General features: G+C 36.1%; 4 protein-coding genes and 3 non-coding genes across 12 annotated transcripts; 5 read left to right on the plus strand and 2 right to left on the minus strand.

The window, feature by feature from the left end:
• The first annotated feature begins 20,093 nt into the window (after positions 1 to 20,093).
• LOC113848706 (probable acyl-activating enzyme 17, peroxisomal) lies at positions 20,094 to 40,184 on the plus strand. Of its 4 annotated transcripts, XM_027479350.1 has the most exons (15): positions 20,094 to 20,124; positions 20,351 to 20,683; positions 20,864 to 20,993; positions 21,304 to 21,575; positions 22,600 to 22,804; positions 27,479 to 27,519; positions 27,629 to 27,754; positions 27,974 to 28,047; positions 28,190 to 28,410; positions 32,910 to 33,004; positions 33,115 to 33,331; positions 33,723 to 33,848; positions 33,931 to 34,029; positions 39,082 to 39,294; positions 39,382 to 40,184. In XM_027479350.1, exons 2-15 carry the CDS (start codon positions 20,430 to 20,432, stop codon positions 39,490 to 39,492), a joined length of 2,184 nt encoding a protein of 727 aa, XP_027335151.1. In that variant the 5' UTR covers positions 20,094 to 20,124; positions 20,351 to 20,429; the 3' UTR covers positions 39,493 to 40,184. The 4 variants fall into 4 exon arrangements, with proteins under 4 accessions (XP_027335151.1, XP_027334301.1, XP_027335945.1 ...); XM_027478500.1 differs by having other exon boundaries at positions 20,107 to 20,683; positions 27,629 to 27,751; positions 27,971 to 28,047; positions 39,382 to 39,611; XM_027480957.1 differs by lacking the exons at positions 20,094 to 20,124; positions 20,864 to 20,993 and having other exon boundaries at positions 20,563 to 20,683; positions 27,629 to 27,751; positions 27,971 to 28,047; positions 39,382 to 39,611.
• Positions 39,835 to 39,961, plus strand: LOC113853526. The gene has a single exon (XR_003502629.1). It is a non-coding gene; the product is annotated as a U6atac minor spliceosomal RNA (small nuclear RNA).
• An 838-nt stretch (positions 40,185 to 41,022) lies between the features above and the next one.
• Positions 41,023 to 47,521, plus strand: LOC113850980 (enolase 1, chloroplastic). The gene is made up of 7 exons (XM_027481780.1): positions 41,023 to 41,667; positions 42,541 to 42,848; positions 43,220 to 43,374; positions 43,454 to 43,771; positions 46,249 to 46,395; positions 46,511 to 46,561; positions 47,018 to 47,521. The coding sequence occupies exons 1-7, from the start codon at positions 41,246 to 41,248 to the stop codon at positions 47,081 to 47,083; spliced, it is 1,467 nt and encodes a 488-aa protein (XP_027337581.1). The 5' UTR covers positions 41,023 to 41,245; the 3' UTR covers positions 47,084 to 47,521.
• Positions 47,522 to 64,812: 17,291 nt separating this feature from the next.
• LOC113874722 (plant cysteine oxidase 3) lies at positions 64,813 to 71,483 on the minus strand. Of its 3 annotated transcripts, none has more exons than XM_027513033.1 (5): positions 71,140 to 71,483; positions 70,171 to 70,322; positions 69,329 to 69,491; positions 65,955 to 66,155; positions 64,813 to 65,315 (listed from the first exon to the last, which is right to left on the minus strand). In XM_027513033.1, exons 1-5 carry the CDS (start codon positions 71,288 to 71,290, stop codon positions 65,188 to 65,190), a joined length of 795 nt encoding a protein of 264 aa, XP_027368834.1. In that variant the 5' UTR covers positions 71,291 to 71,483; the 3' UTR covers positions 64,813 to 65,187. The 3 variants fall into 3 exon arrangements, with proteins under 3 accessions (XP_027368834.1, XP_027368889.1, XP_027368771.1); XM_027513088.1 differs by having other exon boundaries at positions 65,147 to 65,315; positions 69,329 to 69,509; positions 70,171 to 70,304; XM_027512970.1 differs by having other exon boundaries at positions 65,147 to 65,315; positions 69,329 to 69,509.
• Positions 71,484 to 95,770: 24,287 nt separating this feature from the next.
• Positions 95,771 to 95,877, plus strand: LOC113853620. The gene has a single exon (XR_003502674.1). It is a non-coding gene; the product is annotated as a small nucleolar RNA R71 (small nucleolar RNA).
• Positions 95,878 to 123,755: 27,878 nt separating this feature from the next.
• Positions 123,756 to 125,112, minus strand: LOC113851994. The gene is made up of 2 exons (XM_027482257.1): positions 123,880 to 125,112; positions 123,756 to 123,767 (listed from the first exon to the last, which is right to left on the minus strand). The coding sequence occupies exons 1-2, from the start codon at positions 125,110 to 125,112 to the stop codon at positions 123,756 to 123,758; spliced, it is 1,245 nt and encodes a 414-aa protein (XP_027338058.1).
• A 6,859-nt stretch (positions 125,113 to 131,971) lies between these two features.
• On the plus strand, positions 131,972 to 132,076 carry LOC113853474. The gene has a single exon (XR_003502622.1). It is a non-coding gene; the product is annotated as a small nucleolar RNA R71 (small nucleolar RNA).
• Positions 132,077 to 144,179: the final 12,103 nt, after the last annotated feature.

The raw sequence follows: 144,179 nt of genomic DNA on the forward strand, positions 1-144,179 counted from the left end.
ATTGTGTGCTTGCTGTTTTTGATGTTTGTGATTTTGTATGACTAGGTCCAGGTCTGTGCATTTGTTTGACATTGATCCTGAGATAGATAGGACATATCATAGACTCCAGAGAGGTCAAAGTAGTGTGCATCATAGTAGTAGAGATAGGAGTTATCGTAGAGAGCATTGTAGACTTGATCTGAGCAGTGATTCTTATTTTAGTGATTCTGAATTTGGCACTTCTATTTCCGATACATTGTCCACTCATTCTGATACCATGGCACATAATAATCATGAGAGAACACTTAAGGAGTTAGCTGCACCTGATGTTACCTACCAACCATTAGGCATTCAATATCCTGATATAGATGTTCCTTTTGAGCTTAAGTCTGGACTAATCCACCTTTTGCCTAATTTTAATGGTAGTGCAGGTGAAGATCCTTACAAACACCTTAAGGAGTTTCATATAGTGTGCTCGACTATGAGGCCGCAGGGAGTTCCTGAAGATCATATCAAGCTGAAGGCTTTTCCTTTCTCACTAGATGGAGCAGCCAAGGATTGGTTGTATTACTTGCAGCCAGGGTCTGTCACATGCTGGATGGACATGAAGAGGATGTTTCTGGAGAAGTTCTTCCCTGCATCCAGAGCTGCAACTATAAGAAAGGAGATAAGTGGCATCAGACAGATCTCCCAAGAGAGTTTGTATGAGTACTGGGAGAGGTTCAAGAAGTTGTGTGCCACCTGTCCACACCATCAGATTAGTGACCAGTTACTCATTCAATACTTTTATGAAGGCCTTGCTCCAATGGAAAGGAGTATGCTTGATGCAGCCAGTGGTGGAGCCTTGATGGATAAGACACCTAGTGTAGCAAGGGCTTTGATTGATAACATGGCAGAGAACTCTCAACAGTTTAGCACAAGAGCCATGACACCTACGAGAGAGGTTCACAATGTCCATCAAACCTACCATATGCCAGCAGAGAATAGACTTGAGAGCAGAATCGAAGAGCTTACCACATTTGTGAGGCAACTAGCTGTTGCCCAACAAGCTGCACCACAAAGGCCGAGAGATTGTCAAATATGTTCTTCCATTGAGCATGCTTCGGATTGTTGTCCTTTGCTTCAAGAGGGAAATCAACAAGCCTCTGTCCAAGGAGTTTTTAGCGGAAGACAAGATCAATATAGAGCTTCCAACTTCCAGCAACCACAAATGAGGCAGCAGCACCCCTACAGATTTCAGTATCAATCTCATAACCCTGCATTTAATGATCATCCTAACATGAGATATGGTGTTTCTGAACAGCAACAGGGCACTGGACAAGCAAGTGGAGCTTATAGACCACCTCCTATGAGACAACAACAACAAAATTCTGAACCTTCATTGGAGGACCTGGTGAAGCAAATGGCAAAGAGCAACCTGCAATTTCAGCAAAATGTGAATGCTTCCATTCAAGACTTACAGACTCAGATTGGTCAACTAGCTACCACTGTATATTAGTTTAAGTCCCAAGGTTCTGGACAACTCCCTTCTCAACCAGAGATTAATCCTAGAAATGTGAGTGCTATTGTGTTGAGGAGTGGGAAGGAGCTGTTGGATGGCCAGAAAAATAAGGAGATGCCATGTGATGTTGAAACTAAGATGCAGCAAGAAGACAAAGGAAAACAAGCTGCGGCTGCACCTTCTCAAAGTGATTCTGAAGTTGTGTATAAGCCACCTCTCCCTTTTCCCAATAGAGTGACTAATCCTAAGGTAATAACAGATCTTGATAAGGAACTTTTTGAAACCTTCAGAAGAGTAGAAGTGAACATTCCACTTCTAGATGCCATAAAACAAATTCCGAAATATGCAAAATTCCTCAAGGAGTTGTGCACCAACAAGAGGCGACTCAAGGGAGATGAGAGGATTAGCATGGGTAGAAATGTGTCAGCCCTCATTCAACCAAACCTTCCACAAAAATGCAAGGATCTTGGCACTTTTACAGTCCCGTGTACCATAGGGAATTCCACCTTCAGCAATGCTTTACTTGATCTTGGTGCCTCCATCAATGTGATGCCTACATCAATATATAGATCCTTGAACCTTGGTCCATTGAAGCCAACTGGTGTAGTCATTCAATTGGCAAATAGGAGTACCACACACCCTGCTGGAGTAGTGGAAGATGTCCTTGTAAGAGTGGATAAGTTGATATTTCCTACAGATTTTTATATTCTGGACATGGCAGAAGAGTCTAGCATTCCCACATTGATCCTTGGTAGACCATTCCTTAAAACAACAAGGACAAAGATTGATGTGCATTCAGGAATTCTGTCCATGGAGTTTGGTAATGATGTTATGCATTTTAATATTTTTGAGTCCATGAAACATCCTACAGAGTTGCATAGTGTATACCATGTAGACATCATTGATTTATTAGTTAATGAATATTCTGATGCATTGATTGATGATTATTCTTGTACATGTACCTCTGCAGAATTATGTAAAGTATGTGCTGAAATTGATGAATTCTTGTTAGGTGATAATAATGTTTCATTGGATGATGCAGCAGGAGCCAATTTAGGAAGCTTTGGCTTGATTACAGCAAGTACACATACACCTAACACTGCTCCCACATTTGCTGCTGCAGATTTGGATGTTTCCACTAGAACACTTCCTTCTATTGTGCAACCACCTACACTTGAATTGAAACCTTTGCCCAAACATTTGAAGTATGCATTTTTAGAGGCTAATGATAAATTACCTGTGATTGTTTCTGCAGATTTGGATGTTGAACAAGAAGAGAAGTTGTTGCAGATTTTGGCAGCCCACAAACAAGCAATAGGCTGGACTCTGACAGACATTCCAGGAATTAGTCCATCTACTTGCATGCATAGGATCTTGCTAGATGATGATACAAAGCCTGTGAGACAGCCCCAAAGGAGATTGAATCCCACTCTTCTAGAGGTGGTGAAGAAAGAAGTAAGCAAATTACTGGCTGCCGGCATTATTTACCCCATTTCGGATAGTGAATGGGTGAGCCCTATACATGTAGTACCCAAGAAGACCGGCATAACCATTGTGAAGAACCAGCAAGATGAATTGATTCCCACTAGAATTCAGAATGGATGGCGTGTTTGCATTGATTATAGGAAGCTAAATGTGGCCACCCGCAAAGACTACTTCCCTTTGCCTTTTATTGATCAAGTCTTGGAGCGGATAGTAGGGAAGTCTCATTACTGTTTTCTAGATGGATTTTCTGGTTATTTTCATATTCACATAGCCCCAGAAGATCAACATAAGACTACTTTCACATGTCCTTTTGGCACCTTTGCATATAGACGTATGCCTTTTGGACTTTGTAATGCACCCGGTACTTTTCAACGATGTATGATGAGCATTTTTGCAGATTTCTTAGAGGATTCCCTTGAGGTTTTTATGGATGATTTTACTGTTTTTGGGTCTTCATATGATTCTTACTTAGATAGCTTGTCTAGAGTTTTAGATAGGTGCATTGAGTCCAACTTGGTTTTGAATTATGAAAAGTGTCATTTTATGGTGAATGAGGGGACTGTATTGGGGCATGTGATTTCACATAGGGGCATTGAGACAGATAGAGCTAAGATTGATGTGATTGTTTCTTTACCTTACCCCACATGTGTGCAGGAATTACGCTCTTTTCTTGGTTATGCAGGTTTTTATAGGCGCTTTATTAGAGATTTTAGCAAGATTACATCTCCATTATCCATTCTTTTGCAAAAGGATTCTGACTTTGTCTTTGAGCAGGCTTGTAAGGATGCCTTTGATGAGTTGAAGAGAAGCCTCACTTCCACACCTATCATTCAGCCACCTAGATGGGAAATTCCATTTGAACTCATGTGTGATGCCTCAAATTTTGCAGTAGGTGCTGTGCTTGGCCAAAGAGTGGAGAAGCAACCTCATGTCATAGCTTATGCTTCTCGTACCTTGGACAGAGCACAAACGAATTACACTACCACGGAGAAAGAGCTTTTAGCCATTGTTTTTGCTTTAGATAAATTTCGTTCATATTTGCTAGGCTCTAAAGTGATTGTATTCTCTGATCATGTAGCTTTGAGATACTTGCTTAAGAAGTCTGATTCTAAACCTAGATTGATTCGTTGGATGCTTCTTTTGCAGGAATTTGATATTGAGATTAGAGATAGGAGCGGGGCTGAGAACTTAGTGGCGGATCACTTGAGCAGAATTCAGCAGCCACTTGAGGATCTTCCCATTCGTGATACCTTTCCGGATGAGCAACTTTTGCACATTAGAGGACATGATCCTTGGTATGCAGATTTGGTGAATTATCTTGTTTCCAAGGAGATTCCTTCCTACTTTTCTAGAGCTCAAGTTGCCAAGTTGAAGAGTGATTCCAAATATTACATTTGGGATGATCCATACCTATGGAAGATGTGTAGTGACAAGATCCTAAGAAGATGTGTACCTGAAATTGAGTTCCAATCCGTGCTTCGATTTTGCCATACCCTTGCTTGTGGTGGACATTTTGGACCCCAATGTACAGCTCAGAAAATCTTAGATTCTGGATTGTTTTGGCCCACTATATTCCGGGATCCACACACTTTTTGTAAGACTTGCGAGCGGTGCCAAAGGACGGGGAATATTTCACATAGGAATGAGATGCCTCAATTGCCACTACTTTTCTGTGAGGTGTTTGATGTATGGGGTATTGATTTTATGGGTCCCTTTCCTATTTCACTTGGCTTTGTGTATATTTTGTTAGCAGTGGACTATGTCTCCAAGTGGGTGGAGGCAAAGCCCACTCGTACTGATGATGCTCGTGTTGTTGTGGATTTTGTTAGATCACATATTTTCTGCAGGTTTGGATTTCCTAGAGCTTTGATTAGTGACCAAGGATCACACTTTTGCAATCGTACCATGGATGCCTTGCTTCGGAAGTTTGGGGTTATGCATAGAGTTTCCACACCATACCACCCCCAAACTAACGGACAAGCGGAAATCTCCAATCGAGAAATCAAGCAAATTTTGGAGAAGACTGTCCAACCTAATAGGAAGGATTGGAGTTTGCGCTTGGAGGATGCTCTTTGGGCTTATAGGACAGCCTACAAAACACCCATAGGGATGTCTCTTTATAGGGTTGTTTTTGGAAAGGCATGTCACCTACCGGTAGAAGTGGAGCATAAGGCATATTGGGCAATCAAGAAATGTAACTTGGATATGGATGCAGCGGGTTCTCATAGGAAGCTTCAATTGCAAGAGTTGGAGGAGATTCGTAGGGAGGCATATGAGAATTCCAACATCTACAAAGAGAGAACCAAAGCATTCCATGATAAGAGGATAGGCCGGAAAGAGTTTCATATTGGTGATAAAGTTCTTTTATATAATTCTAGACTTAAGTTGATGCCCGGTAAGTTGAGATCTAGATAGGATGGACCTTATCTTGTTATTAATGTTTTTCCTTATGGTGTAGTTGAGCTTCAAGACATGGAATCCCAAAGGAGCTTCAAAGTTAATGGGCATAGACTTAAAGTTTTTCATGAGGACTTGAAAGAGCATGCACAAGAGGAGGAGGAGTCTACATTTGGATTGGCCATTTACCCTTGATTGATAGGGGAGTTTTTCTTTCCACTCCCTCACTTTTGGATTGTTTGGATTGTCTTTTTGCATATTGTGTATACATTGAGGACAATGTGGATTTTAAGTGTGGGGGGGTGTATCATGTCACTCATTTTGTACATATTTGATTTTTTATTTTTTATTTATTTTATTTCATTTGTGTTTCATGTTTTCATTTGTTTGTTTGTTGTAATTGTTGTACATAACTCAATTAGGTGATTTTTCATGGCTTTGATGGATTGATTAAATCATGCTTTAGTTTGATAGGTAGACTTTGAGAATCTTGTATGTTGGATTATGTGTGGTAGAATATTTACCTTGTGAGGTTTTGGGCCATTGAGATAAATGACAACATCATGTCATTTTGCCTTCTTTCATTGTGTGATTGTACTCATTGTTGCGTGACTCTAGAACTTGCTTTGAGCCTTTTTGAAATTACATGTCCATATGCATGCATTTAAATGATAGAGGCATTGTTTCTTTCTTGAGAGCTACTAAAAAAAAAAGAGAAGTCAACCTTGCACTATGTCCATTGTTGAGCCCCCTTGAGCCTAATATTTCCATTTTTTTGTGTGATCTTAACTCATTACAAACCAAAGTGTAAAACCATGTGATAACCCAACCTTAGGGATTTAAGAACTTTGGAATTGTTTTGGGAATGATCATAGAAATAAGTGTCGGGGAATTCTCTTAGAAAATGCAATTGTGGTTGGTTGGTTGTTTGTGTTGTTTATCTTGTAGTTTGGAGGTTTTAGTGGAATTGTTTTGTTAAAAAAAAATAAAAAGATTTGAAAAAAATAAAAAGAAATTTAGCCCCAAATTACCAAAAAGGGAAGCAAATAAAAACAAAAATTAAAAAAAAAGTGAGAAAAAGGAACTAAAAGTAAGCAATAAATAGAGAAAAGTGAAGGCTAATGATATCCATTTGAGGATTGGTTCATTGTTTTGCATTGCATTATGTTTTCACTTAGGGGACTTACTTTCACATTTACTTTCTTTGCATTTATTCCCCATTATTCTTATTTCCTCTTTGGTTTTAGCTTGCTCACCCTTGTGGTTTTCCTACCTTCATCCTAGCCCCAATACACCCTATGCAAGACCTCTTGATTTTTGTGTGTATATGTGTATTCTAGTGGAGAAGTAGGCAATAAGCAAGCCTATGGTTGATCATGTTTCATTGATTGTGCACTTGAGTGATACATTTTACCTTAAAGACTTGAGAGATTGAGAGTATGTCTTGAGAGGATTTTACCACATATATTTCTCTTGCATTGATTTGATGAGTTTTACCTTGTTGAGTTGGAGTGTGTGGATTGATTTTTCATTATCGCCATGGAATATTGAGCTTGGTTGAGTTTTGTCCACCGATTGATATTTTGAGTTCCATACTTTGCCCAGAGTACAAAGTCTTAAGTGTGGGGGAATTTGATAGCATGCATTATTTGTGCACATTTTCAATCCTTTAGAGTGTGTAAATTACCTTTCATGTTCCCTTATTTCACAAATTATGGCATTTCCTAGTTAATTGGATGATAGGAACTAAATTTCAATTAATGTCTAAATTCTGTTTTCAGACCTGCACTCACTGTTTTGATCGTAACTTTTTCCACAGATGTCCGTTCAGTATGATTCCAGTTGCATTGGATTCCTCATTTTCTGGGCTATAAAATTCATGTGCAGATCGTCCAAATTGAAGCTGTTTTATATTTTCTATGAATTTTTGAAGTTAGGAAAATTGTGCAGGAAATTTTGTATTCGAATTTTGTTCTTGTAATTTCATTTCATTTGTATTAACATTTCATTAGCTTGTAATTTGGGCTGTTTAATCACACTTGTGGGCCCTTCCTTTTAGTGTTGGATTTGATCATAAGTGGTGCCTATTAATATGTTAGAGGCTCCACTTTGATGGAGGTTTTTTTTTTGGTTTTTTTGTTTTAACACACTTTTTAAAATTCGGTTTTGGCTCCTAAAATTCTCTCTCGAATTCTCTCTCTTCTTTTGGTGTGACTTTTCGTTTTCTTCTCTCTTCTTGACTTGGCTGAGCATTGGATTCAATGGAAGGCTAGGCTTCTCGGATTGATACACAAGGAATAGGGAATTGCAAGGAAGATTCAGAGTGGCTCCAAGTTTGAATTCTCTTTTCTCCTCTTCTCTTTCATTTTTCAAGATATTGATAACGTTTGGCGATAGGAATTGAATTGAATTGCGATTGTAGTTTGATTCATGAAATTGAATTAGATTGATAGATCTATTAGTCAAATTCATAATCTAGTTTGTTAGCAAATTCGATTGAATTAGTTAATGGATTAGATGTTCAAATTAGGGAAACAATGAAGGATGTTGTTTGCATGAACCTATGACTTGTGGATCAATTAATTCTCATTAGATTTCTCTTTTATTCCAGAATTTTATGCGTTTGATCAGATTATTCTTAAACTCTCAAAATTCCCCAATCTTTTGTTTCATTTTAACAATTCGGCAAAGAAGAATTAGATACCAACGTGTCCTTGAGAATTCGACCTTGGTTGACATTATTCTACAAATAATTGCAAAAACCTTGTGCATTTGATAAGTGTTCGATAAAGCTATATCACATGTCTGCATGCATTTTCTGTTTTAAAAGAGAAACTCATTTCTGCACCTATTCTAGCCAAACTTGATTGGAATTTACCATTTGAATTAATGTGTGATGCTAGTGATAGTGTAGTAGGAGCTGTTCTAGGGCAGAGAAAAGACAAGAAATTGCATGCAATCTATTATTCCCGCAAAGTCTTAAATTCTGCACAAATGAATTATACAACTACTGAAAAGGAACTCCTTGCCATTGTGTTTGCTTTTGATAAATTCAGATCATACTTGATAGGATCAAAAGTAATAGTATATACTGACCATTCTGCACTTAAATATTTGTTGTCAAAACAGGATGCCAAGCCAAGATTGCTGAGATGGATCCTGCTGCTACAAGAGTTTGAGCTGGAAATTAGAGATAAAAAGGACAAAGAAAATGGAGTAGCTGATGATCTGTCTAGACTGCCAGTGGACAGTTTGAACGCTAATTCTTTGGACATCAATGAAGAATTTATAGATGAGAAATTATTTGTGGTGGAAAAATCACCTTGGTTTGCTGATTTAGCAAATTTTAAGGCCACTCACCTGATTCCAGCAAAGTTTAATTGGCAACAAAGAATGAAATTTCTGCATTACAGCAAATTTTATGTATGGGAAGACCCTTATTTGTTCAGAATAGGGGTAGATGGTCTGCTGAGAAGGTGTATACCACAAGGAGAACAAGCTAAAATTCTTTGGCATTATCATAACTCAGAATATGGAGGTCACCATGGTAGCTCAAGGACTACTGCAAAAGTCTTGCAAGCATGATTTTTCTGGCCAACATTGTTTAAAGATGCCAAGAATTAAGTTGAAAGTTGTGACAAGTGTCAAAGGACAGGCAATATCTCTAGGAAGCATGAACTGCCCTTGAACAATATTTTAGAAGTGGAGATGTTTGATGTTTGGGGAATTGATTTCATGGGACCATTTCTCACGTCCTTTTCTCATGAATATATACTTGTGGCAGTAGACTATGTGTCTAAATGGGTGGAAGCCATCCCAACAAGGTTCAATGATGCTAAAGTGGTGATATCTTGAATCAAAAGAAACATATTCACTAGGTTTGGAGTACCGAGATTCTTGCTAAGTGATAGAGGTACTCATTTTTGTAACAAATATCTTGATTCAGTCTTAGCAAAATATGGAGTAAGACACAAGATTGCTACACCCTATCATCCACAAACAAGTGGACAAGTGGAAGTTTCAAATCGAGAAATTAAACAAATCTTAGAGAAGGTGGTGAATCAATCAAGAAAAGACTGGTCAAAAAAGCTAGATGACTGTCTATGGGCATATAGAATAGCCTTTAAGACTCCAATTGGTATGTCACCTTATCAATTAGTCTATGGAAAAGCATGTCACTTACCAGTGGCATTGGAACATAAGGCTTATTGGGCTACAAAGTGGCTGAATTTTGATTTGGCAAAGGCTGGAGAAAAGAGGATTCTACAGTTACATGAATTGGAAGAATTCAGACAGCAAGCCTATGAAAATACCAAGATATACAAGGAGAAAACCAAAAGGATTCATGATAAATTCATCTTAAAAAGGGAACTCAGATCTAGACAATAAGTGTTGCTGTTCAATTCAAGACTGAAATTATTTCCAGGGAAACTCAGATCAAGGTGGTCTGGACCCTTCCTCATTAAAGAAGTATCACCTTATGGTGCAGTCTTGGTGGCAGATACTAATACAGGGAGAGAGTTCAAAGTCAATGGTCAAAGGTTGAAAATTTATCATGGAGAGGCATTTTCAAAGGAAATTTCATGCATCAAAGTGGTTTCTCTTGAATGAGAAACATCAAACGTCAAGCTAGTGACGTTAAAAGAGCACTTGTGAGAGGCAGCTCATGTTTTTAAAACTTGAACTTTTTATTGATTGCAATTTAGATGTTGAATTTCTAGTTAATTTTGAGTCATAGTAGTATATTTTGTTGAATTAGGTAGAAATTAATATTTTGAAATTTGATTTTTGATAAGGAAATGTAGTGAAAATTGATTGGTTGTTTGCTGTGATTCAGAAAAAAATAAAATTAGATGGTGAACTTAAGTTTCAAGATGAATCATGATCAAGGAATTCAGATTGTAGAAAAAAAAATTGTAGTTCTCAAACTGATATGAAGGAAACAATCATGGGAGTTGAGACTTCAAGTGAGTAGAGTAGCAACGCAAGGACCTTATGATCTGCGCGTTGAAACCTTAAACACTTGAAGCCAACACACGCAGACCAATAAAGAAGAATCTGAAGCAGTGAGTTGTGCATTTCCACTTTAAACAACTAAAGCTTCAACGCACAATTATGCGCTTACACGCTAAATGGATAGAGCCAAAACGTAGAAGCTCTGAGCGAAGCACTGAGTAGGAGCAGTTATGCACCTTCACTCTACTTACATGACGCCTTGGCGCGCAACTGCATGCCTTCACTCTAAGTAAATAAAGCCAAGACGCGCTCTAAGCGCCTTACACAGAGCAGCTGCGCGCCTTAACGCCAACTAAATGAAGTTGCCACGCGCAATTGCGCGCCTTCACCCTATCTGTTTGAAGCCAACACGCGCAAAGTTCAGATCTTCAAACCTTAACTTCTTTCATTTGAAAGTGAGCACGTGAGCTGCATGAGGGTTTTAAGTTGAAACGCAAAACGAGTGAAGTAGCCACGCCTGAGGTATTTTTTAACAGAATTTTCTGCGTGATTACTTGCCCTATTTAAAGCCTTCACGCGTTCAGAGTTCTCACTTAAAACCCCTAGAGCCAACACGCACTATGAAAAACCCTAGCTGCCTAGCAACCTTCATCAAAAATCAGAAATTTTTGCTTGTTTTGAACTAAACCTAAGACTTCATTCCACTACATTATCACTGTCGAGTAAGTCTGTATCAGTTCTGCACTCCAATTCCAGGTAATTTTCCTTAATTTACAAATTTAAATTTTAGGGTTCTTCTAAATCTGATTTGGGGATAATTTAGGGATTGTGATTTGGGAGTGAATTATGTTTAATTGATGATTGGAACATGCAATTAAGGTGTGATTGAATTGAATACATGTCAGACTTGTAATTTTTAATGAGAATTTCAATCTGCATTCTGAATTTTCATTTTGTTCCTTTGCTGAGTATGTGCAGAAATATTGTCATAAATAATTAGGGAATTTTGTTGATAAATTCGTGCAATGTAGCACTGAGAATGATGCAAAACATGTTCTGTGAAATGCTGAATGAATTTTCATTAGTCTAATATCCAGAAAAAGAATTCAATTGAATTATAAGTACTAGTGTGCTTCTTAGTACTGTAAACTGTTAATCAAGGCATTCTAGATTATTATTCTGATGAATTACAGTGATTCTTTTTGCATTTTATTATTTTTATCATGGAACTTTGATCCTGCAGTTGTTATTATATTGCTTTCCATTTAGCACATTGAACAATGGCAATTAAGATTTGAGCTGAACCTAAAAACTTTGGACATTGCTAGATACTGGACTTATAATTTGGTGATGGTTCACATAAACTTTAAGATGGCATATTCTCTGTATTTGGAAAAAGGAAAAGTGCTATACATGTTGAATTAAATTCTGCACACTTGGTTAGTTTCTGCATACTTGCTTCAATTCTGAACTCATTCTTTCTTGGTGTAAAATTGTGATAGATACTGAAAAATGGCAAGCACACCAAGGGGAACTCCAAGGACAAAACGAGGCAGATTTTCAGAAGGTTCTTCTTCAAGAACAATCCCTGAACATGATCCTAGATTCAGAGAACACTTCACATTTGCACACAGCACTCACACTTGGACTGCACACTTGCACAAGTTTCACAGAAGGGGGTGAAATTCTATACCTCTACTTCATGATTTTAAGCTGAAAATACTTCCTGAAAAATAAAAAAAATAATTGAAAATGAATCATTGAACTGCATTTTTTTTAAATAATAGAATATAGTGAGATTTTGTGAATTCTGAATTTCAAATTCTTTTAAGTTGTTTTTCCCATTCTCACATGATTGTCACACTTATCATTTTTAAAATGAGGTGGTCTTGCCATTCTGTGTATTCAATTCTAAAAAACGTAGATTGTGAGCTTGATTGTTAATATTTTCACTTTAAATTCCTTGGTGAGACTTGAGCCTCATGCATAATATTTCTTGATGTGTGAAATGGATCTCATATTTTGCTACACCTCTAGAACTTGCATTGTTCTTGATTGAATTTATAATATGTTACAGTCACATGTATGATGGAGGCCTTCCTTGTGTATGCTTAGAGCCTAAATAAACCTCCCTTATGCTGAAAATCCTAGTTCACCCTTTTGAGCCTTTAACCTGTCTTTTGGTAAACTTCAATTCAAGCCCTACTGAAAAACCATGACACCTTTCCAAATAAGAAAGAGGCAATTTAAGTTTAACCAAAGATGATTTTCAGAATTAAGTTTGGGGTGGCTGATGAATCCACTTTTTATTATATTTTTACTTGCCTTTTTTATGCTTCTTGATAGAAAAAATGGACTTAGATAGTGAAAATAATATAGAAATCACATTTTGAATAAATATCATAGGTTTATTAATTTTTGGTTAATTTGCATTTAATTACATAGATATAGATTGCAATTTTAATTATCTTGATGATTTTGCAGAATGCCCAAGTTAAATTTGAGAAATCTTGGTCCTTGGATGAAAGTTGCCCACAAAGTAGCCACTTTGAGGAGAAAAAGTAGCAACTACAGCAAGCCTGGGCATTAAAGGTCCCAAAGTAGCCACTTTGAGGAGCAAAAGTGGCAACTCCAGAAGCTCCAGGGACGCCAATTTTGAAGCATGATGCGCGTGGTCACTATGGGCTCTCAAAGTGGCTACGCGCATCCAAAGTAGCTACTTTCAAGACCAAAAGTGGCAACTTCAGAAGCTCCAGGACGCTTATTTTGAAGCCTTCCTGCGCGTGGTTACTATAGGCTCTCAAAGTAGCTACGCGCACCAAAGTAGCTACTTTCAGCACAAATAGTAGCAACTCCAGAGAAGCGGCATTCCTTCCATTCTGCGCGTGGACACTTTCAAGGCCCAAAGTGGACACTTTCAAAGGCAAAAGTGGACACTTTGGTGACATGTCATCCACTATAAATAGATTTTAGGAATTAGGGTACGGGACTTTTGACACTTTACACAATTTCTCTTTGCCAAATTGGGATATTTTCTTACGACATTGGAGTCTTGGGTGACAGCCAAGGGTCCTCTATAGGTTTTAATTTCCAATTTCTCCTTTGATTTTTGTTAAGTTTACATTAATGATGTTTACGTTCTTGCATTTCTTTCTCTCATTTGTGAAGCTCATCCATATGGAGGGCTAAACTTTCTTGTAATTCCTAGTCAATGCACATGAATCTTGAATTCTTGGGATTAATTGCAATACAAATCTTTCTTTCCTTGAATTTATTAACCCCAATCTCTGAATGAAATGGAATTTGCATGAAGGAAACATTGCTTAATGAACCCTAATTTACCTAACGAAATTCTAATTCAAAATTGCTTAATTTTGATTAATCCTTGAGGTTGCTTAATCTTAGGGATAGAGATTGGAGCCCATTAAGATGCTTAATTTTAATTGGGATGTTAAAGTTAGTCTTCGCTTGTTAGATTAACTTAATTCAAGGGAAAGAAAGGGGATTATTGAATCATTTGAAAGAATAATGATAGAACTCATTGCTTGACTAGGGATTACTCATTTTAATTAATTGAATTTCATTAAATTTACATTTCGTTCTTGATTAAAACCCGGAAATTGACAAACTCCCCCCAATTTACTTGCTTTAAAATACATGTTTACACTTGTTCGATGTATGTTCCCAACCAAAAATTCCTTGGAGACGACCTAGGATAACACCCTAGTACTGCATTCATTTCTTTGCATATTTGATGAGGATTAACGACAATCTTTTGCATGACGAGTAGTAAAATATCGTTTCATCAGTGCAATGTTGTGATATTGTATGACATTGCTTGAGGACAAGCAAAGTTTTAAGTTTGGGGTGGGTAACAGCAAAGTATAAGTCATTTAAAAAGAATGATTGAATGAAAAAGCAAAGTATTGAAAAGAAGAAATAGGAAAAGGAAAAACAGAAAAGAAATTCGTACAGAAAATTCAGAAAATAAAAAGCACTTGAAATATTTCAAAAATTCAGAAAATGTTGTGCAGAAATTGAATGGATAAAAAGAGAATGCAATCTCATGCTAAAATTTTGAATATTATCTACTAGAATTACATCTTTTCTGTTTGGCATAACCTGCATTGTTTCCAAATTCTTTGAACACCTACCTATATCCTTTAACCTCAATTTCACCTGAAAAGTCCTCTTGATATGTGATTTGTTACTTTTTTTTTAGAGGAAATTGAGAATTTATGCAAGCCTATGGTAGAGTGTAGTAAAAATGATGATTTTGAGAGCAAATACTGAGCCTAAACACTAATTGAGTGATGAGGGAAACACTACTTGTGAGCTGTGAACATATTTTTCAATTTTGCTCATATGAAACTTTGCTGAATTGCATGAATTCAGATGGAATATTTTTGTTGATTAAGTGGTTAAAACAAAGTAATGATCATGTTGATCAATGGATGAATAACTTTATTTGTATGAGAAATCAGAAAGATACAGAATTGGGAATTAGAAGTGTTGAAAAATCAGTTTGATGATTGAATTCTTGTCAATTGGATTATTCTCTTTCCCTTTTGTTTGATTTGATTTGCTTGAGGACAAGCAAAATTCTATGTTTGGGGTGGTGATAAATCCATATTTTACCATGTTTTTAGCATAGTTTTTGGTTAATAATTAGGAAAATAGTTCTAAAAATAACTTGAAAAGATCACAAAAATAAAATAATTAGTATAAATTGTTGTTTTGTTGAAATATTAAAAATTGTTTATATTTTTGTAGGAGTTCATGCAAAAGATGGAAAGTTGTTGAAAGTGCTTAAAGGAAGGATTAAAAGCTGAAATTAAAGAAGAAAAGTTAAAGAATCAAGCTGGAAGAAATCCTAAGAGTTGGGCGTTAAAACTCCAAGTGATTGGCATTTGAACGTGGAAAGAAGAAAATACAGCATTGGATCTGTGTGGCTACTCTGAGTGATACGCGTTAACACTCCAGCAACTGTAACTGGATAACTGTCATTGCATTGAAAGCACATTACCTGGAGCTTTGGCGCGCAACAAAGAGTGGCAACTCATAACAGATGGCGTAGCAACGCAAAGCTGAGCATATGGAAGAAGCGTTCATTGAAGTGATGTGCGTTGAAACGCACATCACTTGAAGCCTTGGCGCGCAACTGAGAGTTGCAACTCACATCATTTGCAACCAAGGCGCGCAGTTCAGTCACTGCGCATTTTGGCGCAAAACTCTGCAAATTTTTATAACTTCTTTTTCCCGCCAATCTGGATGTTTGGAGCTTTTGTATCACTTTTAGAAGATTCCAGAACACTTGGGGATAACTAACTTTCAGAATTCCAAGGGTTAAGTCAAAGAATTAGAGGAACTCTATAAATAGGAATTAGAAACTTAGAAAAAAGAGAGCTTTTTGGTCATTTTTTAGTTTTGGTATTCAGTTGTAACCGTTTTAACTTCCAAGGGAAGTCAGAGGGAGAAGATAGGAGCGACTTTTTTTCTTCTTTGCTAGAGGAATCTGGGAGAAGACAAAGTGATGGAGATGACTCTCTGCTTTTTATCTTCTTTTCTTCTTTCTTCTCTCCATTTCATTGTAATATGTTTCTAACTCTTTTTGTTAGGGATTTATGGATCTAGAATTGATATATTGATTTCGTTTTGACTCTGAACTTTGAGTGTTTGATTTGATTGAGGGATTAATTCTGTGTTTACTTGATTTTTTGAATGGAAGTTCAATTGATTAATCAAAAAGTAACCTTCACTAATGAAAATTGGGTTTGTTGCTTGGATCTGAATTAATTCCCAAAACTATTGATTTTCTTAGGGATAAGTGGTCTTTATTTTGCAATCTTTTGGTTCTAATTCGTAATGCAATATTGAACTAAATTTGGCCTAAGGAATTAGGGAGATTTGGTTGAATATTAGGACCAATGAATTGAGGAATCAATCTTTGGTTACTGTAAAGAGAAACCAATTGACAATCAATCAATTGCTTGAATGTTCAGAGGCAGAACTGAATTAATATTGATATCCTAGTGAAATAAATTCCTAACTTTTCTTCCATTCGTAATTCATTCGAATAGTACAAATTAACATTCTGTTTCTAACAATTTCTCATTTCTTTAATTCTGAAATTTACTTTCTTGCATATTGAAATTTGTTCAATGAATTGTTTGGTGCAAATGGTTATTATCTTGTGAATTGGTGATTGAAAATAAGATCCTAGAGGACGATACTTGGGACTCAATCTGATTTTCACATTTTATAACTTGCTACAATTACCTAGTACACTTGCTAGTAGTGAATTACATCATTTAACTACTAAGATAAGAAAAGGTGTATCACAATAATAGGAGAAGATTACAATCAGAAACTAATTGAGAGAATCACGAAGTAACTAATTCCTACTATCACGTAATTTACAGCTAAGCTAACATATTTGAAATGTTGAAGTGTCATATAAGGGAAGATTGTGACATCCTTATTTTACTAAATTCTTATTTAAGTTATAATTCTTTCCTTAAATTGTCTAAAGAAATTAGAAATAAAATGAGAAAATTAATGAAAAACCAAGTTTCTAAGGTGAATTTCAAATTAAGACCAAGGTATAAATTGAAGCAACTAAATATTACAAGCAAGATAACTTAATTTTTATTAAATAAAGATGATACATACAATAAATTAAACAAACAAACAAAGAGATAGAAATAAAAATAAAAGACAAATAAATGGTCTAAAACTACCTAAAATTCTAAGAAACTAGCTTGAAAATGTCCCTAATTGAACCCATTTTTCTTGTAATTAGTTAGCACCAAAATTTTTCTAGTATTATATTACATGTTAACCGTTAGATTAGAACCCAAAGATCTGTAGAACTTTTCCAAATTATTTTAAGAAAAAACTCAAAGAAAAGACCCACAATATCAATGCTAAATGGACAATATTTTGGAAGGTCACTTGTAGAAAATTTCTAAATTTTTCAAGAAGCCATTACATGGCAAATCCAAAATGAAAATGCTAAGAGATTAGATGATATCAAGCATAAAAATCTAGAAAGACTAACTCAACTAGGAAGGTAGACCAATGAGAAAAAAATTGAAATAAAGTAGGATTTTAATGCATTAAATTTAAGAACAAATCATTCATATACTTAAGCACTTGAATTTAATGCCAGAAGGAGATATTTTGAACAAGTGGCCTAGTCCTTACAAGTAGTGTGAATGGCAAAGGAAAAAGAGAAAAATCTTGCAAAAATGATAAGGATAAAAACACTTGTCCAAAATATGCAAAGTTAGTGAAATAAAGGAGCAGTCCTAAAAGAACTAGATTTTTCTTTAAAAATATCAATCAAAGCCCCTTGGCACCACTATAAATTTGTGATCCATACCCCCACCAAGAACTACAAAAGTCACTTTCACCATATACCCCACCAAAAGTTAAGATAAGTCTTAAAACACACTTTAGAACCATACTTTCTAAGTCGTTTTCAAAGTTTTCCCCCTAGATCTCACCAATTCCATGTGAAATGAAGAATCAAAGAAGGTTAGGAGAAGTCTTTGAAGTTGTCAAAAATCAAGATAGGAAGAAAGAACAAAGGTTGCAAAATAGTTGCACCAAGAATCGGCTAAATCCAAGTAAGGGGGAGTACTTACTCATAGGTTAAGAAAATACATGGGCTAATTGAACTTTTGAGTCAAAGAAATCACTTATCCCTTTATTTAATAGGTAATTATTGTTCAAAAGATTTAAAATTATTCAATAAAAGAAAAGAAATTTAAAGAAAAGTTTTTTATGGAATTATTAAGTTTTTATACTTTAATCTATATTCTTATAATGGAATGGTTATTTATATGTTGAAAGTAGTGTAAATACTATTTTTAAGAAATATTCCTTTAACTTTGAACTATTATACTATTTTGCGGCAAATTTTTTTATATAAAATTATGATTTTTGCTAAAACACAAAAATTCAATTTTTAATCAAACTTACTTAAAACCATGTAGGGCCATAAAATTTTAATGTAAATTTGAGTAAAAATGGTATAGAACTTAGAAGGAAATAAATTAGAGTTCAAATCCAAATAAATTAGGAAGAGTTCGAATTTAAATGAATTAGGAAGAAGAGTTGGAATCTAATCCAAATTATAGATGTTTTGGCTAAAGGAAGGCAATTTGGACTCTATTAAGGGACACTTAGACCAATAGGATAAGGACATGCGTGTTAAGAGAACCCTAGAAACTTGATGACTAGGATGCATCTATTTGTAACTCTAAGAAAAATATAGGAACTTAAATATAGTTTTAAAAAAATATTAGAGGTATTTTTGGAATAAATTTTATAGAGGTATTTTTGGAATAAATTTTATAATGATTTAATTTCAGTAAAATACTATCTTATAAGTAAATAAAATTGGTTTCTCTAACTTTGGAGTTAAAATGAATCAAATATGAATTATTATTGACTTTTAGAAAAATAATGTCTATGACCTTTTCATAGTGGTTGAGATACGTGACTTATATCTTAGTTATTTGATTTATGTTTATATTTTCATAAGAAACTTGACGCTTAAAGGGTAATAACAAACTAGTTTCATAATTTTTGGATTTGAATTGAATTTATTATGAATTTTTTTATATTGAGACTCTAGATGAAACTTAAAAGAAAAAGAAAATCATAACGATGAGTCTTTTTCTTAAAGAAAAGATCATAAAAATACTTGATGTGAATTGTTATGACTCTCTCAAAATGAGTTTGATAGGTTACAAAATAAGTAGTTATAATATACCAAAAAAATATTAATAATTACACTAAATAGTTGAACTACAATAGTTTTACTAGTCTAATTAGAATCATATACTTAACTCTAGATTAAAATGAGATTCAATGTAAGTTGAATTTATGTATTTTTAAAATATTGAAAATTAATTTAATAACAAAAATTATATAATATTAATTAAAAATATTGTTGAACATTTTAATTTATTAAAGAAAGTAGCATTCTTAAGACTCCTTTTTTGGGTCAAGAAAAAGTGAAAAGTTATTGTGAGTAAAGATTTTTCTTTAAAATTGTTAAATATTAATTTAAAACTTGTGAAATACACAAGTTTTTATTTTTAATAAAATATTTAATTTAATAATATAGAATTAAAATAATATATTCATATCAATAATTATACATATAATAATTTTTAAGCTATTAATTTAAATTTATATGTGTTAAAAATTTCCATATAAAAAATATATAAAATTAAAATATAAATATTCATATATTTATAAAATAATAAAAGTGGGTTTTTTTAATTACTATAAAAAATATTTTCCTTCATAAATTAAAATAATAGTTATGAATCAAATATATACTAAATTTAATATTAAAATAAAATTGATTAGGTAAAATCACGATCGCTGATGTCATTATTAACACTTTAATTTATGCAATCTTAAGAAGTGTTAATGAATTTGATAATGATTTTTAATTTGTAATTAAAATGAATTGTTTTTATGCTTAAAAATAGTTAGAGGGAATAAAGACTTCCCTTAAAAATTTGTATTGGCGACTGGAAAGATATTTGAAAGGAATAAGTAAAATGTCTTCCTTCTTCCTTTTTCAATTGAAAGAGTGCAAAATATGTAAGATTCGTAAAAATAATATCAACATTGTATAAACCAACATTTCTTTTTATCTATTTAGCAAAACTTTTATTTTTACACCAAAAAAAAAAATCACACTGCGAAATCACGTGATTTATGGAAGGTGAATTGACAGAATTGAGACCTTGTTGCCATGCTGTCCTAGCTGGTGCGGATAAGTATGCTGTCAGATTCTTTTACCCCTCTTTTTAATGCATACAAATCTTAAATATATTCATCGAGATAAGAATAAAAAGTCACGATGATTTCACAGAGTAATAAATCTTGAATAAAATCTCCATCGCTCATAGTTTTCAATCATAGAAGAAGCAACATTGAAAGTTCATGTTGAACTTCCGTTGATTAAGTAGTTTATCGTAATGGGTTTGTGATTTTGGGTTTCAGGTCCGAAGATAACCACTAGAATCTAGAATGAAGTGAGTTGTGCACCTTTTAGTGTTGGATACTGTAACATATTGTTATTATGGCTTACAAATCGCTAGGCTCCATCACTGTGTCCGATATTGAATCCCATGGAATTACAAGAGAATCTGCTGCCACTCTCCACGAACGTCTCAAAGAAATCATTGGAGTCCATGGAGCAGGCACCCCTGCCACGTGGCAGCACATCAGCAGCAGCATCCTCAACCCTGAACTCCCCTTCTCCTTCCATCAAATGTTGTACTATGGTTGCTACAACGATCACGGTCCCGACCCACCCGCTTGGATACCCGACCCGTATGCTCTTTTAAGTCCACTTCACTTGATATATGTGTTATGTGTTTCAATTATTTGGCAGCTGTTTTAATTGATATGATGAATAAGTGAATTGAATTGAAATGTGTTTGCAGTAATTTGTGTTATGAATCGAAAGGTTGTTTACTTTTTTTTAAACTTATTTTGTTTTTGTGTGATTAGGGAAAGTGCTACTCTGACAAATGTTGGGCAGTTACTAGAGAGGAGGGGTAAAGAGTTCCTCGGTTCGGCATATAAGGATCCGATTACAAGCTTTGATGATTTCCAGAAATTTTCAGTCTCAAACCCTGAGGTCTAACTGATTTTAAATTAACTGAGGAAGGCTAGCAATAATTTAAATTACGGTTGGCGGTCGCAGTTACATAGAATTCTAAAACTTTAACATTAAGAACGATTGCAGGCAAATGCGGCTGTAATTGCATTTGCCTGCATTTGCAATGCGGTTGTATAGACCTCCAAAACCTTGATATTGAAAAGGGTCATGTAAAGAGTTTTGTAAGTAGTGAGTTGCTAGCATTTCTCTAACGGAGGAATTTGCTATCAATTTCACAAGTTTTCTTGTACTTGGCAGTGTTGCTCATTGCACTAGTGTATTGTTTCAGGTATATTGGAAAACTGTGCTGGATGAAATGAACATATCATTTTCCAAACCACCTGAGTGCATCTTATGTGATAGCCTCCCAGGGGAAGAAGGCCTGTTATCACACCCAAGTGGTCAGTGGCTTCATGGAGCATCTATTAATCCAGCACAGAATTGCTTAAATGTAAATGGCAAAAGAAGTTTGAATGATACAGTAATGATATGGCGTGATGAACAACATGGTGATCTTTCTCTGCAAAGGATGACACTGAAGGAATTGCGTGAAGAAGTTTGGTATGCTGTGAATACTGTATCCATTTGTTATTAGATTTTGATGCTGTTTTACTTGTTGTAGTTGTGAATGGTACAACATAATATATATACTTCATGGTTGTTCAGAACATTCTAAAAGTGGATGTTTTTAATTTTCTATATTGGATTCTTTCTGTTAGAGCAGGGTACAGAAAACCTACCTCACTCTATTGTTTCTTCCCTGGTTGACATGTTTGTTTGATTCTTGGTGGGCCTTGAACACATGTTTGTAAGAGAAAAGAAAAAGAGGGTAGGATGGTGAGAAATGGGCTGAGGGAGTTTATGTGGGTCTATGAGAGGAGAAATAAGGAAGCAACATGTGGTACGGAGCCTTATAAGAGCTGCTTAGAACAGTGGAGGATGTGGTTGTGGGGGAGAAAGGGGATTGTAACAGAAGAAACACTTCGAAGTAGGGTGTTGGATAAGGAAATTCTGCAATTATGGAAAAAGGGGAAGAAGAACATGACTTCGGAGCAAGGAGTAAGAGTAGTGGGAAAGCACAGCAGAATTTGGGAATCAATTAGGTGACTTAGGCCCAGGGGGCAGAGTTGGTAATTTGCAGCTCAGAATTTTCTATCATTTTCATTCATTTTCCATTTCCTTGATTCTAGTTTTCCATCGTTCACCACTGTAACAGCAGTGCTTCCTGATTTATGTTGTAGCTTATGTAGCAGTTTTTACGAGAAGGTACTTGCCATGCACTTGGCAGGCTAGATCTGCAACTTCCGAGTACAAAGAGCAAGTTTTGACCATTCTATGATTTATGACTTGCTTTCTAACTTCATATATTTGAAGATTGTGATTTGAATGAATTGTGATAGAAAATATAAAGAAGATAGCTATGCCTGTATGCAGTAGTTTTTGAAATCATGGTATATTGTCGGCAAAATCTTTGAATTTGAAACAGTGGATAGTAATGGTGTGCTTATTCACCACTCTTATCTTCTTTGGTTCCAAAGATTAATAAAAACAAAAATGATGCTCTGTTATTTATGTTTTCTTGTAGGTTAGTTGCGTATGCTGTCAAATCTCTGGATCTGGAGAAAGGATCTGCAATTGCAATTGATATGCCAATGCATTTCAATTCGGTGGTTATCTACCTAGCTATCATTCTTGCAGGTTATGTTGTTGTATCGATTGCTGATAGTTTTGCAGCAAGTGAAATATCAACCAGGCTAAAAATATCAAAAGCAAAATCCATATTTACTCAGGTTGATCTCTAATTTCTTCTGATGATTTCTTTTATCATGTCTTTTCAGGTGTTTTAAAGATATTTCTGTATTTTTCTCACTTGTCAAACTAAAGCTATTTATTACTGTTGAAATTATTGTGATGTTAAGATGGTGTAGAGTAAAAGAGGAAATAGAGGTTGAATAATTTAAAATTCATATTGATATGATGTGATACAAAATTCATGGTAGTATACCATAGTCTCTTGTACTATCTTTTTTATTTTAGACTCCTAATAATGAGGGTACTTGCAGGGGCAAAAATTCAGAATATCTCTTTCCTTGTTGTGTATATTATGGTCTTGTCACCTTGTTGGAGGGAGACTCATGGTTGTCACAAATACTTGGAAATTCATCAAGAAGAGAAAGTTTGATTGTAGTTGTAGATTATTGTTCTTCTGTTGAAGCCATGCATGGCTCTGCAATCCATTGCTTTTAATCTGTCAATTTTCTAAACCCATTACCTCTGCTTTTAATACCCATACTTGGGTTACCTTTGTTATTAGATGATACCATTGATGATATTCCACTTTCAAAATCTCCCTTGAAGCCTCCCTTCAAGCTAAACTGAAAAATTGGACTTAAAAGATAGCCCCTTTCTAGATCCACCCCGCAAACCTACTTTAGCCACTACCTTGTTCTTTTCTTCCACCATGGAACCATTCTTGAACATAGTTGATGAGGATTTTGGCTTGTACAACTAAACCTCCATGGCCACCTCTTCCTTGAGACCATTAAGAAAAATGTCCATTTGTCGTCTTCTAAACCTTTCACCATGCCTACTTATTTTTTCAAATTCATTCACAAATTCCGTTACCAATGCCTATTGCTTCAATCCTAATGATAATACAAGTGGACTTCTTTGTTGTAGTTAATTGAAATCATTCTACCACCACTACGTTGAGCTCTTATCGACCTAGCCTTGGATTGCAAGTTTGCTGCTAATGGAACCATCCCAATGCGGTTTTGTGCTATAGTGGCCGCTATCATGGCGGTGTGAAGTGGAGTTGCTGGGTGTCGCTATTCCATTGCTGTCGCGTCATGTTTTAGTGTAGCAGCTGTCGTGCTATGAATCACGGCAAAAAGCGAAGCAAATCGTGGCCTTTGCAGATACTATTTCATCCTAGGGCAAAAGGGCAAAGTTTGCCCTTCTTTTCTAAAAGTTAGAATGCTTTTTATGTTTCTAAAAGTTGGAATGCTTCTTCGTCTTTGCAAGTCAAGATCGAACCATATGTCGATCTCTATTCTCTCGTTCTCTTGCTTCGTCCTCCCACTTTTTGGTGCAAGTCACCATTTTCAGCCAAGTTTCAGTCGTCTTCATCTCCAGTGAAACCAACTTATTTCTAATGTGAGTAGAGACATTTTCCAGTTTTCTTCTTCATCTCAGATGTAACCCAAGTTATTTTCGACGAGATGTAGACTTTTTTATATGATAGTGAGACAGTTTCTAGTGAGACCATTTGCATTGGAGTTTTTTCTAGTGACTGAACACTCCTTGATCAATTTTCCTTTTCTGTTTTGATTGTCTTAAGAATAGCAGTCATCCCGTTGTAGCGTTTTTGGGGTCGACCACTCTATGTTGCTATTTGGGAATGACTTCTATGTTTTGTAGCTTCTCGTAATCAAAAGAAATGCACCATCTTCTGAACCCAGCCATGCGCTTCTTCCCTCAAAAAGACAAGAACTTCTGCTTTCTATCATTTGTCTACGTACCCATCTGCGTCCTTTGATATTTCATCCACCTTTTTTGGTTTCTCACCATTTTTCATTCTCTTCTTTAGGCTTCGTTCTGATGACTTAGGATCAGATTCTGCATTCAATTGTTGAATCAGTTCTTGCATCATCAATCGTAGTTCCTTGATGTTGTCACCCTACTGCTCTTGCATGTGAGTAGAGCCTCTATCAAATGTTTGATTCCTTCCACTATTCACTCCATCTTCTTTCCTGCCATTTATGATTTTTTACATTGATCTTTAAAACTTCATTGCACTTTCCTTATGATATTCTCTGCTCATGATCTTTAAAGGTTATGCAATTAGGCTTTGATCCTTGTCAAATCTTCTAATCCAGCCTCAAAGAGTGCTTCAATGACTTAGCCATAAAAATCAAAAGAAGAATGATTTTTTCATGCATTTTTTATGATAAACAATATGCGAAAGTAACATTTAATTCTAGACAAGTAATGTTCATGGGCAAGTATACTTGTCGAAATTTAATAAAAGGTTTTAAATTAAGTTCTCTAAATATCGTTCCACAAGAATTGTTTTCAAGTATTAAGAACATCTTAATTTAATTGTTTGAACTTAAGAGATATGGAATTAAATAAAATAAGAATATAAAAATAATTAATAAAAATAACTCAACTTCTGACAATAAACTAATTGAGAACCTAGAGCATATGATTTCACCTTTATACCTCTTTATGTTTACTTTTAAATTAATTCTAATTACAATTTTCTTATGATTGTCAACCACTTATACTAGATCTATTAACATTCAATGGTCATGGAATATTAATAATCTTTTTCATAAGATTACCCCCAATAGTCATGCAAGGTAAAAAAAAGAGAAAACATAAAGAGTTTATGAGCTATTAATTTAATAATGGTTGAAAGAGAAGAATTAAGTTTGGTACATCTAATCCTTTGTCTCGTTTTATTGTATAGATTTATTAACTATATGTGGTATGGTCTCCTACTATATAATTAATTATAGTATGTTTAAAAGTTGTCAATTCCAAACATACAAATATAGCGTAATAGGGTAAATACCAATTAAGAAAAGAAATACAAAATTACAAAGATCTCATAATGTCATGCAAAGAATTCACCATAACCCTATCTATGAATTTAGCTAGTCATAATATAATAGAAAATCACAATAATAAAAAATCAATTCATATTATTCATAAAATATATGTAAACTAGAGGAGTGTCTAATGGAAAAGAGACCAGGAGAGCTCTTGGTCTCAAGACATGTTCCGGAAGCTCCAATAGTTATCAGCGACTAGCCAACACTAAGATTGAAAAAGTCAAAAGATGTCAAAGAGATGTGTGAGAGAGATGTGAAAGAAATGCCTAAGTTGTTGCCCTTTGAGTTCCTTTTATAGGGTTTCAAAACCCTAATATGTTTTCATGGTTGAATTTTTCGTAGGTAAGTACGGCCATGCATGTGGATTGAAACACCCTTGTGTTGGTAGCTGGGAGATGAGGGTGCTAGCTGTTGCGAAACCCTATTTTCCATCCAATTTGGTCCCAAAATACACCAAAAAATCCAATTGTCCTTTAATGCTTAACTGCACAATTAATGTATAAATTAGTGTAAAACTCAAATAAAATAAGGGTCACACATAAATATATAAGCTATAAAAGTATGTCAAAATACAGGCTTATCAAGTAACGATATAATATTTATTGTTTTCATCTAAATATTACAAAAATGAATGACAATCACATCCTAAATCACTCTTATTAACCTATAAATTGTAGTTTAACTTTGAACTCATCACTCCTGAATTAGAAATCTGATACCAGTGAGAAACACTGGAACCAGAAATTAACAAGAATGAAGAAGAATCTTATTCAAGAATGTCTTGACTATCTCAGCCAATAAGGTAGCTAAATCAGTTACAAGATATGTTTGTACAATAACTGTCCCTGGAAGATTCAAGAGCTCAAAGGGCTCTCGCACCACTCAATTCTAAAAAAGAGATGTCCTCTTACATGATTTCATCTTATTTATAGTCTATTTCTCATTAGTTACAAGACTAATATTAGTTAGTTACAGCTGTTCAGGGCTATGATTTTTGACTTTCCTCCTATTCTCCCTCTCATAGATTCTTGTGATAATTGACCTATACCTATCATGGTGACACATTCAATTGAGTTGATGACGAAAAGGGAATTTCAAAATTTTTTACTAATTTGTTGACCTAAAAGGCAAGACCTAGCAGAAGGTAGTGAAGAACTTTGATGATCATCAGCTTCTACCATTTACAATAGTGCAATTCTCAATAGAACCTAGGGTTCTTAGTAAACTCACAAAGGCAATGATGCTTTGTTTCAAGGTCAAAAATACAACACAAAACCAATATTAGAACAGTTTGGGTGCATTCACATGTTTGTGTTTGACTTGGGAGGAATGGAAGCTGTATTTTGCTGCATGGTGGAACTGGATCGGTTATCATGCTTCAATCAGTTGGACTTTATTTCAGCAGTTACTCAAGGAATTTAATCAATCTTTGAACTTGAGGACAAGATGAAACTTCAGAAGGGGAGTATATTTATGTAATGCCCATTATTAGCTAGTTATGATATGTTAGTTGGGGACACATTAATAGTTAATTGCAATATATTAGTTAGCTTGAATGAGTTAGTAGTTAGGAAGGCTGAGATTGTAGAAGAAATAAGGCATATTACCTCTATAAATAAGAGGGTGGTAAAGACAGAGATCAGCTTGTCAATTGTGAGATAGGGCTTTTGGCTTAATAGGTGCAATTCCTCAAAGAACTGTTGAGTGTGTGTTTTATTGTGTAAAGTTGGAAGTTTCTGTGTTTCTTAATAAAGATACCAGGTTTCTATTAACATCTCATCATTTACATCTAATCAATATCAAGGAAGATTGTTCATTCCTTAATCTTCCTTTTTCATTTATCAGGATCTTATTATTCGTGGTGAAAAAAGCCTCCCCCTGTACAGGTGAAAATTCTTTTCACTATTTAGTAAAGAGTAAAGACACATTACCATTGAGTTGTTTCCTTTTTTACTCAGCAATAGGGTGTCTCATATTGTTACTTCACAAATGCAGTAGAATTGTGGATGCACAGTCACCTATGGCAATTGTTATTCCTACCAGAGTATCTGAGTTTAGCATGAAACTGCGTGATGGTGACCTTGCTTGGCATGACTTCTTGGAGAGGGCCAACAGTCTGAAGTATGCACTTTAATCCTAATTTGCAATTTGTTCTTGGATATATAATTCTTAGGTTATAAAGAAAAACATTGGTAGGTGGTATGCCTCTCATCCTTTCAACATTATCATGTTCACTGATGTTCAGAGCTGATTTGAAAGTTATTTAGGATGAATATTTTAATTTATGTATGATATTCTCTTGGAATTATGACTCTCATTTGTTGTCATGTAATTTAATAGAGGCAAGGAATTCATAGCTACAGAACAACCAGTAGAAACATATACAAATATTCTCTTTTCTTCTGGAACAACAGGTAAGTTAAATTTTGTATTTTGGCCAGAAAGGATTCCTGTTAGGCAAAAAGCGTTTTTATTGTTGATAGAAGATATTTGGTAAAAGGGTTAATTCAATGTCAAGACGTCATTTAGTTTAATCTGATTTGGTGGTATATACAGGTGATCCAAAGGCAATTCCATGGACCAATATTACTCCTTTAAAAGCTGCTGCAGATGCATGGTGCCACATGGACATTCGTAAAGGTGATGTAGTTTCCTGGCCCACTAATCTTGGATGGATGATGGGACCATGGCTAGTATATGCATCATTGCTAAATGGAGCTTCAATTGCTTTGTATAATGGATCCCCTCTTGGTTCTGGCTTTGCTAGGTTTGTACAGGTATAAACTCATACTGCTGTTTAAATTCTCAATTCTTGCCGTAGCTTTTTGTTTCCTGTGGACATTTGCTATTCCTCCATTGGTACATTATCAGGATTTGGTATTGCAGCAGAAAAGCAAGTACTTACAAAAAAATATATTTTGTTAGTGCTTCTGTTTAACTCTTCCATTTCCATGATCTTATGCAAACAAATGAAAACATTTGCCTCAAGTGAGACTTGGGATCATAACATCAACTAAATTCATGTTCACTCTCTCTCTCTCTCTCTCTCTCTCCTTGTATGCGTATTCTGCACTGTAAAATAGAATCCTCAACATTTTAATAGTTTATTTTCTCTTATTGGCCTTTGCTTAGTATTTATATATATATATATATATTGTTGGAGATTAGATCGTATACATAATCTTTCTCTGATTTCTTGGCTGATTTTGTCTCTATTTTAAGACAGATTGGTCAATTATAAATTTCCTGATTTAGGACTATGTAATTATAGAATTGGATGTAAATAGGAATTATAGGGATTAGATTGATTGTTTTAAGATGTTTTCTGAATCCGTATTTATAGATCATGTTGTAACCTAATATCTCAAGGAACAAAGATTACCCTTTCTATATATATATATATAATTTTATTATGACCACCATGGCATCCGCCATAATTTTATGGCAGTCTTTTTTGTCTGCCATGACCTGCCATTTGCTATTGATAACATTGGTTACAAGCATAGTAGTCAATAGAGGCCGCTATCGCAGCAGTGTGGAGCAGAGTTTTGCTAGTATCCAATCATCACATTATGTTTGATGTAGCAGCCATTGCGCTGCAGAATCACGGTAAAAAACAGTGAAAATTGCAGCCATATGGCTGCTATTCCATGTGAAGCTAAAAATTGATTTTACACTCTCTGTATGAACAATGGATATCTTTTAAGAGGGGTAATATTGGGATTTCACCCTCCTTTTCCATAGCTGATCTTCTTCTTCAACGTCGAGCTCTAACATTTCCTTCCCATTTTGTTTCTCTTGCTTTTCTGGTGCAACTTACTTTCTATTCATTTGGTGTGACATTGAAAGTTATCATTTTTGACCAACTTCTTGTCGTCGTCTTCATCTCCAGCAACGTATTTTGATGTGACCTAGACATTTCCAGTCAGTTTGTTTATCTCTGGTGAAGCTTCCAACGTGACCAAATGTTTTATAGTCATTGTCTTCATCTCTGATGAAATTTTCAACATGACCCAAACAATTTCCAGTCAATTAACACACTGTTTTCTATTTCTCTTTGCTGTTTATTATTTATTTTCTTCTCTGTTTTGTTCCAAATTTGAAGGCCTAATACAGAAGCAATGGCTGCTCTACCAATCAATTATAGGGAACTACCTCTATTTGGTTCCCTTTTTTGGTTGTTATTGACAAGTGTTATGTTGTCAAACTTTCACTTTTGATCATTAATTATTCATGTCTTTAATTTGTGAATTAATTTTGTATTTTTCAGCACATATATATATATATATATATATGTGTGTGTGTGTGTAACTTCATTTATATTAGGTATATTTAAATCTTCAGAATTGTGGTCATCCCACTATCCCCTATCCCCTATCCCACTATGGTGCTTTTGGGTCAGCTGTTTTGCACCGCTATCCAGGATTGACTACAATGGTTACAAGTGGATTTACAATTAAACATCAATCAAATGACACCCTTGATCGGTACAAAGCTAGATTAGTTGTAAAAGGATACACTTAGATTTGTGGAATTGACTATGAGGAGACATTTGAACCAGTGCAAAAATGAATATTGTGAGAACTGTCCTTTCATTAGCAGCATACTTTGGTTGGAGCTTGCGTCAATTTGATGTAAAAAGTGCATTCTTGCATGGAGACTTAGAGGAAGAAGTATATATGGAAGAATTCAGCACCATTGATGGTGGAAACAAAGTGTGTAGATTGAAGAAAGTTCTATATGGGCTTAAGCATTCTCTTCGTGCTTGGTTTGGAAAATTTACTTAGGCTATGGTGTCTTTAGGATACAGAGTCAGGGTGATCATACTCTTTTCATAAGACACTCACTAGATGGTAAACTAATTCTTTTGCTAGTTTATGTTGATGATATGATCATTGCATGTGATGATGAGATTAAAAAACAAAGTTTGAAGGAGAGACTAGTTGTTCAATTTGAGAGAAAAGATCTAGAAAGACTGAAGCACAGGGAATTGAGGTGGCCTACTCAAAATAGAGAATTTTTATTTCTCAAAAAAAATGTTATATATGTTCTCAAGGAAACTGGAAAACAGCGATACAAAGCTACTAGAGTACCTATAGAACAAAACCATCAAATAAGATAAGGGGAGAGTCCTACTATAGAGAAAGTCCAATACCAAAGACTAGTGGAAAGCTAATCTACCTATCTCATACTAGACCTAACATTACATACATTGTTAGCATTGTTAGCGTATTCAAGCATAATCCACATGAAAGACATTTATAAGCAACGAACAAGATTCTTTAGAATTTGAAAGGAAGTCTTGGATGAGGCATTCTCTTTAAAAGGGGAGAGACTCTAATAGCAGACTAATATTAAAGAAAGTGTGTATGAGGCAATATAGGAATAAGGTAGGAGACCAGAACCTAACTAACTAATGTAGTTAGGACTGGTCATTAATAGAATAAGCGATATAAAAGGAAGAGGAGTGAAAAGAAAGGGACAGGCTGGTCTTGGAATTGGTTTGGGAGAGTATTTGGGGTCTCTAGGAGTACCTTGTGTACATTGTACTGTTTCTACCTCATGGTCACATTGACTAGAGGGAGTTCTTGTGAATAATACAGATTTGTTTCTTTCTTTCTCTTACTATACTGGATCAGTTTTGTCAGACTCTCTCCTTGGACATAGGCTTGAGACTTGTATACCAATTATTTAGTTTTGGCTGATGTCACTTCTTTGAATCTGTTTCTTTCTTTCACCTAGTCCTCCCGTTTCGACCATTGAGTCTACTTCTCCTCTAGCTTCTGCCCCTTTCTACTATCTTCTACCAAAACCATCTCATGCTTTTGTAGAACTACCTCCTTTGTGTCCTTTGCAAGTTTATTATCATCACTATCCCTTCTCTATACCACCAGTGTTTGATAGGCCTACCTCTAACTCGCTTCTAGTGCCACTCACTCTCTCTCCTTCGGGCATGTTTCTTTAACTTACTATCATTTGTCCTCTTTCCATTATACCTTTGTCCTTTGTTTCTATTCCTCACTCTATAGGTGATGCTCTTTCTTATTGCGGTTGGAAACAAGCAATGATTGATGAAATGTATGTTCTTGAGAATAGGGGTACTTGAGAACTTGTTTCTCTTCTTCCTGAGAAGTCTCTTGTTGGTTGCAGGTGGATCTCTATGATCAAGGTTGGTCTTGATTGTAAGTTGATCGCCTTAAGGATTATTTGGTTCAAAGGTTATACATAAATATTTGGCTTGAACTATGGTGACACTTTCTCCCTTGTAACCAAAATGATATTTTTACGGCTACTCATATCTATAGTTGCTATATGTCATTGGCCTATTTTTCAGCTTGATATCAAGAATGCTTTCCTTCGTGGTGATCTTAAAGAAGTCTATACGGAGCAACTTCTTAGATTTGTTGCTCAGGAGGAGTCTTCAGAACCTGTTTGTCATCTTCGAAAATTCATTTATGGTCTCAAAACAATCTTTAAGGGCATGGTGGATCAACAATTTGGCATGACTTGAAGTGAAGCAGATTACTCTGTTTTTTATCATCATTCAACCTCAACTTGTATTTACTTTATTGTGTAGATAGATGACACTTATTTGCAATAATTAGGCAACTTTACATATTGCGTCACTTTGTTAGAAAGAAGATTTTAACCGAAGACAATACTACTAGCTTTGTAAATTCTTATGACTTGCTGACAGATGTCTATACCAAGTCTTTAATAGGTCCTCAAATTAGTTATATATATGACAAACTTGGTGCATATGATTTAAATGCTCTAGCTTGTAGGGAGGTGTTGGAATTATGTAATTATTGTAAAATTTTAAAAAGGGAAATTAGTATCTTTGTAATTACAGTGACTACGTAACTATATATTTTGTATTAATGATCCCTATTATAAATATATGTTCTATTGTGTAGTCAAAACATATACTCATCCTATTTTTCTTGTTCTTCTTTCTCAGTAGAGACAATACAATTCAGAATTTCAAGTATAACAATGGCCACCATTTTGCATAAAGACAACAATTGAGATTGACCAATTTGCCTGTGCCACTAATGTAGCTTGAAAATAACCGTATGTGAACCACATTCTCAAATTCAATATGACTAAAGATAAAAAGAATAATTGGAATACCAAAGTTTCATTCCAGTATTCCTTGTCCTAGATTTTCTGTTTTATAAGCAAAACACATCATAGTAGCTGTGCTCTTTCTTGGTCAGTCCTTAGGATTATTTTATATTCTTTCCTTCATACTTAATTCTTTTGTCCTGTTTAGGATGCTAAAGTAACAATGCTGGGTGTTATTCCAAGTATTGTACGGAGTTGGAGAAGTGCAAATTCCACATCTGGCTTTGATTGGTCTGCTATCCGGTAAGTATTAGTTAAACGTACTACCCTAATACAATAAGGTACCACATGAATGCAATTGTCATTTATGATTATGCTGTATATGATTGGAACGATTCTTTTGATTGTTGCAGTTGCTTTGGCTCCACTGGTGAAGCATCTAATGTAGATGAATACCTTTGGCTGATGAGCAGAGCTCACTACAAGCCTATCATTGAATATTGTGGTGGTACAGAGATTGGGGGTGGCTTTGTTTGTGGATCACTGCTACAGGCTCAGTCTTTAGCTGCTTTTAGCACACCGGCTATGTGCAGCAGTTTGTTTATTCTTGGTGATGATGGCCATCCTATTGTAAGTTATTCATTCAACTTTACTTTTGAATTAGAAATATTATTTATTACAATTATCAGTGTTTAATATGCTAGTGAACTATGTGCAGTTCTCATGACTTTACAACTAATGTTTGATTTCTTAGACATGAAAAACCATTATGACTGCTACGTGTTTATGTCTACAATTACTAAGACAATTTTATATTGAGTATTGTCTTTAGTACCAGAAGCTTTTACAATGAGGGGCCATTTGGTGGAAAGGATAAGATAGGAAAAGTTCTCTTATCATGTCCACCAAATGGATCCTGAGTTCTGCCAAACTGTCTTGAGTTTTGTAATTTTCTTTCTTGAACAAATTAATGCTCAGATTTACTACTTTGACTGATGTTCAGTCTTCTTTTCTATCACAGCCACAAAATGTTCCAGGAATAGGTGAATTGGCTCTTGGTCCCCTCATGCTTGGAGCATCAAATACACTGCTTAATTCTGACCATTATGGTGTCTATTTCAAGGGAATGCCTCTCTGGAATGGAAAGGTGGGCATACCATTCTCCTGTATTATGTAGTACTTTGATATCTGGAATACCTGAATATTTACCGTATAGTATTACTAATCAGGTTTTGCGGAGGCATGGAGATGTATTTGAGCGTACTGCTAAAGGATACTATCATGCACATGGTCGTGCAGATGATACAATGAACCTTGGGGGAATCAAGGTAAATACTTTGTGTTTATACTAATTAGTAAGATAGTAGACTGTTAGAAGAATATAAGCATATGACAAATCAGCCCGAACCTGTTTTATGAAGCAAACCATCCATTCTCTATTTCTTGGTACAGTGTAGAGCTTTAACAATGGTGAAATAATGTGTTCCCACAATATCAGGTCTAATTCCTGGGAAATCGAGTTAATCTGTTGTCATTAACTTAGATTAGATGTATAAAAATATGAAATGAATCTTCTGAAGTTCAGATGTCATTCTCAATGCACATGGGCCAACTTCCATCTTTCTTCTTTTACAAGAACAACTGGAGCTGCAAAAGGGGATGAAATTGGCTGAATAAATCCTGCCTCCAACAGCTCCTTTACAATTTTCTCTATAATACCCTTTTGTTCAAGGTAATATCAATATGGTCTTAGACTTATGGGATTTGCACCTTCCTTCAAAGTAATTTTGTGGTCATATATTCTCCTATTTGTTGGTAATTGTTTAGGGTCAGCAAAGACATCTCCAAACTCCTACAGTAATGCAACACTTGCAATTGCTCATGATTAGTTTACTTAGGGCTTCCTTTAATAACACAACATACTCCCTCAACTGAACAAGGAACCAACTGTCAGTCCACAACAATCTTCCTCCACTAGCATTTTAAGTCTTTCTTCAGAAACTAGTTTACTTTTGAACTCCTTCATAGCAACCAATTTAACCTTCCGACCCTCCTAATTCTCTTAACCAATTGATTCCTAGAATCATGTCACAGCCCACCAACGCAGTTATAATGGTATCGGTTTGAAACTAATGGCCCTGTATTTTCCATTTAATGCCTTCCCACACCTTGTTCCTGGTAATTGACCCCCATCAGCCACTGCGACTTGATATGATTGTTAAAAGGGGCAACACCTTCCTTTGAAATAAAATGTCCCAAATACTCAATTTGATCCACAGCAAAGTAACACTTAGATTTTTTTGCATAGAGAGAATTGCACCTCATAGTTGACAAAACCTGCCTCAAATGATTTAAATGCTCGTCTAAACTGTTGCTATAGATGAGGATATCATCAAAAAGGACAAGGAGAAATTTTTTTAGGAATTCATTAAAGACAGTGTTCATTAATCCTTGAAAGGTTGCAAGAGCAATGGTTAAGCCAAAAGGCATGACCAAGTACTCAAAATGACCTCCATGTGTCTTGAAGGCTGTTTTTTGTATATCTTCATCCGCCATACGAACTTGATTATTGCTAGACCTTAAGTCTAACTTACAAAAACACCACAGTACCATGAAGTTCATTTAAAAGATCATCCATCAACGGTATAGGAAACCTGTTTTTTATTGTATGTTTGTTTAACTCCCTGTAATCAACACAGAATCTTCATGAACCATCCTTTTTTCCTACTAAAACTACAGGGCTAGCATAGGGACTGCTGCTGTTCTGTATAATACCAGACTTGAGATATTCCTTCACCAAACCACCGATAACATCTTTCTGTTGCTTAGAGTACCTATAAGGCCTTTTATTCACAGGGTCAGTTCCTTGCATAAGAGGTATATGATGATCATGACCTTTTTTTTTGGTGGAAGTGTGGTAGGTTCCTGAAAAATGTCATCAAATTCTAACAAAAGGGCATTAACAGTAATGGGCAAAGAATTAATAGGAGCATGAGTGGTAAGTGATTGAAGTAGTAGTTTGTCCTTTTGATCATACAGTTGTAACATTGACAAGTGGACACCCGAAGCAAGTGTCTTGCTTAACTGTTGTCTTCTCAGTTTTTAACCCCAAGGAAGATGCTCCTCTCAAAACCAACTTCCTTCCCTTTACATAAAACTACATGGACAATTTATCAAAATTCCATGTAATATTTCCAAGCTTCACAAGCCATTCAATTCCTAATACCAAGTCACAACATCCTAGGGGAATGAGAAACATATCAGAAGTGAATGTATGCTGCTGCAAGGTCCATTGAAACTGTTTTGCCATAGAAGTTATAGAAACCTTAGCTCCGTCAACTACTGTTACACTAATGGGATCAATAGCTTTCATCTGACAACCAATCTTCTTACCTATGTTAACATCCAAGAAATTGTGGGTACTACCACTGTCTATGAGGATGTGCAAAGGAGTCTTGTAGTAACCAGTGACCCTCATTGTTTTGAAACTTGCAACTCCAGTGAGAGCATTTACTGAAATTTGAGGATCAGTGGAATGACCCTCATCTAAAGAATCCATCTCAGAACTGATACCTTCACTAGCATCACCATCTGTCAAGTCATCCATCTCTAAAACATGAATCTGCAGTTTTTTGTGTGTTAAGGCATGTGCAGGGGTAAAGGGTTCCTCACAAAAGTAACATAACCCTTTAGCACGTCTCTCACTCATATAAGTAGGTGCGAGGTTTTTATAGGATTGGTTATTGGTTTTATTGTTGAAAGGTAATTTTTCAAGAGGTTTATCAGGTTTATTGGCCAAGATTGGTTTAGGATTAAATGAAGGCTTAAAGGATTTGTTGGTTGAACTGGACGCTTGATTGGAAGAAGAAGCTGATTCATATAACTTGCCTAGGGTAAAAGCTTTCATGACACTTTCTGGTTGAAACATTCTGACCATCATCTGAATATCATTCTTAAGACCACCCAAGAAACAACTCAACATATACTCTTCAGTGAGGTTCAAACGAGAGATAATGGCATCAAACTGTTGATGGTACTCAACAACACTAGTTTTCTGCCGTAGTTTCATTAGTTCAGACATAGGATCATCAAAAGCATCTCCAAAACGTTCAATTAACAATTTGGAAAAAGCAGTCCAAGAAGGTAGGGAATTGGGATCAAAGGTTTTAACAAAACTCGTATGCCACTGAAGGGCAGAGCCCTCAAAATGCACTACAGCTAATCGTACTTTCACATTATCCGGGGTACCATCTATCGCAAAGTAAGTTTCACATTGGTATGATTCACGGCATCTCTATTAAAACGTGGAAAATCGATCCTAGCTAATCTTGTCCCACAAGAATAGGGCTGGTTAGAATGGTGACCTCCACAATTTCTAGTGCCCTTCGCATGAAATTGAAATTGAGGGTCTTGATTTCTGGTACACTCTTGCAAGCCTTGTTGAATTGAAGCTTGAATTTGTGTCTCAATTGATTGCTGAATCGTCCGAACAATTGAAGATTGTAAGGAAGCTGTTAACGAAGCTGTTAAAGAGGCTTCAAGATGCGTCTGAATGTTTGATTGCATCGTTCTTGGATAGCGAGCCAAACGCTGCTCCATGAGTTCTTCCATGTGCGATTTCAAGCGAGCTTCAACGCGTTCTTTGACTTCACGATCTGCGACGGTGTTGTGAGTGCCTTCAGCCATTGTTGTTGTGGTTGGATCATTACAACCTGATACCAATTGATATGGCAAAGCTAGGAATTTCAGAGAATTCAAAGGATTTGCATACAACAGGGAATCCAATAGAAAAGAATAGAATTCGAGTAAATCTTTATTGATGAAGAACAAAGAGAATCTTTACAATAGAAGAGTGTAACTCTAAAAAAAAAAACCCAATGATTCTGAACCACAATTTTCTATTATAGCTGCACTTCCTAACAACTTGTAACAACTTTTCAAATTTTGGAATAACTGCTAAACAGCTTCTAAACTAATTCTTCAATCTATTGCTACGTGTCCTTATTACAATAAGACCCGTATCACGACTGTAATGCAAAGTAGCCTAACTTTTTTCACAACTTAGAGCCGTTTCTTCATTACTGATGAATCTAAAAGTTGTGATTGGTGCCTGTATCCCACCAAAATATGTATTCCAATACCTCTTTCTCTGAAACTACTTCTTCCCCAATTAATTCCTTGGGTGACAATCACTGATACACCCTAAAGTTAGGTTTACCCAAAATTCCCTTTTGATCGCTGCTGTTTACAAGTCCCTTGGCCCCTATTTCCTCTCTCTTTTCATTGCCTTCTTGTATCTTCCTTGGTGGTTCCCAAGAAGAGGAAATCTTGGACCAACTCCATTTGTTACTACCAATTCCCCGTCCCTGCAACAAAGACACATTTCTTTCTTGTAATGTAGCTAGCCTAGTGGCCTCCAAGAAAGTTCTTGGAACAAATAATTTAACCCTTACTTTCACATCTAGTGTCTGCCTAGCCATATAACCACTCAGTCTTTTGTGTATCATTCAGGTCCACATTGCATACAAACCCATCAAAGTCTCTTGATACTCATCTTGCAATCTAGTTTGTCTCAATCGCACTAACTTCTCTAAGGGATCCTCATACACAGTCCCAAACCTAACCTTCATTGCATTTGCCTACAACCTCCAAGTTAATTTTCCACGTAAAACTTTGTTCAAGACCCTGGAACCATTGATAGGACACCACATCCATAGTTATACTAGCTAGTGTTACCTTATTCCCTTCGGGCATGCTGTCAACTACAAAGAATGTTTCACATTTGGAGATCCAACTATTCACATCATCTTGAACAAACTTGGAAAATTCCAATTTTGTGAATCTGGTGTGGATATTATATTCCCCATTGCCCGCCTTGCTTGATTTTGATTCTGTCCCACTTCTGCAATTTGCATTCCCAACCCAGGAATCAATTCTTGCCACTCGTCAATTCGCTCCTCCATTACACTAATCTTAGATTAATGGACACTATTATTCTTTCTTTTCCTTCATGCATAGCTGCTTGTTGATTGGTGGTTTGTCAACCCTTATCAGACGTCACGGATCAACGCTTTGATACCAGCTGATACGACCAGAAAACACTCAAGAGGAAAAGAGATTAAGAGAGAAGAAATCTGTTATATTATCATTATGCTCAATATGTACATTCGTGTCAATTTTTACTGATGATATCTAATAACTGTCATCTAACTTAAGCAATAGAATTCAGTTATTAGTTATTGACTTTTCTATCCTCAATCACTGTTATTGCTTAACAGTGAGGGACTTTTTTTTTTTTATATTCTGTATAGTCTCTCTGAAAGTTTAACCATTCTACTAAATTAATGTGTGTTGACATTTGATGGTGTTTGTTTGGATAGGTGAGTTCAGTTGAGATTGAACGAATATGCAATGGAGCAGATAGCAATATACTGGAAACCGCTGCAATAGGGGTACCACCTTCTGGAGGTGGACCTGAGTTGTTGACTATAGCTGTTGTATTCAAGAATTCAAATAGCACAAAGGAAGATTTGAACCGATTGAGGACGTCTTTTAATTCAGCTATACAAAAGAAACTAAATCCACTGTTCAGGGTACTGAGTAATTTCTGTTGTTCACAAAGTTCCTATTTTTTATTGTGACATTTGTTTAGTTTTCTAAATAAATGCTCATTTGTATAGGTTTCTCAAGTAGTACCTCTGCCATCTCTTCCAAGGACAGCATCAAACAAGGTTATGAGAAGGGTTTTGCGGCAGCAGCTTAGTGAACATAACCAAAGTTCTAAAATATAAGTTACGTCATTAAAATATTGAAGAATGGATATCCAAGAGTCGGGATAGTACACAATTACAAGAATATTATTCTTCTTGGTACTAGAAAAATAAAATTTTCTGATAATAATAATAATAATAATAATTATACTCTGATTACATGGATGGTAATATAAATAATTCTTATTTATATCAATGTTTTTAAACTAATTGTTATATTAATGATGACATTCTATGGTGGTTCTCATGAAAGATTAAAAAAAGTGATTTTGGGCGAAACAGGCGGACGAATGCTGAAAGACGAGATTGCTCATCTTGTATTAAAATGCAAGTGATTTTCAAACCTTTGTTTGAAGAAAGTCTGTGTTCGTGAAAAAGAGAGATGGTTGGCATCTCCCTGACAGGGACGGGAATAGCCTAAGGCTTTGTTGTTAACACATCCTGTTAATGCTAACTATCCCTCGAAGGTGGATCTCTATAACCCAATTTTAAATAATAATAATCCTGTTTTTTCAAACACCAGTGAGACAATTGAATAATAATGTCATGAAAATGGGGATCAGAGATAATTAGTGTACTATAAAAAGGTTAGTTGAGGGGTGAAATGAATGATTGAACTTCATCCCTAAAAGCTATGCTTTATTATTATTATTATTATTATTATTTCTACATGGAATCTTATATATTATTTAATGTGTCAAGTCATTTAGTCGTTTATTATATGATTGTTGCATTAATTAGTTTTCGTTTCATATTTTAACTAAAAATATTTTTGATAGCAGATTTAAACATGTTTTTAATTTTTGTAAATACAATTAAATTCGATTTTGTCATTTAAAATATTTTTTATTAGATTTAGCTTTTATAATTTATAATTTTTTAGAATGATTTTAATTACCAATTACAGTTTATTTGGAAGAATGGAAGGATAGTGAGGGAAAGGAAAAAAATTGAAATTGAAATTGAGAAAAAATAGAACAAAATGTTTTATTGTTTCTTTCAATCAGATAAAAGAAATACATGAGTATCCATGTTTTCTTTCTTTTTATTATTTTTCTTTTTATGTGAACAGAGCATTAGTAATCATAAATTGTAAACATGTTTAAAGACTCGTGACTTTAGTAACTATTATAAAATAACATGGGATATAATGCGCATAGATACATAACACGTCATTAACATATAATAAAAATCATTTTAGTAAACATATATATATATATATAGATAATATTATATAATATATATATATATATATATATATTATATTATATAATATAATCTTGGATGACACTAATAATATATTGTCATGTAAGATGATACCAAGAAAATTAACTCAATAAAATTGATTTAATATTTTTTAAATAGTCTTAATTCAATAACTTATAAAGTTTATTTAAAAATAAATTTTATAAAAATAAAATTAAAATATATTTAAAATGTTAAATATAATTATTTTTATTTTTTAATTTGTTAATTTTCTATTAAAAGACGTTTACTGAATAATCTTTATTTTACAAGGTATAAAAAACTGAAGGCATGCACACCATACCCACCTACCCCGCCACCCCCCTCCCGGGCTCGGATTCATGTGTCCCCAACAACCTCCAAAAGGCGTTATTTTTTAAGTTTAAGCTTCGTTTGGGGTTAAGTTTCACCGCCCTTCAGCGGAGTTTTCCACAAGCACAGCTTTAGTATAACCACACTCCCACACTCACTTCAACATCTCACAAACTCGAAACACTTTCCAAAGAAGACGGAAAATTAAGGCCAAACAATGTCTTCAAGTCTGATACCTCAACCAGCCACCAAAACACCCTCCTCTTTCCTTCCCTCTCGCCCTCTCCCGACCCGACAGAGCGTCCCTTTCCGCAGCTCGGGGCGACGCCTCGCCGTGCGCGCCACGGCCACGGCGGCGCCTTCGTCGGAGGCAGTGGCGAAGGCGTCAAGGGAGTGTAAGGTGAAGTCGGTGAAGGCAAGGCAGATCGTGGACAGCCGAGGGAACCCGACGGTGGAGGTGGATCTGCTGACTGACCAGCTTTTCCGATCGGCGGTGCCGAGCGGTGCGTCGACGGGGATTTACGAGGCTTTGGAGCTGAGGGATGGAGACAAGAGCGTTTATGGCGGTAAAGGCGTTCTCAACGCCGTTAGGAACATCAATGAGGTCTTGGCTCCTAAGCTTATTGGCGTCGACGTTAGGTAACGGTATTCTTTTTTATTCTGTGTTTAGCAATGTTGTTGACGATTTTGTCTCTGTGAGTACATCTTGTATGTTGGGCTTTGTTGATACTGTTGAAGGTAAAACTGAATGAAAATGAATGTTTGGACGAGAAGAATAGAGAATGGTAATTTTTATTTATTTTTTTTGTTTCTGTTTGGAAAATTATTAACTTCTTATAAAAATGAGTAAGGGATGAAGGGTATTGTTCAATTTTATCGTAGGTATCTCAATCATTCTGGGGATTTTGAAACTTATCAGTTGTCAATATAGTGTTGCCATTGGACACTGATCTGTTAATCAGAAGATTTAAGTTGTTTAATATTGAAGTAACAGGTTGTCACAGACTGCATCTTCGTGAACAATATCGAAAGCATAATTTGTCTTTTCTCAATAATTAATATCGAATTGAAGTAACAGGTTGTCACAGACTAGATCTTCGTGAACAATATCGAAAGCATAGGATTTGTGTTCTCTCAATAATTAATATCGACAATCCGGTGAGAAGTTGGAAATACGTTGTCATGCTCCAGCAGGATATAGTGATGCGGTAGAAATGGCTTTGGAATCAAATTGTTGTGAAATATTATGATATGGAGTTGGTTTGCTGATTTTTTTCTGAGCTAGGTCTATGTAATCTGATATACACTGAATTGCAGACCACTTTGTGACTGTTATGCTTGGTTCATGTTATCATTTGAATGAACAGTACTTCCATTCTTGGGACTAGTTATTGCGTCTGAAAGGAAAAATAGAAAGAGAAACATTTTTATTTACGTCCTAACAAAAGTATCGTGTTCTGTTTTTGACATTGTGCTTTACAGCTGACATTTATGGGTTTATATTTGACAAAGGAATCAAGCTGATGTGGATGCTATTATGCTGGAAATTGATGGAACTCCTAACAAGTCTAAACTAGGGGCTAATGCAATACTGGGAGTTTCGCTGAGTGTGTGTAGAGCTGGTGCAGGAGCAAAGGGAGTGCCCCTGTACAAGCACATCCAGGAGATTTCAGGAACGAAGGAACTTGTTATGCCAGTTCCAGCTTTTAATGTTATAAATGGGGGAAGTCATGCTGGAAATAATCTGGCTATGCAAGAATTTATGATACTACCAGTTGGAGCAACTTCATTTGCTGAGGCACTCTGCATGGGCAGTGAAGGTTAGAAACCTATTACTTTATTACTGTCACCACACTGAGGGATGTGTGGCTGTGAATTTATGAGTTGTGGTTGCAACCATGCATCTTATATATGTATTTTATCACATTGGCATTCAACTTGATGCCTTCTTTTCTGATCAGTTACTCAATCATTCTGCTGGGCATGCATTGATATAATTTCTGATATTAATTTCCTGTCTAATACTATTCTCAGATAGGTATGGCATCTAATTTGATGGCTAATCGAAATTCCTATTTTCCTGACTGCATATTAGATATAGCATTACATTTCAAGATTTTTTCAACCACATCACTAGAGATTTACTCTAAATGGTGACAATCAATTAACTTTCTTATTTCTGGTAGAACAGTTTATCATGTATTAAAGGGGATAATCAAGGAAAAATATGGACAAGATGCATGTAATGTTGGAGATGAAGGAGGATTTGCTCCCAATGTTCAGGATAACAGGGAGGGGCTGGTTCTACTCATGGATGCCATTGAGAAGGCAGGTTATCCTGGAAAGGTGCGTGGTGCTTTCATTATTTCTGTTGCATAATTTGAATATCCACTTGTACTGATCTGGAAATTAAACAATGGTGCAGATTAAAATAGGTATGGATGTTGCGGCTTCAGAGTTTTACACTAAGGATGGAAAGTATGATTTAAACTTCAAGAAAGAGCCAAATGATGGAACTCATGTTCACTCTGCTCAGAGTCTTGGTCAACTTTATATAGACTTTGTGAAAGAATTTCCTATTGTGTCAATTGAGGATCCATTTGATCAAGATGATTGGGGTTCGTGGGCTTCACTGCTTTCTTCAATTGATATTCAACTTGTAGGAGATGATTTGTTAGTTACCAATCCAAAGAGAATAGCTGAAGCCATCCAGAAGAAAGCTTGCAATGGTTTGCTTCTAAAGGTTAGCATTTGGTAAAACTTGTTAGGAGTTTTTTATATGTTAGGGAGAGATTTTATAAATCCTTCAAAATCCTCATAAACTCCTGTTTTTAAGTTTCCACAAATGGGAGTTTTTTGTTATTATTCCTTCTCCTTCCCTTCCCTTCCCTTCTTTTACTCCTCAAACTCTTCCTTTTTCTCTCTCTAAACTTCCAAACTAACCCTTAAGTTTTTCTTTCTATTATTTTGCTAAATTGCTGATATGTAATGAAATTTGTTCATTTTATTATATTTTTAGTTAAATATACATGGCAGATGATATAGTGTTGGTTTAGGTTTCAAGAGATGAGATTAATGCTAAACTTGAGTTATGGAAGAAGACTTTAGAATTTTAGGATTTTCACTTGAGTAAAAGTAAGGCAGAGTATTTGCATTGTAGGTTTAGCCAAAAAAAAGATGAGAATCATGCGTTTATATTTTTTAATTAAATTTATCCTTTGCAGATGATATAGTGTTAGTTGAGGATTTGAGTTATGTAGAGAGACTTTAGAATCTAAGGGTTTTCGCTTGAGTAAAAATAAGATACAGTATATGCATTGTAGGTTTAGCAAAATACAAGATAAGGATCATGCATTGAAAGTGATAATTGGAGATGATATTATATCACAAGTTTCCAGTTTGAGATACTTGGGATCGATTATACAAAATGATGGGAATTGTAGGAAGCTCAGTAGAAGAATCAGATTACCCAATAATTGTAGGAATTGTAGGAAGCTCAGTAGAAGAATCAGATTACCAGCAGGCAAATCAGTTGTCGAATGCCAATGGGTTTACACAATTAAGGTTGGCCCTGATGGGCGTGTTGATCGCCGTAAAGCTCGCTTGGTCGCCAAAGGTTTGAGTAGGTTATACTCAAACCTTTGGCTTGGATTATGGTGATACTTTCTCTCCTGTTGCCAAAATGACGTTTGTTCGCTTATTCTTGTCCATGGTTGCCATTCGCCATTGGCTTCTTTATGAGCTTAACATCAAGAATGCTTTTCTCCATGGTGATTTCACTGAGGAAGTCTATATGGCCTTAAACAGTCTCCTAGGGCATGGTTTGGCAGATTCAGCACTGTAGTCCAACAGTTTGGGATGATTCGGAGTGAAGCAGATCATTCAGTTTTCTACCGCCATTCACCCACAGGATGCATTTACTTGATTGTTTATGTCGACGACATTGTTATTACTGGCAGTGATCATCATGGCATTACACAGATAAAGCAACACCTATGTCACCATTTTCAAATAAAAGACCTTGGCAGACTTCGATATTTCTTGGGAATAGAGGTGGCACAATCCAAGAATGGTATTGTTATTTTCCAAAGGAAGTACGCATTGGATATCTTAGAGGAAATAGGTTTGATGGGTGCTAAACCTGTAGATACTCCTATGGATCCTAATTCCAAACTTCTACCAAGTCAGGCCTAGAGAAGTATAGGAGATTGGTTAGGAAGTTAAACTATCTTACTATCACTCGTCTAAACATCTCTTATGCAATTAGTGTAGTAAGTCAATTTCTCAATTCTCCTTGCGAAGGACATTGGAATGCATTGATTCGGATCTTAAAATATATCAAAGGAGCCTTAGGAAAAGGACTTGTGTATGAGGACAAGGGTCATGCTCAGATTGTAGGTTACTCTGACGCAGATTGGGCAAGTTCTGCTGTTAATAGAAGATCTACTTCTGGCTATTGCATTCTTATTGGAGAGAATTTGATTTCTTGAAAAAGTAAGAAGCAGAATATCGAGCCATGACTTTAGCCACATGTGAACTTATCTGGCTGAAACAACTTTTCAAAGAACTGAGATTTGGAGAAATTACAAAAATGACACTTATTTGTGATAATCAAGCATCCTTGCATATTGCTTCAAATCCGGTATTTCATGAAAAGACAACACATTAAGATCGATTGTCACTTCATTCGTGAGAAGATCTTATCAAGGGACATCACCACCAGCTTTGTCAATTCAAATAACGAACTGTAAGATGTTTTTACTAAATCTTTGAGAGGTCCTCGAATTAGTAACATATGTAACAAGCTTGGTGCATATGATCTATATGCTCAAGCTTGAGGGGGAGAATTAGAAATATATAAAAATAGAAACATATAATTATAGTAATGCTGAAATTAGGGAGATGATATATTTAGAAAAATAATATTTCTGTAATTATGGTAATTAAATAACCATAATATCTATGTAATTAATTCATGTATCAATGCTCCTAGTATAAATATATGCTCCGATGTGTAGTTGAGACACATGGATTCACTCAATGCTCTTTCGTTTTCTTTTCTCTTAACAGTATACACAGCATTTTCTCTTGTCAACTTGCTTTTAAGATATATATTTTTTAAAATGCATAGTAAACTAGTTCAATACCATCTACAGGATATGTTCGGGACACTATCCAATGAATGTTTCATTTGCTTTCCCTGTTATCCGTTGTGTGTAGGTTAACCAGATTGGTACAGTAACTGAATCTATTCAGGCAGCACTTGACTCAAAGGCAGCAGGTTGGGGTGTCATGGTTAGTCACCGGAGTGGTGAGACTGAAGATAACTTCATTGCTGATCTCTCTGTTGGCTTGGCCAGTGGACAGGTTATATATCCTCAATCTTTTGGTTTGATGAATTTAACCATTTTAGCGTGAGTGAATTGTACCGTGACTGTGATGTTATCACTTTCTTGTTGATTATCCAAGTTTTGCCCTCCAGATAAAGACTGGTGCTCCTTGCCGAAGTGAGCGATTAGCAAAGTATAATCAGGTAACGGGAACCTTGTGTTAACTTCTTCCTCTTTGATTCAACGTTTCAGCTCAGGCTATGACATTATTATCTTAAAATAACATAAGAATCCTTATGACTAGACTATTACAAGTTATTTTCAATAATCAAATGTCTACATATTTTTTCTTTGCATCTGACCTGTTTTAATTCGTCTTCCTTTTTATTTGCGTATACTTATCTTTTTCTTTTTTTTGTGGAATGGACTTGGCATGGTATAAGATTGATACAAGTGAAACAAGAAATTGAGTATAGTAATGAAGATTTAGTATTAATGGCTTGTAGTCAATGTTTTCTGTTTAGTATGTCTCAGTTTCAAAGGTCATTTTAGTGTATTTATTTAACATTCAAATGCTGCATACTGCATGAATGGTTAGCATGATAATGTAGTGATCTAATACCTGTTCTCCATCTCGAATGTGCTTAATTTCTTTTCAGCTTCTTCGGATTGAAGAGGAAATTGGAAATGTGCGATATGCTGGTGAAGCTTTCAGGTCACCTTAGAGTTATTCTGAAAATATTTCAGCATCAGAATCATTATCATCATTGATTTTACTAAGAAAACAAACGAGACCAAGGAAAATCCTGATTTTTGATATAGTTGCTAGTCTTCTGGGCTTGCAGAAAATCTACTTGGGCAGTTAACCTTAAAATATGTATTTTGAACTGAAATAATTACCAAGTGAACAAGTGACGGGTGCTTAAAGACACTTTTGTACTGTGAGGGCGTAGTTAAATATAGGCATCACGCAGTAACAAAGCTGCTTAGGTGTAGCTTTAAAATGAGATCTACATGATGAGTTAGTTCCGCTGCTCATAGCAATAAGATTTTGTACTGGGCAGTCATTTGCAAAGGGGAGAGGTTTAGACATTGTTGTTCGCAGTTCACCGTTTGTAGTTTCTCTCTACATTTCTAGTGACCACAGGTCTCGCTGTTATGATCAAACAGGAGTATTATGAGTCAACAAGTTTCGGTCTCCTTCATCCCCTGCACCCGAAAAATAAACCTTTAAAGCAGTTTTTACTGTAGACAACTTTTTTTCTTGGCTAGTCTTTATAATATTTTTTTCAGGTTATAATCTTTATGTTTATTCTCAGTAAAACTACGAGATAGTCTTTTAGACTGTAGAGATCATAATTTTTGGTTTCCGATATTTTTTTTTTTTTTTGTTGATTTTATAAAATGACATTTACTTTAATTATTTCTTTTTTATATAGTCAGAGGTTCATAAAATATTTTTAATATTTTTTTACGTGAGAGCAAATATTGACTATTATATTTTATTATGATTGGTTACTATTGAAACATGATTATACGTACTGTTTTAATTTCTACAATTTTTGCTCTTAAAAAATATGTTAACCTTTTAATTCATGAAATATTGATTTTTATAGTTTAACTTACTAAGGTATTGGTCCTTAACTGGTCAAATGCTTATTTAAACCAGAATGGAAATGGTTTTCGTCGACAAAGCGTATTAAAATAACGCTAATTGAACCTAGACAACCTAAAAAAGAATGGATGAAAGATGTTAAAAACAAAACACGTTTTCTCAGTTTTGCTTACATTGGCTCACTGACGATAATATTTTACTCATGCTATAAATAGCAAATAAATAGAGGATAAAGATAGAAGTGACGAGGATGTCAGAATATCTTTGAAGCCAACAAAGCTTTTTGCTATAAAGGATCAGGTTTATGAGACAATTGAATCATTGGAAAAGAGGGTTGAAGGACGGGATGCTCGCATGGCTTTCATGGATGAAAGGATGGTTTGTGATATAGGTGACTTGCGTCCAAGTCACTGTACACGTGTAAAATAGTTAGCAAGAATTCTGTTATAATTTCACACATGGGAAATTAGTTAGAAATTGACAAACTATAAATAGTTTTCATCTGTTGTAAGGCAAAAAATTTGAATTTTGAAAAGAATTTGTGTGAACTTCATTCTTGTTCTTCAATAAGTAATATTTAGAATTCATTCTTCCATTGAGTTCCTTATTGTCTTGTGAAATTTTTGAACACGTAGCTGTTCCTAGATTCACCTTATCAGTGGTATCAAAGACTTCGTCCAGAACCTTCTTCAATGGTAGATGCGGCAAGAAGCCAGGCTGCGCAACGCGAATCGGAAGAGCACATTGAATCAAGAATCAATCTACAATTGAATGAAAGATTGATGGCGTTGGCGAGGTCAATTCAGATGAATGTCCAAGAGGCCTTGCAAGTTTCAATGGATCAATCAATTCAACATTCCTTCCAAGAAATGCGCCAACACGTGATCGAATTGACAACGACAAATGGAAGTGTTGTGAATGTGGGACATAAATATCATGCGAATAATAATTACTCGTGTGGCACTAGGTTAGCACGTATTGACTTTCCTAGGTTTAATGGCGATTCAGTAAATCAATGGATTTATCAATGTAATACATACTTTTCTATTGACGGTATATCAAAGTACGTTTGACAGTTATTCATTTTGAAGGAAAAGTCCTCCTGTGGCATACAGCCTTTGTAAAAACGCTAGGTGTACATACTTTACCCAATTGGACCGAGTTTACTAAGATAGTAACTGATAGATTCGAAGATACCTGTGATGACCCTATGGCTTCTTTGATGAGGCTTCAACAGAAAGGATCAGTAGTTGAATACCATGAGGAATTTGACTCCCTAATCTCTAGGCTGAATTTAACTGAGGATTATATGTTGAGTTGTTTCTTAGGAGGATTGAAAAAGGAAATACAATTGATGGTAAGGATGTTCCAGCCTCAGGATGTTCAAAAGGCTTTCACTTTGGCAAAATTATATGAATCCGCTGCTACAAACAGTTTTACCTCTAACCCATTTTCTAAACCAAGTAAGATATCACAACCTTCCAAATCCATATTACCTACCAACCCACCTAAACAACTAGCTAACCAAACTATACTCCTCAAGTACCAAACACAAACCAATAAAAAGCTTACCCCAACCTACATGAATGAGAGAAGAGCCAAAAGGCTTTGTTACTTTTGTGATGAGCCTTTTACCCCAGCCCATGCCCTTACCCATAAGAAACTCCAATTGCATGTGTTGGAAGCGGATGATGATGACAGTAGTGAGATTTGTGATGATATTACAGTTTCCAACCTTGGTTCTGTGACTCCTACGTTGGACGACAGTTTGGACCCTCAAATTTTCGTAAATGCATTGACAGGTGTGACTACTTTCAAGACCATGAGAGTGATTGGCTATTTTAAAAAGAGACATTTGCACATACTTATTGATAGTGGGAATACTCATAATTTCCTCGATGTTAACATGGCTAAGAAATTGGGCTGGTTAATTGAGGATGTTTGAAATTTGAGTGTGGTTGTTGTGGATGGGAATAAGGTAAAAATCTGCTCTGTAGTCAAACAGTTCACTTGGACAATCCAACAAACCAACTTTCTCTCAGATATGTTACTAATTCCCTTGGGGTGTTGTGATTTAGTATTGGGAATTGAATGGTTAGTTACCTTAGGAAACATAACCTGGAATTTTGACAAATTATCAATGCAATTTTATGTGGACGGAGAAAAACTGGTTTTGAGAGGGGCTAATCCATCAGGTTTAACAACTATGAAGAAGAAATAGCTAAACAAGGTCATGAATTCAGAACCTCAGTTGTCAATGTTGCACATTTGTGAGGGAGGTCAGGGAGCTTTTTCTTCCTTAACTACTCATGCTTCTGACACTATTGTAGAGGAACCTATCGAAGCTCTCTTATTACAGTTTGAAGATCTTTTATGGAACCAATAGAATTACCTCCAAAGAGGCCTACGCATGATCATAAAATACCCCTGATACAAGGGGCAGATCCAGTGAATAAACGACCTTATAGATATGCCAAACGTCAAAAAGATATAATTGACAAGTTAGTTAAGGACTACCTCAATAGTGGAGTGATTCAAAACAGCATTAGTCCTTATACTAGCCCTGTAGTTTTGGTCGGGAAAAAGGATGGTTCATTGAGGCTCTATGTGGATTATAAGGAGCTTAATAAATAGACTATCAAGGACAGATTTCCAATTCCATTGGTGGATGAACTACATGGTTCAGTGGTATTTTCAAAAATCGATCTTCGGTCTGGTTATAACCAGGTAAGAATGGTTGAGAGTGACATTCACCAAACTGCTTTCAAGACACATGGGGGACACTTCGAATACTTAGTGATGCCTTTTGGCCTCACAAATGCACCAGCCACTTTTCAAGGGCTGATGAATGATGTCTTCAAGGATTACTTAAGGAAGTTTTGTTAGTGTTCCTTGATGATATTTTAATATATAGCAGTAGTTTAGGGACACATTTACAATATTTGCAGCTGGTTTTACTTTGAGGTCCAATTCCTTGTATGCTAGAAGGAGCAAATGTTATTTTTGTGTTGAAAGGGTGGAATACCTTGGCCATTTTATCTCAAGAGAAGGGGTTGCAACTGACCCTGCTAAGGTCATAGTTGTCCAAAATTGGCTCTACCTACCACTCTTAAACAACTAAGGGGTTTTTTGGGACTTGTGGGATATTACAGGATATTTGTGCGAAGCTATGGCTGTATTGCTAAACCTCTAACCAACATGCTAAAAAAGGAGAATTTCCATTGGTCTCCTAAATCATTAAATGCATTTCAGACGCTAAAAGCCAAATTGGTGAAAGCTCCAGTGTAGTGTTGGCTTTGCCAAATTTTTCCAGGGTCTTTATTGTTGAAGTGGATGCTTCTGGTCATGGTCTTGGTGCTGTTTTAATGCAAGACCACCACCCTATTGTATTTATCAGCAGAGCTTTGAACTTTCAGCAACAGGCTTTGTCAATCTATGAAAAAAAGCTTTTGACCGTGGTATTCGTTGTACAAAAGTGGCAGCATTACTTACTTAATACAAAGTTCATTATCCGAACAGATCATTGGAGTTTAAAATACATACTCAACCAAAGGTTAACAACTGCTTTTGAAGAGAGGTGGCTGGTCAAGTTGATGGAATTTGATTTCTCTATGAGTTCAAGCAAGGGCATGAAAACATGGCTGCTGATGCCTTATCAAGACAAGAACCTATTGACTGTCAAGCCATCAACACTTGTGTACCTGAATCTGACTTGTATGACAAAATTAAACAGTCGTGGGCTAGTGATAGCACACTACAACAATTGATCACTGAAATTTAGGCCAATGTTGATTCACACAAACATTATGTTTGGCAGAACAATGAGCTACGAAGAAAAGGGAGGTTGGTTGTAAGGAAAGATTGCTGGATCAGAAAAGCTATTTTTGATTGGCTGCATGCTTCTGCTAGTAGACGTCATTCAGGTAGAGATGCTACTTTGAGGAGAATGCAAGTTGTGGTTTATTGGAAAGGAATGACAAAAGATGTTAGGACCCTTGTAATGCAATGCAACACTTGTCAGAAGTCTAAATATGATACAATTGCCAGCCTGGGACTACTGCAACCATTACATATTCCAGGAAGAATTTGGCAGCATATCAATATGAATTTTATTGAAGGTCTCCCGAGATCATGTGGGAAGCAGGTTATATATGTGGTGGTGGATAAGTTGAGTAAAGCAGCACACTTCATGGCACTTAAACATCTTACACAACTGTTGATGTTGCTCAATGTTTCCTAGACAATCTGTTTAATTAGCACGGTTTTCCTGAGTCAATAACAAGTGATAGAGACCCTGTGTTTGTGAGCCAACTCTGGAAAGATATGATGTCTTGTTAGGGTGTACGAATAAACCTTTCTACTGCCTACCATCCTCAAACTGATGGACAGGTAGAAGTATTGAATAGGTGCTTCGAAACTTACCTTCGATGTATGTGTGCGGATGTCCTTCATGAGTGGTCAAAATGGTTGCCATTGGCTGAGTGGTGGTATAATACTACCTACCATTCTACAATCAGAACTAGCCCTTATGAAGTTGTGTATGGTCAACAGCCACTAGTGCACTTACCTTACCTTTCTAGGGAGTCTAGGGTTGAGTTAGTGGATCAAAGCTATTAGAAACGTGAAGAAATGTTGAAGGTGGTTAAATTTCATTTGAAAAGAGCTCAGGAACAAATGAAACAGCTAGCTGACAAGCATAGATCTGGTAGGCAATTTGAGGTTGGTGACTGGGTCTATGTGAAACTTCATGCTTATAGACAAATTTTTGTTGTACAACGGGTTAATGCTAAGTTGTCCCTAAAGTACTATGGTCTCTATACAATTCTGGATAAAATAGGTCCAGTTGCTTATAGAATTCAACTACCAGCGGGATCCAAGGTCCACAATGTCTTCCATGTATCCCAATTGAAGAAGCATGTTGGAGAGGTACCTGTTTCCAACAATTGTCTTGAAGATTCTGATTCAATTGGAAGAGGATGAGAACCTGAATTCATCCTTGATAGAGTGATTGTGCAGAGGGGAAATATGCCTGTCACCAAGGTTTTGGTTAAGTGGAAGCATCAGCTGCCAGAGGATGCCATGTGGGAGTTTTGTTATGACCTGAAGCAGAAGTTTCCTCATTTCAATCCTTAAGGACAAGGATTATTTTACGGGGGAAATATTGATATAGGTGACTTGCGTCCAAGTCACTGTACACGTGTAAGGGTAGTTAGCAGAAATTCTGTTATAATCTTACGTATGGAAAGTTAGTTAGAAATTGACAAACTATAAATAATTTTCATCTGTTGTAAGGCAACAGTTTTGGGTTTTGAAAAGAATTTCTGTGTGAACTTCATTCTTGTTCTTCAATAAGTAATATTAGGAATTCATTCTTCATTGAGTTCCCTATTGTCTTGTGAAATCTTTGAACACATAGCTGTTCCTAGATTCACCTTATCAGTTTGACTCGAAGAAAATTTAGAAAACTCTAAGTTGAAATGCAGAAATTGTTAGGCAAAAGGTTATTGGAGGAAAATGAGAATTCTAATAACAATAAATGAGGCTTTGTCAAAAATGGGTTAGGATTGAAATTTCATGGTCTTGAAGAATATCGTATGGCGATTAAAAGGGTTGAACTACACCCTTCAATGACGATGATCCTATGGGGTGGATTACATGGGCTGAAGCCTACTTTGAAGTTCAGAATATATCAGAGGAAGTGAAGATTAAATTGGCTAACTTAAGTATAGAGGGGATTACTATACACTGGTTCAACTTGTGGAAAGTGTAACGCCTCGAATTTTGGTAATATAAATTATCGATGTTTATATGTGTGAGAATTAGTATTGGAATGTACATTGGGCGTGTCGATAGATTTGTGGGGCCAGTCACAACTTCATTAATACATTGGTGGCTTCAGCCTTGGAACATGAAGTAGATAAAACAAGGTAACTAGGGGTGAGGTGGGGCCAATGGCCACTAAAAGAAAGTGCACAAGGTTGAGGATTAAATTAGGAAGTATGGATGCTAATATGGATGCTTATGTTTTAGACTTGGGAGTGGTGGATGAAACATTAGGCAATAGGCAAAGTTCTGGTTGATTGGAAAGAAATAACTCTGACTCTTCGTTAAAGAGCACAAATGATACAATTGTGAGGAGAAATTGACATAAAGAAATTTGTACAATAGGAACCATAAACTTTTAACATTATTTTGATTGAAGGCTTTTTGTCGAATAAGGAAGGAATACCACTTGAGCAACATTGAAGTGCTAAAATTATTTTAACAGCTCAGCTAAGGCAAGTTTAAGATAGATCAGCCAAAATCTCAGCATTTTAAATCAATTAACAGCAGTTACAGCTTAGAAAATAGCTTTTATTCAAAAGATCTAACAAAATCATATCAAAATATCTTGAAATAGCATATTAAACTGTTCAAAACGTAGATCATAGGTTAAAGTAAACTCCCCTTACCTCAAAACGATGATTCACACTAGATCTACTGAATATTACTTGTTTTATAGCAAGTTTCACCGAAGATTTAGCTGTAGAACGGAGTTTCTCCTAAGAACACTATGAACTTCTATGAGAAAGAAAAGAAGAAGAGAAACGAACGGTAAATCTAGCTTCAAACTTAAAGAAACTTACTTCAAATCCCTCAGAATAGACGTAGAATCTCAGATCTAGCGAGAAATCTAAGTTTAGGAGGGTTTAATATGAGAGAAAATGGTAGTATATAGCTTTGGAACCTTTGAGAACCTTGAGTAGTGGTGAAGAAATGAAAATTTCGTGTGAAGCCCCCTTTTTATAGAAAATTTTTGAAATTTACTGTTCACCGCCAGAATTTACTGTTCATCACCGGAAACACAGTTAACTGCCTTACTGTTCACGTCGGAAACACTGTTCAAGGCATTATTCATGCCGAAAACACTGTGCACGCGTACTATACACGCACTAACGCGTATGTGACGTCAGCCATAACGTCATGATGATGTCACTGATGACATCAACAGTCACTGTACATACGCGGTTTTTACTGTTCATACACGGTTTGTACACGATTTTACTGTTCACAGGCGGTTTTACTGTTCATTGACACTGTTCATACGATACTGTTCACTTTTTTTTTTATTATTTTATATAATTCCAAACTCCATCTAAATCTATTCCAATACCAATTAATTCTTCAATTAACATTTAACAAGTATAAAATATTATAGATCACAAGCCTGACAATTCTCCCTCCGAAAATAAATTTTCGTCCTCGAAAATTTCATCCCTCAGAGAAAATATGAGGGTACAACTCTCTCATTCTTTCCTCTAACTCCCATGTGGCATCACCAGTTTTTGGGTCCCAATAACCTTTACTAACCTAATAGATTTGCCTCTAAGTTCCTTAACTCTAGTATCCTCGATACGAGCAGCTGGGACCTCCACAGATAAATCATCTCGTAACTCCACAACATCAGGCTCAATTACATGAGACGAATCAGAAACATACTTTCTTAGTTGCGATACATGGAAAACATTATGTAGTCCTGACAACTGAGGTGGTAACGTTAATTCATAGGCTACTGGTCCTCTACGATGTAATATCTGATACGGTCCTATGAATTTAGGTGTTAACTTCTTGGCTTTTAAGGCTCGCCCTACACCTGTAGTGCGTGATACTCTCAAGAATACGTGATCACCAACCTCAAATTCTAGAGATCTTCTGCGGCGGTCAACATAAGATTTCTGTCAGCTTTTCTCTAATAAGTTCAACTTTTTCCTTAGTTTCTTGCAGCATTTCAGGCCCAATCATCAAATGTACTCCATCTTGGAACCAACAGATAGGGGTTCTACACCTTCTACCATACAGAGCCTCAAATGGTGCCATATCTATACTCGAATGATAGCTATTATTATAAGTGAATTCTACCAAAAGAAGCATATCCTCCCAATTACTCTTCTCTTCTGCTCTACAATACAAGTTCGCAATAAGTCTTCTAAGGTCTGAATAGTACGCTCAGATTGACCATCTGTCTGTGGATGATATGCAGAGCTCAACCTCAACTGTGTGCCCATAGCTTCTTGGAAACTGCCAAAACTAGGAAGTGAATCGAGGATCTCTATCAGAGATAATACTAGAAGGTACTCCATGTAACCTAACAATCTCTCTAATGTACAATTCTGCTAATTTCTCCAAGCTAAAGATTATGTTAATTGGCAAGAAATGCGCACTCTTGATTAGCCTATCAACTATGACCTATACGGCATCATGATTTTTAACTGTCCTAGGTAGATGGGACACAAAATCCATAGTCACATGGTCCCACTTTCACTCTGAAATTTCCATCGTCTGCAACTCTTCTGGAGGGCTCTAGTGCTCCGCCTTTGTCTTCTGGCAAGTCAAACAAGCTTTAACAAATTCAGCTATCTCTCGCTTCATGCCTGGCCACCAAAACATCTGCTTTAGATCTTGATACATCTTGGTAACACCAGGATGAATGTTGAGATTACCTTATGTCCTTCTTCTAGAATTGCTCTCTTTAATTCAGTATCTCTAGGGACACAAACTCGACCTTGGCATCTGAGAATACCATCAGCACCTTTACTAAAACCCTTTGTCTTATTTGTCCCTAAGAGAAATACAATTCGACATAACATCGGATCTCACAGTTGTTTATCTTTAATTTCCTGTAAGAAATTATTAGTCACCACAATTTGGCTGCAACTAATCTTTTTGGGTGATAAGTCCAGATGTATGTTCAGATCTCGAAATTGTTCTACCAAAAGGGTTTCACTAACTCGTAAGGAGAATGCCTGAACCACATTCCTACTTAATGTATCGGCCACCACGTTAGCTTTTTCTAAATGGTACTAGAGCTGAAAATCATAATCCTTAAGGAATTCCACCCAACGTCTCTGCCTCATATTTAACTCTCGCTGATCAAATAAATACTTCAGACTCATGTGATCACTATACATATCAAACTGAGCTCTATAAAAATAGTGTCGCCACACCTTCAGAGAAAAGACTACAGCAGCTAACTCAAGGTCATGAATCGGGTAATTTCGCTTATGAGTTCGCAATTGGCGAGATGCATAAGCTACTACTCTCTTATCTTGCATTAACACACATCCTAATCCTTGATGAGAAGCATCATAGTACACCTCAAACGGTCGATTAGTATCAGGGAGAATCAACACCAACGAGGAAGTTAGTCTCTGCTTCATCTCATTAAAGCTTTGCTCACATTCCTCAGTCCATACAAAGGGTTGATCACGACGAGTTAACCGTGTTAATGGTGTAGCTATCTTCGCAAATCCCTCTATAAATCTCCCGTAGTAACCTGCTAGGCTCACAAAACTATGAATCTCTGTGGCTATTTTCGGCCTTTTCCACTGTAACACCACTTCAACTTTGGAAGGATCAACTGCAATTCCTTTAGCTGAAATAACATAACCAAGGAACTTCACTTCCTCTAGCCAAAACTCACACTTAGACAATTTAACATACAACTGTTTCTCCCTTAAAACACTAAGTACAGTCCTCAAATGCTCTGCATGTTCCTCTGACAAACTAGAATAAATCAAAATATCATCAATAAAGACTACCACAAATCGATCCAGGAAAGGTCTAAAGATCCGATTCATGTAGTCCATAAACACAACTGGAGCATTTGTGACTCCAAAAGGCATCACTATATACTCATAGTGGCCATATCTAGTTCAAAAAGCAGTCTTAGGAGTATCTTCATCCTTCACTCGGATCTGATGGTACCCAAACTTCAAATCAATCTTAGAGAATACCTTAGCACCTCTTAACTGGTCCATCAAATCATCGATTCGCGGCAACGGGTTCTTATTCTTAATTGTCAACTTATTTAACTTGCGATAATCAACACATAATCTAGAACTCCCATCCTTCTTTTTCACTAAGAGAACTGGTGCTCCCCAAGGTGCTACACTCGGCCTAATCATCTATTTCTGCATTAGATCCTCGATCTGCTCCTTAAGTTCCATCAACTCTTTCGGCGCCATTCTATAAGGTGTTACAGACACTGGCTCAGTTCCTCTGGAAAAATCTCAGGGAACTCTCGTATTACTGGTATTGACTGAAGGCTTTGCTCCACTTCTGCATTCATAACTCCCAACAAAACAAAACAAGATACTTCCTCACCTAAGGATGTTTCTACTTGGCGAGTAGAAATTAATTCCACACAACCTTGCTGTTCAGGAAAGATTAAACACCTCCGGCCACAATCAATTAGCACACGATTGGCAGTTAGCCAATCCATACCCAGGATTACATCTAACCTTGACATCGGGATACAAATAAGATTTACTTTGTACTTTCGTCCCTTAATTACTATAGGACACCTAACAAAAACTGTCAAAGTCTTAATCGAACTTAAAGTAGGTGTTGATATTACCAATTCACATCCTAGATCGCTCACCAGTAACCCTAAGTTTCTCACACAAATGTGCGCAATAAAAGAGTGTGTGACTCTAGAATCAAACAACACAAAGAGAAGTACTTGCCACAGCTTCCATAGCATGAGCCATTTGGTTCACGTCAATAGGAGGAGGGTTTGTAGCAGATCTTCTTGGTCTAGCCATCCTAATATATAGACTAGCTTAGATTACTAACGTTTAACACATTCAGCAATACCACAACATAGCTATATTCACAGATTTAGCTTACAGTGATATATTCATATTTAGTATATCATAACAATTTAATCAATTTAGCATTGAGGATAACATCATATCAGCATTCACACAGCATAGCAAACACACTTATCTCAGCAATCATTTACAGTTTAGCATAACAACCTATTCATGCAGCATGAATCGTCTATAGCTAACCCAGTATCGTATACCAAAATTTCTTACATCTTTCATGTCTGAGAACCGAGGTGATCAAGCTCGTTCCCTCACAACCTGATGATAAGAAATTATGATATATGATTCACAACTAAAATTCACATGTCTAATATGCACAACTGACGCCTAACAACCTCATCCCGTAGGTTTACCTAGACCATGCTCTGATACCACTAAAATGTCATGACCCCTTTTTGTAGGGAACCGAAAACATTGTTTGTACATCACATACTTATTTAAGATAAATAAATAATAGAGAATATAAGTATGAAATTCTCTTCTCAATTAAAATAAATCAAAGTTTCTTACAACAAATATCCAACAGAACAACATAATATTACATTTAGTTCATAATATTCAAAATACCCAAAATTATATTATATGGCTCCCTCTACATGAGGTCTCAAAATATAAGGGAAAAAAGACTTTGATGCAAAACATATATCTCAGCATGATGCACAATGCTAAAATTATTTTAACAGCTCAGCTAAGGCAAGTTTAACATAGATCAGCCAAAATCTCAGCATTTTAAATCAATTAACAGCAGTTACAATTTAGAAAATAGCTTTTATTCAAAAGATCTAACAAAATCATATCAAAACATCTTGAAATAGCATATTAAACCGTTCAAAACGTAGTTTATAAGTTAAAGTAAACTCCCCTTACCTCAGAACGATGATTCACACTAGATCTACCGAATATTACTTGTTTTATAGCAAGTTTCATCGAAGATTTGGCTTTAGTACGGAGTTTCTCCTAAGAACACCATGAACTTTTATGAGAAAGAGAAGAAGAAGAGAAATGAACGGTAAATCTAACTTCAAACTTAAAGAAACTTACTTCAAATCCCTTATAATAGACATAGAATCTCAGATCTGGCGAGAAATCTAAGTTTAGAAGGGTTTAATATGAGAGAAAATGGTGGTATATGGCCTTCGAACCTTTGAGAACCTTAGATAGGGGTGAAGAAATGAAAATTTCGTGTGAAACCTCCTTTTTATAGAAAATTTTCAAAATTTACTATTCACCGCTGGAAACACTGTTAACCGCCTTACTGTTCATGCTAGAAACACTGTTCAGGGCACTATTCACGTCGAAAATACTACGCACGCGTACTGTACCCGCACTGTACGCGTTTGTGACGTCATGATGATGTCACCGATGATGTCAGCAGTCACTGTACATATGCGATTTTTTACTGTTCATAGGCGGTTTGTACACAGTTTCACTGTTCACAGACGGTTTTACTGTTCATACAGTACTGTTCACTTTTTTTTTTAAATATAATTTCAAACTCCATCTAAATCTATTCAAATACCAATTAATCCTTCAATTAACATTTAACAAGTATAAAATATTATAGATTACTCTAATAAATCACAAGCCTGACATTTTCTCTAGTCCTATTATTTTGGTAAAGAAATGGGACTCTTCATTGCTTATGTTCATTGATTATTGAGCTTTTGATAAGGTAATTGTACTTGATAAGTACTCCATTCTTGTAGTAGATGAATTGATAGAAGACCTATATACGACTTCTTATTTTTCTAAATGTGATTTAAAATTCGTTATAATTAAATACAAATTAAGGAGGAAGATATATCTAAAACAATATTTCGTACCCACAAGAACATTATGAATTTTTGGTAATGCTTTTTGGTTATCTAATTCCCTGTCACTTTTCAAGCAGCCATGAATCAAAATTTTAAACCTTTTTTATGAATTTATTTTTTATTTTTCTTTATGATGTGTTGGTTCACAATGTATATTAGATTACTCATTTGTAACATTTACAATAAGTTTTAGCAGTCTTACCAAAAAATAAAATAAAATCAGCTTGTTGCTAATAGAAATAAATGTAGTTTTAGAAGTAGCAAATTGAGTATTTGGGTCATACTACTTCTCACTTGGAAATAGCAGTGGACCCAACAAAGGTAACTAGTGTTTTGAAATGTCCCATACCAAAAAATTTTAAAGGAGTTTGAGGATGTTTGGGTCTAACTGGTTACTATAGAAAATTTATTTTTAATTATGATAAGATTAAAAGATTTTTTGACTGGATTAACCAAGAAAAATAATTTCGATCAAGGGCCATCAACTCCACAAGCCTTTTTCTACCTTAAAAGGTATATTACTTCTTCAACAATGCTTGTTATCCTAATTTTAATATTCCTTTTGAAATAAAATGTGATGCATGTAGCAATGGATATTGCTTTCTTTAGCAAGACGTTGTCAAATAGCAATTGCAATAAATTAGTGCCAACCAAAAATGCCTTAAACATTTGTTGGAATAACACATTACTACAATTTACCAACAATTTTGGATAGCTAAATTAAGATTTATTTTGATATAGTTTACAAGAAAGAGAATAGTACAACAAATGCACTTTCAATAATTCATGAAGTTGTTGAACTAATAACTATCATTTCTACTCCAATTTGGCTTCAAGGACATGACATATATGTGGAAGTTCATCAAGATCCTATATTACAAAAAATTATCTCTAACTTAAAGACAAAGTTTAGTAGCTTAACCACATTATTCTGTACGCAATGGAATTTTATTATACAAACAAGTTAATGATCCATTCAAAATCCTCTCTCATTTCTATATTATTTGAAGAGTTCAACTCTTCTACTAGTAGTGGACACTTTGGTTATCTTCGAACATACAAAAGATTGATTAGAAATGTGTATTTGGTAAGCATGAAGAAATTTGTCAAGGAGTTTGTGTGATCTTGTGACACGTCAATGACAACATTATGACCATTACTCTAAGTGATTTGCTGCAGCCATTGCTTATTCCTACTATTAAATATGTGTTAAGATGAGAGAAAACAAGAAAGCATGTGATGAATTATGTGTGTTCCAATCCTGTTGGCCTGTCAAGTCCTACAAACTTCAGGCATCAGATGTCCAGTTCTGAATGTGAAAAGGGGTGTTAAGATATCTCACAATGGGTAGGAATAGAGCTAGAATACTCCTTATAAAAGTTTGGGTAGTCCTCCTCTTATGAGCTAGCTTTTGGGAGTGAGTTAAACCCACATTTCTTCTTTTTACCTTTCTTGAAACCACACTTCAATTTTGGTTTCTAGGTCTTCTCTCCACCTCTCATAGTTCATCACCGAGTATTATTAACTATTGAAATTAATGTTGATCGCATAATGTTCATCATTGGAGTTACTGTTCATAGTCAGTACTACTTCAATGACCTTTCTGTTGGAAATCACATGATTTGGATTGCCAACAACATCAATAGAGTCGCTATTCCCTTCTCACTTCCCTCGTCTCTTCCTCCTATTCCTATTATTTTCCACCCATTGCAGATAGCATATCTTCTAAATAGTTCCCTTTAGTGTCCTTTGCAAGTATACCATAAATGGAACCATACATCCTCTTCTGACTTACCTTTGGCATCAACTACCTTGCCTCTTGAATTTGACTTTCCTATTGTTCTTTGGAAAGGTATACTCTCCACTTATAATCCCTCTCCTCATTATGTTTCTTCAACATATCATCATTTGTCCTCTTTCCGTTATACTTGTCTTTCCTCGTTGTTGTCTATTTATTTTCCTAAAAATACAGGTGATGCTCTCTCTCATCTTGGTTGGCGATAAGTTATGATCAATGAAATATGTGCACTTTAGAATAGTGGTACTTGAGACTTTGCTCCTTTTCCTTCGGGGAAGCCTATTGTTGGATGCAAATGGATTTACACCATCAAGGTTGGCCCTGATGGCCATATTGATCGTCTTAAGGCTTGTTTGGTGTGCCAAAGATTATACCCAAGTCTTTGGTTTAGATTATGGTGATACATTTTCTACAATGGCTAAAATGACCTCTATCTACTTATTTTTATCCATGGTTGGAACCCGTTGCTGACCCTTTTGCCAGCTTCATATTAAGAATGCCTTTTTCTATGGTGATATCATGGAAGAAGTATATATGAAGCAACCTCCTAGATTAGTTGCTCATAGGGAGTCTTTTAAGATATGTTTGTCGTATGCAAAAATCTTTGTATGGACTTAAACAATCTCTTAGGGCATGGCCTCAACTACATATGAACTTATCTAGTGTAGTTATCATTCAAGTGCAGAAGCAGAATATCAAGTCATAGCCATAGTTATATGTGAACTTATCTAGTTGAAACAACTGCTCAAAGAACTAAGATTCGGAGAGATTATGAAAAGAAACTCATTTGAAATAATCAAATAGTCCTGCATATTGCCTCAAATCCAGTATTCCATGAAAGAACAAAACATATTGAGATAGATTGTCACTTTATTAGAGAGAAAATTCTATACGAAGACATCATCACTAGCTTTGTCAATTTGAATGATCAACTAGTAGATGTCCTCACTAAATCATTAAGAGGTTCTCATATTAGTTATATATTTATTAAACTTGGTGCATGACCTATATGTTCTAACTTGAGAAGGAGTGTTAAATATGTAATAATAGTAATAAGACAAGTGTATCTTTGTAATTATGTAAATAGGTAATTGAAAATTTTGTAGATATTGCTATATATACATTATTGTAGAGTTGAAACACACATATTCCATCAATGTTCTTTCATTTTACCTTCTCTCTTAACACATACAAGGATATGGAAGGATATTTCTATGGCCTTCATCACTAGCCTTCCCAAATCTTGTGGTTGTTGATTAGTTGTCTAAGTATAGCCACTTCATAAAATTAAAATACCCATTCACAACTCAAAGTATGACTACTATTTTTTTAGAGGTAATTAAGTTGCATGAAATTGCTCAATCTATTTATTGTATGTGATCATGACTCTTTATTTGTAAGTAAATTTTGGAAAAAGTTGTTTAAATTGTAAGACACTGACTTAAAATTGTCTTCTTTGTATCACCCACAAACTGATAGATAAATTCAAGTTGTGAATTGTTGATTAGAAGTTATGTAAATAGACTTATTATTTAGATATTTTGTTTTCTATTTTATTTGGCCTGGTTTGGGTAGTTAAGTATTGTCATATATTTCATTATTTTAAGATATAAATTTCCTTTTTAAGTTGAAAGATTTATTGTGTTTCCTTTTATTAAAGAGAAATCCCTATATAGTTTTGAAAAGCATCAATAGAATTCAACTCTTACTTGTGTTCTACTTCAGAATAGCCAAGGACTTGGTCCTTGTGGCTTCCTTGGGCAAAATTATGGTACAATACCATCTTCCATATTTCTACTGATACAACACCTTTTCAAGCTGTGTAGGGAATACTCCCACCCAATATTATTCATTTTGTCGAAGGGAAAACAAAAGTGAAGATAGCTGCACGTGAATTGCAAGAAAGGGATGAAGAATTCAATCAACTCAAATACCATATAACTAGAGCACAAGCCCGGATGAAGTGTTATGTAGATAAAACGAGAAAATATCATTAATTTGCAGTGGGAGATTGAATTTTTTTTTAAGATTCAGCCTTATAAACAACAAGTGGCAAACCGGATCAACCAAAAGTTAGCACCATGCTTTTATGGTCCCTTTCAGATTGTAGAGAAACATGGAGAAATTTCTACAAATTGCAGCTTCCAGCTACTTCCAAAGTTCATCCGGCATTTCATGTTTCTCAGTTTCAGAAGGCTGTTGGATCCTATTTTGCTGAACCTGGATTGCCCCCTAATCTGATTATTCAACCAGTGGATGAGATGCAGCCAGAATAAATTTTAGATAGCCAGTTGGTGACAAATAAAGGCAAAAAGATCAAGCAGTATTTGGTACAGTGTACTAAGCATGCTACATGGGAAGATCAATCTGTTAGGCAGCAACAATTTCCCAATTTCTACCTTAAGGACAAGGTTTATCTTCAGGAGAGGGGTGACGGTAGGGTCACAAATCCAATCAAACAACCTGTGTTACAGGTTTATTCTAGGAGGCGTAGGAATCAAAATTAAATCTGTCATGTGACAGTTATTGGAGCTATGTAGTTATGTACTAGAATGTAATGTGCAGTTATTGGAGTAGGCAATTACGTTATAGAATGTGTAATTTCTGGGTAAAAGACAGTTATAATTGCATTTTTCTTCTCTTAGGACAGAGATCATGCTCTGTAGGAGTTTCTAAAATTCTGGGACAACAACATTAATTGCTGTATTTCTTTGTTTTGTTACATTTCCTATCAATTAATTAACAGTGTTCTATCACATCCCAAGTTAACGATAAACTGCATATTTATGCACCAAAATCTTTGCTCAAAATTTGCATCCAGTAAAAGGAGGCATAAATTAACCACAACATGCCATGCATCAGCATTTTAGATCCTCTTGTCACTAGCTTCCAAGAGCAAAAGAGGATACATATATTTTCAGGCATTAATATCATCCACCCTTCACAGGCAGAACTAAGGCTGAAGAATAGCTGGGCCAGCGTATACCCCCAGGCGCATATAAAGATCACTGGGTGATTCTATCTCTGCAAGCCAAGCATATTCCTCCTCCCCGCCATCACATAGAGGTGTATTTCCTGCTGCTGCAGAACCATATCATCAAGAAAATCACTCAGAAATCTAAATTGACTCACCTACCTAAAAGAATGAATGAGTTCTAGACTAAAACCTCAAATTAGTTTTTGAAATACACGGAGTCCTTCAATTTGGTTTATGCAATAAGAAAATATTAAAATTAATCTTTGAATATATAATTTGCCATTCATTTAGCCCCTCTATTAGAATTTGTTAGTTAACTCTGGCTCAAATAGTGATATAACATTATAAATGTGATGTGACATACTAATATGTCTCTAACTATAGTGAAAGGTTTCTAACTAAGAATTGTAATTCAACTTATCAATCCTCAATCATGACTTATTTTGATGCAGGGGCCTATTGAAGTTTTAATTATGAATTAAGAATTGTAATTGAACTTATCAATCCTTAATCACGACTTGTTTTGATGCAAGGGCATATAGTACTAATCCCAACATTTTAGATTGTGGTTGCAGGCTAACTGTGGCTGATGCGATCCGCAACCATGGCCTAATGTGGTTACAGGAACCACCATATCAGAGATGTTGTGGTCACATCATTTTATGTGGTCCACAATTAAAACCATGATCACTGCTGTTTATTATGATGTATAGAAAACAAGTCATAAATAAGCAGTTGCTCACAGAATGTTGAATATGGATAATCATGATAGTAAGTACACTTCCTTCCTTCATCTTCTCTGTAAGGAGGTGTGAGAATGTCTAGCACAGCACAACGGGTCACGGCTGTGAAACAGTGCAGATTTCCACCATGTTTTGGATATAAAACTGACGTCTCACACGGTGAATTCATAACTTTGTCAACTGCTAACTTTGCTAGTCTTACTGCATCAACAAAAAATTGAAACAAAATAATAAATTCAATAAACAAGTAGCTTCAAAGTACGGATGCAGAAGAGCAGGATGTAAAAGCCATTAAAATATGATTATTTTCACATTGTGTGATGTTCATAACATGATTTTCTGATTATTATATATAATAATGTAAATTAAAGTCCTAAAGGACTAAAGTAGCCAACTAAATCACTTTAAACATGGCATAATGAAACTATTTATTACTTGTAAGCAATTTCTCTTAGGAGATTTTAATCATTGTTTTAATTGATCTGGACTAGCATTGCAAGTTTGCTACAACTTTCATTGTGTTAGGATGTATAATGAGAGGGAATAAGGACAGTTATTAGTCAATAGTTAGTTGCACTAATAAGTTGAATGGGGACGGTTATTAGTCATTAGTTAGTTAAGAGAGATTGGCTATAAATAGGAGAAATCAGATTGAATAAGGGTGTCGAGTGAAATTGATTGTTTGTAAAAAATGAAAGGAGAGATCCTTTGTGAAGGGAAACCCTGGGGGAGAATTTTATTCTTCATTTTCTGTTCTGTTTTTCAGTGAAGTTTTATTTCTTTAATTCTTCTTCTCTAGTTTCCATTTTATTTTCTTTGGGTTTAACTCTTTGTTTATTCCCCCTTAATTAGCAGACAAAGGGAAAGGCATATTGAACTGTCTGCATCTCGGCCCAATGATTAACCAAATAAAGTGATAGTAGAGAGATGAAACAAATCGCAAAAAGTAGGTGGGTTTTGTATCATAATTATATTAGATAAACCAAAAATAAACAATCAACCCAATGAGTAAAAGTGTCAGAAGAAACAAAGTCTAGTCTTTCAGTATATGTTAAATAGTGAAGATTTGATAGAAAATATTGCCCAAAATATTATTTACACCAATCACCCACCAAGTCTATGAGCTTTGACTTAATCTTCATGTCTGGGTCGTAATGATTCCCATCTAACCAGAACAAAAGCAATATCCAGACGTATATGGGAAGAGATTGACATTTAAAGCAAAAGCATTATTTATTAAATTGAGGAAGACCTAGACTACAAAATTTGAATAATTTTGGTCAAATAAGGTGTAAGGAACTGGTCTGAATGTAAAAGGACAGAAAAGAAAATATGAACAAATCTTTATTGAATACACTCAGTTGGGACAATTTACCCAAACTGTTGGAAACCAATACACGAATGTTTTTTAGGAATTCGAGAGCCTAATCTCTCCCAAAACCAATTATTACTTTTCTCCCAAAAACAACATATCCTTTACAATAACAAATTCCCTTATTTATAACGGGCTTAACTAATTAATGGGCTAATCTATTCTTTCGGGCCTGAGTCCACCTTCCTGCCTTTTCTTTCGTAAACTTTTCTAATTGGGGGCCTGTTACTAACATAAGGTTCCTAAGGAGGATAATATGCAATGTAGTGGGAACATGTCTTCAACGTACAAATGACAAATTAACAAGGGTGAGTTCTAACATGGACCTGTACTAACCAGGACCACAATGTACAAAGTTTATCTGACCTGCAATAACAGGTATCTTGTTTTTCTAGAATTATTGTTTAGTCCCTCTAAACAAAGGGTGAAACTAATGCATATCTCGGCAAATCATCAACCAGCTTATCCAACATCTATCATGACAGCATTAATCACCAATCTCATCCTCATCCCAGACCAAACTCTCTAAGTTCTGGGATGTTCTTGTATTCCTTTGATTCTTCCTCTAGATTGGGTAATTCTGCCCAACAAAGTATATTCAATAAAAGAGAAGTCAGTATTTCTGTTTCCTTTCTTCAAGAACTGAATCAGTTCCTTACACCTTCATATGCAACTAAACTCACCAACCTCCTTTACGATCATGTCTTGAAAGCGTGTAGAGAATGGCTTTGATTTTCTCTTCAATTAGGGAATCATAATTGATTTTGTCATTGACAGATGTGATGAACAGCGCTGCAGAGAGTAAAGAAGGTCTTTGAGAATTAACCTTGCAATGGAGGACATGGGGTATAGGAGCTTGTTAAGAAACTTGGGCTTAACTCATTCCCAAAAGTTAGCTTATAGGAGGAAGACTACCTTAACCCTTATAAGGAGTATTTTATCTCTATTCCCAACCAATGCAGGACATCTTAACACACCTCTCTCATGCCTAGGACTGGACATCTGCATGAGTGAACCCTGGACATCTATGGACAGCCCAATGTTCAAATTGAATAGGCTCTAATACCATGTTACGAAACTTGGGCCTAACTCATTCCCAAACGCTAGCTCATAGGAGAAAGACTACCTTAACCCTTAGAAGGAGTTTTCTGTTGGAGGGGTTCAGTGGTGAACAGGGTGGAGGAGAGGCAAAGGTTCCACCCAAAGTCACCACATTCGTAGTCTTCATCTTCACCACCATCCATCCCTCCCACCTCGACAAACTCATATCCAATTGCACAAAGATTCAGGAATTACTCAGATTCCCCAATTGACAACCTCCACTTCTTCATCACTGAAACCTCTCATCGCTGCCAACATGGTTGATCCATAAACATCTATTGCTTCAGCCCTCATAATTTGTGCTAAATTTTGTTTCATAGTGTTGGGATTTACTCACAAGATCATTAAAATTGGCTTATTAATATAGAGATTAAGTAGCAAAATTTTCATTCTTCTTGCATAACCAGTGCAACCAGTTAAATGAAAGTCATCTTAACTATTCATTATTTTTCTATTATATTTAACGATTAATACATAGAGGAACCATCATGCACCAAAATTTCTCAAATTCATGTTAGACAGCACCAATTAACAAGACCAATCTCAATTTATTGAAAATTTTCCGCATACAGAAAAATACAAAATAGGTTGTTTGGTCACACATAGAGAAGACCACTAGAAGCATGAGTGAGGAGAATAAATGACATGACTTTTAATTTGGTGAAAGGGGATACAGGGAGACCTAGAAGAACCTTAGATGAAGTTATTAAATGAGATCTATTAATAAATATTATTTTTGAGAATTTAGTATTTCATCATTCTCAATGGCATTGTGTGACCCATATAATCGACTTCACTGATGGGATAAGGTTTGGTTATTATTATAGAAAAATAAAAAATAAGCAAAAAGGAAAGATAGAAAATAAAGTAACTCATAAGTAAATGCAACATACAATCAGACCTTGAGCATATCCTGGTCCCTTGCTTTCCATGATGCAAGGAGGTTCAACCCAGTCATAAGCTTTCACATGTAAAGAGCCATAGAGAAGTTTGCTAAATACAGTCATCCCAGGATGGTCATGGAGTGGAATAACCGAAGAAGTTGGAAAACAAAATATACACATCTGCACCAATTGACAATGCTTACATAGGTTGGAATGTCACAAGAAAATCATTATAATTGATGCTAGAATAGAAAATTCATCAACCCAATTGCAAGAACAAAATCAACAGCTTGGCTAGATTTGAATTTATGAATCATACTACAAATACCAGTACTCAGAAGACAAGAATATTGAAAAATATATAACAAAACATACACAGGCATAGACATGAGCAGTGAAGGGGCAGTCTACTAATACAACATACATACAAATGCATAAATGTTGAGTATCATAGTGTGGGAGAAGACAAAGAAAATAAGTAATATAGATGTTTAACATATGACTACCAAGAGAGGGTTGAAATCCACCATGTTGTTCATATACTGCTTGAAAATGGCTAAAACCAATGATATCTTAACTCTTTAGTTCAAACACTCAACATAAAAGATGAATTTGACATGGACTTGATTCCATTTAAAATGACTACCAAATGTTCAAATGGCCATGGTGTATTGGTTCAGTTTTTTCTGTTTGGTTTGCTGCATTACACTTTTAGCCACACACCATGCAGACTACATAACAAATGAAACCTTGGATGTTGACTGTGTTCTCACAACTAATGAGCCAAGATCTTTGATATGCAACACCATACTAATATGAAAAAATGTCTTGTTATGCATACTAAATTGGTAAAGCTCACCGTAAAACTATCACATTCATGAATGTCCACATAGGTTATTGGTTGAGCCCATCGATCTACTCTATTAAGTTGGTTAGCACCAAAAAATCCGTGCCCTTGATCGTCATCTGCAGTTTCCTCTTTAAGCCCAACATCTGCTGGTTGAATAGTGTCTGCCAAGTCATGAATAAATCAACAATCTATATCCCAAAACAATGCAACATGTGTGCTTCGAAGTTCAAATATATATGAAAAATGATCTGTATTTTGATAAAAGCATTTAGCAAAATGAAATCCGGGACTGTTTGATTTGTGAACAGTGCCAGTGTTCATTTTGCTTAATAAATCAAACTTGGCTACGATTTCCCAATATCATATTCTCTCTTCATTGAATAATTGCTCAAAATCAGTGACATCAGAATCCAGCAATAGGCCAAATTTTCAGCAAATCAACTCTTAATAAATTATAACATTCATTTTTAGTTTCGAAATTATTTTAATATGAGATTGCTTACGCAGTTGAAGGAACCCAAAATGTAAAGAAGGCCAAAGCTATTTTTTCTGTTCTACAATTCACCTTGGACCTCTCCAAAAAGAAGTAAAATTATTAGATTAATTACAATACAAAAAAATTACTCACATTTATAGGTCCAAGTTTGGAGTTTTCAGAGTTATATTGGTCTTACTTCGTCAACATTCGTCAATATACTCTCTTTTCCCAAGGCTTAATTGGAGTAAATTTTCATTCTTCAAAACCAAATCAGCCCTAGAAGCTTCACACATCACAATGTCAAACCTCATGTAAAAATCCAACCAATCAACGCTTCAATTTAACATAAAAGACCAAACTCATACCAACAATAATCACAGTACTCGCAACTTAAAACACCCATAAGGCCAATTGGACCATTGAAAAGAAAAAGATTTTTGTAGTTTAAAAAGAGAAAAAAACAGAAAACTTGAACATTGAGAATTTCAAAAGAGACGTACCTAGAATTGAAGAGAGCTTCTGCAACGCTTGGGACGAAGGAGCGGGTGTTCCAGAGGGCGAGAAGATGGTTTTGCAGTGATCATATAAATACTGAACATTGGAGCTTTGGTGCCTCATACTAAAGTATCTTCGAAATGAAGAGAGAACCATATCCTTAATCTCCACAACTGTACAAAGCTTATCAGATTATAATTGTCGTAGTAATTTTGAAGACATTCTGTGTTTTTTAACCACGTGCAGTGTCGATTTACAACTGAAAACAACTCATTCAAAATAAAAGCTTTTTTATTCAACCGAGCATGCCAAAAATCCCTAGTTTCAATGCCCACAGTTTTTTTCCTTTCTGTTTGCTTTAATTTTTTTTGTTAAACGTCACCGTTTCTTTGTTGGTGGCAGCACGGTTGTCAAATAAATAAACTGAATAATTTTAAAATTAAATTATAATAAATGAAAAAAACTATTTTATTTTTACTTATTTAAAATATGTTAAAAAAATTATTCATTCGTATTTAAAATATATTGTTTTATTTTTTAAAAATATTTTTATAAAATAGAGTAAAATATTTATTCACATTCAATACTTAGTCACTCCGTTATCTATTCTATTTTAATTAAATAACTAATTTATTAATATACATGTTCTATGTGATTGTTAGAGTGCATATATTATAACCCTTATTTCTACGTATGTACATCAAAAGAGAAAAAAGGTTAGGGCTGGCAAGCTAAAACTTGGGCTTTCAATTCAAATCAAGATGACATAGGGTGCCATTCATACGAAATTGGATTTCTACGCGTAACAGACTCGCAAATTTAGTGGGGACCACCAGAGGATTGTCAATTTCCCCAAACGTGTACGTTTCCTTCTTAGCAAAGATAATGTCTAGTTAACTATACTAAAATCCTGTTGTCTAGTTTCGAAACACTCTGTAATGCATAATAGGATTGTCGTCATTCATTTTGTTATCATTTACTTCCATGTAAAAGAGCGTAGAAAATAGAAGGGTGAGTATATTTTCAAAATTATTCTACGAGAAAATAATCAAACTAAAAACGTAAACAATCAATCAATAATTAAAGTGGGTTATTTTTTTTTTAAATTTTTCATAAAATAATTAATTACTTTATTATTATTTATGTTTTATAGTTAAGTAATTCAGAATTTTGTGTATGCATTTCATGTGACATTGAGCATAATTTATATAATTAATAATTAATATAACAAATTTAAATGACATATGTGTAAAAATAATCACCTTCATATATTTAATCATGCTAAAATACAAATTTTTTAAATTTATTTTAAACTTTAAATAAATCACATAAATTATTCACAAGTTAAACTTGTGTATAAATAATTACATAAAATATGTCAGGCTAGATATTTATTATTGAGTAATCTAATGAATAGTGCCCTGAACAGTGTTTTCGGCGTGAACAGTAAGGCGGTGAACAGTATTTCCGGCGGTAAACAGTAAATTTCAAAAATTTTCTATAAAAAGGAAGCTTCACACGAAATTTTCATTTCTTCACCCCTATCCAAGGTTCTCAAAGGTTCTAAGGCCAAAAACTACCATTTCTCTCATACTAAACCTTCCTAAACTTAGATTTCTCGCCAGATCTGAGATCCTACCTCTATTCTGAAGGATTTGAAGTAAGTTTCTTTAAGTTTGAAGCTAGATTTACCGTTCGTTTCTCTTCTTCTTCTCTTTCTCATAGAAGTTCATGGTATTCTTAGGAGAAACTCCGTTCTAAAGCCAAATCTTCGGTGAATCTTGCTATAAAACAAGTAATATTCGGTAGATCTAGTGTGAATCGTCGTTCTGAGGTAAGGGGAGTTTACTTTAACCTATGAACTATGTTTTGAATGGTTTAATATGCTATTTTAAGATGTTTTGATATGATTTTTGTTAGATCTATTGAATAAAAGCTATTTTCTAAGCTGTAACTGCTGTTAATTGATTTAAAATGCTGAGATTTTGGCTGATGTATCTTAAACTTGCCTTAGCTGAGCTGTTAAAATAATTTTGGCGGTGTGCATCATACTGAGATATATGTTTTGCATCATTATAGAGCCGAGTTACATGTTTAGGTGGGTAGACGTGTAACGGTAAGTTCATGCTGAGCTGTTGTGCTGTGCTGTCTGGATCCAAATACCGGAATGGGTCACTCCCGGACCGGCTCGGTTCCTTCTGGATTACTTAGGCTATAAAACCAGTTGGAAACCGTTTTCATGTTGTGCATTAGATGGGCTGGAAATGCATGGGGCTATTGCTGTGAGAAATATTTTACTTTATATATATGATTTTATTTTATTTTTGTAAGCTCACCCTTGCATTTCTTTCTATGTCGTTATGTGCGTGTGTACTGCAATGATCGTACGGTGGTACGTGAGCAGATGTAGCAGGTGTTGCATCTACTTCACAGGCTGAGGGGCCAGTGAAGAAGTGTTAGAAGCTGAAGTCGAGTAATATTGCATCTAACTCCTTTTTCCCTTATATTTTGAAACCTCATGTAGAGGGAGCTACGTAGTATAATTTTGGGTATTTGAATATTATGAACTAATGTAATATTGTGTTGTTTTATTGGATATTTGTTATAAGAAACTCTGTTTTATTTTGAATGAGAAGAGAATGTCATACTTATATTCTCTATACTTTATTTATTTTAAATAAGTTTGTGATGTAGAAACAATGTTCTCGGTTCCTTATAAAAGGGGTCGTGACAAAATAGAATATTGACATAATATACATGTGTGAGAATCAAAATCTTATGCATAATAGTGATATGAATCGTTCAAAATCTATTGATTCCATTAAGAGAATCAATCATATGCATGTCATGCTATTCGAAAAATTAATAAGTGCAAAAAAACTATAAATAATTTACATAAACTATCTCCTACTTCTAATTTAAATATATAAAATAATAAATTTATCTTGCCCAAAATAAAATAGATAGGACCATTATTAGAGTTAAGTACAGGTAAACATATACAAAAAGAATATAGATACCTATAATTAGTATTTGTCCTTAAGAATCTCCATCAACACACATGAATGTCAAGACCCTAAAGGTGTAGGTGGTGGTGATGGTCTGTTTGTAGTCAAGTGTACCCATAAAAAAGTAATAAAGGGTTTTCAAAAAAAGTTCTCAAGTTATCGTCCCACAGAGACTATTTTCAAATACCAAGAATAGTTTAATTCGATTGTTTAAACGTAACAAAATTGTAATAGACCAAAAATAGAGCTTAATGTTAATAATAAATTAAAAGAACTGTAATACAATGTATGAGAGAGATCAGATGAGATGAGATTAGGACTTATGAGTTCACCTACTACACTTCTTTATGTTCTAATTAATTTAATCCAGATATTGATATCCAAATATTTGCCAACAACTCATAATTAGTTCTATTAACACCCAATTATCATGCAAAGTCAATATTCTTTTCTCTGAGCAAACACCCCAATGATTATGCAATGTAACTAGTCAAGAAAGCATGAAGACCCTATAAGTTTGTTAATTTAATAACGGCTGAAAGAAAGAAATTAAGTATGATTAACCTAGCCCCTAATCTCGTTTTATCCTATAGTTCTGTTAATTACACGTGGTACGATCACCTCCAATGCAACTAACTATGGAATGCTAAGGATGATCAAATCTTAAAATACACAATATAATCCAATAGAATAAAACCAAACATTAAAGTAAAAATCACATAAAGTTTGTAGTAGGATCTACCATAGCCCTAGCTATGGGTTTAGTTAATCATAACAAAATAAACTATGAAGAATATAATAAATAAACCCATAACCAAAAAGGAAAACTCAAATAAAAGAAACCTAGAAAGATAAAAGACGAAGATAGTTCTCGTTCTCTGAAGGGGAGCACAATCACTTGCTTGTACTCCAAGGGAAAACTTGTCGTTCTTGCCAATACTCTCCAATGACTCTCAAAGATGTGGAGAAGGGGAAAAAGGTGTGTAGAGAAGTCGAAATCGTAAGTGTGGAGCATAAGGCCTCTTTATATAGACTGTGCCTTGAGTTTCAAATTGGTTGAGCTCTATCTTTTCAAATTAGTTTTATCCACAATCAAAATCTTAACTGAAAACTGCTTCAAATCTTTATCTAAGTTTAAATTTTAAATTCAAAATTCAAACTCAACTTCACATAGCACTGCCAAGGACTAAAAATAACTAATTTTTATCCAAAATATCTCCATGATGCACTAATAACAACTTCTAGTTAAACTGCAATAATTAATAACATAATTAGAGTAAATATATAAAATAGAATTTAAGTGTATAAATATAAGTCATAAAATATATCAAAATATGAACTTATCATAATTTTCTCATAAATTCTAGTGATAATGTAGTAAAATAATGAAGTGACACATTAGAATAATGGTAGTATGTCTGGCCTTTGGTTTGGATGGAGCATGATGATATGCACCGTACCTTGAAAGATAGAGGTGTGAAAATTCTCATCATATCTCCAATTGCCCTCGAGGACAAATCTAACAATCACTTGTAACAGAATTTGGATGCTCACCAGCGCTAGTTATCATCACCATTAGGACATATATGTTCCAAACAAAGATAGAGGGGTGAGCATACATGTTCATACTCGCACAACAAGTCATAGAAAGCAATAGGAAATTAATATGTCGTCCAAATGGAATCTATAAACAAATAAGCCAATACAACAATCACAACAAATGTATGCTGGTGCAAGTTTATGGATCATTATTCATAATAATCTCATTTACCAATATAATGCATGTTGGGCCCATTCTCTAATGTCACCCACATTGACATTTTAATTCATAGGGAGGGATTAAAAGTCCATCATCCATACTAAGACAATAACACTTAATTTAGTTAAAAAAATAGCTAACATAGCCTCAATATTCTGGATGGGTCTCTCACAATCATGATAATATCGGCAAGGGTCGAGAAGTGTTGGGTTTCATTTGTGTACTTTGTAGCATCAAGGATGTAACACTCTAATTTTCATTTGTATTTTCTTATTTTCAAAATGGAAGAGTTTTTTTATTTTTAAATGAACATTTTTTTAGCTCAAGAGATATTTCTTTTAGCCTAGAGCGAAAATTTTTCGCTCACACAAGAATGGATAAGATTTTTTTCATTTGTACTCTGGCTCAAGCAAAAAATCTTTCACTCGAGCAACAATTCACAACAGAAATGGATAAATCTTTGCCATGTTTTTGCTCAACTAAAAATATCAGTAAAAAAGTAGCAATTTTTGTCTGGTTTTCTCACTCAAGCGAAAATACCCTCGTTTAAGCAAAATTATCAGCAGAAAAGTAGCAATTTTTTTTTTTCTGATTTTCTCGCTCAAGCGAGAATCCTCGAGAAAAATGGGTATTTAAGTGATTTTAGGATTCTAAAAACACATCTCAAACTAAGAAACCATTCTTATTTCTTTCTTTGTTATCTCTTCTTCCTTTCTAAAACAAAACCTCCTTAAACCCCGAATCTCTCTTAGATCTTAACTCAAATGTCTATTCCACTCAAATCCAAGTAAGTTCCAGAGTTTAACTCTTCCATGCCACTCCTATTTCTTTGTTCTCTCTTTTCATAATATGTACTCTACTCTGTGACATTAGAAAAAACTACGGTCTTTGGGTAGTGTCTCTGGTCAAAATGTGGAGTTTCTCTCTAGAGCCTTTTTAGGTAAGGGGAATTGATCGCAAACCCTAACTTTGATTTACATGTTTTGGCTTAGAAATCCATATTTTCTTTCTTAGGATGGCAAATCCAAAACGGTTTCTTAAAATTTATTGTGCAAATGTGGATTTGTGGACATGTAAAACCTATATGTATTTTTATTATTACCTAAGTAAAGTTTCATAGTAAGAATTGTGAAGGAAATCAATTTTTGAGAAGTTCTACAATTTTATTTGTGATTATTATGCATAAATATTTTTGGAGTGTGAATTATTGTTAAGAATAATTAGTGTGCTAGGAAAAGGATTAAACCTCAGGATAATCAATTTACAATATCAAAATCGGATCCATTAATCCTTAAAAAAAGAAATCAGAACACGTTCTTAAAAAAAAAAAAGTGGAAGAAGAGGAGTTGCAGAGTTTCTTCATAAATTCAATCCTCAGCCTAATTTCTCAAGGTCCAGAGCTTGAAGTCATCCCCAATCTCCCTCTTTAACTCTCCTAAGGTGTAGAAATGAAAAAAATGAGAAAAGACTCCTAATCTGAACATCCAACTATTATTTATATTTTTTTCCACCATTCTTTATGTTGACACTTTAATCACTTGAAGTTGTAATGTAGAACGCCTTCTAGAAGCTTCTAATATTGAAGTAGGAACTTTAAACGCTCAAAGTTTACACTTGAAAGTGGTTTACCAGATTTTGATGTTACGCGTTAACACTTTAAGTGTATAAAGTTGCAATGCACGGTTGTTCGTTCATACTTTATCCACCTAAAGTTGCTACGCATAACACTTTTAGTGCTTAGAGTTATTATGTACAATTGCGCATAGACAGTTTCAATGCCTAGAGTTGCTACACGCAAGCCTCTTCAAATATTTTATTGCTGGAGTGATAATTTTCACTACATAAAGTTGTTACGCGCATGTTTTTCATAGATTTTCTTTTTCAAAGTGTTAACTTTGAACACTTAAAGTGTTTACTTTGAACTTTTACACTTCTGAAAACCTCCAAAGTTGTTACTTTATGCACCCAAAGTTGTAACGCCACATATCACTTGATTCTTGACTTGTTAAACTCAATTCTTCCACTTTCTTCTATTTTCTATTCTTGAATCCTCATCCTCAAGACTCTTAGCTTAGAATCTCTTGCAAAACCAGTTCAATCAACAAAATTACATTAGAACTCTATTAATTTCACACAATTTGAGTTACTAAAGACAAATATTGACTTTATTGAACATTTATATATTTTTGTGCAGTTTTCACCTTCAAAATTATATTTTCTATCAAAAAATGACCTAGAAATCCACTTAAAAACCTAATAAAATTTGCTTTCATCACCACCCAAAACTTATAACATTGCTTGTCCTTAAGCAAACCAAAACACACCAAGGGGGATTCAATGCATAATGAAAACAATGAAAATCTTTTTACACAGACTTTATTTTCAGTTTGTACAAAATTTTTCATTCCACCTCATTCCTTCCAATTATCCTTTTAACAAATTATTCATTCATTCAATCATAATGAAAGTCACACTAAAACAAATCTTTTTATACAGAATCTTACAAATTTGAGCTAATGTGTAACACTCTACTTTTTAAATTCTGAAAATAAATAATAATTTGTTGCAAACCAACAGACTAAATCGATTCTTCAATAAAACAAATAGTATAAATATTTTGAAATTGAAAACTTTTTTTTTGCTCGAATAAATTTGCAATGAATTGAAACAATAAAATAATTGAAATTTAACTGCCCCTTTTGCTAACAACTAAATTTAAATAATATTGAGTGTCCAAGTATTAAATTTAAGTTGTATTTCAAACGTATACTTTTTACAGACTATTAGCCCAAATACATATTTGATTTAGAATACATCATTATATGACAAAAAATAAGCGAAAAATCTTTCTTCTTAGAGTAGTTTTGATCCATGCCCAAACGCTAAGAGTTTGATCCTAATCGTTATTTGTGTTTCCAGAAATATTTTGTAAGGATGAGTTCCTTCCTCATTATTAAAACATAATAATAGATATATTTTAATGCATATGTAAATCTATTTACATCTTTATATGCAAGGATGAATACATCAATTTCTATGTTAACACCTATATTGAACTCAAATAAGTCAATAATTATGAGTTTCAATCACATTACCACTCTTACACATATCAATAACATATTCAATTCACTTCATTTTAAGCTCGGCAATTTCTTATACAATGTGATCACATTTCATAGTTGCCTCCAACATTACATGAGGTCTTACACAATAGGTGAATAGCTGCCGGTTAACCCATGCATACGAATATAACGTATACACTTAAAAGGCTCCTTAGCAAAAGTACAGTCAGGAGTGTTGGTCAAGAAACGAGTGGTGGCCATATGGTGCATTCGCATTTTTATAAATTGTGCACACTCAATGAATGTTATCCATCACCTTATGTTTCCCCCAGACTTCCAAAATCGGCTCCCTATTCCATACTTCCAATGTAACACTATGGCTATTCACACTAATTCCTTTCTCATCAATCCATACACCATTCACAGATTAGCATGTTACAATACACGTATTATGACCATATAATTCAATGTATTACGATACATATATTATGAATATACCCGTCGATGTGTCACAAAACCTGTACCATAATCACATCAAATAATTGGCTACAACTCATGTATTTTAAACACACATCTCATAACTCTACAATCTCATCAAAATTCCACACTTCCAAGATTCAGTTCCATTCAAATATTTTCAAAATAATGCATATTATACATATACTTTTCATACATATTGTTCATCATTTAACTTATTTTCATATATACTCAACTTTCAATCAAATTCAACAATCACACTATCATATGATTCACATATAATCCAACTATCAATCAAACAATTTTGCCAGAGATCGGATACTTCTGGACTCAATCCAAATCGTATATTACAACCAATTATATTTCATATTATCTCAAAATAATCAATTACTATCAGTGAACCTCCTAAAATCAGAGAAATATACATCATTAATCTATTCTAACACTTAAAATTTTCATCTTAATATATATATATATATTTTCACAACAAAAGTGAACACTACTGGGGTTTCAAGAGTACAAATATTGCTATGTTCTAATGATAGAATTAAACTCTCCTTACCTCGATATAAAGATCTTGAAAGAGTTTGATGAAGATGATCCTTTAAAACGAGAGTACTCCCTAAACAACATGAGATAACTTTTAAAATAGAACTTGGTGAGAAATGAACGGGATACTTAAACTTAAACTTAGAGGAACTTACTTGGGAATACTTAGATTAGGCGTCCAAGCTTGGATTCGAATAACAAAAGGAGTTTTGAGGAGATTTTTTGAAGAAAGAGAGTGGAAATCCAAAGAAAAAGAGAGAAATCGAAACGTGGATATAATGAAATGAAATATCTTACTCTAAAAATTCCTTAAATAACCCTCAGTATGCGTGCTCTCGCTTGAGCAAGAAATTCTCGCCTGAATGAGGAGTACCTTGTCTGGGCGAGCTGCGTAGACAGTGGCTCCTTAAGCATTTTCTGATATTCTTGCTTGAGCAAGGTCCTTCTCACTTGAGAGAGGGGGTGTCTAGAGAGTTCCAAATTTTCCTGCGACTCCTCGCCTGGGTGAGCTCCATCTTGCTTGAGCGAGGTGACGGTTAAGGCGACCTAATCTATTCTCGCTTGAGCGAAATTGATCGTGCTTGATCAAGAAATTCTCCAGAAAGGGATGCTCTTAGTCGTTTAATCTTGCCTGAGCGAGGCATGTCTCGCTTGAGCGAGATTTCTCTGCACCAGAAATTTACTAAACATGTAAAATCTTCCTTGATACCTTCCAACATTATCCAACATTAATTAATAATCCATCATTAACACCATCTAAAAATAAGGATGTTACAATTCTCTCACCCTTTAAGGAATTTCGTCCCCGAAATTCACTTGTTAAGGAAATTAAGGTACGCTATCCTCATTTTATTTCCAAGTTCTCGTATAATACCTTCTTCACTATTTACAATCCATATCATCCTTTACCATCAAGATCTCTTTCTCTCTCTATTGCTTTACTTGATAATCAATAATATTCATTGGTGACCCATCTTATACTAGCTAATCTTCTAAAATAAATTCAATTTCATAGTCTGCTAAAACAACTTCACATCCCAATTAATAAGTATAAGAAAAGGAGGAGGAGGAAATCGATTCACTAACATAACTATTAGAGAAAGAATGCCTATGATAATATTCCTCATAATAATGCACTTTAAGTTCTTCAGGAGTTTTTCTTCGAAAAGTATTCTTCCGTTAGCTTTATTGTATTTTTTTTTCAACGATGTTTCCCTTTGACAATCTGGTCCTATATGGATATTCTTACAACTAATACTTCATTATCACTATCTTCAATCTCCCACTATCACTCTTACTGCTATGCTCAAGGAATTATTTGTTTTCATAACATGCTCTTTCAACTTCTTATCCTTGAGCTGAAATGTATATTTGTTAGTATGTTTCTAATCCTTTGAAGTCACAACACTACTCTTAATTTTACCATTCTTATTAGCAAAGAGTTTAGCGCCTTTTTTAGTTTCATACCTCTATGCTTTTACGAGTATGAAACAACATGATTATTCGTAGCGTTAGCACTCTTACTAGCAGATATTTTTGCTTTTGTAGCTTGTTGCATATCCTTGTCTAAGTACACATTAACCTCTTCATTTGAAATGTAATTTGCATTATAAAATGCGCATATAATTGTATCTTCAGGAATTGATGATTCAAATTCATATTTCACAAAGACACCATCTTCAGAAATATAGAATACATAAGATTTCTATAACATTCCAATAAAGATAACACTTATATTCAAGATCTACGATCACACTAGTATTCTCTATCGTAGTTTCTTCAGTAATGTTCTTTATATTTGGTCATTCACATGAAGCACCTTGAGACTCTACATTTTTCTATAAACCATCCATGAATTGTACCATTTCTGAATTTAGATCCTTAATAACAATTTCCTACAGAAGAAAATTAAAGTAGTTGAAATCTTCAGGTATACTTTTTGGGGATCCTCTTCTTCCTTTGCAGATAACTATCTATATCATCATATTCATAGTCTCATATTCTGTTTCTAAGTAGCTTCTTCAAAGCCAACTCTTTTTTTTGTAAATGCAATGGGTACTATTTCATAGTATAAATGGTTCTATGTAGTATGCGTGTAAGATGTAGATTGGAATTTGGAAGCAACGAAGCTGCAACAAACTCAAATTGTGTTGATCGGAAATGACAAGTAATGTGTGTATAACAATTAATTCTATGAGATCACATTCGTTCCAAAGTATAAGCAACTATTCTTCTAGCCTGGTTCAGAACATATCCAAATCTTAGTCTCAAGATACTGCAATATGCCTGGAACCTTTGTTTAAGATTGTTAAATGTTGTTCACAATCTAACACTAGCAAGTGCACTAGGATTGCAGCAAGTGATGAGTAAATTTAAGATCAAAATATCGTCTCCACAGGGAATTTAGGTTTCAAGTACCACTTCACAGAATTATAACCATTTGAGACATACGAAGTTTGGAATGAGATTTGTAACATATAACAGCAGTAAAACAAAGCAATTAAAGCAAAGAACTTGCAGAAAAACAGAGTATGTGATGAAATAAGATAGGAATGAAGAATAGTTATGAATTTACTTCACAAGAATATCAGTATTAATTCAATTATATCTCTGAACATTCAAGAACTTGGTTAATTGACAATCAGTTTCGCATAGCAATAGCCAAAGGTTAATTCCTTAACTCATTGACCCTAATAAGCAACTAAACCACCCTAATCCCTTAGGTGAAGTTCAATTTCAAGTTGCATTAAGACTTAGAACCTTAAGATTGTAGAATTAGGTCTCCTTATTCCTAAGAAATCCCCAAATTCTGATTGCTAACTCAGATCGGAGAAGCAAATCCAACTTCCATTGGTAATTGTTCCTCTAAAATGAATCAAATGAATTTCCATTCATAGATTGCAAGAAAAATAGAATTCACAATTCAATTAATCCAAGAACTCAAAACTCAGAAGCAAGAGTCAAATTAATTCATCAATTCGAGTTCCATAAACCCCTAACTACAAGAAAACTACTCAGACATGAGAGAAAAGAAAGAGAAAGAAGAAGAAGAAGAAGAAGAAGAAGAAAAAGAAGAAGAAAAACTCCAAGAAGCCATAGCCAGAAGCTCCAATCCGATTCCTCTTTGTGTAAGCTTCAAGACTTGACCCTAATCTTCTCTCTCAATCTCTATCAACGACAATTTAACAGAAAAACGAAAAATAAAACTGAACTCCGAAAAATCTGCACGTTTCTGTTATTTATAGAATTTCTCAGATTTGCGCGTTATCACTTTTATGAGAAATAGTAGCCACGCAGAAGGTTTATGGTTGCTCGTTAACACTTTTATGAGAAAAAGTGACCACGCGCAACTTTCCTGATATTGAAGGCTCTCTGGAACTATCACTTGATGAATCCATATTTTTACTGATATTTTAGCATAATTCTAACACATTTGATAAGAAAAATATATGAAGAAAGCAGAAGAACTCAGAAAAAGAGAATGAATTTAAGTTTTCTTTTAAAATTGTAGTTATCTTAGCAATTGTGGAATTTTTGCTTAGGAATTAAGTTTTTAATCTTGTTTTTGAAGGAATAAATTGAGCAAGGATCATTGAAATGGAGGCTTGAAGACAAGGAAGAAGAAAGAAGCAAGTCTGGACTCCAAAAACACAAGACCAAGAAAGTGCAGACTGGGCGTGATCACTATTGTCAGTAAAAGTGATCACTCCAGAGTTCAAAGAAGAAGAAAGCTTGGGCGTTATCACTTTTGCTAGGAAAAGTGAGAGATCCTATGAAGTCTCAAACTCAACATGTTGGGCGTTATCACTTTTATCAGTAAAAGTGAGCATTCCAGAGAGACAAATATCAGGAAAAGCTCTGCGTGAGTTTAATCAAGAATGAGTTTTAAAACTAAGTTTGGGGTAGCATCAAATTAAGTTGCTTGAGGACAAGCAAAATTTTAAGTTTGGGGTAGGGGAGTAGCAAGCTATCTAAGTTTGAGTTCAAAAAGTCAGAACGAAAGAACAAAAGTGCTGCAGAAAAATTAAAAATTATGCAGCAAAACTATGGAAGAGTTAAACATGAGTTCAAAAATAGAATCTGAGTTGAAAAGAGCAAAATGGAGATCAAAAAGAAGAAATTAGCAGTAAACTGTTGCAGAGAAAAAGAAAAAGAAATTCAACGAAAAGAAAAGAGTAAATGGAAGTAAGAGAAGAAAAAGGAAAATAAAAATTCTGCTGCACAAAAACGATTAGTCTGCTGCATAACTGAGGAATTTAATGTGAATTGATGCTAAACCAGACTAGTTTTAAAGTCATTCACTCAAAATGCTTCTGATCTTTTGAAATTGCAACTTGTTTCTTATTTTGTTCAGTATCTACCTTAACCTAAGCCCTGTTATAAACTGTAAAAAGTCCTCTTGATGTGTGATTGGCTGTACTAAGCAGAGGAGATAGAGAAATTGGGCAAGCATATGGTAGAGTGTAGCTGAATTGATGATTAAAGAGAGAAAACAGTACTTAAACACTGCTGAGAATTGAGGGAAACACTGTCTAGTGAGAAGTGATCATGATTTTAATGTTTCTCACATGAACTTGGCTGATATATTCACTTGGATAGCAATTCTTGCTTAAAATTTGATGAATGCATTGTGATTGCAATGATGAGTAATTGGATGAATATCTTGATTGAAAATTTTGCAGAAAACACAGAATTGCAAATTGGAAAATTCTGATATAGCAGTTGTGAAATGGTTTCTGAAAAGTGGAAGAATTACCCTTGGTTTAATTTGATTTGCTTGAGGACAAGCAAAAATTCAAGTTTGGGGTAGTGATGAATCCATATTTTTACTGATATTTTAGCATAATTCTAACACATTTGATAAGAAAAACATATGAAGAAAGCAGAAAAACTCAGAAAAAGAGAATGAATTTAAGTTTTCTTTAAAATTGTAGTTATCTTAGCAATTATGGAATTTTTGCTTAGGAATTAAGTTTTTAATCTTGTTTTTGAAGGAATAAATTGAGCAAGGATCATTGAAATGGAGGCTTGAAGACAAGGAAGAAGAAAGAAGCAAGTCTGGACTCCAAAAACACAAGACCAAGAAAGTGCAGACTGGGCGTGATCACTATTGTCAGTAAAAGTGATCACTCCAGAGTTCAAAGAAGAAGAAAGCTTGGGCGTTATCACTTTTGCTAGGAAAAGTGAGAGATCCTATGAAGTCTCAAACTCAACATGTTGGGCGTTATCACTTTTATCAGTAAAAGTGAGCGTTCCAGAGAGACAAATATCAGGAAAAGCTCTGCGTGATCACTATTATCAGCGAAAGTGAACGTTCCAGAGAACCATCAACCTGGCGAGTTGCGCGTAATCACTTTTATTCATAAGAGTGATCACGCGCAACCACTTGACCTCTGCGTAGTCACTTTTATCAGCAAGAGTGATAGTTCCAGAGAGCCTTCAATATCAGGAAAGTTGCGCGTGGTCACTTTTTCTCATAAAAGTGTTAACGCGCAACCATAAACCTTCTGCGTGGCTATTATTTCTCATAAAAGTGATAACGCGCAAATCTGGAAAATTCTATAAATAACAGAAACGTGCAGATTTTTCAGAGTTCAGTTTTATTTTTCTGTTTTTCTGTTAGATCTCGTTGAGAGAGATTGAGAGAGAAGATTGGGGTCAAGTCTTAAAGCTTCCACAAAGAGGAATCGGATTGGAGCTTTCGGCCATGACTTCTTGGAGTTTTTCTCCTTCTTCTTCTTCTTTCTCTTCTTCCATGTCTGAGTAGTTTTCTTGTAGTTAGGGGTTTATGAAACTCGAATTGATGTATTGATTTGACTCTTGCTTCTGGATTTTGAGTTCTTGGATTAATTGAATTGTGAATTCTGTTTTTCTTGCAATCTATGAATGGAAATTCGTTTGATTCATCTTAGAGGAACAATTACCAATGGAAGTTGGATTTGCTTCTCCGATCTGAGTTAGCAATCAGAATTTGGGGATTTCTTAGGGATAAGGAGACCTAATTCTGCAATCTTAAGGTTCTAAGTCTTAATGCAACTTGAAATTGAACTTTACCTAAGGGATTAGGGTGGTTTAGTTGCTTGTTAGGGTCAATGAGTTAAGGAATTAACCTTTGGCTATGGCTATGCGAAACTGATTGTCAATTAACCAAGTTTTTGAATGTTCAGAAGCATAATTGAATTAATACTGATATTCTTGTGAAGTAAATTCCTAACTATTCTTCATTCCTATCTCATTTCATTACAAATCTTATACTCTATTTTTCTGCAAGTTCTTTACTTTTAATTGCTCTGGTTTACTGCTGTTATATGTTACAAATCTCATTCCAAAATTCGTATGGCTCAAATGGTTATAATTCTGTGAAGTGGTACTTGAAACCTAAATTCCCTATGGAGACGATATTCTGATCTTAAATTTACTCATCACTTGCTACAATCCTAGTGCATCACTCTTGTTGATAAAAGTGACTACGCAAAGCTCAAGTGGTTGCGCGTGATCACTCTTATGAATAAAAGTGATTACGCGCAACTCGCCAGGTTGAAGGCTCTCTGGAACGTTCACTTTCGCTGATAATAGTGATCACGCAGAGCTTTTCCTGATATTTGCCTTTCTGGAACGCTCACTTTTACTGATAAAAGTGATAATGCCCAACATGTTGAGTTTGAGACTTCACAGGATCTCTCACTTTTCCTAGCAGAAGTGATAACGCCCAAGCTTTCTTCTTCTTTGAACTCTGGAGTGATCACTTTTACTGACAATAGTGATCACGCCCAGTCTGCATTTTCTTGGTCTTGTGTTTTTAGAGTCCAGACTTGCTTCTTTCTTCTTCCTTGTCTTCAAGCCTCCATTCACATGAACCTTGCTCGAATTATTCCTTCAAAAACAAGATTAAAAACTTAATTCCTAAGCAAAAATTCCATAATTGCTAAGATAACTACAAATTTAAACAAAACTTCAATTCCTTCTCTTTTTCTGAGTTTTTCTGCTTTCTTCATATATTTTTCTTATCAAATGTGTTAGAATTATGCTAAAATATCAGTAAAAATATGGATTTATCACTACCCCAAACTTAAATTTTTGCTTGTCCTCAAGCAAGTCAAACTAAACCAAGGGTAATTCCTCCATTCTTCAAGAATCATCTTAAAAACTGTTTTTCTCAAATTTTCAATTTACCGCTCTGTGTTTTCTGCATAATTTTTCAATTAAGATGTTCATCCAATTACTCATCATTGCAATCACAATGCATTTGATGAATCCACACTTTATAGATATTTTGTTTGATTTTTATAAAGTTTTAAGAGAAAAAAATAGATTTAGAGGCTGTAAATAACATTAAAATCTTATTTAGGTAGAAAACAATAGCTTTCTTAATTTTTGTCTTATTTCCATTAATTTTTGTGAATGTATTTTGTAATTTTGATCATTTGAATAATTGTGCAGGAAATTCTAGACAAATTTCATGAATTTTTGGCTCTTTGAAAAAAATATGAACTGAGAGTAACTACTATCAGATACCAGAGTAATCACTCCAGGGAGCTGGTTTCAAGGGATAGGCCAGAGTAACCACTTTCAGATATCAGAGTGATCACTCCAGGAGCCCCAGACCCCAAGTGTCCTGCGCGTAAACACTCTCAGAAATGGGAGTAATCACTCCAGAGACGCCCAGAAGGACGTGCCATGCGCGTGTTTACTCTCAGAAATGAGAGTAATCACTCCAGAAAGGGAAAAAGCTAAAGTTGTTGCGCGTGTTTACTCTCTTGTTTTACAGAGTGATCACTATGGGGCCATGTCAGACTTAGTATATATAGACTTTTAGAAATTAGGGTACGGGGATTCATTTTCCTTAGATTCTTTTACCACTTTTGGAGCATTTTGCAGAGCTTAGGGTTCTTGGGTGACAGCCAGGGATCCATTATAGGTTTTAATTTCTAATTTCCCTTTGATTCTCCTTGATTTTACATTAATGTTGCTTACGTTTCTACATTCTCTTCTTTCATTTGTGAAGCCCATCCATATGGAGGGCTAAATTCTCTTGTAATTCCTAGTCAACTCATACGGTTCTTGAATTCTTGAGTTTAATGGCAATATCACTTTTTCTTTCCTTGGATTTATTAACCCCAATCTCTGAATGAAATGAAATTTGCATGAGGGGAACATTGCTTAATGAACCCTAAATTAACCAACGAAATTCTAATCTAAAATTGCTTAATTTTGATTAATCTTTGAGATTGCTTAATCTTAGGGATAGAGAATTGGAGCCCATTAAGATGCTTAATTTTAATTGGGATACTAAAGTTAATTTTCGCTTGTTAGATTAACTTAATTCAAGGGAAAAATAGAGGATTATTGAATCATTTGAAGAATTCCCAGCCTCTTCTTTGGATTTCCTCCTTGAATTCAGGGTAATTGTTCCCAGCTATTTGGAATGCTCTGTCAGGAACAATTTTTCTTCTTAGAATATTGGCTCTGAAAAAATTTTCATGAGCCAAACTTCTGAATCTTGGATCATGTGTGGCAGGTGGTGAAGATCCTGAGGGTGCAGGTATTCTTGGTGGATGTGATGGCGAAGGTGAAGGTGCAGGAAATCGTGTTTGAGGTGGTGGAGAAGGTGAAAGTTCAGATGCAGGTGCAGAGGATCTTGTCTGAGGTGAGGGAGAAAGTGAGGGTTCAGAGATCTGAATAGGTGAGGAACTTGAGACACCATCAGTTCTGGTCCTCTTTGATGCTGCAGCTTGGAGATTTCGGCTGGATCTTCTTGTTGGAGTTATGCAAGATGCAACTCGCTTCTTCTTAGGAGTGGTAGAAGATGGAGCTTGTTTCTTCTTAGGAGGACCTACAGGTGTATTGAATGAAGTCCTAACCATTTTGTAATTTTCTGCAAGAAAGGAGTAATTGTCAGTTTAAAATTTTAGAACCATAGAATAATCCTATACTGCAGAAAGTGCAATCAAGCAGTTTGCAGAAATTTAAATTTTCTAATACTTCACATCATGCAATCTGCTAATAATATCATTCATATTCAAATACCAACACCCAATTGCACAACTTAGTCAAAACATGCAAAATTTAACAGTAGAATTTCAGAGTGCACATTCTTATAAAATATCAGGGTAACGTAGAAAGATTATTACATGCCTTGACAAGATTTTTAAAACAATTCTGTATTGTCAGCAAGAATTCATAGGTTGTATTTATTTTGCAATCAAGTATGCACTTCAGATATTCCCAATTTAATGTCTAACTCAATTTCAGCATAGTTATGCATTCTAATTTCCAATTCCACAGTTTTAGAAAATTTTGTTGCTATCAGTTCAGATTCTGCAGAGATTTGGTTCATATAGTGCAATGTGAATTCAACTATCCCATCAAACTAACATACATGACAGAGAACAGCTATTTAAAGTATTATCCATTCTATTTTGAACCAAATAGCCTCAGAGTGTGAATTCAAGTATGCTGTCAAAACACTTATTATACAGATGAACAATATAGATGCACAACATTAATCCATCACATTCAGAGAAATTTGGATACTCCTAATTTGGAAATTCAGGATGTGTTCACTGTCATAAAGAATTAGGGTAGCGAAGAGCAATATTTTCAAGTTTCAACCAATTTTCAAACATATTTTGTAACCCAATCATTCTCAGCAAAAAGTTATTCTATCAAAGTAATGCAGAATTGATTGACCTAGTATTTTCCAAACATTCAATTGTATTACATGCAGTGTATGGTTGCAGTTAATCTCATTCAAAAGTTTTAGTTCAAACATTTTCACTAAATTCTTTTTAGGTCATCTCAATTTCTGCAGAAATTTTATTCAAATATGTACAATGCAGATTCAAATGCTCAATAAATGACAGGGAAGATTTCTTCAGTGAATTGTTCCTACAGTGCCTCAGTATCCTATTCCATATTTTTCCAAAACTTCAAACGCAGAAAACCCTAACTACAGTTACAGAGGGATGAGAGTAAGTGTACCTTGCAGGAAGATGTAGTATTGAATGAGAAATGTTGGTTGATTCTAGGTCGACGCACACAGAGAGTGAGATTTGCAGAGAAAACTTAGAAAGAGATGAAGTTTTAAGCATGAAAAGTGTGTGTGCGTGCTCAGGTTAGGGATTATATGTGGTTACGCTGGGCACGTGACAATTTTTTTACAACAAAAATGAACGTTGTGAAATTAATTGTTCCTAGCGTAATCACTATTATTCGTAAGAGTGAATGTTCCAGAGAGTGGATTTTTCAGAGTGAGGCGCGCGTTATCACTATTGCTGAGCAAAGTGATAACGCGCAGCAAAGTGATAACTTTTTTCAATAAAAGTACTAACGCAGAAATATTAGAAGTTTACTTACCTGTGCGTAGTCACTTTTGCCAATAAAAGGGAAGGATCCAGAGAGCTAGTTTTCCATCTGTCTCTACGTGATCACTTTTATCAGAAAAAGTGATTGTTCCAGCATGGATCCTCCAAACTGAACTCTCTGCGTAGCTCCTTTTCTGCAAAATAGTGACTCCTCTCATTAATCAAATACTTCGAAAACCTCAATAAATTCAATTTTCACTTTTGAATCCATCAAATACACACTCTAAACATTGAATCTCAATTCAAGTATCCCAATTGTGTCTCAGAAAATCAGATTCAGCAGAATATTCACATACATTATGCAGAAACTTCTAAAAATTGGTAAAATCTGATTATGCAGAATCTTAAACTCTTAACTACACATTCACCTCATCAATTCTCAATTTAAGCATCCAAATGCACCTCAGAAAATCAGATTCAGCAGTATTTGTGCAGAGTTTTTATAGAATAGCAGAAATTTACAGAACATTAATATGCAGATATCTAAAAATACTATAGAAAGCTTAAACTGGGTTAGAAATGTGAGTTGCCTCTCACAAAGCGCTTCTTTAATGTCACTAGCTTGACATTAGTTGTTCCTCACTCGAGAGGAACCAATTTCAAGCATGATATGTTTCTTGCAAACTCTTCTCCATGATAGATCTTCAATCTTTAGCCATTGACCTTGAATTCCCTCCCTGTTTTCTGATCTTCTATAAGAATTGCTGCAAAGGGAGAAGTCTTCTTAATTAAAAATGGTCCAGACCATCTAGATTTCAATTTCCCTAGAAACAATTTTAATCTTGAATTGAATAGCAGCACTTGCTGGCTAGGTCTGAATCTTTTTGCAGAATGAACTTGTCATGGATTCTCTTAGTTCTTTCTTTGTACAACTTTGCATTCTCATAAGCTTGTTGTCTGAATTCCTCCAATTCATGCAGCTGCAAAACTCTCTTCCTTCCAGCACTTGACAGGTCAAAGTTAAGCCATTTTGTAGTCCAATATGCTCTATGTTCCAGCTCTAGAGGTAGGTGACAGGCCTTTCCAAATACTAATTGATATGGAGACATACCAATTGGAGTTTTAAAAATAGTTCTATATGCCCACAATGAATCGTCCAGCCTCTTTGACCAATCCTTCCTTGAGCTGTTCATTACTTTCTCTAGAATTTGCTTGATTTCTCTATTTGAAACCTCCACTTGTCCACTTGTTTGTGGATGGTATGGAGTAGCAACTTTATGCTTCACACCATATTTCATTAATACAGCTTCAAGATACTTGTTGCAGAAGTGAGTACCTCCATCACTTATCAGCACTCTAGGCACACCAAATCTTGAAAAAATGTTCTTTCTTATAAAAGAACTCACTACCTTTGCTTCATTTGATCTGGTGGGAATTGCTTCTACCCATTTAGACACATAATCCACTGCCACTAGAATGTATTCATGTGAGAATGATGGGGGAAATGGTCCCATGAAATCAATCCCCCATACATCAAATAGTTCCACTTCTAGGATGTTGGTTAATGGCAGCTCATGTCTTCTTAAGATATTTCCAGTTCTTTGACATTTATCACAGTTTTCCACATACCTCTTGGCATCTTTGAAGAGTGTAGGCCAAAAGAAACCTGCTTGCAAAACTTTTGCAGCAGTCCTTGAACTTGCATGGTGGCCTTCATATTCTGAATTGTGACAATGCCATAGTATCTCAGCTTGCTCACTTTGTGGAATGCACCTTCTAAGTAACCCATCTACTCCAATTTTGAACAGGTATGGGTCTTCCCACACATAGAATTTGCTGTCATGTAAGAACTTCTTCTTTTGCTGCAAGTAAACCTCTTTGAAATGAATTGAGTGGCTTTAAAATTTGCAATGTCAGCAAACCAAGGCATGTTTTCCACTGCAAACAGCTTTTCATCTGGAAATTCTTCATTTATTTCCAATGATTCAGTGGTTAAACTCTCCAAAGGTAATCTGGATAGGTGGTCAGCAACACTATTTTCTTTCCCTTTCTTGTCTTTGATCTCTAGCTCAAATTCTTGGAGAAGTAGAATCCATCTTAATAATCTAGGCTTTGCATCCTGTTTTGTCAAAAGATATTTAAGAGCAGCATGATCAGTGTATACAATCACTTTCGAACCCATTAAATATGATATGAACTTATCAAAAGCATATACAATAGCTAAAAGTTCTTTTTCTGTTGTTGTGTAATTCACTTGTGCAGGATTTAACACTTTGCTTGAATAATAAATAGCATGTAATTTCCTATCTTTTCTCTATCCTAACACAGCACCTACTGCACTATCACTTGCATCACATGAGTTCAAAAGGTAATTTCCAATCTGGTTTTGCAAGAATAGGTGCAGAAATCAGTTTCTCTTTTAAAACAGAAAATGCATGCAAACAATTATCATCAAATATGAAATCTGCATCCTTTATAAGTAAATTACTCAAGGGTTTAGCAATCTTGGAAAAATCTTTTATGAATCTTCTATAAAAACTAGCATGTCCTAAAAAACTTCTAACTCCCTTAACATTGATAGGTGAAGGCAATTTACTAATGACTTCTATCTTTGCTTGGTCCACCTCCATTCCTTTCTTTGAAATTTTGTGACCAAGGACAATGCCTTCTTGTACCATAAAATGGCACTTCTCCCAATTCAACACAAGGTTAGTGTCTTGACATCTCTACAAAACAGTGGATAGATTAGCTAAACAATCATCAAAAGAATCACCAAAAACAAAGAAATCATCCATGAATACCTCTATGATGTTTTCTACCAAATCAGAAAAAATAGAAAGCATGCACCTTTGGAAAGTGGCAGGGGCATTACACAAACCAAATGACATTCTCCTATATGCAAAGACTCCAAATGGACATGTAAATGCAGTTTTCTCTTGATCCAAAGGATCCACAACTATTTGGTTGTATCCTGAATACCCATCAAGAAAACAATAAAATGAATGTCCAGCAAGTCTTTCTAGCATTTGATCTGCAAATGGTAGTGGGAAATGGTGTTTTTTGGTTGCATCATTTAACTTCCTATAGTCTATGCACATTCTCTATCCAGTCACAGTCCTAGTAGGGATAAGTTCATTCTTTTCATTAGGTACAACTGTCATGCCACCTTTTTTTGGAACAACTTGGACTGGACTCACCCAATTGCTATCAGAAATAGGGTATATTATTCCTGCATCTAACAGCTTTATGACCTCCTTTTTAACTACCTCTTTCATGGCTAGGTTTAACCTCCTTTGTGGTTGCACAACAGGCTTAAAATTCTCTTGAAATAAAATTCAGTGCTTACAAAATGAAGGATTTATAGCTTTCAGATCTGCAATACTCCATCCAATTGCAGATTTGTGTTCTCTCAAAATTCTCAGCAGTTTTTCCTCTTGTTCTTCCTTAAGTTCATTATTAATGATGACTGGATTTTCATGTTTGTCATCTAGAAATGCATACCGCAGGTGGGAAGGAAACTGTTTCAGCTCTAGCTTTTGCTTTTCCTCTTCTTTATCATCCTTTTCCAGCTTCTCCTTCACTGAATTTTCTGCAGATTTTTGAATTGGCAGAGCTTCTAATTGCTGCTGCACTTCCATGATGTATTCTTCATGCAGAAGTTCAGATTTGTTATTTCCTGCAGATATTATTTTTTCTAACACAACAAGTTCATCAATTTCATTAATATGGTGTTGAGTAATAAAAGCATCCAGTATATCTACCTTTATACATGTACTATCTTCAATTGGATATTTTAAAGCTTCAAACACATTAAACACTACCTTCTCATCTTGCACTCGAAGCATAAGTTCACCTTTCTGCACATCTATTAAGGCTCTTCCGGTTGCAAGAAATGGCCTCCCTAGGATCAAAGGAATGTTAGAATCCACTTCCATGTCCAGAATTACAAAATCTGCAGGAAAATGAACTTATCAACTTTAACTAATAAATCTTCAACAACTTTATATGGATAAGTGTATGATCTATCAGCTAGCTGCAGTGTAATGTTGGTGGGCTTCACTTCCTCTATGCCAAGTTTCTGCAGAACAGCCAATGGCATCAGATTTATGCTTGCTCCCAAGTCACACAATGCTTTTCCCACAGTGTAGTTTCCTATTTCACAAGGAATGCTAAATGATCCAGGATCTTTCAGCTTTTGAGGAAGCTTTCTCTTAAGAATGGCACTGCACTCCTCTGTCAAAGGTACTGTTTTATCATGCTCTAGCTTCCTTTTTCTGGAAAGTAGTTTTTTCATAAACTTTGCATATGAAAGCATTTGCTCTAAAGCTTCTGCAAAAGGAATGTTAATTTGTAATTTCTTAAAGACATTCATAAATCTTTCAAATTGTTCCTCTTGTTTAGGATTTTGGACTCTTTGAGGATAGGGCAGCCTTTTGTATTTTTCTAGATCTATTGGCTTATAAGCTTCCTCAAAGAGTTACTTTTTGGTTTTCCTCTCAGAATTCATAGGAACATCTACTTTTTCTTTTGAATGGTCTTTCTTCAATAGCTTAAAATTTCCTTGTTGCAGATCTTGTTCAATTTTTCTCTCTGCTGCATCATTTACTTTCTTTTCTGCTGGTTTAGGACTTGCAACTACAGCTCCACTCCTTGTAGGTATGGCTTGACATTGCTCTTTAGGATTGATTACTGTATTGCTTGGAAATCTTCCTTCATCCCTGCTAGATAGTTGTTTAGCTAGTTGTCTAATTTGTGTTTCTAGTTTCTTCATGGAAGCTTCTTAGTTCTTGAAGCTTGTTTGAGTCACCTTCATGAATTGCAACATAGTTTCTTCCATCTCAGTCAACCTCTCATTCATAGGCTTGGAAAATTTCTGATTTCCTTGAGGTTGAGTGGATGAATTCCTCTGAAAATAAGGCTGTTGTGTTACTGGTCCTACATTAGAAAAAGGCAAATTTAAGTTAGAATTCTTTGCAGCAGAATATTGATTATTCCAATTAGAATACTGCTAAGTTCTATTATTTGAAAATTGAAATCCAGGGGGATATGATGGCTGTTGTCTCTGAAAATTATTCATATAATTCACTTGCTCTTGTGGTTCACTTGTAGATGCCTCGCATGCACCATTTACATGGTTTCCTCCACAAAAATCACAACTTAGCTGACTGGTAGGCATACTCCCTGTTTATAGATTGCTGATTTGTTATGTTAAGGCAGTTAATTATTCTGAAAACATTTGATTTTGTAGCTGATTCTGTGCAAGAAAAGTTTCCAGAACCTTAGCTTCATGACCAGAGTTTCTTCCTTGATTTCTTGAGTTTGAATTTTGATACATTAAAGATGCCATCATCTCAATAATTCTCTGAGCTTCTTCCAAGGACTTGGTATTTAATGAACCTCCAGCAGCAGCATCAACCATTGTTCTTGTTGCTGCATTCATTCCATTATAAAAAGTTTCCAATTGCATCTAATCTGGGATACAATGATGTGGACACCTTCTAAGTAATTCTTTGTATCTTTCCCAAGCTTCATACAATGATTCTCCTTCTTGCTGCACAAAGGATGTAATTTCTCCTCTCAACTTAGCAGCTTTGGATTGAGGGAAGTACTTAGTTAGAAACTTATTCACAAGTTTTGTCCAGGTTGTGATGCTTCCTTGTGGTTGAGCTTGTAACCAGCATTTTGCTCTATCTCTCAAGGAAAAAGGAAATAGTCTCAATCTGATAGCTTTTTCACTAACTCCATTCATTCTTATGGTGTCACATAGCTGCAAAAAATTTGAAATATGTAGGTTAGGATCATCAGAATTTCCACCAGAAAACTGATCCTGTTGGACTAAATGTAGTAGGGCAAGTTTAATCTCAAAATGATTGGCTTGAATAGTTGGCCTAATTATAGAAGAGTTAAAACCTTGCATGTTAGGAATAGCATAGTCCCCTAATGTTCTAATTCTGTTTTGCTCTGCCATCTCTATTGCTGGATTTGGTTGTCTCAAAGGTGTAGGTGTTCTTTTCACTCTAGGACTACTCTGAAATTCTGGAGAATGGACAGCTTCTAATTCACTATCACTCCCTATGACTTTTTTTGCTCTAGACTCTTTTCTCAATCTTCTTAAAGTTATGTCTATGTCAGGATCAAAGACCAGAATTGATTTATTCTTGTTTTTACCACACATATACAAATCAGATTAAAACAAAATTAGACTACAATCAATATTCAGAAATGCACAAGAGAAATCATGCAAAATCTATTAGTAAAAGCATATAGAAACTTAAATCTAGCAGTTGCAGAATTGTAAAATCATGTAATAATATGCAGAATGGCAATTACAAATATGAAGAACAATGAAAACTGAAATTATGCAGATAAAAAAAATGTAAAAACTCAATGCAGCAGAAAACAATATTATGCAGAATACTACATAAGGTGCAGTAAAATTATGCAGAAAGCAATTTCAAAGCAAAGCAACAAAATAAATGCTCAATCTAGTTACTTTTCTACTACTAATGATGTTGAAATGCAAAATTTCCCGGCAACGGCGCCAAAAACTTGTTGTTCGCAATCTAACACTAGCAAGTGCACTAGGATTGCAGCAAGTGATGAGTAAATTAAAGATCAGAATATCGTCTCCACAGGGAATTTAGGTTTAAAGTAACACTTCACAGAATTATAACCATTTGAGCCATACGAATTTTGGAATGAGATTTGTAACATATAACAGCAGTAAACCAAAGCAATTAAAGCAAAGAACTTGCAGAAAAATAGAGTATGTAATGAAATGAGATAGGAATGAAGAATAGTTAGGAATTTACTTCACAAGAATAGCAGTATTAATTCAATTATACCTCTGAACATTCAAGAACTTGGTTAATTGACAATCAGTTTCGCATAGCAATAGCCAAAGGTTAATTCCTTAACTCATTGACCCTAACAAGTAACTAAACCACCCTAATCCCTTAGGTGAAGTTCAATTTCAAGTTGCATTAAGACTTAGAACTTTAAGATTGCAGAATTAGGTCTCCTTATTCCTAAGAAATCCCCAAATTCTGATTGCTAACTCAGATCGGAGAAGCAAATCCAACTTCTATTGGTAATTGTTCCTCTAAGATGAATCAAATGAATTTCCATTCATAGATTGCAAGAAAAATAGAATTCACAATTCAATTAATGCAAGAACACAAAATTCAGAAGCAAGAGTCAAATTAATTCATCAATTCGAGTTCCATAAACCCCTAACTACAAGAAAACTACTCAGACATGGGAGAAGAGAAAGAGAAAGAAGAAGAAGAAGAATAAGAAAAACTCCAAGAAGCCATAGCCGGAAGCTCCAATCTGATTACTCTTTGTGGAAGCTTCAAGACTTGACCTCAATCTTCTCTCTCAATCTCTCTCAACGACAATTTAACAGAAAAACAGAAAATAAAACTGAACTCCAAAAAATCTGCACGTTTCTGTTATTTATAGAATTTCCCAGATTTACGCGTTATCACTTTTATGAGAAATAGTAGCCACGCAGAAGGTTTATTGTTGCGCGTTAACACTTTTATGAGAAAAAGTTACCACGCGCAACTTTCCTTATTTTGAAGGCTCTCTGGAACTATCACTCTTATTGATAAAAGTGACTACACAAAGCTCAAGTGGTTGCGCGTGATCACTCTTATGAATAAAAGTGATTACGCGCAACTCGCTGATGAATCCACTTTTTATTATATTTTTACTTGTCTTTTTGGTGCTCCTTGATAGAAAAAAAAGACTTAGATAGTGCAAATAATAGAGAAATCACATTTTGAGTAAATATCATAGGTTTATTAATTTTTGGTTAATTTGCATTTAATTACATAGATATAGATTGCAATTTTAATTATCTTAATAATTTTGCAGAGTCCCCAAGTTAATTTTGAGAAATCTTGGCCCTTGGATGAAAGTTGCCCTTAAAGTAGCCACTTTTAGAAGCAAAAGTGGCAACTACAGCAAGTCTGGGCATTAAAAGCACCAAAGTAGCTACTATCAAGCCCAAAAGTGGCAACTCTAGAAGCTCTAGGGACGCTGATTTTGAAGCATTCCTGCGCGTGGCTACTATGATAGTGGCCACGCGCACCAAAGTAGCTAATATCAAGCCCAAAAGTGGCAACTCCAGAAGCTCCAGGACACTGATTTTGAAGCAATCCTGCTCGTGGCCACTGTTGGCTCTCATAGTAGCCACGCGCACCAAAGTAGCCACTTTCAGCACAAATAGTGGCAACTATAGAGAAGTGGCAACCATTTCATTCTGCGTGTGGACACTTTCAAGGCCCAAAGTGGACACTTTCAAAGGAAAAAGTGGACACTTTGGTGACATGTCATCCACTATAAATAGATTTTAGGAATTAGGGTATGATGAAACGATATTTAGCTATTTGTCATGCAAAAGATGGTCGCTAATCCTCATCAAATATGCAAAGAAATGAATGCAGTACTAGGGTGTTATCCTAGGTCATCTCCAAGGAATTTTTGGTTGGGAACATACATCGAACAAGTGTAAACATATATTTTAAAGAAAGTAAATTAGGGGGAGGTTTGTCAATTTTTGAATTTTAATCAAGAACAAAATGTAAATTAATGAAATTCAATCAATTAAAGTGAGTAATCCCTAGTCAAGCAATGAGTTCCATCATTATTCTTTCAAATGATTCAATAATCCCCTTTCTTCTCCTTGAATTAAGTTGATCTAACAAGCGAAGACTAACTTTAACATCCCAATTAAAATTAAGCATCTTAATGGGCTCCAATCTCTATCCCTAAGATTAAGCAACCTCAAGGATTAATCAAAATTAAGCAATTTTGATTTAGAATTTCGTTAGGTAAATTAGGGTTCATTAAGCAATGTTCCCTTCATGCAAATTCCATTTCATTCAGAGATTGGGGTTAATAAATTCAAGGAAAGAAAGATTTGTATTGCAATTAACCCCAAGAATTCAAGATTCATGTGCATTGACTAGGAATTACAAGAAAGTTTAGCCCTCCATATGGATGGGTTTCACAAATGAGAGAAAGAAATGCAAGAACGTAAACATCATTAATGTAAGTTCAACAAAAATCAAAAGAGAAATTGGAAATTAAAACCTATAGAGGAGCCTTGGCTGTCACCCAAGACTCCAATGTCGTAAGAAGTTATCCCAATTTGGCAAAGAAAATTGTGTAAAGTGTCAAAAGTCCCGTACCCTAATTCCTAAAATCTATTTATAGTGGATGACATGTCACAAAAGTGTCCACTTTTGCCTTTGAAAGTGTCCACTTTGGGCCTTGAGAGTGTCCACGCGCAGGATGGAAGGATTGCCGCTTCTCTGGAGTTGCCACTATTTGTGCTGAAAGTAGCTACTTTGGTGCGCGTGGCTACTATGAGAGCCAATAGTGGCCACGCGCAGGAAGGTTTCAAAATTAGCGTCCCTGGAGCTTCTGGAGTTGCCACTTTTGGGCTTGATAGTAGCTACTTTGGTGCGCATGGTTACTTTGAGAGCCAATAGTAGCCACGCGCAGGAACGCTTCAAAATTAGAGTCCCTGGAGCTTCTGGAGTTGTCACTTTTGGGCTTAATAGTAGCTACTTTGGTGCGTTTAATGCCCAGACTTGCTGTAGGTTCCACTTTTGCTTCTAAAAGTGGCTACTTTGAGAGCTACTTTCATCCAAGGGCCAAGATTTCTCAAAATTAACTTGGGGACTCTGCAAAATTATTAAGATAATTAAAATTGCAATCTATATCTATGTAATTAAATGCAAATTAACCAAAAATTAATAAACCTATGATATTTACTCAAAATGTGATTTCTCTATTATTTGCACTATCTAAGTCCATTTTTTCTATCAAGGAGCACCAAAAAGACAAGTAAAAATATAATAAAAAGTGGATTCATCACAACCCAAACTTAAACTTTTGCTTGTCCTCAAGCAAATCAAAATTCAAGCAAATCAACTGAAGAGGGTTGGATTTATCCAAAATTTTTTTTAGAGATTTTCATTTCAACTTCGTGCTTTAATTAGCACTTCCAACATCTTCACAACCATATACTCATTCAACAGAGGAATCATATTCATGTCAAATATTCCATGCAAAGTCCCACTAAATTGAAACAAAAGAATCAAGCAAGGTTTCCTGTGACTCACATAATGCAAAGAAACTATCCATCTCACAAGGTGGTGTTTCACTCATCACTCAACAACATTTCAGGCTAAGTGTTTTCCCTCAATCCATGCATTTAGCCTCACCCTACCATAGGCTTGCCCATATTCTCAATCTCCTTTGCCTAGACACATTGAACCACCTATCATGAGGGCTTTGTTGGTCACAAATGGGGTTAGGATAGGCTCAAATTTAATCAAGAAGGGTCACAAGATCAAGTGGGTACTCAAGAGGAGGGAGTTCTTTTGAGTGATTTAGTACAACAACTAGAGTGGAATGCCTTAAATGATGTAGCTTAAGAGGTTCAAGCATTTTTTCACCACATTTTTTAATTTGCCTTATGTGGAAATCCTTTTTCAACTCAAAAGCCTTGCTATGTTTTTCTTTCTTTCTTTCTTTTCTCCTTTTTCATTCATTCATTCATATTTTTGTGATGTCATGGACTTTGACAATCATTCTTTTCTTCTTCTCTTTTTTTTTGACATGTATTGTTAACATGTATGCTGTCCACCACCCCAAACTTAAGATGTTGCTTGTCCTCAGGCAACTACAAGCATAATCAACACGCCAAACTTAGTTTTGTGCACTCAGTCTTGAGGCAACTCAAAAGAAATACCTCTATTAAGGAAAGGGAAGTAAATTTGTTGACTAAGTTTGGCAAAAGCAAGAAGTGGGGAATAGGGAAATGAAGTGCAAGGGTGGGGGGAAGGGTATGTGCAAAGAAGGCCTTAATCATCTAGATGAAAAATTGCACAATGCATATTGAATTAAGAAACAGGGCAAGTTCTAGAGGATGAATGCAACAATACATGTAATATGCACACAGAAAAGAAGTAAGAGGCCCAATTCACTGCCATGGTAAAAGTGATAATAACTTGCAAAATGAGAGCACAATTCACCCGACAAGAAAATATGTTCAAAATGGTAGGGATAGTAAATATGTACAAAAATGAGAATGAGTAGGAGTTAGATGGGAAATTCAATCAGAGCATAAAAGCAAAATACGAAAGAGAACTAGATTAAAATGAAAAGAGAAGAAATGAAATTAGGAAAATATTTTTTATTTTTTTATTTTTTTATTTTTTTTATTGCTATTATTAGTACTGTGCAGGAAAAGTAAGCTACAAATAAATGTAAAATAGAGACAAAGAGTTCATCCCCCTTTTATAGATGATGTATTCAAAGTTCAGGGTAAAATGATGCTCCTCTTGATGGAACTGAGGGCATCTCTGCACAATGATAACAAGAGTTCAGAAAAAGAACGAAAAGGGAGGTAACATAACTATTTGAAGGAAAGTAACATAAAAGCAAGAACGGAAAGACAATAAAAGGACAAGTGGTTCCTAATTACTTGGGAAAATAAAAGAAAATAAGTACAAGCAGAGAAATAAAAGAAAACACGAAAAGTGGACTAAATGGCATCTTCATCAGAGGTGGATGAGGTGGCGCCTTCATCTTCTTCTACTTCTTCTGCTTACTCTGAGGAACTGGAGTTGCGAACATCTCTGGGAGCATTGGGATTGAATGGGGGCAAGTCATTCTGAACAGCAGCTCGGAGGAAAGGGGCACGGAAACGGTGGGCCTGATATATCTGGTCTGAAGTCATCCCCATCTTCTTGCCAATGTTCAGCATCATGGTCTCCATGAGGAGGAGCATGCTGGTTTGATCAGAGTGGATGGCAGTCTGCCTCTGTGCTATTTACTGCAGCTGCTCCTTAAGTGTTGTAGGGGTCTCCTTCTTGTATTTGGGTGGCAAGGTGAGACCGGGGTTTGAAGACTTCTTTGGCTTAAATAGGTCCTTTACCAAGGCAGTGGAAATGGGAGGAAGTGCTCTAATTCTCTGCTGGTAGTCTCCAAAATCAACACCTGCATCCTGGCACAACATAGTGATTAGAGAGGGAAAAGCTAAAGAATCTCTGCTCCTTTTAAGGACTTCCAGCATGGCGCTGCTGATGACCTCCCCAACATGGATGGGCATGCCAGTGAGAATAGCATAGATGAGTTCTGCCCTCTTTACTGCAATGGTGGAGGTGTGGATGACTGGCATGAATGAGCTGACAACAAAGATACTCCACACCTTGGCAGGAGGGAGAAGGTGTTTAGTGGTCAGATTCTTGGGCTGCATTTTACAATCAAATTTCCAATTTTCTCCTTCAATGCAGATTGCTTGAAGTATAGGCTGGTAATCCTTTTCCTTCTGTTTGCAGAATGCAGTGAAATCCAATTGGCCAGGTTGCTTCTGCAGAGGAGGGATGTTTAAAACCCTCTGGATGGTGGCTGGAGTGAAACTAACTTGCTTACCCCTGACCATGGTGTGCCTGGGAGGGTAAATGTCATCTTCCAGGCGCAGGGCATTAGCATAGAACTCCTGGGTGATGTCCTTCCACCCATTGCCTGCACAAGAAGTGAAAAGTCCCCAGCCACGTCTGTCTATCTCCTCCTGAAACTGTGGAAATGTCCCCTGCTGGATTTCAAAATTCCTGTCCTGGACGATCTGGCGCCGCAGGATGTTCTCTTTGAAATATTGTTCATGCTCTGGGGGACCTAAACCTTGGGTCATGAGTAGGAGGGGGCTGAGATGAAGAGGCTTCAGCTGTCCTACTGCTCTTGGTTTTAGGTGTGTTCCTTCTAGGATTGCCCGACATTATCTACAGAGAAGAGAGAATATGTGAATGAATAGTGCAGGGGCTGCAAAATAATTTGATATCATCTTAAGTGATTTGTGTGCAAAAGGGTGTATAGTGCTACATATGACCCAGAGGGCAATCAATTTCAATCATAGCCTACAAACATAGAGCTCAAATGGTATAGACAAGAGCAATTAAGCACAAAGAATGGTGTGACATACGTTCACTATGTATAGCAATCCAATGGATAGTAGAATATGACTTTTAAGGCTTTGAAACTCAAGGATCATAATGCAGCAATTAGTGAAATTAAAGTCACGAAAAGCATGTTCAACACCCAGAAAGAGCAACAATTATGGTTAATTTTGTAATATGCATGAGAATCAAGTGCAGCAAAAGTTAAATGGCATGGAATTGAAAAGCAAAACAGCAAAATGGAGGGGTCAAAACTAAATGGAAATAGGCATGAACCAAATTTAGGCATTAACACACATGAACAAGAAGTTTAATAGCATTATTGGCATGTTTAGAGCATAAAAATGAGGGAGGGGAGCATAACAAAAACAACAAATGAGAGTCATGGCAAAGAGGAAGTGGGCGTGGCTACTATTGGGGCCAAAAATGGGAACGCTCACTTGAATGGGAGTAATACGCCCCTTTGGGTGTAATTTAGTGACCTCTCCCTCTCTAATTCAAGTAAGAATGCTCAATTACACAAGAATTACACCTCAATTTCAAGAAAAAACAAGTAAAATTGAAAAGCTCCAAATTGGGAAATCTATGAACCTTAACCATAAATGGAGAGAAATTGAGAGAATTACCTTGTTTGAAGCCTTGGGTGTGGTGAGGGAAGGTGCGTTTTGGCCCTAGGAGTGAGTGGGTGACGTGAAAATGGTGCGTGCTGGGCGTTGGGCGGTGTGAATGTGTCGTGAAGTGGGAGGAGTGTGTGTGAAATAGTGAGCGTGTTCACTTTGAAGGGAATTAGTGCCTACTATGGGTTGGGCCCAAGGGGAATAGTGCAAATGGTGTACGTGCTTACTCTAAACAAGTAACGTGGGGGCACCTAAAAGGCTAAAATTTGGTTCCAATTTGCGCGTAGCCACTTTGGAGCTTCAAAGTGGGAACTACAGAGAAGGTGTGTGGCATGTCATTTGCGCGTGGCTACTTTGGAGCTTCAAAGTGTCCACGCGCAAAATGACCAAGCTCCTGGGCGCCAAAGTGGTCACTCCCACTCTTAAAAGTGGGAACTACAGAGAAGGAGTTGCTTACCTTGAGCCAAAGTAGTCACTATAGCTTACGAGAGTGGCCACTTTCATGAAGGATGAATTGCACCTAGCAAGAATGAGTGCCCAAAGTGGTGCTGCTGCTAGAATTCCTACAAAATTGTGCATCCACAAAGAATTATTTACACAAAATTGAAGCATATCAGAAATTGCTTAGCTCATTACACCTCAAATGAAGACAAAAATGTAATTGAACGAATGCAAAGGGGAAATAATGAAAAGACAAAATTGCTTATTCACTTGTGAGTTGCCTCTCACAGAGCGCTTCTTTAACGTCATTAGCTTGACGTACAAAGTGATTTACTCGTGGCAAGGGTCTTGGTTGGAGGGAATGATGGGGGAGTACACATCCACCTCTTCAATCTCCTCCAAAGGAGCTGAGTTCTCTAAAAAATGTTTAAGGCGATGTCCATTCACTGTGAAACATTTGGTAGTGGATTCACTCTTGATTTCCACTGCACCATTAGGAAACACTTGTGTGACTATAAATAGGCCAATCCACCTTGAGTGAAGCTTCCCAGGCATGAATTTGAGGCGGGAGTTGAACAAGAGCACCTTTTGACCAACACAAAATTCTTTCCTGGCTATCAACTTGTCATGGTATCTCTTGGTTTTCTCCTTATAAATTCTAGAATTTTCATATGCCTCTAGGCGTAACTCTTCCAACTATTGCAATTGAAGCTTTCTTTGCTCTCCAGCTGAGTCATAGTGCATATTACAAGCCTTCATTGCCCAGTATGCCTTGTGCTCTATCTCCACTGGTAAATGGCAAGCCTTGCCAAAGATTATTTTGTAAGGAGACATGCCCAAGGGTGCTTTGAATGCAGTCTTGTGTGCCCACAATGCATCATCTAGTCTGCGGCTCCAATCTTTTCTGTGGGGCTGTACAACTCTTTCAAGTATTTTCTTTATTTCTCTGTTGGAAAGTTCTGCTTGGCCATTCGTTTGCGGGTGGTAGGCTGTGGAAACTTTGTGCAGAACTCCATATTTTCTCAGCAGGACCTCCATTGTCTTGCTGCAAAAATGACTCCCTTGGTCACTAATGATGGCACGTGGGATGCCAAACCTGCAAAATAGGTTAGAGCGAACAAATTCTGCAACAACTCTAGCATCATTAGTCTTGGTAGCTTTAGCTTCTACCCATTTTGAAACATAGTCAACAACAAGTAAAATGTACAAGAAACCAAAAGAAGAGGGAAAGGGACCCATGAAGTCAATACCCCAGACATCAAAGATGTCACAATATAGGATAAGTTGCTGAGGCATTTCCTGCCTCTTGGTGATCATTCCTCCTGACCTCTGGCAGCTCTCACAGACAGAATATGTTCGCCAAGAGTCCTTGAAAATGGAGGGCCAGTATAATCCTGAGTCCAACACCTTTCTTGCTGTTCTTTGAGGTCCAAAGTGTCCTCCCACAACCGAATTGTGGCAAAACTGCAATATGGATGGGATCTCTTCATCAGGGACGCATCTTCTGATCACTTGATCATTACAGAACTTCCATAAGTAAGGGTCGTCTTACACATAATGTTTGGCATCGCTCTTAATTTTGTCCCTTTGAATTTTTGATGCATTTATAGGGAAAATTCCTGAAACCAAAAAATTAACCAAATCAGCATACCAAGGTACATGGGATGTGCACAACTCTAAGAGTTGTTCATCAGGAAAATCATCCTTAAAGGGGATTAAGTTCAGGGACTCTCTCTATTCTGCTTAAATGATCTGCTACCAAGTTTTGTGCTCCACTTCTATCTTTAATCTCCAAGTCAAATTCTTGAAGTAAGAGCATCCACCTTATTAGCCTGGGTTTAGAATCTATCTTTTTTAGCAAAAACTTCAAAGCAGAATGATCAGTGAACACCACAACTTTTGATCCCAACAGATATGATCTGAATTTATCTAATGCAAACACTATGGCCAACAATTCCTTTTCAGTTGTGGTGTAATTGGATTGTGCAGTGTCTAAGGTTCTAGAAGCATAATAAATGACATGAGGGACCTTACCAACCCACTGTGCAAGGACAGCTCCCACTGCATAATTTGAGGCATCACACATCAGCTCAAAGGGTATTGACCAATCTGGAGGTTGGATAATTAGTGTGGTGGTTAAGGCTTTTTTAAGGAAGTTGAAAGCCTCCTTGCAGTCCTCATCAAAGTCGAATTCAACATCTTTTTGCAGCAGCTTTGAAAGAGGAATTGCAATCTTGGAGAAATTCTGGATGAACCTCCTGTAAAATCCTACATGGCCCAAAAAAGAACGAACCTCCCTCACGCATGAGGGGTAAGGAAGGTGTGAAATAACATCCAATTTTGCAGGATCAACCTCAATACCTTTTTCAGAGATTATGTGTCCTAGAACTACACCCTGCTCTACCATGAAATGACATTTCTCAAAGTTAAGTACAAGGTTAGTTTCAATACACCTCTTCAAGACTTTTTCTAAATTGACTAAACATGCATGAAAGGATGTGCCATAAACTGTGAAATCATCCATGAAGACCTCTATGCAATGCTCCACTAAATCAGAAAAAGTACTCAACATGCATCTTTGGAATGTGCCAGGAGCATTACATAAGCCAAAAGGCATTCTTCGATAAGCGAAGGTGCCAAAGGGACATGTAAATGTAGTTTTCTCCTGGTCTTGAGGGGCAATACAAATTTGAAAATAACCAGAGTAACCATCTAGAAAGCAATAGTGGGATTTACCTGCCAATCTTTCAAGCATTTGATCAATGAAAGGTAGTGGAAAGTGGTCCTTCCTTGTGGCCTGGTTCAGCCGCCTGTAGTCTATGCAGACTCTCCAGCTGTTCTGGACTCTGGTAGGTATCATTTCATTCTTCTCATTCCTGACCGCTGTAAGTCCAAATTTCTTTGGGACCACTTGCACAGGGCTAACCCAAGTGCTATAAGAGATTGGGTATATGATCCCAGCTTGAAGCAACTTTGTGACCTCCTTCTTTACCACATCTAGGATGATGGGATTCACCCTCCTTTGAGGTTGTCTCACCGGTTTAGCATCTTCTTCCAACAAAATTTTATGCATGCACATGGGGGGACTAATTCCTGGTATATGAGCAAGTGTCCACCCAATGGCTCTTTTGTGCTTTTTGATCACTTCTAGAAACTTCTCCTCTTGATCACTATCAAGCTTGGTAGAGATGATAACTGGGAGCTTTTCATTTGGTTCCAAATAGACATATTTCAAATGCTCCGGTAGAGGCTTTAACTCCAATGTGGGAGGTTGCTCTATAGAGGGAAGTGATTTAGCATTTTCATTTGACAAAATTTCTGCAACATTCAAATCAAAGGGGTTAGATTCAACTGTATTTGCTAAATCCAATACTTCACATTCCACCCCTATGGAATTATCAACTTCATCAACACTAAAACTTTCAGAAATTTCATTCAAATAATCAGAATTTTCAGCACAAGTATCACACAAAGAATTTTCATATGATTCACAAACAAAAACATCTACGTAATGGGAAAAATTAAGAAAAGAGTTTCTCAAAATTTTGGTCCAGCTCTCATCTACTAATGCATCAAATACATCAATATAGAAGACAGAATGTTCTTCAATCGGATGTTTCATGGCATCCAATATGTTGAAGCGAACAATGTTATCCCGAAATTCCATGGTGAGTGAACCGGCATGTACATCAATCTTCGTCCTTGCAGTCTTCAAGAACAGTCTTCCCAAAATAATCGGTGCAGAATTTTTGAGTGACTCTTCTTCTTGCATGTCGAGGATGTAGAAGTCAGCTGGGAATATGAGGTCATTTACCTTCACTAACACATCTTCGACAAGTCCGGCTGGATGTGTTGTGCTTCTATTGGCCAACTGAATTACTACACCTGTGGGCTGCAAGGGACCAAGAGATAGAGAAGAAAAAATAGACAATGGCATAACATTAATGGATGCTCTTAGATCTAGCATTGCATTGTCTATCCTATTATTACCAATGATGCATGAAATAGTAAATGTTCCTGGGTCTTTACACTTCTCAGGCATTGTGGTTCTTTGTTTCTCAAAAAGTGCAGAAACATTCCTACCCATGTTGACTCTCTCATTACCCTTCAGACGCCACCTATGTGTACACAAATCTTTCAAGAACTTGGCGTACTTGGGTATTTGTTTAATTGCCTCCAGCAAGGGTATGTTTACCTCAACTTTTCTGAAAGTGTCCAAGATTTCTTTGTCACTCTCCTCAGCTTTCTTACTTGGTTTGGCAATCATAACCCTTTGAGGGAAAGGTGGTGGAATTGCCCTTTTAGCTTTTTCTACCACTTCTTGAGTGGTGGGTGCATTTTCTTCCTCCCTTTCATCAACCAAGGGGCGTGGGATTTCCTTCTCCCTAGGCATTTCAGGCTCTTGCATTACCTTCCCAGACCGCAAAGTAATTGCACTGACATTCTTTGGGTTTGTGACTATCTGTGCTGGGAGGTTGCCTGAACCTTGGGACTGAATTTGATTTATAGAGGAAGCCAACTGTCCCATCTGGTTCTCAATTGTTCTGATACTGGCCTCTGTTCGCTGTTGAAAATTAATGTTGCTCATGGCCATCTGCTTCACAAGCTCCTCCAATGATGGCTCATTCTTCTGACAAGAAGAGGCTTGGGATGAGGATGCTTGCTGCTGTTGGTGAGGTTGTTGCCTATGTTGTTGATCATTACATTGGCGTGGCTGATGTGGCCTACCTTGACCAGCTTGGTAATTGTTGCTTTGCTGATTTTGCTGGTTGGAATTTCCTCCCCACCTAAAGTTTGGATGATTTCTCCAACCCAGGTTGTACCGGTTTGAAGAAAGATCCCAGTTTGGTTGTTGCTGCTGCTGCTGAAAAGGGAATTTGTTAGTGTAAATATTTGCAGCATAGGCTTGGGGGTTACCTTCAGGAGTATCTGCCTCCTGCAATGTGGGGCAGCTGTCTGTATAATGATCTGCAGCTGAGCATATTCCACAAAGTGTAGCTGGAACTGGTGGTGGAGGTGTTGCAGAGACAGCACTCTTTTGCATTGCAGCTAATTGTTTTACCATGGAGGCTAGCTCATCAATCTTGTGCTCCAATTTGTTTGGTTCTGTAGCTTGAACTTCATGCACACCTCTAGTAACACAAGAATTCTGTCTAGTTGCAAATTGCTGGGAGTTGGCAGCCATGTTTTCTATCAAGTTCCTGGTTGCCACAGGGGTCTTATCTACCAAAGCTCCTCCACTCGCTGCATCGATCATACTCCTATCCATTGGGTGTAATCCCTCATAGAAGTACTGGATCATCAATTGATCGCTAATTTGGTGGTGTGGGCAGCTGGCACATAGTCTTTTAAACCTCTCCCAGTATTCATAGAGAGTTTCTCTTTCTAGCTGCCTAATTCCACAAATCTCCTTTCTTATGGATGCAGCTCGGGAGGTCGAAAAGAACTTCTCTAGAAAGAGTCTTTTGAGGTTGTCCCAACTTGTTATTGATCCCGGTGGAAGGTAGTACAACCAGTCCTTTGCAGTGTCCATTAATGAGAAAGGGAAGGCCTTCAATTTGACATGCTCCTCTGGGACACCTTGAGGTTGCATGGTAGAGCACACAATATGAAACTCCTTCAAGTGTTTGTGAGGGTCTTCACCTGTAAAACCGTGTAATTTAGGTAGAAGGTGAATTAATCCAGTTTTCAAAACAAAAGGAGCGTCCACATCTGGATATTGGATGCATAATGTTTGGTATGTGACATCCGGTGCAGCTAGCTTTTTAAGAGTCCTCTCGTCCCCTGCCATTGCTCCAAAACTAGAGTTAAGTGAAAATGGAGAAGAGTAAATAGAATTTGGTGTCACAGATTGCAAAGATGCAGTAGGTGATGATAATGATTCAGAGTGTTCAAAGTGATCCCTATGTGTCCTAAGGTTCCTATAAAAAGTCCTATCAATCTCCTGGTCTAATGGATACAAATCTCCAGGGTTTGATCGAGTCATGCACTAGATATCAACTAACTAAATTGAAAGCAAATTGAGTAAATGAAATAACAAGAACAATTTAAAATTTCTCTGCAGAATTATGCAGCATAAAGTGCAGAAAAACAGAGAAATATGCAGCAAAATGAGTGCAGAAAATTGAAAGTGAGTAATTGAAAAATTGCGGCACTAGAATGAAGGGAATGATGCAGAAAATCATGCAATGTTAATGCAGAAACAGACCATAAAATTCGTATGACTATCAACACAATACAAAAACTCAAAATGAAACAAACGTACTAACATGCAAAACACAAAAACAGAGCACCAATCATGTTCAACATAAGTTCAGCACCAATAATTCCCCGGCAACGGCGCCAATTTGATGAAACGATATTTAGCTATTCGTCATGCAAAAGATTGTCGTTAATCCTCATCAAATATGCAAAGAAATGAATGCAGTACTAGGGTGTTATCCTAGGTCGTCTCCAAGGAATTTTTGGTTGGGAACATACATTGAACAAGTGTAAACATATATTTTAAAGCAAGTAAATTGGGGGGAGGTTTGTCAATTTCTGGATTTTAATCAAGAACAAAATGTAAATTAATGAAATTCAATCAATTAAAATGAGTAATCCCTAGTCAAGCAATGAGTTCCATCATTATTCTTTCAAATGATTCAATAATCCCCTTTCTTCTCCTTGAATTAAGTTGATCTAACAAGCGAAGACTAACTTTAACATCCCAATTAAAATTAAGCATCTTAATGGGCTCCAATCTCTATCCCTAAGATTAAGCAACCTCAAGGATTAATCAAAATTAAGCAATTTTGATTTAGAATTTCGTTAGGTAAATTAGGGTTCATTAAGCAATGTTTCCTTCATGCAAATTCCATTTCATTCAGAGATTGGGGTTAATAAATTCAAGGAAAGAAAGATTTGTATTGCAATTAACCCCAAGAATTCAAGATTCATGTGCATTGACTAGGAATTACAAGAAAGTTTAGCCCTCCATATGGATGGGTTTCACAAATGAGAGAAAGAAATGCAAGAACGTAAACATCATTAATGTAAGTTCAACAAAAATCAAAAGAGAAATTGGAAATTAAAACCTATAGAGGAGCCTTGGCTGTCACCCAAGACTCCAATGTCGTAAGAAGTTATCCCAATTTGGCAAAGAAAATTGTGTAAAGTGTCAAAAGTCCCGTACCCTAATTCCTAAAATCTATTTATAGTGGATGACATGTCACAAAAGTGTCCACTTTTGCCTTTGAAAGTGTCCACTTTGGGCCTAGAGAGTGTCCACGCGCAGGATGGAAGGATTGCCGCTTCTCTGGAGTTGCCACTATTTGTGCTGAAAGTAGCTACTTTGGTGCGCGTGGCTACTATGAGAGCCAATAGTGGCCACGCGCAGGAAGGTTTCAAAATTAGCGTCCCTGGAGCTTCTGGAGTTGCCACTTTTGGGCTTGATAGTAGCTACTTTGGTGCGCGTGGTTACTTTGAGAGCCAATAGTAGCCATACGCAGGAACGCTTCAAAATTAGCGTCCCTGGAGCTTCTGGAGTTGTCACTTTTGGGCTTGATAGTAGCTACTTTGGTGCCTTTAATGCCCAGACTTGCTGTAGTTGCCACTTTTGCTTCTAAAAGTGGCTACTTTGAGAGCAACTTTCACCCAAGGGCCAAGATTTCTCAAAATTAACTTGGGGACTCTGCAAAATTATTAAGATAATTAAAATTGCAATCTATATCTATGTAATTAAATGCAAATTAACCAAAAATTAATAAACCTATGATATTTACTCAAAATGTGATTTCTCTATTATTTGCACTATCTAAGTCCATTTTTTCTATCAAGGAGCACCAAAAAGACAAGTAAAAATATAATAAAAAGTGGATTCATCAGGGTACAAGACTTTTGACACTTTACACAATTTTCCTTTGCCAAATTGGGATAATTTCTTACGACATTGGAGTCTTGGGTGACAGCCAAGGGTCCTCTATAGGTTTTAATTTCCAATTTCTCTTTTGATTTTTGTTGAATTTACATTAATGATGTTTACGTTCTTGCATTTCTTTCTCTCATTTGTGAAGCCCATCCATATGGAGGGCTAAACTTTCTTGTAATTCCTAGTCAATGCACATGAATCTTGAATTCTTGGGATTAATTGCAATACAAATCTTTCTTTCCTTGAATTTATTAACCCCAATCTCTGAATGAAATGGAATTTGCATGAAGGGAACATTGCTTAATGAACCCTAATTTACCTAACGAAATTCTAAATCAAAATTGCTTAATTTTGATTAATCCTTGAGGTTGCTTAATCTTAGGGATAGAGATTGGAGCCCTTTAAGATACTTAATTTTAATTGGGATGTTAAAGTTAGTCTTCGCTTGTTAGATTAACTTAATTCAAGGGGAAGAAAGGGGATTATTGAATCATTTGAAAGAATAATGATGGAACTCATTGCTTGACTAGGGATTACTCATTTTAATTGATTGAATTTCATTAAATTTACATTTCTTTCTTGATTAAAATCCGAAAATTGACAAACCTCCCCCTAATTTACTTGCTTTAAAATACATGTTTACACTTGTTCGATGTATGTTCCCAACCAAAAATTCTTTGGAGACGACCTAGGATAACACCCTAGTACTGCATTCATTTCTTTGCATATTTGATGAGGATTAACAACAATCTTTTGCATGACGAATAGCTAAAATTCGTTTCATCACTCGCCAGGTTGAAGGCTCTCTGGAACGTTCACTTTTGCTGATAATAGTGATCACAAAGAGCTTTTCCTGATATTTGCCTTTCTGGAACGCTCACTTTTACTGATAAAAGTGATAACACCCAACATGTTGAGTCTGAGACTTCACAGGATCTCTCACTTTTCCTAGCAGAAGTGATAATGCCTAAGCTTTCTTCTTCTTTGAACTCTAGAGTGATCACTTTTACTGACAATAGTGATCACGCCCAATTTGCACTTTCTTGGTCCTGTGTTTTTGGAGTCCAGACTTGCTTCTTTCTTCTTCCTTGTCTTCAAGCCTCCATTCACATGAACCTTGCTCGAATTATTCCTTCAAAAACAAGATTAAAAACTTAATTCCTAAGCAAAAATTCTATAATTGCTAAGATAACTACAAATTTAAACAAAACTTCAATTCCTTCTCTTTTTCTGAGTTTTTCTGCTTTCTTCATATATTTTTCTTATCAAATGTGTTAGAATTATGCTAAAATATCAGTAAAAATATGGATTCATCATTAAACTATCAGTCTATCTCAGCTAGCCAACCATAATTCCTTTCTTAATCGTTACATATTCCCAAGGATTGTGTCTTTAAAGTTAAAATTATATACTGTCCCCAAATCAATCCATGACTATCACTGGAATATCAGTTACACCTAAAGGTATAACTAAATACTAATAAGTATTATAACAAGCTCTACACATTGTCTTAGGAATATTTAGTGAAAACTTCTAAGAATTTACTCTCTACCAGTATATTCTCAACTTTCATCCTTGTCTCTGCCTCCAAAGGAATTATTGTCATGAAAATCTTAGCATTGATCTTGTTTCCGAAGTCACTTAGATTTAGGAATCTAGAGTTTCTCACGATATGAGCAGTCACAATTAATACAACCAAGAAGGACAAGATTGGACATCAACCAATCTATTCCCAGTATGATTTCAAATGGAGAAAAGGAGTAGACGAGTCAAATCTACTAAGAGGTTTCAATCGCAAATCATTCTAAAATAACCTAAATAAAATCGTGAAGTGACAACAAGCTTATCTTTAAGAATGAATACTACAGTGCTATGTGGTAAGAAAGATACAAATAGTTGAGGCAATGTAGACAATTTAAAGAAACAAAGGAATAGATATATATATCACTAAAGTCAAATAGGATATCAATTAGTTTGTCTTTCGTATTACATTTACCTTTATTAAAATCATCAAAATTTGATGCCTCGATCCACTCATCATAAATATTTTACTTTGGGAGTTAGTTTTCAAATCATTACTAGTTTTGGGTACCAGCCTATTACTTCCACTTGTGCTCCTACTCTTTTGAGGTATGTGCTAGCAAACACTTGCTGTATGCCCCATCCTTCCACAATAATTACACTTAGCAAGTGATTGTGAGTAATCTTGCACTTTGTGAGGTCCTTTGCATCGAAAGCATTTCATTGTGCCTCGGGAGAAACTAGAAATGGTTCTATTACCTTTACGAGGTACAGTTCCACTAGCCTGAGACTGATTAGTATCTGTATATGGCCTTCGCTAAAACCTTAGAGATTCCCGATCTTGCCTTATTGGTCCCCCAATTCTAATGTCTACCGACTCCTTTGGAGTTAGCTTCAAAGATTCAGCACTTGTTTACCAAGGTTGGCAAGTCTGACAATTGAAACATACTAACCGCTCTGCGTATGTCAGTTCTAAGCCCATTTTCAAACTGCACACATAGATCTTCGTTACCATCTGCATGATGAAAATGTTGCCAATACTTCGTTAGTTCGTGCAAATAATTCCCCAGGAAGCTCATCTTAAATGTCTCCCAAAGAATGTATCTATTCTCTTGTGGCAAGGTCTGTTTTACACACCTTCACCAATCTTCCGCTTCTCCACTCAACATATAAGTTGCATATATTACTTTATGTTCCTTGTGACCAGCCTATTGCGTTAAAAATCTTCTCAATGTCAGGTATTCACCTCTGAGCTCCTTCAGGGTCAAACTTTCCTTCAAATCTAGGGGATTGTGTTTAGTAAACAATAAAAATCCTTGGTATTCAGCTGGCTCGACATTTTAGTTTTGTACTATAGCTTATAGTACTTGCGTAAAACCTTAATTTAAATTTCTAAATAAATAAATTTCACAAAATAGGAATAATAAAAATTTTCATTCAAATGGTTCCCAATGCATAAGTTCAGTAAAATACTTCAAAATAAGGATGTATTCCAAATTTATATCAAATCATTATTACAGGACCTATCAACACACCATAGTTTTTAAATAAAGTTTTTAAGTCCTATAGCAGTTTAATCCATCCATTCATGGAGTCCGATGCTGATCGTCTTGGTCACTTGAAAAATAAATGTAAGGGGCGAATACTTTATACTATCACACACAAGCACAGAGACTTACCTCACACACATAATTTTAGAACATGCATCAAACAAACACATAATAATATTTTCAACAATTCATTCCAACTCACATACAGGTGCGTTCACTGCACCATCAAATAGTCCAACACACATATGCACTCACTCCACGTATCCATGCTCACTATGGCACTATGATCACAATTTTCCTGATGCCCTCAACGTCAAGACCTTACTCACTTAACACCATGGATGGTCGTTGAATAGCTCCTGTCCCACGGATACAACGTGTGTGGTACTGAGCCCCCCAAGCAAAGGCGTTAGTCAGAGGCCGAGTTAGGAGGAGTGTGTGTGGCCTATGGTGCACCTATGCTCACTGTTTGTGTCATCACCACCCTCTCTTCTCCAAGGTATTTCTACTGGTTCCATCTTCCACACCTGCAGTGTATCGCTGAACCATTCATAGTTTTTCAACATATTCAAACACAATCAACATGGCATTCTCACATATTCACCCACATTCTCAATTATTTCATCATATTCATTTTCAATCAATGGCATGTTCATACATATCAACCACATTATACTCAAATGCATAATATTTTCCATCACAATATTATACCAATCCATTCATTTCATCACATTCAATAGTCAACACCCAAGACAACACATTCTACATAACCTTTCTGCCACAATCTCAATCAAATTAATTTCATTAAAACACATATTTCCAACCATTCACATTACAACACATCACAAAATAACAGATTCAAACACAATGAGCTAGGGTAAAGTCCCCTTTACCTCAAAATGAAGACCCAACACAAAATTGATAATGCAAACATTCACCACACTGATTTTCATCCTAAATATATAAAAAAATCCATAAGGAACCGAGAAAACAAAGAAAGGGTTGAAAAACCAAAACCCTAGTTCTTAGAACTTACCTCCAAGCATCCCAAACACAATTCTGACCTTTGATCTAGCTCACAAACAGCTTTGGAGGCAGTTTAATCGATGAAATAGGGCTGGAAATCGAAAGAACAGAGAGAGATCTCGAAGCAAAAAGTGGGAAATGAATTTCCCAAACCCTAAACCCGTCAAATACCCCTCTGGTCATGATATTCTCGCTACAGCAAAAATATCATAGAGAATTGCACTCTGGTTTCTGCAGAATCTCACTACAGCGAGACTGCATCCAAAAATACCCTCTTCCTATTGCCTTCTTGCTACAGTAAGAACGCAACAAATGCACCCCTTTCATCTAGGACACTCTCGCTACAGTGAGAATGCCTCTACAGTTCACACTTAGCCTATTCTTCTCAATCAATCCTAACCAACCACAAGTCAAATATTCTCATTTTGTCAGGCTTGTAATCTATTATTGAGTAATATATAATATTTTATACTTGTTAAATGTTAATTGAAGGATTATTTGGTATTGGAATAGATTTAGATGGAGTTTGAAATTATTTTTAAAAAATGTGAACAATGTCGTACCATGATGTCATCAACGACGTCACCCTGACATCACCCTGGCGTCACATATGCATATAGTATACGTACAGTACGTGTACAGTTCATGTGCACAGTATTTTCAGTGTGAATAGTATCCTAAACAGTGCTTCTGGCGTGAACAGTAAGGTGAACAATGTTTCCGGTGATGAGTAGTAGATTTAAAAAAAATTCTATAAAAAAGGAGCTTCACTCAAAATTTTCATTTCTTCACTCCTATCCAAGGTTCTCAAAGGTTCCAAGGTCATATACCACCATTTTCTCTCATATTAAACCCTTCTAAACTTAGATTTGTCTTCAAATATGTGATTCTACGTCTGTTCTAAGGGATTTGAAGTAAGTTTCTTTAAGTTTGAAGTTAGATTCACCATTCGTTTCTCCTCTCCTTCTCTTTCTCATAGAAGTTCATGGTGTTCTTAAGAGAAACTTCGTTCTAAAGCCAAATCTTCGGTAAATCTTGTGATAAAATAAGTAATATTCAGTAGATCTAGAGTAAATCACTGTTTCAAGGTAAGGGGAGCTTACTTTAGTCTATGAACTATGTTTTGAATAGTTTGATATGCTATTAAAGAAAGGATTGAGTCAGTTTTGTTAGATCTCTTTGGTAAAACCTGGGATATAAAGGATTTAATACTTGAAAGTTATTTTTCTATGTTGTAGTTGCTGATAACTGATTTAATAACAATGAGATTTGGTTGATTTATTATAAACTTGTCTTAGTTGAGCTGTTGAAATGATTTTAGCCGTGCTGCATCATTATAGAGCTGAGTTACACGTTTAGGTGGGTAGACGTGTAACGGTAGAGCATGCTGAGTTGTGTTGTCTAGATCCAGATACCGGAATGGGTCGCTCCTGGACCGGCTCGGTTCCTTTTGGATAACTTAGGCTAGGAAATCAGTTAGAAACTGTTATTCATGTTGTGGATTAGATGGGCTAGTAATACATGGGGCTGTTGCTATGAGTAATATTTTGCTTTATATATACGATTTCATTTTATTTTTTTATAAGCTCATCTTTGCATTTCTATCTATGTCATTGTTTACGTGTGTTCTATGATAATCGTACGGTGGTACGTGAACAGATGTAGCAGGTGTTACATCTACTTCACAAGCTGAGGGGCCAGTGGAGAAATGTTATAAGCTGGAGTCGAGTAATTTTGCATCAAAGTCCTTTTTCCTTATATTTTGAGACCTCATGTAGAGGAAGCTACATAGTATAATTTCGTGTATTTTGAATATTATGAACTAAATGTAATATTATGTTGTTCTATTGGATATTTGTTGTAAGAAACTTTGTTTTATTTTGAATGAGAAGTGAATTTTATACTTATATTCTCTATTATTTATCTATCTTAAATAAGTATGTGGTGTAGAAACAATGTTCTCGGTTCCTTATAAAGGGGTCGTGACACATTCCAACCATCATGTACAATTATATGCATCCATATATGTATTTATAAATATCAACATCAATATCATACAAATAGAAATGCATATTCACTTAGAAATTCATAATATACACATATTAATAAACAAAAATAGATTACAGAACTCGGGGTGTTACAACTCTCCCCTCTTTAGGGTATTTCATCCCCGAAATTCAACCAATTTGGGTACAACTCTCTCATTCTACTCTCCGTTTCCTATGTGGCATCTCTCTCATCACTCGAGCTCTATATCACTTTTACCAATAAGATTTACTTGCCCCTCAACTGCTTGATATGATGATCTACAATTCTCACCAGGTATACATCATAGGACAAGTCCTCTCTTACTTGAACCGGGTCATGTTTGATCACATGAGAGGGTGATGAAACGAATTTAGCTACTCGTCATGCAAAAGATTGTCGTTAATCCTCATCAAATATGCAAAGAAATGAATGCAGTACTAGGGTGTTATCCTAGGTCGTCTCCAAGGAATTTTTGGTTGGGAACATACATCGAACAAGTGTAAACATGTATTTTAAAGCAAGTAAATTGGGGTGAGGTTTGTCAATTTCCAGATTTTAATCAAGAACGAAATGTAAATTTAATGAAATTCAATCAATTAAAATGAGTAATCCCTAGTCAAGCAATGAGTTCCATCATTATTCTTTCAAATGATTCAATAATCCCCTTTCTTCTCCTTGAATTAAGTTAATCTAACAAGCGAAGACTAACTTTAACATCCCAATTAAAATTAAGCATCTTAATGGGCTCCAATCTCTATCCCTAAGATTAAGCAACCTCAAGGATTAATCAAAATTAAGCAATTTTGATTTAAAATTTCGTTAGGTAAATTAGGGTTCATTAAGCAATGTTCCCTTCGTGCAAATTCCATTTCATTCAGAGATTGGGGTTATAAATTCAAGGAAAGAAAGATTTGAATTGCAATTAACCCCAAGAATTCAAGATTCATGTGCATTGACTAGGAATTACAAGAAAGTTTAGCCCTCCATATGGATGGGCCACAGTTATCCGATGCCTCTATCTCGAGGTCTTACACATTCATGTAAATAGTCGCCGGATGGCCCAATGCAATACGGATACAACGCATGCAATAGACGGCCCCTTAGCAAAGGTAATGGTCAGGAGTCAAGTCGAGAAATGAGTGTGTGGCCATGTGGTGCATTCGAACACAATATTTCGTGCACAATCCCGAATGTCACTCACCACCCTGCATTTCCCCAAGATATCCCATATCGTCTCCATCTTCCACTTCCCCAGTGTATCTCTGTAACTATTTACATCATATCTTTTTCCATCTCATACTCTTTTGAGCATATTCACATGTTCACATATGCCATTTATCATGTTTACACATATTTTTCATTATATTTCCACATACTTTTCATCATATACATCAAACCATGGCACATTCACAATACACATCATTTTTACATAAAACACAATATATTCAAACATGAAACATCCATCTCTTCGTATATTTTATATCACAAAATCATAAAATCATATCAACCATCCTCAATATACCTTATCATGCCCTATTTGAACATAATATCCCAATTTCACCATGTACTCATCATAAAATCACATAAACAACTAATTATTCTCACTTTTCACCGATTATTTCTCATAAAACAGGGATTATTTCACATATAATTACATACATGACAAGATCTATGAGAATACAAGTAATAAACATAACGAAATGATAAAGTAGAGCCCCCCTTACCTCAAAACAGAGCTTTTACAAGGATTTAACCGAAGGTTGAACTCTAGAACGGAGGTTTTCCTAAGAACATCATGAACATCTATAAGAAGAAGAAGAAGAAGAGAAACGAACAGTAAATCTAACTTCAAACTTAGAAAAACTTACTTGTAATCCTTTAGATCGAACGTAGAATCACAGATCTGAAGAAAAATCTAAGTTTAGGAGGTTTAGTATGGGAGAAAATGGCGAGATATGACTTTAGAACCTTTGAGAACCTTGGATAGGAGTGAAGAAATGAAAATTTCGTCCGCAACCCCCTTTTTATAGAAAATTTTTTAAGGTACTGTTCACCGCCTTACTGTTCATGCCGGAAACACTGTGCGCACGTACTGTACACGGATTGTATGCGTACTGTACGCGGATGTGACGTCAGCCATGACGTCATCGTCACTGTACAAAGGCGGTTTCACTGTTCATACGCGGTTTACTGTTCATCGACACTGTTCATAGGCGGTTTTACTGTTCACTTTTTTTTTTTTTATTATTTATAAATTCTATCCAAATCTATTCCAATTATACTTTAACAAACCTCATTTTATTTAAATCAAAATATAGGATGTTACAATTCTCCCCTCCTTTAAGGAATTTCGTCCCCGAAATTCGCTAAGTTACAAAAAGATCAGGATATAATTCCCTCATCTTATTCTCAGTTTCCCATGTAGCATCTCCCTCATCACTAGTACTCCATACTACTTTAACTAATGAAATATCCTTATCCCTTAATTTCTTAACACGATGATCAATAATTTTCACCAGTTGTACATCATAGGACAAATTCTCTCTCACTTGAACAGGATCAAGTTCTATAACATGAGTAGGGTCAGGAATATATTTCCTAAGCTGAGATACATGAAATACAGGATGCAAGTTTGAGAGATTTGGAGGCAAAGCAATTTCATAAGCAACAGGACCAACTTTACTTAGCACTTCAAATGGCCCAATAAACTTAGGAGATAACTTCTTGGATTTTAAAGCTCTTCCAACTCCAGTTACAGGTGAAACTTTCAAAAACACATGATCACTCACCTGAAACTCCAAAGGTTTTCTCCTCTTATCATAGTAACTCCTTTGCCTATCTTGTGCTATTTTCATCTTTTCTCTGATCAATTTGATTTGCTCATGTTGCTTCTGAACCATATCTGGCGCATATAGGATTGCCTCTCCAGTTTCATACCAACATAAAGGGGTTCTACACTTTCTTCCATACAGAGCCTCAAATGGAGCCATTCCAATGCTTGCATGATAACTGTTATTATACGTGAATTCCACCAAGGGTAGACATTCCTCCCAAGTTCCTTGTTGTTCCATCACACAAGCTCTTAACAAATCCTCCAAGGACTGTATTGTTCTTTCAGTCTGACCATCAGTTTGTGGATGATAAGCTGAACTAAGTTTTAACTTAGTACCCAAGGCTTTTTGCAGACTCTCCCAAAATCTCGATGTAAACCTTGGATCTCTATCTGACATAACATTGGTTGGCACTCCATGCAATCTGACTATCTCTCTCACATACATATCTGCTAGCTTCTCCAACTTGTACTTCATATTAATGGAAATAAAATGAGCTGCTTTAGTCAATCTATCTACTATCACCCAAATTGCATCATGATTACTCTTGGTTCTTGGCAAACCAGACACAAAATCCATAGAAATACTATCCCACTTCCACTCAGGAATTTCTAATGGCTGCAACATCCCAGGTGAACGTTGATGTTCTACCTTCGCCTTTTGACAAGTTAAACACTTTGCTACATACTCAGCCACATCCTTCTTCATTCTATTCCACCAAAAATTCTTACGAAGATCTTGATACATTTTTGTCGCACCAGGATGAAAACTCATTCTGCTTTTATGCGCCTCCTCAAGTATCATCTGCTTAAGCTCATTATTGGAAGGAATACATACACGGTTTTTGAACTTAATCAATCCATTTGCATCACAATGGAACTCCAAATCCTTTCCTTCACCCCTCTGCCTCATCATTTCTTGCAAGAACATATCTTCTTGTTGGGCATCACGAACCCTAACTAAGAAATCATTGTTGATTATCAAAGTCCCAAGATACAAACTCTGAGGTCGCACCTCTACTGCCAAATTCATATCTCGAAACTTCTCAATCAACTCAAATTCTTTCACCATCATACTTGCCATATGCAAAGACTTCCTACTTAAAGCATCAGCAACCACATTTGCCTTCCCAGGATGATAAGACAATGTAAAATCATAATCCTTCAGAAATTCCATCCACCTTCTCTGCCTCATATTTAGCTCTTTCTGATCAAACAAGTACTTCAAACTCTTGTGATCACTAAATACCTCAAATTTCGCCCCAAATAGATAATGTCTCCATATCTTAAGGGCAAAAACCACCGAGGCTAATTCTAGGTCATGAGTAGGATAATTAACTTCATGAGGACGCAACTGCCTCGAAGCATAAGCAACTACCCTTCCATCCTGCATCAAGACACAACCAAGCCCTTGCCCAGATGCATCACAATACACATCAAATTTCTTTTCTGGATTAGGCAAAACTAAGACAGGGGCAGATGTTAACTTTTTCTTTCAGCTTTTGGAAACTAGCTTCACACTCTTCATTCCACACAAACTCCTTTCCTTTTCTTGTTGACTTCGTCAAAGGAAAAGCTATTTTAGAAAATCCTACAATGAATTTCCTATAATAGCCAGCTAGTCCCAGAAAACTGCGAATTTCTGTGGGATTAGTAGGCCTTGGCCATTGAGCCACTGCCTCCACCTTTACTGGATCCACCATAATGCCATCTTTCGATACCACATGTCCCAAAAATTGGATTTGTGGTAACCAAAATTCACACTTAGAGAATTTTGCATACAACTGTCTTTCTCTTAGTATTTGCAAAACAATTCTCAAGTGTTTTGTATGTTCTTCATGAGTCTTAGAATAAATCAGAATATCATCTATAAATACTACAACAAATTTATCCAAAAACTCATGAAAAATTCTATTCATATAGTCCATGAATACTGCAGGAGCATTAGTCACACCAAATGGCATAACTAGATACTCATAGTGGCCATATCGGGTTCTAAACGCTGTCTTGGGAATATCCTCACTCTTGACTCTGATCTGATGATAACCAGATCGCAGATCAATCTTTAAAAATACGGAAGCTCCTCGTAACTGATCCATCAAGTCATCAATTCGAGGAATAGGATACTTGTTCTTTATTGTTACCTTATTCAATTGCCTATAATCAACACACATCCTCATGCTCCTATCTTTCTTTTTCACCAAAAGAACAGGTGCTCCCCAAGGTGACACACTTGGCCTTATAAACCTTTTCTGCAATAATTCTTCTACCTGTTTCTTTACCTCAGCCAACTCCACTGGTGACATCCTATATGGTGCAACAGAAATAGGATTTGCTCCCGGAATGAGATCAATAGTAAACTCAATCTCTCTTTCCGGTGACAATTCAGTAACATCATCAGGGAAAACTTCTAAAAAATCTCTAACCACTGGGATATACTCAGGCTTCATTTCCTTTTCAGTCTCAATTGAAAATAGAACCATGAAAGCCTTAGCACTCATTACATTTTCCAATGGATCTGGACCTAAGAGTTTGGCACTTTCTGATACTTTAGTGCCAAAAATCAAGACTTTCTCTTTACAGTCCAATAGAACATGGTTGGATGACAACCAATCCATTCCCAAAATTACATCAAGTTGGGAAAGAGGTAAACAAATCAAATCTATACTAAAACTCCTACCATGTACCATCACAGGACAACCTAAACACACAGAAGAAGTTGCTACGGGTTTACCCGTAGGAGTAGATACAATAACATCACAAAACAATTCAGATATAGGTAATTCTAGACATCTCATACAATCCACAGAAATAAAGGAATGAGTAGCACCAGAATCAAACAACACATCTACAAGTCGGTCTTTTATGATACATTTACCTCTAATAAGCTCCTCTGATTTTGAAGCCTCAGCTCCACTCATAGCAAAAACTTTGCCTTTCACATTTGGCTTTATTCCAGTGCTTGCTCTAGATTTAGGTCTTTGTTCCACACTCACGCTTCCGCTCTTCTGTGGAGCAGACCAACAGACACTAGCAGAGTGTCCCATTTTCCCACAAATGTCACATGTTGGTGGAAGTTGAGGACAATTCTTTTTAATATGAGGTCCACCACACTTGAAACATTTTAGTGGCCTTCTGAAAGAACCTGAACCACCACTACTATCTTCTTGAGATACAATCCCCTTCACTTGAGACTGATTTGGACTAGAGTAAGGTCCTCTAGAAAATCTTGGAGGCCTTCGGTCTTGCCTCACAGGACCACCGATTCTGGTATCCACTGTCTTACCCTTAGTATTGGCTTCAAATATTCTGCATTTACTCACTAGAGTGGGTAAATCTGTTAGCTGGAATACACTAACAGCAGCTCGAATATCTGGCCTAAGCCCATGTTCAAATTGAGCACATAGATCTTCCTCTCCATCATTATGTTGATAGTGAGGCCAGTATTTCATCAATTCATGAAATTTAGCAGCATATTCACCTACAGACATGTTTCCTTGTTTCAACTCAAGGAACTCCCTAGCCTTCTGTTTCTTTAAATCTCTAGGGAAATAATTTCCCAAGAAAGTTGCCTTAAATGTCTCCCAAGGAATATAACCATCTTCTTGCAGTAGAGTTTGACTAGCAAATCTCGACCAGTCCTCAGCTTCTCCACTCAGAATATAAGTAGCATAAGTTACCTTATGCTCCTCTCTACATCCCATGGCATGGAAAATCTTCTCCACATCTGCTATCCATCTCTGAGCTCCCTCAGGATCAAACTTTCTCTCAAATTTTGGAGGGTTATGCCTAGTAAAAGAAGAAAGTCCTCTATACTCGGCTGGTTCAGCCTCCTGGTTATGTGCCAAAGTCTCTAAGACTTGGGTCATGCGCTCCAGGAGTTCATTTGTAGCACCAGCAGGTCTACCTCTACCAGCCATAGCTCTAATCTTGCAATAAACTCAAATCACTTATTAATTCTATCATAGATAGATCTAGTTCACGTAATTCACATCTAACAAGTCATATTAGCAAATAATCATTTCATATTCTAGTATATCTATTGCACAACACAGACATGTTAGTCCCATACCCCAGTCTGGTCTGGATGAACTGCCCTGATACCAAAATTGTAACACCTTATATTTCTTTCCTCAATACATGATAAATTTTCATAAAAATTAATATGGTAAAGTAAATTTTCCTTCAAAACTTTCTAATAAGGAAAAGACATTGAAATGATATAAGGTTCATAGAGTAAAATTTCATTAATTCAGGAAAACAAAGATTCTAAAGTTTTCATCAGCAATAAAGAGGAATAGTAGTTTTACAACATTTTCAAAAGAACGCTATAGAACTGAAAATATTCATTATATAACTCAAAATAACTAAGTCCTATAGCAGTTCTCATCCATCCATGCACTGTGAGCCTGGTACTATTCGTCCTGGTTTCCTGAAAAATGTTGTGTAAGGGTGAGTCTCTACCCTACCACTCATACATAACATATACATTCTTCACAAAACACATCTTATCACGATTAACGAAAACATCATGGCATTACATATCACAAGGTTATATAAAGTATATTCTCATCTCAACGCGCATTACATTACACAGATTCACAATTTCTTTTACTTTTATCCGTGCTTACCGCGCCCTGTGGCCACAGTTATCCGATGCCTCTATCTCGAGGTCTTACACATTCATGTAAATAGTCGCCGGATGGCCCAATGCAATACGGATACAACGCATGCAATAGACGGCCCCTTAGCAAAGGTAATGGTCAAGAGTCAAGTCGAGAAATGAGTGTGTGGCCATGTGGTGCATTCGAACACAATATTTCGTGCACAATCCCGAATGTCACTCACCACCCTGCATTTCCCCAAGATATCCCATATCGTCTCCATCTTCCACTTCCCCAGTGTATCTCTGTAACTATTTACATCATATCTTTTTCCATCTCATACTCTTTTGAGCATATTCACATGTTCACATATGCCATTTATCATGTTTACACATATTTTTTATTATATTTCCACATACTTTTCATCATATACATCAAACCATGGCACATTCACAATACACATCATTTTTACATAAAACACAATATATTCAAACATGAAACATCCATCTCTTCGTATATTTTATATCACAAAATCATAAAATCATATCAACCATCCTCAATATACCTTATCATGCCCTATTTGAACATAATATCCCAATTTCACCATGTACTCATCATAAAATCACATAAACAACTAATTATTCTCACTTTTCACCGATTATTTCTCATAAAACAGGAATTATTTCACATATAATTACATACATGACAAGATCTATGAGAATACAAGTAATAAACATAACGAAATGATAAAGTAGAGCCCCCCCTTACCTCATAACAGAGCTTTTACAAGGATTTAACCGAAGGTTTAACTCTAGAACGGAGGTTTTCCTAAGAACATCATGAACATCTATAAGAAGAAGAAGAAGAAGAGAAACGAACGGTAAATCTAACTTCAAACTTAGAAAAACTTACTTGTAATCCTTTAGATTGAACGTAGAATCACAGATCTGAAGAAAAATCTAAGTTTAGGAGGTTTAGTATGGGAGAAAATGGCGAGATATGACTTTAGAACCTTGGATAGGAGTGAAGAAATGAAAATTTCGTCCGCAACCCCCTTTTTATAGAAAATTTTCGAAAGTACTGTTCACCGCCCGAATTACTGTTCATCGCCGGAAACACTGTTCACCGCCTTACTGTTCATGCCGGAAACACTGTTCGCGGTAACTGTTCATGCCAGAAACACTATGCACACATACTGTACACGGATTGTACACGTACTGTACGCGGATGTGACGTCAGCCATGACGTCATGCTGATGTCATTGATGACGTCATCGTCACTGTACAAAGGCGGTTTCACTGTTCATACGCGGTTTACTGTTCATCGACACTGTTCATAGGCGGTTTTACTGTTCACTTTTTTTTAATTTTTTTTTTTTTATAAATTCTATCCAAATCTATTCCAATTATACTTTAACAAACCTCATTTTATTTAAATCAAAATATAGGATGTTACAAGGTGCAAGGGTGGGGGGAAGGGTATGTGGAAAGAAGGCCTCAATCATCTAGATGAAAAATTGCACAATGCATATTCAATTAAGAAACAAGGCAAGTTCTAGAGGATGAATGCAACAATACATGTAATATGCACACAGAAAAAGAAGTAAGAGGCCCAATTCACTACCATGGTAAAGGTGACAAGAATTGCAATAATGTGAGCACAATTCACCCGCAAGAAAATATGTTCAAAATGTTAGGAACGGAAATATGTACAAAAATGAGAATGAGTATGGGTTGGATGGGAAATGCAATCAGAGCATAAAAGCAAAATTATAAAACAGGACTAGATTAAAAAGAAAAGAGAAGGCATGAAATGAGGAAAAGTAAGATAGAAATAAATGCAAAAAAGGGACAAAGAGTTCACCCCCCTTTTTATAGATGATGTATTCAAAGTTCCTTCTAGGATTGCTTGACATTATCTGCAGAAAAGAAAGAATATGTGAATGGGTAGTGCAGGGAAATTGGGTCACCCTCCATGGTAACACACAACAACAAGTAATCAAACCAGGGGCTGCAAAATAATTTGATATCATCCTAAGTAATTTGTGTGCAAAAGGGTGTATAGCGCTACATATGACTCAGAGGGAAACCAATGTCAATCATGGTACATAGCCTACAAACACATTCCATTCCATAAAAAGAGGCATTCTGTGGGCAAAGCATAGAGCTCAAATGGTACAGACAAGAACAATTAAGCACAGAGAATGGTGTGGCATACGGTCACTAGGTATAGCAATCAAATGTATAGCAGAATATGGCTTCTAAGCTCAAGGACCATAATGCAGCAATTAGTGAAATTAAAGTCACGAAAAGCATGTTTAACACCCAGAAAGAGCAACAATCATGGTTAATTTTGTAATATGCATGAGAATCAAGTGCAGCAAAAGTGAAATGGCATGGAATTTGAAAAGCAAAACAGCAAAATGGAGGGGACAAAACTAAATGGAAATAGGCACGAACCAATTTTAGGCACTAACACACATGAACAAGAAGTTTAATAGCATTATTGGCATGTTTAGAGCATAAAAATGAAGGAGGGGAGCATAACAAAAACAACAAATGAGAGTCAAGGCAAAGAGGAAGTGGGCGTGGTCACTATTGGGGGCAAAAGTGGGAACGCCCAATTGGATGGGAGTAATACACCCCATTGGGTGCAAGTTAGGGACCTCACCCTCTCTAATTCATGTAAGAATGCTCAATTACACAAGAATTACACCTCAATTTCAATAAAAAACAAGTAAAATTGAAAAGCCCCAAATTGGGGAATCTAAGAACCCTAACCATAAATGGAGAGAAATTGAGAGAATTACCTTGCTTGAAGCCTTGGGTGTGGTGAGGGAAGGTGCGTCTTGGGACTAGGAGTGAGTGGGTGTGTGAAATTTGGAACGTGAAAGTGGGTGCGTGTGGCCACTTTCAAGGAAGAAAGTGGCAACTACAGTGAGGTTGTGTGTGTGGGCATATGCGCGTGGTTACTCTGGGGCTTCAAAGTGGGAACTCCAGTGGGTTATTTTGTGGGACAAGTGTGCGTGGCCACTTTCAAGTGAGAAAGTGGCAACTACAGTAAGCCAAAATTCAAAGTGAGTTTGCGCGTGGCTACTATGGGGCTTCAAAGTGGGAACTTCAGAGAGTTCCTCTTTGTGAGCATATGCGCGTGGCTACTTTCAACGAAGAAAGTGGTAACTATAGTGAGCCCCAAAATGCAAAGTGAATTGTGCGTGGCTACTATTGGACTAGAAAGTGTCCACGCGCAAACTACTGACCTCCTAGGTGTCAAAGTAGCCACTTTCACTCTTAAAAGTGGGAACTACAGAGAGAAACATGTTACCTTGAGCCAAAGTGACCACTATGGCCTATGAAAGTGACCACTCTCACGAAAAACAAATTGTACCAAGCATGAATGAGTACCCAAAGTGTTTGTTGCTGCCACAATCCCTGCAAAAATTCTAAGTCCACAGAAAATTATTTACACAAAATTGAATTATATTAGAAATCTATCTACAAATGAAAACAAATAAGAACAAAAACTCAATTGAAAGAATGCAAAGGAAAAGAACAAAATTCCTTATTCACGTGTGAGTTGCCTCTCACAAAGCGCTTCTTTAACGTCACTAGCTTGACGTGCAAAGTAATTTACTCATGACAGGGGTCTTGGTTGAAGGAAATGATGGGGGAGTACACATCCACCTCTTCAACCTCCTCCAAGGGAACTGAGTTCTCCAAAAAAAATGCTTCAGGCGATGTCCATTCACTGGAATGCAGCCTTCCAGTCATGAACTTGAGACATGAGTTGAATAGAAGCATCTTTTGACCTACACAGGACTCTCCTCTACCTATCAATTTATCATGATACTGCTTGGTTCTCTCCTTGTAGGTTCTTGAGTCTTCATATGCTCCTAAGTGCAGCGCTTCTAGTTCTTGGAGTTGTGGCTTCCTTTTCCTCTTCCTCTTCCTCTTTCTCTTTCTTTTCCTCTGAAGTTGCTTCACTAGTTTAGTCCCCCCTTTCAACAGAATTTTGTGCATGCACAGGAGAGGGCTAATACCATGAATGTCAGCTAAAGTCCATCCAATAGCTCTCTTGTGCCTTTTAATTACTTCCAATAATATCTTCTCTTGATCGCCTTCAAGCTTGGTGGAAATAATGACCGGGAGCTTCTCAGAATGTTCTCAGTACATCACATTCCCACCCTATGGAATTTTCAGGTTCATCAACGTTGAAAGTAGTAGAATTTGCATTCAAATAATTAGAAATCTCAGCACAAATTTCACACAGAGAAGAACTATTACACGATTCACAATTGGAAGTATCTACATAATCAGAAAAATTAAGGAGTGAGTCTCCTCCTAAAAATTCAGACAAATTATCATCTATTGATTTATCAAGATGGTTAATGTGGAAAACAGAGTGTTCTTCATTTGGGTGCTTCATAGCATCCAATATGTTAAAGCGGACAACACTGTCTCCAAACTCCATAGTAAGTGATCCGGCATGCACATCAATCTTCGTTCTCGCAGTCTTTAAGAACGGTCTTCCCAAAATGATTGGTGCAACACTATCCATTGACTCTTTCATGTCAAGGATGTAAAAATCAGCTGGAAAAATGAGGTCATTCACCCTCACTAACACATCCTCCACAAGTCCAGCTGGATGTGCTGTGCTCCTGTTTGCTAGCTGGATGATGACACCTGTGGGCTGTAATGGTCCAAGAGACAAAGATGTGAAGATAGATAAAGGCATAACATTAATAGATGCACCTAAATCAAGCATGGCATTATCTATCCTATTGTTGCCTATAATGCAGGGAATAGTAAACGTCCCTGGATCTTTGCATTTCTCAGGCATGGAAGTTTTCTGCCTCTCAAAAAGAGCTGATACATTCCTCCTCATGTTCACTCTTTCATTACCCTTTAGCTGCCTTCTATGAGTGCACAAGTCCTTAAGGAATTTTGCGTACTTTGGGATTTGCTTGATAGCATCTAACAAGGGGATATTGACTTCAACTTTTCTGAAAGTATCCAAAATTTCTTTATCAACCTCTTCTTGCTTCTTGGTGGGCTGAACCATTCTTTGAGGGAAGGGAATAGAAATGGACCTCTCCTCTTTGTCTACCACTTTTGGTTGACATAGTGTGGGCATAGGTGCAGGCTGCTCTTGGCTCTTAATCTCTCCTCCTTCACCTTTTGCAGCTAAAGTGCAACTAGGATCCTTCTCCTTAAGCATTTCTAGCTCTTGCATCACCTTACCAAATCTCAAGGTAATGACACTCACATTCTTTGGGTTTGTTACAGTTTGTGTAGGGAGATTGCCTGAACCTTGAGATTGAAGTTGATTTAGGGATGAAGCAAGTTGACCCATTTGATTCTCCAAGGTCTTGATACTTGCTTGAGTCTGTTATTGGAAGGCCTGACTCTGTTGCTGGAAATTGAGATTACTCATGGTGAGTTGCTTCACAAGGTCTTCCAAAGATGACTCACTCTTTTGAGGTGCAGGAGCTAGTGAAGGGGATGTTTGATGGTGTTGTTGAGATGAAGATGATGGATGGTGATGTTGTTGGGCTGAATATGGCTTACTTTGTCCAGCTTGATGCGTTTGGAAATGGTTGTTGGATGGTTGGCTAGAGCCTTGATGCTGTGCATTTCCTCCCCACCTTAAGTTAGGATGGTTCCTCCAACCGGGATTATATCTATTGGAAGATAAATCCCAGCTTTGTTGTTGCTGCGGCTGCTGAAAAGGAAATTTATTAGCGTAAATATTAGTAGCATAAGCTTGAGGATTACCTTCTGAAGATTCAGTTTCTTGCAATGTGGGGCAACTATCAGTGAAGTGATCCGTAGATGAACAAATCCCACAAAGCATTGCTAGAATGGATGGAGGTGGAGGTGTATATGCAGCAGAATTCTTTTGGATGGATTCCAACTGTTTCACCATAGAAGCCAACTCATCTAGCTTATGCTCCAGCTTGTGTGAGTCTGAAGTTTGAATTTCATTAACACTCCTAGACATGAGAGAATTTTGCCTTGTAGCAAACTGTTGAGAGTTAGCTGCCATATTTTCAATGAGGTTTCTAGCGGCAGCGGGAGTTTTGTCAACTAGGGCTCCCCCACTAGCTGCGTTGATCATGCTCCTATCCATTGGGTGTAAGCCCTCATAGAAGTATTGGATTAGGAGCTGGTCACTTATCTGATGATGGGGGCAGCTAGCACAAAGTCTCTTGAAACGCTCCCAATATTCATACAAACTTTCCCTTTCCAGCTGCCTAATACCACATATTTCCTTTCTTATTGAGGCAGCTCTTGAGGCAGGGAAAATTTTTTCCAGGAACAATCTCTTGAGGGTGTCCCAACTTGTAATAGAGCCAGGTGGAAGATAATACAACCAGTCTTTAGCCAAATCCATAAGAGAGAATGGAAATGCCTTCAATTTGACATGCTCCTCCGGTACACCTTGAGGTCTCATGGTGGAACATACAATGTGAAACTCCTTCAAGTGTTTGTGAGGGTCTTCACCTGCAAAACCATGAAATTTAGGTAGAAGGTGAATTAATCCAGTTTTCAAAACAAAAGGGGCGTCCACATCTGGATATTGGATGCACAATGTTTGGTATGTGACATCCGGTGCAGCTAGCTCCTTAAGAGTCCTCTCATCACCTGCCATTGGTCCAAAACTAGAGTCAAGTGAAAATGTAGAAGAGTAAACAGAAATTGGTGTCACTGATTTCAAAGATGTAGTAGGAGATGATGATGGTTCAGAGTGTTCAGAGTGATCCCTATGTGTCCTAAGTTTCCTATAAAAAGTCCTATCAATCTCCTGGTCTAATGGATACAAATCCCCAGGGTTTGATCGGGTCATGCACTAGATATTAACTAACTAAATTGAAAGCAAATTGAGTAAATGAAATAACAAGAATAGTTTAAAATCTCTCTGCAGAATTCTGCAGAATTATGCAACAAAAGTGCAGAAAACAGAGAAATATGCAGCAAAATGAGTGCAGAAAATTGAAAGTGAGTAATTGATAAGTTGCAACACTTGAATGAAGGAAATGATGCAGAAAATCATGCAACAACAATGCAGAAACAGATCACAAAATTCGTATGACTTTCAACACAACACAAAAACTCAAAACGAAACAAACACACTAACATGCAAGACATAAAAACAGAGCACCAAGCATGTTCAACATAAGTTAAGCACCAAAAACTCCCCGGCAACGGCGCCAATTCGATGAAACGAATTTAGCTACTCGTCATGCAAAAGATTGTCGTTAATCCTCATCAAAGAAATGAGTGCAGTACTAGGGTGTTATCCTAGGTCGTCTCCAAGGAATTTTTGGTTGGGAACATACATCGAACAAGTGTAAACATGTATTTTAAAGCAAGTAAATTGGGGGCAGGTTTGTCAATTTCCGGATTTTAATCAAGAACGAAATGTAAATTTAATGAAATTCAATCAATTAAAATGAGTAATCCCTAGTCAAGCAATGAGTTCCATCATTATTCTTTCAAATGATTCAATAATCCCCTTTCTTCTCCTTGAATTAAGTTAATCTAACAAGCGAAGACTAACTTTAACATCCTAATTAAAATTTAGCATCTTAATGGGCTCCAATCTCTATCCCTAAGATTAAGTAACCTCAAGGATTAATCAAAATTAAGCAATTTTGATTTAGAATTTCGTTAGGTAAATTAGGGTTCATTAAGCAATGTTCCCTTCATGCAAATTCCATTTCATTCAGAGATTGGGGTTAATAAATTCAAGGAAAAAAAGATTTGTATTGCAATTAACCCCAAGAATTCAAGATTCATGTGCATTGACTAGGAATTACAAGAAAGTTTAGCCCTCCATATGGATGGGCTTCACAAATGAGAGAAAGAAATGCAAGAATGTAAACATCATTAATGTAAATTCAACAAAAATCAAAAGAGAAATTAGAAATTAAAACCTATAGAGGACCTTTGGCTGTCACCCAAGACTCCAATGTCGTAAGAAATTATCCCAATTTGGCAAGGAAAAATTGTGTAAAGTGTCAAAAGTCCCGTACCCTAATTCCTAAAATCTATTTATAGTGGATGACATGTCACCAAAGTGTCCACTTTTGCCTTTGAAAGTGTCCACTTTGGGCCTTGAAAGTGTCCACGCGCAATTCTCGTAAAATTGTCAATTCTCTGGAGTTGCTACTATTGGTCTTGAAAGTGGGAACTTTGGATGCGCGTACCCACTTTGAAAGGCAATAGTGGCCACGCGCATCATGCTTCAAAATTGGCGTTCCTGGAGCTTCTGGAGTTGCCACTTTTGGTTTTAAAAGTGGGAACTTTGGATGCGCGTAGCTACTTTGAAAGGCAATAGTGGCCACGCGCATCATGCTTCCAATTTAGCGTCCCTGGAGCTCTCTGGAGTTGCCACTTTTGGTCTTGAAAGTGGCTACTTAGGAATCTTTAATGCCTAGACTTGCTGTAGTTGCCACTTTTGCTCCTAAAAGTGGCTACTTTGGGGGCAACTTTCATCTAAGGACTAAGATTTCTTAGAATTAACTTGGGGATTCTGCAAAATTATCAAGATAATTAAAATTACAATCTATATCTATGTAATTAAATGCAAATTAACTAAAAATTAATAAACCTATGATTTTTACTCAAAATGTAATTTCTATATTATTTTCACTATCTAAGTCCATTTTTTCTATCAAAAAGCACCAAAAAGGCAAGTAAAAATATAATAAAAAGTGGATTCATCACAACCCCAAACTTAAACTTTTGCTTGTCCTCAAGCAAATCAAAATTCAAGCAAATCAAATGAACAAGGTTGGATTTATCCAAATATTTTTATTTTTTTTTTGAGATTTTCATTTCAACTTCATGCTTTAATTAGCACTTCCAACATCTTCACAACCATAGACTCATTCAAGAGAGGAATCATATTCATGTCAAATATTCCATGCAAAGTCCCACTAAATTGAAACAAAAGAATCAAGCAAGGTTTCATGTGACTCACATAATGCAAAGAAACTATCCATCTCACAATGTGGTATTTCACTCATCACTCAATAACATTTCAGGCTGAGTGTTTTCCCTCAATCCATGCATTTAGCCTCACCCTACCATAGGCTTGCCCATATTCTCAATCTCCTTTGTCTAGACACAACGAACCACCTATCATGAGGGCTTTGTTGGTCACAAATGGGGTTAGGATAGGCTCAAATTTAACCAAGGAAGGTGACAAGGTCAAGTGGGTACTCAAGAGGAGGGAGTTCTTTTGAGTGATTTAGTACAACAACTAGAGTGGAATGCCTTAAATGATGTAGCTTAAGAGGTTAAAGCATTCTTTCACCACATTAATTTTTTATTTGCCTTATGTGGAGATCCTTTTTGAGTAAAGCATTCTTTGAGAACCTTGGATATAAGTAAAGGAATGAAAATTTTGTGTGAAACCCCCTTTTTATAGAAAATTTTCAAAATTTACTATTCATTGCCTTATTATTCATGCCGGAAACACTGTTCAGGATACTATTCATGTCGGAAACACCGTGCACGCGTACTGTACACGTATGTGACGTCAGCCATGATGTCAGGATGATGTCACTAGTGACGTCAGCGGTCACTGTACATACGCAGTTTTTACTGTTCATAGGCGGTTTTACTGTTCATTCGACACTATTTATACGGTACTGTTCACTTTTTTTTTTTTTTTTTTTTTTTAAATTTCAAACTCCATCTAATTATATTTCAATACCAAATAAATCTTCAATTAACATTTAACAAGTATAAAATATTATAGATTACTCAATAATAAATCATAAGCCTGACAATTCTCCCCCTGAAAATAAATTTTGTCCTCGAAAATTTCATCACTCAGAGAAAGGATGAGGATACAACTCTCTCATTCTTTCCTTTAACTCCCATGTGGCATCACCAGTTGCTGGGTCCCAAACAACCTTTACTAACCGAGTAGACTTACCTCTAAGTTCCTTAACTCTAGTATCCTCGATACGAGCAGCTGGGACCTCCACAGACAAATCATCTCCTAACTCCACAACATCAGGCTCAATTACATGAGACAAATCAGAAACATACTTCCTTAGCTGCGACACATGGAAAACATTATGTAGTCCTGACAACTGAGGTGGTAACGCTAATTCATAGGCTACTGGTCCTCTACGATGTAATATCTGATACGGTCTTATGAACTTAGGTGTTAACTTCTTGGCTCTTAAGACTCGCCCCATGCCTGTAGTGTGTGATACTCTCAAGAATACGTGATCACCAACCTCAAATTCTAGAGATCTTCTGCGTCAGTCAGCATAAGAATCTGTCGACTCTGGGTGGCTCTCAGCTTTTCTCTAATAAGTTCAACTTTCTCCTTAATTTCTTGCAGCATTTCAGGCTCAACCATCAAATGTACTCCATCTTGGAACCAACAGATAGGGGTTCTACACCTTCTACCATACAGAGCCTCAAATGGTGCCATATCTATACTCAAATGGTAGCTATTATAATAAGTGAATTCTACCAAAGGAAGCATAGCCTCTCAATTACTCTTCTGCTCTACAATACAAGTCCGCAATAAGTCCTCTAAGGTCTGAAAAGTACGCTCAGATTGACCATCTATCTGCAGATGATATGCAGAACTCAACCTCAACTGTGTGCCCATAGCTTCTTGGAAACTCTGCCAAAATTGGGAAGTGAATCGAGGATCCCTATCAGAGATAATACTAGAAGGCACTCCATGTAACTTGACAATCTCTCTAATGTACAATTCTGCTAATTTCTCCAAGCTAAAGGTCATGTTAATTGGCAAGAAATGCGCACTCTTGGTTAGCCTATCAACTATGACCCACACGACATCATGATTTTTAACTGTTCTAGGTAGATGGGACATAAAGTCCATAGTTATATGGTCCCACTTCCACTCTGGAATTTCCATCGTCTGCAACTCTCCTGAAGGGCTTTGGTGCTCCGCCTTTGCCTTCTGGCAAGTCAAATAAGTTTTAACAAATTCAGCTATCTCTTACTTCATGCCTGGCCACCAAAACATCTGCTTTAGATCTTGATACATCTTGGTAACACCAGGATGAATGTTAAGATTACCCTTATGTCCTTCTTCTAGAATTGCTCTATTTAATTCATATCTATAGAGACACAAACTCGACCTTGGAATTTGAGAATACCATCAGCACCTTTACTAAAACCCTTTGTCTTATCTGTCCCTAAGAGAAATACAATCTGACATAACATCGGATCCCACAGTTGTTTGTCTTTAATTTCCTGTAAGAAATTATTAGTTACCACAATTCGGCTACAACTAATCTTTTCAGGTAATAAGTCCACATGTATGTTCAGGTCTCGGAATTGTTCTACCAAAAGAGTTTCACTAACTCTTAAGGAGAATGCCTGAACCACATTCCTACTTAATGCATCGGCCACCACGTTAGCTTTTCCTGGATGATATTGGAGCTGAAAATCATAATCCTTAAGAAATTCCACCCAACCTCTCTGCCTCATATTTAACTCTCGCTGATCAAATAAATACTTTAGACTCTTGTGATCACTATACATATCAAACTGAGCTCCATAAAGATAGTGCCGTCACACCTTCAAAGCAAAAACTACAGCAGCTAACTCAAGGTCATGGATCGGGTAATTTCGCTCATGAGTTCGCAATTGGCAAGATGCAAAAGCTACCACTCTCTTATCTTGCATCAACACACATCCCAATCCCTGATGGGAAGCATCACAGTACACCTCTAACGGTCAACTAGCATCAGGGAGAATCAACACAGGCGAGGAAGTTAATCTCTGCTTCAACTCATTAAAGCTTTGTTCACATTCCTCAGTCCATACAAAGGGTTGATAACGGCGAGTTAATCATGTTAATGGTGCAGCTATCTTCGCAAATCCCTCTATAAATCTTCGATAGTAACCTGCTAGCCCCACAAAACTACGAATCTCTGTGGCTGTCTTCGGCCTTTCCCACTGTAACACTGCTTCAACTTTGGAAGGATCAACTGCAATTCCTTTAGCTGAAATAACATAACCAAGGAACTTCACTTCCTCTAGCCAAAACTCACACTTAGACAATTTAGCATACAACTGTTTCTCCCTTAAAATACTAAGTATGGTCCTCAAATGTTCTGTATGTTCCTTTGACGAACTAGAATAAATCAAAATATCGTCAATAAAGACTACCACAAATTGATCCAGGAAAGGTCTAAAGATCCAATTCATGTAGTCCATAAACACAGCTGGAGCATTTGTGACTCCAAAGGGCATCACTATATACTCATAGTGGCCATATCTAGTGCGGAAAGCAGTCTTAGGAATATCTTCATCCTTCACTCGGATCTGATGGTACCCAGACTTCTAATCAATCTTAGAGAATACCTTAGCACCTCAAAGCTGGTCGATCAAATCATCGATTCGCGGCAACGGGTATTTATTCTTAATTGTCAACTTATTCAACTTGCGATAATCAACACATAATCTAGAACTTCTGTCCTTCTTTTTCACCAAAAGAACTGGTGCTCCCCAAGGTGATACGCTCAGCCTAATCATCTATTTCTGCATTAGATCCTCAATCTGCTCCTTAAGCTCCATCAACTCCTTCGGCACCATTCTATAAGGTGCTATAGACACTGGCTCAATTCCAGGAATCAAATCTATAGCAAACTCCACCTCTCTACGTGGAGGTATTCCAGGAATATCCTCTAGAAAAATCTCAGGGAATTCCCGTACTACTGGTATTGACTGAAGGTTTTGCTCCACTTCTGCATTCATAACTCCCAATAAAACAAAACAAGATACTTCCACCTAAGGATGTTTCTACTTGGCGAGTAGAAATCAATTCTACACAGCCTTGCTGCTCAGGAAAGATTAAACACCTCCGGCCACAATCAATTAGCACACGATTGGCAGTTAGCCAATCCATACCCAGGATTACAGTTAACCCTGACATCGGGATACAAATAAGATTTACTTTGTACTTTCGTCCCTCAATTACTATAGGGCACCTAACATAAATCGTTGAAGTCTTAATTGAACTTAAAGTAGGTGTCGATACTACCAATCCACATCCTAGATCGTTCAACAGTAACCCTAAGTTTCTCACACAAATGTTTGCAATAAAAGAGTGCGTGGCTCCAGAATCAAACAATACAGAAAGAGAAGTACCTGCCACTACCGTTGTCCCCTGAACAAGATCTAAGGCCTGAGCTGCCTCTGATGTAGAAGTAGTGAATACACGTCCCTCTGCTCTCGATCTGGTTGTCGTCGGAGCCCTAGTCACTTTAGGCCTAACAATGTGCAAGGTGCTAGCAGAAAATGAAATTGCCCCACTAGGCATAGGACAGTCCCTAGCAAGGTGCCCTGGCTGCTAACACGAGAAGCAAACTCTGACATCAGCCTGTGAGCACTGGCTCAGGTAGTGTGGCCCACCACACCTGAAACATCTGACAACCTGTGGTACTGAGGCTCTAGGAGCAGAAGAAGTTGCTCCCCTAGGCTGAAATGCAGAAGTAACAGTCCCTACTGGCATCGGGGCTGATGCTGTCGATGCTCTCGACTGAGATGATTGAGACTGCTGCTGGCGTAGCGACCGACTGTAGGGGCCCTTCTTAGCACCTTTACTTCCATTACCACAGCTACTAGCAACTCTACTAGATGGAGCCTTCCCAACTCCACCAACATCCTCTGCATTAAGACTCTATAATGGTGGCTTGATCCACCAAGTCAGCAAATTCTGTGATCCTGAGTGGGATCAAAATCCTCTTTATGTAAGTTCTTAGCCGGTCTGAAAACATCTGACATCTCCCCTCCTCTGAGGTCGGGTGAGAATAAAATCTGTAGAGCCGCTCAAACTGTATTGCATACTCATAGATTGATGAGTTTCCTTGCACCAAGTTTAGAAACTCCCGCTTTTTGGCAGCACGAACATGAGAAGGGAAAAACTTTCCCAAAAAACTACTTCTAAATACAGCCCAAGTGATGACTTCACCTCGGGCCTCTAGCATAGCACGAGCTTTGTGCCACCACATCTATGCATCCCCTGTCAGCATATAAGTAGCATAAAACACCTTCCTCTCCTCGGCGCAACCCATAGTTAGGAAAATCTTCTCAATCTCCCTGATCCAGAGTTTAGCAGCATCTGGTCCATCCACCCCCGTGAATTGAGGAGGATCGTTCTTCCTGAACTCTAACAACCCATGGTATTCAGGAGGAGGTGCAGCTGAGGCAATAGCTGCTGCTGCCTGTGCTGCAGTGGCGGCTTGATTTGCGGCTTGATTTGCAGCTTGCTGCTGCTGAATCATATCTAGACTCTGCCTAATAGTGGCTGCCATGGCCTCCATGGCGTGAGCCATTTGGTTCACATCAACAGGAGGAGGGTTTGTAGCAGATCTTCTTGGTCTAGCCATCCTAATATATAGACTAGCTTAGATTACTAACGTTTAACACATTCAGCAATACCACCACATAGCTATATTCACAGATTCAACTTACAGTGATATATTCATATTTAGTATATCATAACAATTTAATCAGTTTAGCACTGAGGATAACATCATATCAGCATTCACACAGCATAGCAAACACACTTATCTCAGCAATCATTTACAGCTTAGCTTAACAACCTATTATTCACGCAGCATGAATTGCCTATAGCTCACCCCAGTATCATATACCAAAATTTCCTACATCTGTCGTGTCTGAGAACCGAGGTGATCAAGCTCGTTCCCTCACAACCTCATGATTAGAAATTATAATATATGATTCACAGGTAAAACTCACATGTCTAATATGCACAACTGACGCCTAACAACCTCACCCCGTAGGTTTACCTAGACCATGCTCTGATACCACTAAAATGTCACGACCCCTTTTTGTAAGGAACCGAAAACATTGTTTCAACATTACATACTTATTTAAGATAAATAAATAATAGATAATATAAGTATGAAATTCACTACTTATTCAAAATAAAACAAAGTTTCTTACAACAAATATCCAACAGAACAACATAATATTACATTTAGTTCATAATATTCAAAATACACAAAATTGTACTACGTAGCTCCCTCTACATGAGGTCTCAAAATATAAGGAAAAAGGACTTTGATGTAATATTACTTGACTCTAGCTTCTAACATTTTTTCACTGGCCCCTCAGCCTGTGAAGTAGATGCAACACCTACTATATCTGCTCACGTACCACCGTATGATCATCACAGTACACACGCACATAATGACATAGAAAGAAATGCAAGGGTGAGCTTACAAAAATAAAATAAAATCATATACGTTGAGCAAAATATTTCTTACAGCAATAGCCCCATGCATTTTCAGCCTATATAATGCACAACATGAAAAAGGTTTCCAACTAGTTTCACAGCCTAAGTAATCCAGAAGGAACCGAGCCGGTCCGGGAGCGACCTATTCCGGTATCTGGATCCAGACAACACAGCACAACTGCTCAGCATGAACTTACCGTTACACGTCTACCCACCTAAACATGTAACTCGGCTCTATAATGATGCAAAACATATATCTCACCATGATGCACACCGCTAAAATTACTTTAACAGCTCAGCTAAGGCAAATTTAAGATAGATCAGCCAAAATCTCAGCATTTTAAATCAATTAACAGCAGTCACAATTTAGAAAATAGCTTTTATTCAATAGATCTAACAAAATCATATCAAAACATCTTGAAATAGCATATTAAACCGTTCAAAACATAGTTCATAGGTTAAAGTAAACTTCTCTTACCTCAGAACGATGATTACACTAGATCTACCGAATATTACTTGTTTTATAGCAAGATTCACCGAAGATTTGGCTTTAGAACGGAGTTTCTCCTAAGAACACCATGAACTTCTATGAGAAAGAGAAGAAGAAGAGAAACAAACGGTAAATCTAGCTTCAAACTTAAAGAAACTTACTTCAAATCCCTTAGAATAGACGTAGAACCTCAGATCTGGCGAGAAATCTAAGTTTATGAGGGTTTAATATGAGAGAAAATGGTGGTATATGGCCTTAGAACTTTTGAGAACCTTGGATATGAGTAAAGGAATGAAAATTTCATGTGAAGCCCCTTTTTATAGAAATTTTTTGAAATTTACTTTTCATCGCCGGAATTACTGTTCATCGCCGAAAACACTGTTTAGGACACTATTCATGCCAGAAACACTGTACACGCACTGTACGCGTATGTGATGTCAGCCATGATGTCACTGATGACGTCAGCGGTCACTATACATACGCGGTTTTACTGTTCATACGCAGTTTGCACTGTTCATAGGCGGTTTTACTGTTCATTCGACACTGTTCATACGGTTCACTTTTTTTTTTTTTTTTTTTAATAAAATTTCAAACTCCATCTAATTATATTCCAATACCAAATAAATCTTCAATTAACATTTAACAAGTATAAAATATTATAGATTACTCAATAATAAATCACAAGCCTGACAATAGTAACTACTATGGAGCACTACACGTTATCACTATGAAACCATAGTAGTTACTATGGGCAAAAATTTCTGCACTATAAATAGAATTTGAGAAATTAAGGTATGGAGCTTTTTACACTTTTAGATTTTTTCCATTTTGGGAGAGCCTAGAGTGGCCTTAGGTGATAGCCAAGGATCAACCTAGGGTTTGATTTCCATGTTCTTCTTACTTCTCTTTGATTTTTACATTGATGTTGTTGATTTCTCTTAACTTTTACTTTGTGATTGTGAGATCCATCCTTATGGAGGGCTAAACTTTATTGTAATCCTTAGTGAGTTCATATGGATTCTTGAATTCTTTGGTTTTTGAATGCTAATACAAATGTTTTTCTTTCATGAATTTGTTCTTCCTTATCTCTTGAATTGAGTTAATTGTTGAATGAGGGGGACATTGCTTAATTAACCCTAATTCGTTTTAATGATATTCTAAACTTGAATTGCTTAATTCTGGGTTTATTTATAGGGTTGCATAATCTTGAGATGAGAGATTGGAGTCCATTGAATTGCTTAATTTGTTTGGAAACATAAGGTTGATTTTTGCTTGTTAAATTAACCTAATTCTGGGAGGGGAGGAAGAGTATTAAATCTTGAGAGGAATAGGGATAAAGTCTATATGAATGAACGAGGGGTTATTACATTTTATTGATTGAACATGAAATCACAAAACCCTTCCCCCTTTTTATTTGCTTTCTGAATACATTGCACACTACATGTTTGATATTTGGTTACTCATCCAATGATTCATGGGAGACGACCTAGGTTAGCACCCTAGTATTACATTAGTCTTTGTTTATATTTTGATGAAGATTTGTGACAAATCTTTCATTCATCACCTACTGAGCATCTCAGACGTACATCAAGCAATCATTATGAATTGTCATCATCCCAAGATATAAACTCTCTGGCCTTACCTCCACAGCCAAGTTCATGTCTTGAAACTCCACAATAAGCTCCATCTCTTTCACCATCATTGCTGCCACGTGTAATGATTTCTGGGTCAAAGCATCGACCACCAAATTTGCATAAATAAATTACCTTAGGAAGAGCGATAGGATTTGCACAAATAATTACTTTGAAAAAAAATGATAGGTAACTCGACAACTACCCAATTGTTCAGCTCAACATTTGGGGAGCAAGGATGCACCATCTCCATTCCATAATTATTTCTTAAGTTGAGTCATATCATTTTTGAGTCCCTTGTTGATCTTCTCAAGGCCTGCCATGAGTATGACCTTTATACACATATTGTAGGAATGACTAGGGATTGACATGATTCTTAGTTTTCTTGATGAAAGGAAAGCAAATAATATTTGTTTAGAATGAGAACATTTTTATCGTTCATTTATTGATACTTTATTCGAGACTGACTTGCACTTTAAAGAATAAGAGAAGTCACTGTTAGTCATTTGAATAAGAAAAAAGAAACTGAATTTTATGAATTATTGGCCTATTACCCTTGCAAAGCTTTATTAAAAGGTTACTAATTCACAAAATTCCATTTTTTTATTTTTGTATGGAATAAACCTAGTGGGTCGTAGGTCTTTAAAGAAATTTTTTTTAAAATGAGATTGCTTAAAGACTGATGATTCACTAAGAAAATGAGTTATTAATCTTTTAAAGATATTTTTTTTCAAATTAATCGACGTTCAAAGTATCAATAAGTAAGTTCTGCAATATCATGCATATTACTAGCCTTTTGCTCTCTCTCTCTCTCTCTATATATATATATATATATATATATATATATATATATATATAAATCTTAAAAGGCTAATAGTTTGCATAATAAAGGATAAGTAAGGAAAGGGTATAGAGAAAGTGTGTCCTCGTGTCCTAATAGAGGTGCTTATGGGGTTCTATCCTAAGGATTTAGGTTAAATTGTAGCATGTTT

This window comes from Abrus precatorius, unplaced genomic scaffold, assembly GCF_003935025.1.
Source record: "Abrus precatorius isolate BTA unplaced genomic scaffold, Abrus_2018 Scaffold0, whole genome shotgun sequence".
NCBI lineage: Eukaryota > Viridiplantae > Streptophyta > Magnoliopsida > Fabales > Fabaceae > Abrus > Abrus precatorius.

Excerpts from the sequence above, each read along its gene's own strand:
- LOC113848706 (XM_027479350.1), top strand. The coding sequence starts at position 20,430 with ATGGCTTACAAATCGCTAGGCTCCATCACTGTGTCCGATATTGAATCC. Across the intron at positions 28,048-28,189 it reads CTTTTCTTCTGGAACAACAG|GTGATCCAAAGGCAATTCCA; the intron begins GTAAGTTAAATT and ends TGGTATATACAG. Across the intron at positions 39,295-39,381 it reads AACTAAATCCACTGTTCAGG|GTTTCTCAAGTAGTACCTCT; the intron begins GTACTGAGTAAT and ends TCATTTGTATAG.
- LOC113850980 (XM_027481780.1), top strand. The coding sequence starts at position 41,246 with ATGTCTTCAAGTCTGATACCTCAACCAGCCACCAAAACACCCTCCTCT. Across the intron at positions 43,375-43,453 it reads AGGCAGGTTATCCTGGAAAG|ATTAAAATAGGTATGGATGT; the intron begins GTGCGTGGTGCT and ends ACAATGGTGCAG. Across the intron at positions 46,396-46,510 it reads TTGGCTTGGCCAGTGGACAG|ATAAAGACTGGTGCTCCTTG; the intron begins GTTATATATCCT and ends TTTGCCCTCCAG.
- LOC113874722 (XM_027512970.1), bottom strand. The coding sequence starts at position 71,290 with ATGGTTCTCTCTTCATTTCGAAGATACTTTAGTATGAGGCACCAAAGC. Across the intron at positions 70,323-71,139 it reads GAAGCTCTCTTCAATTCTAG|ACACTATTCAACCAGCAGAT; the intron begins GTACGTCTCTTT and ends ATGACTTGGCAG. Across the intron at positions 66,156-69,328 it reads GGGACCAGGATATGCTCAAG|TAAGACTAGCAAAGTTAGCA; the intron begins GTCTGATTGTAT and ends TTGTTGATGCAG.
- LOC113851994 (XM_027482257.1), bottom strand. The coding sequence starts at position 125,112 with ATGGCTGGTAGAGGTAGACCTGCTGGTGCTACAAATGAACTCCTGGAG.